The 118,505-nt window shown below is 44.8% G+C and overlaps 7 protein-coding genes and 1 long non-coding RNA gene across 8 annotated transcripts; 4 read left to right on the top strand and 4 right to left on the bottom strand.

Moving 5' to 3' along the window:
• The first annotated feature begins 1,141 nt into the window (after positions 1-1,141).
• LOC137895881 (uncharacterized) lies at positions 1,142-25,039 on the top strand. The gene is made up of 5 exons (XR_011105565.1): positions 1,142-1,324; positions 8,879-8,938; positions 21,334-21,386; positions 22,908-23,062; positions 23,967-25,039. It is a non-coding gene; the product is annotated as an uncharacterized lncRNA (long non-coding RNA).
• A 9,552-nt stretch (positions 25,040-34,591) lies between these two features.
• bcl2l11 (BCL2 like 11) lies at positions 34,592-46,710 on the bottom strand. Its single transcript, XM_068741656.1, has 3 exons — positions 46,245-46,710; positions 43,961-44,073; positions 34,592-38,326 (listed from the first exon to the last, which is right to left on the bottom strand). The coding sequence occupies exons 1-3, from the start codon at positions 46,708-46,710 to the stop codon at positions 38,162-38,164; spliced, it is 744 nt and encodes a 247-aa protein (XP_068597757.1). The 3' UTR covers positions 34,592-38,161.
• A 7,738-nt stretch (positions 46,711-54,448) lies between these two features.
• On the bottom strand, positions 54,449-57,660 carry LOC137896127 (monocarboxylate transporter 12-like). Its single transcript, XM_068741655.1, has 8 exons — positions 57,518-57,660; positions 56,890-56,993; positions 56,669-56,812; positions 56,446-56,541; positions 56,118-56,274; positions 55,239-55,964; positions 54,798-55,057; positions 54,449-54,627 (listed from the first exon to the last, which is right to left on the bottom strand). Exons 1-8 carry the CDS (start codon positions 57,658-57,660, stop codon positions 54,449-54,451), a joined length of 1,809 nt encoding a protein of 602 aa, XP_068597756.1.
• Positions 57,661-64,222: 6,562 nt separating this feature from the next.
• Positions 64,223-74,168, bottom strand: LOC137895757 (pantothenate kinase 3-like). Its single transcript, XM_068741262.1, has 8 exons — positions 73,922-74,168; positions 67,492-67,638; positions 67,213-67,418; positions 66,882-67,135; positions 66,053-66,229; positions 65,707-65,830; positions 64,363-64,488; positions 64,223-64,282 (listed from the first exon to the last, which is right to left on the bottom strand). The coding sequence occupies exons 1-8, from the start codon at positions 74,166-74,168 to the stop codon at positions 64,223-64,225; spliced, it is 1,341 nt and encodes a 446-aa protein (XP_068597363.1).
• A 2,671-nt stretch (positions 74,169-76,839) lies between these two features.
• On the top strand, positions 76,840-81,804 carry nphp1 (nephronophthisis 1). Its single transcript, XM_068741359.1, has 20 exons — positions 76,840-76,905; positions 77,392-77,453; positions 77,612-77,672; positions 77,786-77,919; positions 77,994-78,132; positions 78,689-78,790; positions 78,878-79,002; positions 79,159-79,204; positions 79,332-79,419; positions 79,543-79,637; positions 79,712-79,840; positions 79,910-79,984; positions 80,133-80,243; positions 80,331-80,413; positions 80,493-80,569; positions 80,682-80,781; positions 80,864-80,976; positions 81,065-81,138; positions 81,237-81,278; positions 81,408-81,804. Exons 1-20 carry the CDS (start codon positions 76,840-76,842, stop codon positions 81,681-81,683), a joined length of 1,998 nt encoding a protein of 665 aa, XP_068597460.1. The 3' UTR covers positions 81,684-81,804.
• Positions 81,805-87,095: 5,291 nt separating this feature from the next.
• LOC137895790 (myelin and lymphocyte protein-like) lies at positions 87,096-91,667 on the top strand. Its single transcript, XM_068741300.1, has 4 exons — positions 87,096-87,289; positions 90,306-90,470; positions 90,584-90,739; positions 90,985-91,667. The coding sequence occupies exons 1-4, from the start codon at positions 87,203-87,205 to the stop codon at positions 91,057-91,059; spliced, it is 483 nt and encodes a 160-aa protein (XP_068597401.1). The 5' UTR covers positions 87,096-87,202; the 3' UTR covers positions 91,060-91,667.
• A 1,006-nt stretch (positions 91,668-92,673) lies between these two features.
• Positions 92,674-94,678, top strand: LOC137896126 (myelin and lymphocyte protein-like). The gene is made up of 4 exons (XM_068741654.1): positions 92,674-92,766; positions 93,571-93,738; positions 93,841-93,966; positions 94,604-94,678. Exons 1-4 carry the CDS (start codon positions 92,674-92,676, stop codon positions 94,676-94,678), a joined length of 462 nt encoding a protein of 153 aa, XP_068597755.1.
• A 1,441-nt stretch (positions 94,679-96,119) lies between these two features.
• Positions 96,120-101,851, bottom strand: mrps5 (mitochondrial ribosomal protein S5). Its single transcript, XM_068741391.1, has 12 exons — positions 101,803-101,851; positions 101,318-101,455; positions 100,768-100,893; positions 100,468-100,584; positions 100,097-100,216; positions 99,493-99,527; positions 97,870-97,960; positions 97,641-97,687; positions 97,249-97,306; positions 97,090-97,152; positions 96,696-96,832; positions 96,120-96,617 (listed from the first exon to the last, which is right to left on the bottom strand). The coding sequence occupies exons 1-12, from the start codon at positions 101,849-101,851 to the stop codon at positions 96,393-96,395; spliced, it is 1,206 nt and encodes a 401-aa protein (XP_068597492.1). The 3' UTR covers positions 96,120-96,392.
• Positions 101,852-118,505: the final 16,654 nt, after the last annotated feature.

Genomic DNA, 118,505 nt, shown 5'->3' with positions numbered 1-118,505 from the left:
AGTATATGATTGTGTAATATTGGTGTTTGTCCCAGGCTGCAGGGATGTACGTGTGTGTTGGCCGTTTGTCAAGCCTCTCATTCAGCCTGTGGGAAAATGGGCGCTGCCTCCAGGACGCAATCCCATTGTTTGTTTCCACAACAAGCCAGTCTGTGTGCGTCACAGAAAACACCCCCCCCCCTCTCCTCCCAACGTGGCATCTTCCCCCCCCACACACATCTTCGCTTCCCAGACGGGAGCACCAAGTTTTGAGTTTTTAATCAGCCTTCCTATCCATCCTGTTGAGACACTGCGTTTCGATGCTTCCACAGCTCATCTGCCGTTGAGCAACGCGTCAGGGAAGTCAACCCAGAACTTCTGCTTTTAATTCCTCTGTGTGTTCACGCCAGTAGGAGGAAACGCCAGTTAGCAAACACTCAACAAATGTAAAAAAACTTTACATTCTATGTTCCTAAAAATGCTGTTTTCATGTAGACTGGCAGCCATTCAGAGTGGCTGGGCGTGGCTGGCCGAAACTGGGCGTGGCCGGTCGGAACTGGGCGTGGCTGAGACTCAGTCTTGTTTAAATTCTTGAATGTAAATTTTTAGTGATCCTTGACATTCTATCTTTTTTGCACTGGTACTTCTGTACGCTGCGTGTGTGTGTGTGTGTGTATATATATTTATATATACAGTATTACTGTACTATTGTACAACTTTTTGTCGGTGCAATAAGTAGAATTCCCCCTTTGTGGGATCAATAAAGTTGATCTTATTTGACTTATTTCTTGTAGGTGGACTCCAGCAACGCCTGGAACGCCACACTCTCATTCCGAAATGGAAAATAAACACTTAATCCCACTGAGGTTTAACTTCTTTTACAGCTAAATTATTATAGTGAGCGTTACATGAACGACCTTGAGCTGGTGATTCTCCCTGAAGGTCATTGTTGGGTGCGTTTGCACTTTGTTCTCTTGTTAAATGAAAGGCGGTGTCTTAGAGCTCCATTCATGAGGAGGCCTCTGCAGCTGCAGGGGGGGGGGGGGGAGAGGAGGAGGATGCAGGACTGACAGGAGGTGGGTGTGACCAAAAAAAAAAAAAAAGAACAAGAAATGCATCAAGCTCCGGTGCTGAGCTCAGCCCCGGTAATATGAATGGCTGAACTGCAGAAGACGGATCCAGTGCAGCAATTAAGAAAGTTTCAGAAAGTCTCTGAGGACCGGCAGCGAGAAAACGCGCGCGGGAATCGTGTTCGGGAGGATTTTTATTCACCTGAAAGTGAAAAGGAAACGCCAAATGTCTGAGTTTAAAAAGAAAACGACCGCCCGACCTCCGGGGATGCGGGGTAAGTCCCTCAGTTGATTCCCCTTCTTCCAATTAGATGCGTAAAAGTCATCCACGCAGCTCCGCTGATCGGCTGCGAACGCGAAACCTGCACGCGCTCGACTTATTGGCGCACTTTTACGCGGATATTTACGCATTTCCTTATTTTTTCTGTACTCGATTTAACATTTCAGAACAGTCAAACATTCTTAAAAAAAAAAAAAAAAAAAAAGTAGAGAAGTCGAGCGCCCTGCAGCGCAATGACGCACACGGGCGGGTGGCGCACAGATAAAAGGAACTATGCGGTGTCAGAGATAGTAGCCAGACCTTCCTCTTCCTCTTCTCACAGGCTGTTGAATGGCTCGTTTCTTCCCATTTATTTTAATGGGCAGCAGCATTTCTGTGGTTCGCTCATGAGTGCGGGACGCGCTTTGTTCCCTGAGCTCACGCGCGTGATCCACGCGTGACGTCCGGCTGGCAGCGTCACCCTCTGGAAAGAATGACCAGAATGCACCGGGCGTCACTCAAATAGTACCTGAAGAAAGGGAAACCGCTCTGCTGCGTTCAAGTACTGTCGGACAAATGACATCATCATCCCTAATAGGATGATTCTTTCTTTTTTTGCTGCATGAGGATGCGCACTTTTTGACAACTGCACATTACAGTGATGTATTAATAGCACACAATAATTATTATTTTTAAATTCATTTTACATATTAGTTAAGTTAGATCAAATAGGTAGCTGCTTCCTTAGTAGCTGAGCAGTTTGTCTTGTCATCATTGGACAGCGGCTTTAACATTTTATTAGATGTCTTTTATCTAAAGGAAATCCGTGTTTACGCTCAGAGCGATTTGCTCACTGTTGTTGCCGCCCCGATGCTGCAGAAAGCTCTTCAAAAGTTGCCTGAATTAGTGCGGATAAAATGTGACATGTGACAAACATGAAGAATAACACACAATCAAACATTCATTTTTCAGATCGTGGCTGTTTGTGTCTTGTGTTCCATCTTGTCAAGTTTGCAGATCTGATTTCAAGCACTAAACTTCTTTCATAACCTTAAACAAGAAACCTGGAATTAACTTCCGGCATGTCGGCATGCATCTCGGCCTTTAAAACAAAACTCCACAGATATAGAAGTTGAATCACGGAAGCTCTGGAGAAAGCTTCTGGGCTTTGCGTTGTCATGACGTCCACTGCATGGTGAGGACCTTGAAAACTGAGTGGACGTGAATTGGACTTTTAGCATCCCACACTAGTCTTTTTTTCTGTTTTATATATAATTCCACCTGAAGGTATGAAGTCTTTGCGCTGATTTTATCATTTCCAACGGTCACAAACTCACCAATGTGACAGTTACAGCATCCTCCTTCAGTAGGGAAGGGGTTCTGCAACCGGTTCTGTTTCCGCTGAAGCAAAAGTTGAAGAACCAATCTCTTTGTAAACCCTTTTTTTTTTTTTCACGTTTCCCTTCTGCCCGTTGTCAGCCCCCCCCCCCCCCCCCACCGGTTGCATTCTGCAGGCAAACCCTTCATGGCGATGTGGTGAATCTGTGTTTCACAATGGGCAACGTGGGATTTCCCTGGCCCAGTTTTCTCCGTTCATGCGGCAGGGACATTGAGAAAAGAGGAATAGGGTGCGTGAAGCGGGAAACAGAAAGGGTGTGTGTGTGTGTGTGTGTGTGGTGTAAAGACACCAGCTCAGTTTCCTTGTTCTATTTCCCAGCGACCTCGGCGGCACCAACTTCCTCTTGTTGCTTGCAGCCTTTTGCATCCCCGGCAGTAAAATAACGTTCACCCCTATAGCTTCGATCGGATGTCAATTCAGGTCCAGGACGTACTCTGTCCTTACTAAAGCTAACTACCATGCCGCACAATTTGTCGGCCTCAGGTACAGCCATGGTGTCACAATGAGTTTACCATATGCGCGTACTTGCACTTAGTGCTATAAGCCTCCAAGGAATTTAGTTGCCATGGTGAAGTTGCATCGTTGTCATAACGGCGATGACGGTAAAGAATGTCCTTTGTGTTGTGGGTCAGTGAGCATGGAGAATCCACAGCAACGCTACACGGCTTAAAACTACTGGAAGTCGCAGGAGATGCAGGAAGGAGGTCAGATCGGCAGGTTTACTCCCAGTTCAGCTTCACCACAGCCAGGAGGGATTCTCTCCTCTTCATCGGGCTTTGAAGAATCAGCCGATCAAATCAAGGCCTGATTTAGCTCTTTTTAACTGATATAAACCCCCGATGATGGTCGATTGAACTGTAACCTGCGGTGACTATTTCTGGCCACTTGGGGCCAGCATAATCGAGCCATGTTTGTTCACGTGAAATCCCAGTGGATGCAAAGCACTTGAGATAAATTTTTGGATCTCATTAGCATATTGTAGCAAGTCTTTCACATTTTGAATTTACTTGCTAATCTGTCTCTTGTCTGTGTTAAAATAGGGAGCTAGCCAAGAGGCAGTTACCCTTGTTTAGGATTAAAACGCAACTTCTTAGCATTTCTTTTTTGTTACATAATAAAAAATTAGATGCTATTGCATAGATTAATTCATTTTAGAGGAGCAGGCATGTCTAAGGCTAACTGTGTCCGTCTGGTTCTCGTCCGCATGCTAATCTAAGCGCTAATATCCTCCTAGCCTCATATTTAGTGAGGACATGAGATTCGTCTTCTTCTCACAGCCATAAAGAAAGTTTCCCAGGATCTCGATCATTCTTCTGGGATGATTTCCACCTTAACAAAAATAATATTTACAGAGAGATGTAGCTCTTCAACTGCTGCAGGCGGCCGAAGCGTCACAAAGTCTAAAAGCACCTTTCTGTGGAGTCACAGGAAGTGTGCTTCGTGGTGCATGCTAACACAAACCCATGTGTCACTGTCAGGCGCCCGTTGCTATATATAGTAATAAGTACCAGCAGAACTCTCGTCTCCAAGATGAACGTCCTTACGATGAACTTTTCGGGAAGTAATCGCAGCTACCTCCTCGCCGGTAGCTTCACAGGTGTTGTGTTGCATGTTTCAAAATTACCACTGAAGCCTGAGGGATGGTGGGAAATAAAATTATTCCACTGAGTTTGTTTTTTTTCTTTTTATATACAAAATTCTAAATTGAACCACATCAAGATATGTGCTGAAATTAACATGGAGTAATGTGAGCCTATTTGCATTTAGAGTGCATGAAAACGTGGAGCCTCCTGTGGGGGGGGGGGTATTTCGGTGTTCTTGTGCACACTGCATGGCTGAATGTGTGCAAAGGTGTGACTCATGCGGCGAGCTGCAATCTCGTGTGTGTGTGTGTGTGTGCGTGTGTGTGTGTGTGTGTGTGTTTACAGCGGGTTTAGAGCTAAAATGATCAGCATAACCGGTCAGCAGTATTTAAAAAACATCTTATATCAGCTGATAACTCAGAGGACATAGTTGCGTGGGTGTTTTATCGTGATTGCTTCTAATCTGGGTGGTGCAGAATGAACTGGAATAGAGCTACACCCTCTTTTCCTGCAGGGTACGGTGCATGCATCCCATATCCGCTATCAGCACTTGAACTTTTACACATGTCCGCCCTCTAAACTGCAGCAATAACACAATAACAGCACAACACACACCGAGTGGTGACTGGTTTAAAGATGAACTACTGGTTTCGTGTCAGGTGCTGCCACGGGGTGCAGCTGGCTGAAGGAAGGATGCGTGACAGTTTTTGCGTTCACTGTCTAACTAACTAACGTCCACGAGGACACTTTACACTCCCATTGTGGGGGTTTCAGTCACAGCTACTGGTTTCCAGTAAAGACATGAAGCTTGCAGAGGAAGTGGTGGTGGAGCCTGAAACTTCAGAAAACCCCCGTTTTCAAACACTACTGCCAAATGTTGTTGTTTTTTTTACTCGTGAACTGCTTTTTTTTTAATTATTCAATTGAATTCCAACTTCAAAAAGATTACATGTTTCATAAGTGTTGCTGCACTAGATCACAGAATATCTGCGTTGTTTAAGACACCAAAATTATCTAACCTAAAAGTATTTTGGTGGAAAATCAGGCAGTGTTTATCAGCTCCTTTTGGATTCTGCAGCATTTACTGCACTTTTTAGACGAGGTGGAGACAACAGCACCACACTGTACTGAATGCAGGCTTTTGTCGCCACCTAGTGGAAAAGCTGACGTGGTGCAAAACACAAAATATCAAATTTGTTAAATATATTATTTTTTCTGGTTTCAAGACTTTATTTTACTTCCAGCATGCCGGTTAGGAATGAAATTGCTGTGGCGGCTTGGGGTGATCTGGGGGCTTATGTTGCCGTTGTTGGGTCCGGGATGGCTGCCCCGTTCTTAGGTGGAGGTTTCACGCATGCCAGATCCACCTCTCCAGCACATATCGAAACTCGTTTAGAGAATCAACTCCGCCCACAGATCTCTGAGTCAGTGGAGGTTGCTGGTTCAGTGTTTGTGGCTCTCACTATGCTCTTTCTCTTTTTCCTCAGATCTGAGAACTTGGTGATCCATACTTTCCTCTAGAGACGAATGTGAACCTGGTGTATTGGGACAACTCTTGGTGATGATTGGATGGAAGGGGTAGAATTAAGGGGCACAAATAAATCCATTGCACTTTCTTCTCAGAACACTGTGTATTTGTCACTTTTTGTTTGTCCATGTTGTGTGTTCACTGCGGTGTGCACAGCCCTCTACGGCGGTAAGCAGGTAATAAAACCAATAAAATAGGAATAGGCTAGTCTGCCAAGAGGGCAGGTGACGGTCACAATCACTATAAGAATAAAAATTGCATAGAACTCTAACAGTGACTGACGTTATGTGCGTCACTGTGGAGCACGAATGCAGACAAGGTTAAAAAAAAAAAAAAAGGAATGAAATTTTGGATATTTAAATTTAAATTATTATTATTATTTTTACAATTGTGGATTTAATGAAGTTGACACACATTAAAAACAGATTCCGGATACAAGCGGTCAGAGAGACAGGCTGAGGAGCTCAGAGGGAGGAACTCGGAGCTGAGCCGCTGCTCCTCCACATCGAGAGGTGGCTGGGGCATCTATTTCTGATGCCCCCTGGGGAGGTGTTCCGTGCATGTCCCACCGGGAGGAGGCCTCGGGGAAGACCTAAGACACGCTGGAGAGACGATGTCTCTCTGCTGACCTGGGAACGCCTTGGGATCCCCCCCCTCCTGGAAGAGCTGGAGGACGAGGAAGTCTCTGCTGAGACTGTTGACCTCCGCGACACCGCCACGGATACGCGGTGGATGATGGATGATGGATGGATGGATGGACTCTGAAGTCCAGATACTTGTTCCTGCCAGCAGAGGGCAGTGTTTCAACCACCATCATTATCATCATCTCTCTGATTATTACTCCGTGTCTTCCGGCCCGCCAGCACACAATCTGAATTCTTTCAGAGTGTTATTTCTCCAGGGTGAATGATGGAACTCCACCCCCTGCGGAGTGGGCGGTATTGATTGGTTGTGGCGCCAGCTGGCGATATTGATTGACACAGTTAAAGACATCGATGGGCTAGCGCAATGAGAAGCAGCCAGGTTTAGTTTCACACAGTCATGGAGCTCAGTGCCTAATTCAGTGCCTGTGTGTGTGTGTGTGTGTGTGTGCGTGTGTGTGAGAGAGCTCTTTATCGCTATTGATTGAAGCTGCAGTTGAAGTTTTACTTTGTGACGGGACGGGACGTGCTAGCGCTTCATGTGTTTTCCTTAGCATGCTAACGGTCACTAAAAGAATATCCAAAGAATAAACACTTATTTTGATAATGACAGAAGATTTGGACAGTTTGTATTAATTTTTATATAATTTATTTATTGTTCTGCTTTTTTTTTAAATCTCTAAACTAAAGCTACATACATTATTAGCCTACTTATTTTTATTCAATGATCTACAGTGGATGATAGTAAAAAAAACAAAAAAAGAACCCTCATGAAAATACTTGAGTAAAGTAAAATATTACATTTCATTTAAGAAGAGGAAATGTTTCAATCTAATGAATTTACTTGTTAAATGTTTTTCCTTTACGCTTGATGAAAACCTACAGAATGTCTCGCTGGTTAGCCCATCGTGACCTTTGATGAAGGTCAACTTTTCAGTGACCCTCGGAAACAAAGACGTCCCACCTGCAGCAGCAAGCTTGGTGGGCTTACTCAAGCATTAATCATCTGTGTCTACATCACACACGCTGCCCACAAGACCACACACACACACACACACACAAATAGTGTTGCACAGAAATACCACCCACACTAAAAATTCTTAAGATGAAGACGGTGAGAAATCCTCATCGGTTCCCACACCGTCACGGGATAACGCGCGTCTTCAGTGTCTCAGCCAACACACACGCACATGCACGCACACACGCACACACACGCACACACACACACACACACACACACTGTCTGTGTCTTGGTGGACTAATCAGAAACACAATGGAGTCTCAGTGCACCGACTCAACACTAATGTTGTTTAGACTATAGAGGAGGTGAGTCAGATCCTCTGCTCTCCCTCTGCTCCCAGAGACAGAGGAGAATTCTGTGGGAGTGGGTCAGAACCCCCCCCCCCCCCCCCCCCCCCCCCCGGTGGAAACCTTTATTAATGATGTATTTATTTTTACTCAAAGCAGATTACACAATAGAGATGGGATCAGTCAGGCTTCCAGCTGTTGATCATCAGCTCTCCTCTTGCTAGCCTTTAGGCTAAGCTACGCCGTGTGCATAAATGTCAGTGACATCATCAGGTTCCTGCTATGAACATTGCATTGGATTGAACATGGCGGATCATTTATTGGAGAACCTGATTCTCGTAACAGAAAGAAATGGACTGTTCCACACTTCCTGTCTCTTTTGGCGGGATTCAAGTCCAGAACCTCCTGATGTGTCGGATCCTTCGACTGTGACTACGCGATAGTTCAGAGAAAGAAGGGTCTGACGTTCCCCAGCAGGGTGGAGGAATCCGTGAACTCCTTCGGTCCTCTGGTTGAATCGGGCTCGGGATCCGTCATGAAATGGAGCGGCGGTTCTAAACCCAAAGCTTCCTTTCATGAAAGACACGGCTTTCGGTTTTGACACCTCACAGAATGCTGGACTCCACGTCTCCCGAGAAGTTTAAATGTGGACGGGATTTCTGGGAAAAGGGTTCGAGCGTTCTAAACTTAGCTCGGATTGTTCTGCTTCTCACGACGCCCCGGGCGAGGTCGCTTCACGGGTCGAGTTCTCAGGCCGCTGTCTTGTCACGCGGTGATGACGTAAGGGAAAGAGAGAGAGCATCGTGTGTGTGTGTGTGTGCCTCAGAAAGTTGGCCACTCATTAGTAGAGAGCTCTCGCAGGAAGTGGTGGATGATGACTCAGCTGAGCCACGCCCCTCTCTCTCTCTCCTCCCTCTGTCATCTGCTTTTGCTCTGCATTCTATTCATTCCTCTCTTCTATTCCGCCTCATTATTTTCTGTCCTTCTTTCTATCTAAAGCGATACCCCTCGCTCCTCTTTGATTGTTCTGTGTGTGTGTGTGTGTGTGTGTGTGGGAAGACAACTAGCTTCTTTCAAAGTGATTAAAATATTCCTTCCCCCCCCCCCACAGACCCTGTGTCTCTGCCCTCAGTGAAGGCTCTCCGATGAAGAGGAGGATGAGGACTTATCGGTGAGTGGAAACCCCTTTTTGAGAAATCTGCTGGTGTTTATGATGCTCAGAAGGAATGCCGGTCAAGAGAAGCCTCCGTTCGTGCTTTCATGAGAGAACGGTCTCTGATCGGCGCTTCTGGTTCTGGAGCTTCTCTGAGATGATCTGAAGTAAAACAGATTTCAGGTTGTTTTTCTGCTGACTTGAGATAAAGGAAGGTTTAACTTCAAACCTTAAAGCGCAGCAGGGGAAAGTGTTTTTTTTTTCTTCTTCTCATGGCAATCAGAATGAGAAATTAGAACTAAAACCTGAGGACAGGCTGCCGGCCAAATATCAGACTCAACATCTGAGGCTCATCTCAAGTTGACCACATCTGTGAACCTGAAAGCGGCAGCGCCTTTAGAGTTTTAACGAGTGCGTGAGTAAGACACGTTTGGGTCAGGGGGGGGGGGTCATGTGACCCGTGCTTCTCATGGTGTTCGCTAAGACGGTGCTAGTTACACACATTTAGTACACGATAAACACACACGTATTGGACTGGCAAAGCTGCACTGGGAACGTGCTGGGATTGGTTTTTTTCAAGATGATCAGGATCCAGGCCAGGAAGCTGGGACCATGGAGGGAGGGAGGGGGGCAGGACAGTCCAGAGGATGAAATCAGACAGGATGGAAGAGCCATTGAGGGAGGGGTGTGTGTTTGTGTGTGTGTGTTTGTGTGTGTGTGCGCGTCAGTCCTTGCCACTTCTTGTCCATGTGTGTAAGAGCCACAGAACACTGCGACCTTGTCCTTGGGAAAATGTTTGGTCTAACAGACAGATAAGCCCAGCTGCGTGGTGCCCTCTCTGATGGGGGAAGGAGGGGGGGGGGGCAGAATAATTCAAATTCTAGCCAAAAAACTATGAATCTGTCTTGATCCAATTGATCCTCGGTAAATCCACATCTCGGGAGCCGAGGAGAGACCTCCGTCCCTCTAAGTCTTTGCCAAGTCCGGCAATCTGTCGAAACAGCCTGCTGGCGCAAGGTGGGCTCCAGTCTCAGCTGTTCTTCCACGGATCGGGCCATGAGCTGAGGTGGACGAGCTCACGGGACAGTCCCTCGATCCGGGCCAACACCCGGTCCCCCCAAAGCCTCGAAAAGCACTTTTGGATTCATGGTCAATTTATCAAGAAGTGTGAAAGCCGCTCCTTTGCTCCTCTTGACTACGCATCGAATATTTCATCCACTCTCATGTCTTCCCTCACTCTTTCACTCGTTCTTCATGCCGCTCATAACTGCCACACCCACCTATGTCCCGCCCTGCCACACCCCCTCCACCCTCCCGTTTACGGTAAACGTGTGTTCTTTTTTATCATCTGTCTGCCCGGATCAAGCCACACAGTTAGTTTTGGTATCATGTCCGTATCACCACCACTGACAGAGACTGAGAACAGTGTGGCGTGGGTGGGTGGGTGGGGGGGGTGGGGCTGCGGCAGAGATGACTCAGCGCTCTGCTGCTGCTCGCAGAAACACCAGATCGTCTCCCACTCCCACTCCCACACCCTTAAAGAAACCGCGAGGCCCACCGGAGAAATGATGACGCGCATAAATCTGATGTTCCTTTTTAAAATACACAGTAAAAGGTGATGGATGAGGGCGTGGCCACATCAATCCCGTTGAAAACACTTGTAGATCGCCGGTTTATTGGTGTGACTTCTCCTGTTGCTTTTAAATCACTTCATACCTCCTGATGTAAATGAATCGATCCAGAGTTAGAGGCGTGATCGCCTCAAAGAATAAAAGGGAGAGAAAAGAAAAACGTGTGCAGCCGGCTGCAGGCGGACGGAGGCGCTTTGGAAGTTTGTCGAATCGTTGTGACAATATTTTTCTGTCTGTAAATCAAAACGGGCTCAGATGGTGTGAAAGAATACATTTAAATGATTATTGAACTGCAGGGATCAACAGGCTGTTGGTTTTTGAAGTGTGTGTGTGTGTGTGTGTGTGTGTGTGGGACGGTCTGACGTACAGTAAATGACTAAGAAGAACACAAACCACCGGGAGATCGTAACAGAATTATGATGACAAAGACTCTCATATTCTCGCTTTCTCATCCGGCAGCTAAAACTACAGAAAAATGACTCATAAATAATTCTGATTTGTGAAATCCTGAGGTCACGTTAATCTAGTTTTGACTTCATCCACCAATATGATCATTTTAATGAATCAATATTGCCCACACATGTTAACGCTTTGCTGTGGAAGCTTTACAGAGCTAAATAAAAATAGAAATGCCAATACTTAATCCATTGCGAAACAAAATATTCTCAAATGTGAATTCAGATTATTTTTCTCATTTGTTATAAATCTATTTTTGCTGATTTGGAACGTAGATATAAGTAATTCTAATATATCGCTATAAATTGTGGAGAATTTTCTCCACCGAATTGTTCATCAGTGATCGCAGCTTTTAACAGGAGGAAATATTTAAATAAAATAAATTAGGTCTGCTTTTGTTCTGCTATATCGGATTGGAGACATTGCATCGCAGTCTTCCAAGCAACAGACACAACTTCATAAATAACAATGAATAAAAGTAGAGTCGTCTAAAAACATTCAAAACAGGAGGGCCTGTAGGAGGGCCTGTAGGAGGGCCTCCAGCAGGGCCTCCAGCAGGGCCTCCAGCAGGGCCTCCAGCAGGGCCTCCAGCAGGGCCTCCAGCAGGGCCTCCAGCAGGGCCTCCAGGAGCCGGGGTTGTTATTTGGGGTTGTAAGAACAGAGAGGAGACTGGAAAGAAGTGGCGAATGTCTGACGTCAGAGACTGCCCTACCGTCTCTGTCCACTAGAGGGCGACTCGACCTCACTGAACAGCGTTAGTGGTCCCGTTTTTTCCCCATCATCGTCTTCCAAGGCTCGGTAAACTTTATCTGTATAAATAAAATCTCCCGAAGGCCGACACAGACCTGAAACAGTCACCGCTCCGCTGGTTAAAAGTGTTTACATTTATTTCTGTCAAGATTTACACATTTCTCTTCACCACTTCTGAATCTTTGCACGTTCCGCTATTATTACCTTGATTTTTCTGGTTTCCAGGCTTGAAAATAAGCTTCCGTTTATTTGCATTTATTTAAAGTTACATTTTCGACCCGTGTTTGTTAAGATTTGTTGTGAAGAACGTTCGCAACAATCCTCCTCTTGCGTCTGAAATATAATCCATGTTTTTTGCCACCGCGTCCCTTTCTTGTCAGGTTTTTCCAAAATGTGAGTTTTGTTAAATTCAAACTATAAAGTAAAAGTTTCCCCACACTAGCTGTTTTAAGTTAAATGTTACTGACGTCACCGTAAATATCAGGTTTATTGAAAAGTAAAAAAAACGCCTTTTTTTATTTTTGAAATGAGGCGTGGAAAATGCATTTTTAACACGACTTTACCAAGTTGTTGTTTTTTAACTACACTGATGAAAATTAGATATAAAATCCACAGCAGCTGCAGGAATTAATTTAAAATGATAGAGATAATCAGAAATGCTGCCTGTGATGCGTTCACAAAAAAAGAAAGTAAAACCGCAGAAGAATAATTTGACGTTTGCTTTTAAACATTTTAAATCCAGTTCGATGCCTCCCTTCTGACGCTTGATGGAGGATTGTTGTTGAAACACTACAGTTTTATTTATTTCTTCATCTTATCACCTCCGTCCTGTTAATAATTAATAGATCTTTAACCACTGAATTATTAAACCTATTACGCTTCATAAATGAGTGGCATTTCTTTCCCACGTCGCTGCAAAAATAACAAATAAAATATGACGCTGCTCTGAGACTAAAACGTGTGTTTTCCATACAAGGTGTTACCGGCTGCCGTGACACCGGGGCCGTGTCGTTATCAATAAGGTTTCTGACTGAAAACTAGAGGGGATCATCCAAATGTCAAAATGAGGAGACTGGCGTCTGGCTTTCCCCCCCCTTCTCACAAACGAATCAGGGGTTTATTGCGTCAGTTAATATTTTAATTAACAGATAATTAATGTTTTATTTCACACTGAATTATCGATTTACATCTGTATATTATCTGATAATCAATAACTCCTTTCTCTCTGGATGTCCAGTGTTTTGTTGTAAAAACAGCGTTAGAGTAAGTTTTTTTTGTTTTGTTTCGTTTTTAAAAAAGCGCTCTAAATATAGAAATAACCAAAAATTAGTTCTATATTTAACGTCACACACGTTTAAACTTCGACTCGTCTATAAGAACCCGCAGATAAACCAGGAGGAACCGAACGCGGCCCTCCTGGAATGTCGCGCTTTTACCGCTAAATCCCCAAAACGCATTTACAGCCGCTCGATGACGACGATCTGTCCAATCATCGTCCGAATTTCCCTCTCTTTGAACACACTCTTTGAAAAGCTATATGAAGTTTCACATCTTTATTCTCCATGTGCGCGTGTTTGTGCGTTTCTGAATCACCTGCGGTTGTGAGGAAGATAAAATTCACCCCGACGGCGTCACTGATGATGATGATGATGATGAATATATTTAAGTCACAGACTTAAGACTGACTTTAAGTCAGCAGAACCTGGATATTAAGAGGAGATGAACGGCAGCTTTGGGTGTCCAATCAGGTGGATCGATGGACGCACCATTTAGAACATGGATCACAATTCAGCTGAAACGAAACAAACATGCCTTTTATTTTACACGTGTTAATGCGCCTAAACACAAATGTTGCTCTAAAAGGTGGATTATAAACTGTTAAATACACAAGATGGTATTTTTTCTGCTTTCTGCCCGAGCTGACGTCACAAAAAACGCCGTATTTAGTATAACTGGCACCTCAAAGGGCAGCACAATAATCGCTTAATAGTTGATTAAACTCAGACATTAATCAATTTTAAAGAAGAACAATCCAATAAAGCGGTGACTTTTTGAAATGTAACTCTTTGTTTATGATTAAAAATGACTCTTAATGATTTTATGGCGTTGCTTAATTAGGGGAATTTCACTTTTGTGCATTCTGTTGTGTTTATATAAAAAAATGTCATCTATGTCTGTCGAGCATGTTTAAACATGAAAGTAAAAAAAACAAAACAATTAATATTTTGAATAACATCAATTATAAATACGCTGGATTGGACCGGGACCAGAGGAAATATCTAAATCAATAACTGATATTTTATAACATATTTAAAATATTCATCATCTCATTATGTCATTTCCAGAATGATGACACTGAAACCTGTGTGTGTGTGTGTGTGCGCGCTATATGCTACGTTAAAGCTGCTAACAGAGCTAAATGCAGTAAATCGGTGAAATATTAACCACCTGCCTCACCTCATGTCAGAAATGTCACTTTCTGTCTGCAGTCTGAAGCGTTTCCTGATGTTCCACGTGTCGGCGTGGCATTTAGAGCAGACGAGCGTGACCTTTAAACGTTCGCCCTGAGAGGGAAACTCATTTGAATCTTGCACACGGCTGTAAACAACACAAACATCACCTGGTTATACTACAGGAGTCTAAAAATACCAGATCCACGGGATGGTAGGGAGGGGAGGAGCGGCTGGGCGTTCACGCCAGACGGATGCCGGGATAGTAAAGTGGACTGACGTCCGCCATGCTGCGTGCTTGTTTCTTTTCACCCGTAGATATGTTGTTGCTGTTCTGACAGAAGCTGATCGGGAGGCAGGCGATGAAGTCGGTATTTGGAGTACGAGTGACACGGCGTGCGTGGGCTTCGTTTTGGCTCCGCAGGTGGCATTGATGCACACACGATGTTAAAGGTCAGGTTGCAGCGACGCCGTTGCCTCCCGTCCAAAGAGCATGAAACCCACAAGCCTTCTCTCGGTTCTGGGTTTTAGAATTTCCTGTCCTGGGAGAGCTGAGCGTTCATGTGTTTATCCTCACCACTGGATCCTCTGAGCTGCAGCTGATCTCTGCCTGAAGCTGGTGTTAATTCATGAGATCGATCCCTGCTGGGGGGGGAGGGGGGTGCGTTGAATTTTAAGTATTGTATAACATTCATTAAAGCTCTGAGACACAAACGCTCCTCAGTCGTGCATCAAAGCTGCAATGAGGCCGCCGTTTGGTGTAGCTTTAGTGCTAACGCCTAAGTTTGAATTATTTAAGTTTTATTTTATTTTTAACCATATGTTGTGAGATGTGGATCCCCGGTGTCCCCCAACCAAGGTTCGGAGACCAGAACCGGAAAGGTTTAACACATATTTAATTTGCTGTCTTTGTTTCCTGCCACCCTGAGGGCAACACAAGAATCTGCCTTTGTGCCGTCTGTTGCCCGGGAGAGCGACCCAACAGGGTTTCCATGTTTGTCACCGCTGCTGCAACAGGAGGCGGAAGCTTTCTCGGGACGGGACGGCTCGACCGATTGGTTAGTTTTGGATTCTTAAATGAGAGCTGACGGCGTGAGTCAACGCTTCGGACAGAAAAATGAATGTTAGATTATTGTGGGTGGACCCGGATCAGTTTTACAACGATCCATGCGTTTGTGTAGCGTGAAGCTGAAAGAGACTCTAAATGAAGGAAGACATAAAAACAACAGCCTGAAGCTGAGTCTTTACTGTCAGATTTAAGGTTTAAAATCCAGTTTCATTTGGTTGAGTCTCCTCATTTGTCCCTCTGTAGCCGGACATGCTACCGGCGAGCGCGGCCTCTGTTGTGTGTTAAACACACTGATGAAGATGAGGGAGGCTGGGGGTTGAAGGAGACGAAGCTGAAGGGTCACCAGCTCAAGTCAAAACGAGTTTTTCGAGGAAGAGCTCCCAGCTCGGGATGAAAGCTTCCGGAAACTTTAACGGAACTTTAAGAGAGTTTTCGTGCCGCTGTCACTGGACGAACACAAAGTGTCTTCGTTTTCCTGCCGCCTGTAGGTCAGGATTCTACGGCAGCCCGAAAGGGACAAACTAAACCCGAGAGTCAGAGAACATAACAGAGTTTTCAGCAGCCAACGAGGGGAAAGATGAGGGGTGTTCAGTTGGTTGCAATCTAAAAACAAAACCACTAGATGGCACTAAATCACACATAAAATATAAACCGAGCTGCTGATATGAAATTTTGATTTCTTTCTTTCTTTTTTTCCTACATTTGTGCAAAAATAATTGTGAATTTAAAAACCCGTGATTTGTGATTTGACCACAAGCGTATTGGGCCCGCCCATGTCGGTGGCGAGGCGGCGCTGCAAATGTCGCTGTTTGTCACGAAAGAGGAAGTCGGCGTGGATAGTCCGATCAGTGGGAAGTAACATGTCGGTTTGACATTTTCCTGCCAGCACGTTGGAGATCTTGACCTCGCGTTGGTTCAGAAGAGCCAAAATGCCTCGACGAAGCTTCTGCATGAAGATTGTCCAACGGTGTCGCCGTAGCGCAGCGAAGAACGTCAGCGTTCGGAGCTTGGCGGTCGCCGCTTTCATTGCACACTTTGGACACGTGATTTAATTTGGTGTCAGTTTAACGTGAAGCCTCACATTAAATATTTGAGTTGAACCTGCGGGACAAAGGACGCGCAGGGACGCGAGGCCTCGCCGTGTCTGGTTGTCTCTTCAGCACCGCCGCAGCAGTTTTAGCACGCGATGTTCACGCCACCTCAAAATGGCTGTCTCGCAGCCATGTGGCTTCAGAGACATGTGGGAACATGTCTCTGCAGTTGTCCAACTGTCCCGTTTCCCCCCTTTCGCTCTTTTCTTGTCTTTCTTGCGTCTGCGTCTGTATTTGCTGTGAAAGCACACAAATCAAAAGCGGTTTGACGAAGAAGACATTGAAGGTGATGATTCAGATCAAACCTTTTCTTTCCTCTCTCGCTTCTTCATGAAACTTCTGACTCGTAAATATAATAGTATAACTAGTGGGTGTACTTGAAATCCTCTCGTGTATGTGTATATATATATATGATGTGTATATATATTGCTTGGCATAGTTTTGTCATAATTAACTGGCTTGCTTATGTTTTCTCTTTCCTTTCTCCTTCTTTTATTTCTAATCAAAAAAATACTAGAAATAAAAAAATGGAGGAAATACTTTTAAAATCATTCTCATACTAAATCAAAATAAGACCAGGCGGCTGTTTTGTGTTGCAGAAATCAAGTTATTTTTCAATACAAAACCTTTTTATTTGAAGTCTTTTTTCTTCTTTCCAGCCGTTTAATCTTCAGATTTCTGCTCTCTTTTATCTAAAAAAGAAAAAAAAAATCTGCAGCAGAGAAACAAAGAAAGGTTTTTCATCGCGTCTACCTGCTGTTCTCTGATCATCTCGGCTTCCTTTTCACTTTTTCAAACGTGCACCGATCCCACAGAGACAAAAAAACTCAGGCTCTGCTGCCCGGAGAAAATTTTTCCACCATAGTTTTGCTCTGATTTTGTGTTTGTTTTTTTTGTGAGGCGCTAGAAAATTGTGATCGGTGCTGTTTGGTGTTTTTAGTCTCGGGCCTCTGAGTGTGAGGAAAGTGAAGCTGCTGCTGTCGGTGCAGCAAAGAATATCAGGCCATTTATCTATGTGCAGCGTCTTTGCATCGTTGTGTGCATTTTAAAAATAAATCTAAAGTTGCAGTAAAAGTGAAACTCTGAATCAGAGTGAAATGACTTTGATCGATAAAACCTTTAAAGGTGACATAGAAACTGTGAGTGTGGGAGGAGGAGTGTTAAACGCTCGCAGACATTTTTATTCATTTATTGGGACAATCTAATGTTTCATATTTCTTCTATTGCTCACTCTTAAACTTTAATATTGATATATTCATTTTAGGTATTAGTATGGGATTCCAATCTAAAGTTGAAATGGGGTAAATCTTGATTATTACTTTATTACTTTGGCTTGAAATTAAACTGATTTAATCAAATAAAAATATGATGAAAACTGAAATGTATCGATTTAAAATCAAAGTTGGATGCTGAGAAGGGAAGTTTACATTTATTTGTGTCAGATTTGTTTTTCAGTACGGCACGCAGGCTCTCCGGTGACCCTGTTTGGCGTCGGGCTTGTTTTCATCTTATAAATAAATTCATTCAAGTCATACTGAAACTCTGATGCTTTGGAGTGATAATATTAACAGAGCGCGAAGGGGAAATTTGCCTTGAAATGTTCGTTATATGGCAACCCACTCAGTTTCGACTGGAAGAAGATGAAGAAGAAAAAACCTCCTTCTCACCTCTCCAGCAACAACAGATGCACTTTTAAAACAAATGTTATTCTCCAGCTGCAAGAAGCTGTAATTTAAGTTTAGATTGAAATTTGCACGGATTTCCATTTCCTAATTTTTGACTCATGATGATTTCTTTATTTTGCTTATGACTGAGATGGAGGAAATATTCCAGTTAGTCACTGAATATCTGTCGTGGTATCTTTGGCAATCTAAATGCCGATGACTCAAATTCAGTTTGAATTTGAATATTAAAATTCACTTCACAAGGAGCTTTATGATTGGAATAATTTGACCTATATTTTCCTCTTTTATTCTAATCGATCTGATTGGCTGCTTCTGTCCTGCAGGAATCTGACAGCCCTAAATAATTCCACAGTCATCAGTTATTAACTGTCGACCCTCCCTGATTTAAATGAGACGATGAATGAACATATTACAATATTGTTTATGGTTTCAGTCGGCCGGTGATGCGTGATCAGAGTCCGTGGGTGGCATCACCTCACTAATGGCGTGTGTGTATGTGTGTGTGTGTGTGTGTGTGCGTGTGTTTATGCAGCTACTTTTATTGGCTGGTCTGTGTGTGTCTGATGTGTGTGAATGTGTCTGCAGGCTGTGCATTTTGTCTCTTTGTACTGAATTGTTGTGTTGTGTGTTTGCACACTGTTCCTGGACATACATTCATAAGAGGTGGGGTGGGGTGTGTGTTTATTTTGTTGTACTTGTACAAATTTACATTATTACACATTTAATACTACTAAGATATGATGTGTGTGTGCTCTTTTTGTGTATCTTTGTGTTGCAGTGTGTGAGCATATGTTAAATGTCTGTGCTCATTGTCATTTGATGACTGTGTGTGTTTTATTTGTTGTGTACGTAGTCATGATAATGATATTTATCATTATTTATCTCACATATGCTTAAAGATGCAGCTCATGTATCTGTTTGTATATTGCGTATATAATAATTACAACAATAATAATAGTTACTATTATTCTTAATAACAATATGCATTCTACTACATTTATGATCAGATTATGTACATTTATCTGTGACTATGGTTGTATTGTACACATTTGTGTACTCTTAGAGTTTGGTCTATGTGTGTGTTTACACAGTGTGTGTACATGTACACATGTTTGACAGTGTGTGTCCTCTAACACGCATAGTGTAGTCATGCTCCTGCTGTATGAGCTATTTGTTGTATGTTTATTTGCACATACAGTGTTTTTGTACAACCCCCGTTAAGCAGTGTAGTTTTTATACACACGTGAACATGTTTTTCTGCGTGTTGTGCGTCTGCGTAGTTTTTACACACACGTGAACATGTTTTTCTGCGTGTTGTGCGTCTGTGTAGTTTTTACACACACGTGAACATGTTTTTTCTGCGTGTTGTGCGTCTGTGTAGTTTTTACACACACGTGAACATGTTTTTCTGCGTGTTGTGCGTCTGCGTAGTTTTTACACACACGTGAACATGTTTTTCTGCGTGTTGTGCGTCTGTGTAGTTTTTACACACACGTGAACATGTTTTTTCTGCGTGTTGTGCGTCTGTGTAGTTTTTACACACACGTGAACATGTTTTTCTGCGTGTTGTGCGTCTGCGTAGTTTTTACACACACGTGAACATGTTTTTCTGCGTGTTGTGCGTCTGCGTAGTTTTTACACACACGTGAACATGTTTTTTCTGCGTGTTGTGCGTCTGTGTAGTTTTTACACACACGTGAACATGTTTTTCTGCGTGTTGTGCGACTGTGTAGTTTTTACACACACGTGAACATGTTTTTCTGCCTGTTGTGCGTCTCTGCATGCATGAGGACGTGTGAAAGAACTTGTTTCCTGTTCTCGCTCCTCATCTGTCCAACCAGGCTGACATTTTACGCATTCAAATCAGAGTCACATGTTGACCCTTCAGTCATATTACCGTAACCCACGGCGACTGCGTGTCAGACTGTAGGACGGGTTGAGGTTCTAGCGGTAAAAGGCTCAGAGAGGACATTTTGTGTCTGGAGCTTCGCCGCCATGTTGATGTTGTGAATGTTTTAATATTTCATTTACATTTATTTTAACTTTAAAACATCACTACTTTTCAACTCGTAGTTATTTTTAGTGTATAGCAGCTTTCTTAAATCATGCGTCGTGTTTAGGTTTCTTCTTATATATTATTTATTCATGTATATTTAGACCTGATTGGCTGAATGGCATTTTCCTCTTTCCGTCGCTTGACATTTATGACCTCACAGAACTTGTCTCGGCTTCAACTTCACGGTTTCTGAACAATTTGACCTTCGGATGTTCAGACAAAAAACAACAACAACAAAAACAATCAGTCCTCCATTATAAAGTTTGTTGTTTTCCCAATATCATAAGTACACAAAAAGTTGATTAATTTTAAATTGTTTCCGTTCTAATTACAAGGGCTTGAAGAAAACAATGTCCTTATTTGTGATGCAACCATGGTAACCACAGAAGCATTATTATCTCGTCCAGTAGGATACGTGGATTGCGACTGCTGATCGAGCTTTGAGCGTTGATGTCACGCGTGAATAAAACAAGGACACCGCTTTTATTTTGTTGAGGAGCAGCACAGCCCAACCGGAGATCAGAATCACGGCTGTGATTTTTGCTTTCGATCGATACGACGAACATCCCGGTTTTGACATTTGACCTTAAATACTCACAGACATGAAACCTCTGACTTCCCCTTCAAAGCTGTTTATTTACCTGCTGACATACTTTTTTTTACTGGAAGCCTCCTCGTTACCCGCGCCCTCCGTTGGCCCCTGAAAAGGAGGCATGCTCCTCGGCACGTATCACCGGGAGCACATATTACATTTTAACATTGAAAACCCAATTTACAGATTCAAAAATCAGTTAAAAACGGATTCACTTTTATTTTTCATGGTTGGTTGACAAAGGTACTAAGAACAATGTAGAACCTTCTGATGATGATCCAGATCACCATGTGGACGGAATTAGGAGGGGAACGAGCTGCTTGGCGGAGGTCTGCGCTCTGAGTGCTTTTCTAGTTATATATGTTGTGGCTCTAATTCTGCAGTGTTTTTTTTATTGTATTTTTGTATTTGCAGTCGTTGACGACTGTAGGTGTTTGTGCGACTGTTGGCGTCTGTGCGGTTGTACGGCGCCTCGGCTGTCTGAGTTCACAATTCACATGAAAATAGAATTCCAGCATTGAGAGATGATAAAAGAATTCTGGAGAAACCAATGAATGCATTTAATTAGACCCCCCCCCCCCCCCCCCCCCCCTGACGTTAAAATTGAAGTTGTGATTGTTCTTTCTTTTGCAGGGTTCGGTTTGCCGCCAAGCTTGGCTCCGCCTCTCCTCAGTGACGCTCATCTGGTGAGAACCCTTCCGCGTTATTTATGATGGAATAACTCTCATGAGCTTTAAGTCATAAATTAGTATGTGTGAACACATGTAATATAAAAACATATCATATACACGTATACAATATTAAGCATGTAAACCGGAGGAGCATCATCTGTCCTCCCTCACTCCTCATCCTCCCATCCTCTCTCTGATACCTTTAGGCCTTTAATTGGCCGGCCGGCTGACTGACTGACTGACTGACTGACTGACTGACTGACCGGCTGGCAGCTGCTCAGATTAATTAGCTTAAGTGGAGTCCATCCATTCATCATCAGCACCAAGTGATTAATACTTTTAAGAGTCCTGGCATCAGCTGGAGGGAAATGCATGTGATAGCTGCGTGTGTAAGTGTGTGTGTGTGTGTGTGTGTGTGTGTGTGTGCGTGCCATGGCGTGTTTAGCGCACTATACTGTACATCAGAGGGCAGAGATAAGCCGCAGCAGAAACAGACAAGAGTTATTATGCCCAGGACTGCGTTTGACAGGTTCACCCACCTCCTCCAGTCGGACGTCACTTTAACGCGTCAGGAGTTTTAAACATATTTTATTAGCGACAATTGGAAATTCAGAATAATCAATTATCTGGTTTGATTATGAAGGAATTATTTCACGACAGTTTATTTTAATTCCTTCCTTTTAAAGACAAAAGACAACTATCTCAAATTTTGTAAGACATTGATTACCAATTGCTAATAAACATTGATTGAATAAATTCAGCACTAACTAATTCCAGATTATCAATACGTCCATTAAAAGGAGATTTTTGAAAATCTTGTTTTATTTAATACATTTGCATATGATGCATAAAAAAATGCATAAAGGTCAAATGATAATGAGTAATTTGCTAATTACCCCTAAAGTGCAAACATTTCCATTTAATTTAAATTCAACCAATGAGATTTCAGCTGAACAGAAAATATCAATGAGTGGTTTGAGGCGTCTTTAAAATCATTGTGGCTGGTCTCAAAGATTCCTTCAAGGATAATCACCTTTTTATTGTTATAAAAGCCAAACTGATACTGAACTGCTGCTCTCTCTTAAATCGTCAGACTCCTGGGTTACATGCCGGGAAGACAAAGCTCCGTCGGGCTGCTCGATCCTGACCCTTCAGTAAATAATTCATCCCAGTCCTCCGTCCTTGTCCTGAGTGAGAAACATTGCTGGACAGCCTCTTAAATCCCACATCCTGTATTGTAAACAGTTGTTTACGGCGACCTGATGGGTTAAATATTTGTTTTTCTTTTGGAGTTTTGGAGTCCAAAATAAGCAAATAGTCGATTCACATCCATTTAAAGCGGTTCGGAAGCAAGCTGCAATTCAACAGGCCGGTGGGGGGGGGGGGGAGGAGAGTCGTCTCCTCAGCTCTTAACAGAATCATTAAAAGCATCACTGGAGATGAGAAATGTGTCTGTCGCTGTAAAAGTGCTAGGATAGAGGATTCAGGGGGGGAAAATGGGCGAGCGTAATTGATCTTCTTTGTGCCTCTTATCAGGTCTTTGATCAGCGTCTGGCTTTGGGACTTAAATATGGACATTCATCAGAGGCTGTCGGGCAGACGTCTCGTCGTTTGTGTTGCCTTTACGTTCCCTCCTTGTTCCGCTGACGTGAAACACCTTGACTGAATGAGAAACTCTGAATCCCTTTCAGGTGAAGAATCTTCCTGTCTGTATGGATATCTGGGTTTTCCACCGTCACAGTGCAGAAAGGCTGAATTTATTACAACACACCTGTCGTGAAAAGTGTAGATTATAATATGCGTGGATGGGGTGTGGAACATGATAGTCTTATTTATGACTAATGTCTCTGACTATGAATGCCCATTGAGTGATAAGTAAAGGATTATTTATGTCACCAGCAGCTGGAGAGGAGGTTCAGGGATCTGTTGAGGAGCCGGGTTCTCCTCTACCTGTGAGGAGTACAGTACTGATTTAACTTGATGAGGACCGGCCGCATGGACAAAAACAAACTGCTGTAAAATAAGCTTCATCTATTGTTTAGTATTTAAATTGGAGCTGCGACTACGTGAATCTTCAAAAGATTTGGTAATCATAAGAAAATCTTCCCGTCCTCCCTTTACTGATACTATTAATAAAATAATCATTATATTTTTTAATATTATGCTACTATTATATATTACTATGATGACTATTATTATTGCTATTAGTACAATTGCTATTAATATTACAATATTATTACATATAACTATGATTATTGCTATTATCAATATTGATTCTACTACATTACGAATATGGTTACCATTACTAATACTATTAATACTATTATTATTATTACTATTACATAGTATTAGTAGTAAGGATAATCATATTAAAATTATTAATAATACTAATACTATTATGATTACTACTGCTACTACTACTATTAATATTACATTACTATTAATACTATTATAATAAAATAATAGTAGTTATTATTACTACTACTACTACTACTACGTTGTTACGGTAACACATCAGCGGTGCGGGGCATCCTTGCAGGGGATCAGCAGGTCTTTTGACGCTTCCTAACCCTGTTATTCTCTTGTTTTATTCAGTTGGGATGTTGCTGAATCTGTGGGGTCATGACATCATCATCATGGGATGGGGAAGCTGGTAAGTGGCGACCACAGGCAGCGGCAGAAGAGGCGGCGCTTGTGTCCTGTGCTTTTTGCAGTTGGTTGTAGTTCCACGGAGTTTCCTCCAGAAATATTTGCTCAAATGTTGAAAGAAGGATCCAATTAAAGGAGGAGTAAGATTTTTACTTTATACGTTGCCCATCAAACGCCTGCAGCAGGTTGTTGGTGTTAAGTCCTTTTTTTTTTTGGCCTTTTCAAACCAGTTTTCCAGTTTTTCGGGCTGCCGGTGAATCATGCTGATGCTGTTGAAATCCTAGCCGGTGGTGAACACATGAGTAAAAGATTATTTATAAAGTCCTGACCTTCTTTAAATGGCAGCAAAATGTTCAAAATAAGAATGTATGGAAACTTATTTTAATGGAATGTTTCCAAAACAAGTAAAACATTCCAGAAATATTCACTGGAGATGTAAAAACCTTTTAACTCTTGCATTCATTTGCTGTATTTGTGCATAAATAATGAAACGAGGCTTTTGTTACGGCAGTGATCGACTTTTTCAGTAACATTTTGTAGAGATTATCCCTTAATGTTTGTCAGTTTTCCTTGTCCTGTTATTTTTATTATGACAGCCAGCAGGAAAAATAAATCTATACTGATATGTGATACATATAGTAGGTAGATTTAAATTCCCACCTCAATGCTTCTTTTATGCGATCAGTTTAAATTATTAATCAACCGATTTCTCCCCATTTTGACTGTTTGCATCCAGTGGAGGCTGGTTTAGGCGGATTTTAATTATTCTTCAATTATTCTGCAGTCAGGAGAAGGTCACCGATCGCTCAGTATTCAGAAGATAATTAGTGGAACGAGACAAAATGCTGAGAATCACCGGTTTAAAAATGTCAAATGTGGGTTTTATGATTGGTCAAATAAAACGACATTGTTCCCTCTGGAAACCAGAGAACAGAAGAACATGGAAGTACAACTACTGCAAAATTATCCCCTGATCCTGCCTGTAAGGAATGAGAAGAGCAATAAAGCGTCTGAAACCAGCTGACTTCTGTTGTTCATGTGTTTGAAGAAGAGGTGTCTGCTTCGGCTGCCCTGATATGATGCTGACCCTAAACTCGTATCTCTGCACTCATCTCCCAAAATAAAGCTGCTGCGTTCTTTCACGCTGTCCTCGATTGGTTCCCACCGATCGTAGGAAACGACAGCAGATTAAAGTTGCAACAAAAAAAACTTAAGAAAGGAAGAAACCAAACTGGGAATGAGAGAAAAATGTGACCTGAAGGTATTGAAACTGAGGCAGCATGGCAGGATGCTGGAGAAGGACGGGCCGGGCTAAAAACAGGAGCTGGGATTGGGCCTCGACGGCACCCTTACATGGTACACTGGTAGTTCTGTCAGCCGGCGGTGGTGAAACGGGAACGCAGGATAAGAACCGCTGCAGGCCTGGAACGACACGCAGGTTTATTTCAGCACACGGTTATTTTTTTTTAATTTACACACTGAATCCTTTTTGATTAGGATCAATTTGGTTCAGTTCATTCATGATTTATGGTGTGTGTGTGTGTGTGTGTGTGCGCGCGCGGCTCTCGGCGCTGTCTGAGAATATGCCCAGACATGTCCAAGACACGTGTAATATGTACTGTATATTACATATCACATTTGAATCTGTGTTGCTTACACACACACACACACACTGCTCAGCTGGATTACGGCCCAGATAAGCCGGTGGGCTTCGCTCTCGCGGCATGACCTCACCATTCTGGCGGCGCTAACGACGGCCAGCGTCCTCGTTGGCACCTTGCCTCCGTGACGAGCCGCGAGTCTCGAGTGTTTGTTTTACACCCGGGTTCACGTGGTTTCTACGATGCAGGATGAAAGTCGCCAAGTCGGTCTGGCAAATTAGTCACCGGTGCGTTTGTGCAAAGTGACGGACCAGAAATGAAAGGTGGTTTCCGAGTCTCGGTACCAAGAAAGTGTCGTTCATCATTCCGTTTGTGCGGCGCTCACAGCTTCTACGCTCAATTAAACTTGAATCGGAACGACTTAAAATGATGCACATGCATAGACATCCAGGGAATGTCACACGCCAGGAAGTGTTCTTTCCCTTTTGTCGGGGGGGCTGGTTTATGTCTCGGCACAATTTGACTGGAACAACTGGATGCAAGTTTAGTCGGAGGACGAGGCATGTGAGGAGAAGGAACCGTTTTGGAGGAGGGGTGGGGCTTAAATCAACTAAACGGACGCGTTGAAGTACTACACGACGCTATATTTACATGTGTGTCTGGGTGAATGCAGACAGCTGATGATCTGATCGCTACTAAAGTAACAATGAGAGAGATAATTTTTTTTATTGAGGTCAAAGGTCAGTGAGTCGAGATAGTTAGTCCTCCCGGTTTCATTTTCTTTTTTGCAGTTCTTGTAGTTTCCTCCTTTTGTCGCTGTAGATTCTGCGTTTCATGTTCTCTGAGACTTCTGCGTTTGCCCTTCATTGCTGGTCAGCGCCGTCGCCTCGCAGCAAGACGGTACCGGGTTTATTATTTTAAACCGCACACACGCGTGCACAGCACACACACACACACACACACGGACAGTGTGGCTCAATGTGCTCATCTGAAAGTAGCTGAGTAGATTAGATTTGCATCAGTTGTGTTGGAGGTGCGGTGTGACAACTGGAAATGTCAGTTGATGTTTTACATAAATTTGCCTCTGCATGCTGTCTTCTTGTTTTGTGTCTTGTTGTCTTGTGTCTTGCGGTCTCGGCAGGACACACTCCGAAGCTAGGATAGCAGGTTGGGAGGAAGAAACGCGTGGCGGCACTCAGCGGCCATGATTTGTCTCCTCGGTAAAAAGCGAGGCGCGTTCATCTGTTGTGTTACTTTCTTGCAAAATAGAACAGGTGGATGTGGAAACCAAAAAAAAGGGAATTTGAAACCCCTGCATGTGAAGAGTTAAGAGTAAGCTTTGGTTAAAATAGAGAAGCTTGTTGAGGAGAAGGGGAGGTGTGCCTATATACATATGAACGCACACGCACACACACACACACACACACACACGCACACCTTTCTTGTTCAGACAAACCGGACATCAGGCGAACATGTTGAAATTTGAAACTGCTGATGTCACCTGGCATGATATCATCGCTGGTGAGAATATGTTAAAATTCCCGTGTTAAGTTTGACTAACGGTTATTATTTAAAATAAGCCTTCCAAATTGCAAAAAATGATTTCCAGAAATGAGAGTAAACCAGATTTTTGCCTTCATGTTATGTTTAAATGTTTGAGGAATAAAGAACCTTATCTCTGTTTCATTCTAGTAGTTCACCAGTGAGCCTCTCCCTCTGTCTCTCTTCCCCTAAATACAGCCACAAAATCTCTGTTGCGTTTATATATCTGTACAAGAATAGCTCAGCCAATCACGGTGGCCTGCTGTGATAGGTACGCTGAATCATCGCCCAATCAGCTGTCGCATTAATGCTGGGAAGACGAGTCACGGCACTTAAACACAGGCAGGCCTGGGATTGGCTGGAAGAGTTCTGACTCACTAGGCAACAGTTGCTCCTTGGCTGAAATGCTGACTAATGGTACGTGAGAATCCTTTACATCCACAGTGATCAGCTAGTATTAGCTCATATTTAACAGTGATCCGACAGATTTTAAAGCAGGTACATATTGAGGCATGCAGAAAAGATTTAAAGCTACGCACACACCCAAAACCGAGAATTAAGAGGTGCCTCTTTGATTTTACAATAAGCTGACGGGTGTTCAAAGGTTAAACATAAATCAAGTTTGGTCCTCCTCCGGTCCAGGAGGTGGCAGTGCTCTTTGTTGTTGGACATTCACGCATGGATGCAATCAGCTAATGGCGTCTCTGTGGTGAACAGATGCCGCTATTTTAATGGCCCTTTGAGAGAAGAAGGAAGCAGGTTGGGTTTAGCTCCACTTCCTACATTGCTTCTTGCTGTTAGAAGGTATGGCGGCTCTCTTTACGCCAGCTCATTAACCTCCATCTTCCAGGAAGCCGCTTCACGCTGAAGGAACCCGGTGAGAAATCCCGGCTCTTCGGGATTGGCTGGCCTCGATCCCAAACACCAGATGAGGTGATTCTTGTTTCATCTGAAGTTTCCATCGAACCATATTGTGGGTCGGAATAAATTCCAGACTCCAGCCAATGAGAGCCACGTCCGGGCTTTGCTCCCCCTCCTTTTTTTCTTTTATCTGGTACATTTGGAAGGTATGATGGGAACTGACCACACCCCTTTTTAGTCCCGGCTGGATGACACTGACGAATCTCTGATTGGTGCTTGAACAACCAGTAGGCGGGGCTTCCAGGACGGTGTAACGAGCAGCAAACAGGGCGGGGCCCCACAAGGAAAGCGCCTGAGGATTTGCGAGTCTGGATGGGGGCTCAGGTCTGTCTATCATGTCCCTACAGGTTTGCTCTGCCGTCACTTTTAATAAGTGAAACTGATTCTTTTTTTTCGGGAGGACTAATTTATCCCGAGGGCACCGATGAAAAGATGCTGTGTTACAAAACGACCTGAAGTACAAGAGATCTTAAATGAACTGAAACACAGTAAGGGAGGGAGGCACACATTCAGGCGTCGCCTCGTATTAATGCCAGTTTCGATTGTTTTTTTGGTTTGGTCCAGTGACACACATTTTCCAGAATCCCCCAGGAGACGTTCAGATGTGGGTTCGATGTGACGGCGAGACGTCTCTGTGTCCACATCAAAACAACTGAAAATGCTCAATCACACTTTGATGATTTCAAGAAGTCTTTTCTTATATTGATCAATGAATGATTGATTTAATCTGTGACCATAACAAATCTGATGTCAATATGTGTTTTAGTGACACCACCTCTGATTCTGATTCTGGACTAAGATTAATTGTGTTTCTGGGTTTTTCTGTTGATATATATATATCTATATTTTAACATAGTGAATTTATTCCTTATTTAATGGACTATTAATCAAACTACAGTTCAACATAAAGAACACGTGGTGATGCAAAAGCTAGACAACAAAACGTAACGCTCTGAAACAAAGCGACGGCGCATTTCTAAAGTAAAGAAAAGCAATAGATGAAACTGTCTATCCAGGATGTTGCACAAGCCTTTTAACTTCGGGTCCATCTCGTATCATCGGACCGGAGCTCGGAGAGGAAAATCAATTTTCGCAGTGTGGAGTTTGAGTCGCCCGAGGTTACAGAGCAGCTTCAGCACCTCTGCTTTTGAAGATGTGAAAACTTTTGATTTGAAAGGCTTTGGTGGAGTCTCTGCCCCCCAGCACCTGATTTGATTAGTTATATTTGTATTTAAAGAAAAAAAAATACATCTTGAAACAACAAACAATATACACACTTTGGTTTAATGTTCGTTATTCCTCAAGAATTAAAATAGTGAAGATCGAGCCTGAAGGGAACGGCTGCGTATTTCTAAGACTTTTTTCTTTGTATACTTTGAATATATAGCCGTGCCTTGCTGGTTTCTCCAGTCCAGTCGACCCCGGCATAAAGTGGAATTAAAGGGTCCGTCACCGGCTCTGCAGAGATTACATGTATTTGTCTGGACGTCTGCTTTACAGCGAGACAAACAGCTGATGAAACATTAAAACACATGATGAGGCTGGTGGGAAGGAGGAAGGCATTTCTTACTTGACTTAATTACATATATTATTACTACAGAGGCATTCAAATGGTGTCTTAACCCTTTATTGCTAAACGTATTTCATATTTGTCACACATGGCCTTTCATGATTTTGAGACTTCTACTCCAGAAGTTTAATCCCCCCCCCCCTCCTGAAAAAGCTGATGGATACAAGCCAAAATATGCATCTGCAGTTCCCATGAAAAAAATCATTCAATCAAATTAGAGCACTTGTATAAAAAATAATTTTTTTGGGACAAGGTTCCATTATTTTTCAAAAGTTGGAGTGTTCTGATGATTACTTTATGGGGCGGGCTTTAAAGGGTTAAGAGGTTAAAATTGGAGTAACCCTAATTTCATGAAAGAATGGCTGAAATAAAACGGCGCTTGTCTGATTTACAGCCTTTGAAGTCCCTCAGCTGTGGCATTATATACAGACTATTTCATGCTAAAGATGCGGATTCACACCGCGGGAAGCGTCTGATAGATGCCATGAGGCCGATGACGATGATGTCTGTATCATCATGAGACAGGAGAACTCTGAATCTGAGTCAGTGCATGACGTGTTGACATGTCAGCGATTAAAGCTGCCATTAACCCGGAGGGCGAAGAAACAGAAGCAGCAACACAGTCTGCAAATAAAAGCCTTGCAGGGCGACCTCAGAGCGAGTTCAAATGTGTTTATTTATTTTTTTAGCTCAGGTGATAATTCTCAATCATCTTGAGAAGACTTTTGTTTTTTTTTGCATCCGGGCCTACAATAGAACGGCAGGAGAACGAAGTAGCCGAGGACTCGGAAAGGAACGCCGTAAATCTGTTTAATATGGCGCTAATATCTGACTGCATCCTGCAAAACAAAACATACAGGAAAAAGTATTTCCAGGCTGTCATGTGGGATGCTGGAGCTGTAAACAGGAAGTTAAGTTGAGCACCAGAAAGCCAGTACAGGAAGTACATTCAGTCAGACGCAACTTATCATTTCCAATAATTCCCTTCTGTTTATTGCCGTTTATGGTAACATCAACTTACGAGTCGTGTCATGCAAAGGAAGTCAACACATAGTTTGGTCCGTTTATTGTTGTTGACAGTAAGAACAATGGAGCGGGCCCGTTTCACAGTCGGAACCTCTTCCCTACGACGGTGACTTCTGATTTCATCTTCTCACGGAGCGCTTTACGAGTTAGCGGACGTTTAAACCGGCTGACCCGGGAAACGACCGGGTTGGTGTGCGAGCTGGACGTGTCTGGATTCATCTTCCCGACCAGCAGGGTCAGTGGTTAGCACCACAGCTGTTCGATACGAGAGGAAAACTTCAATGTCAGTTTATCCTTCCAATCAAACAATAGCCGATGACATTGAACTCTTGAACTCGCTTCGGTCGGGATGGGGGGAATTGGATTGGATTGTTTTACAGTGCGTCCTGCTGGGGGTCTCTGCTGGGGGCATGCTGGCACGCTTCACCAGGCAGCCGAGGGGCCGTGTGTGTTTCCCCTTTGGTTGATTTTGGATGGTTTACCAGCTGTTTGTGTTCCCTGCGCATTGACTTTGTTTCAAGATAAACTTTTCCTTCTTTGCATGTCCCATTTGGGACAAACGTCCACTTGAGGCTCGCTCTGGACGCCTCTGGAGGGTGTACGGTACATTGGCATTCTGCTGCTGCTGCTGCTGCACTAAGGCTGATGCAACGGCGAGCCCAAGGGCTGCAACGCTGCACCTGACTTTGCAGTCAGCTTGCAGTGATGAAAGAGAGACACGGGTGGCTTTACTCTTATTGATCCAGGTTGGTGCAGTCAATACTTTTAACAACCATGGACAAAGTTCGACACTGATAAACTGACGTGATTCTACCAACCCTGAGGGATTCCTCCGGCTGTGGGTTAACGTTTGGTTCAGCCAGAGACGCGTTAATAACCGGAACAGTGGAGACAAAGGGATTAGCCTGAGCGGATCTGGTCAGGAAGCCAAATCCAACACATTCGCTACGGGAAGCTGGCAAGAGGTACGCTCTGCCTCCAGTCTGGGTCAACTTTGGTTCAGTTTGATTTTGAGTAAAACCAAATTTTCCACTTTTGCAAATACGTAGACCAGTGACGTGCGGTGGGGTTCATGTCTGGTGAGGCACAGTCAGATTTACAAATAAATGAACCTACAGCTTGTTCATCATTTGATTGGCAACATTTAACGTGTTTTGTTTAAAAATTCGCACCAGCATTTTTTAAAAACTGTCACAAACCTGGCTCATTAGTTTATGACAAAAAGGGGAGACCACACATAATCTGCGTATTTACAAAAGATTTAATGAAATTATATGACGTGAAATTATTCAACTCTGCGTATCAGTGTGCGTGCAGCGTTGAATGTGTGTGGGTGCGTGTGTGTTGATCAGTTAAAGTTTAACTGATGTTTATGTGAGGGTCATGTTGCTGCACTCGTTAATGTGCCTTATTACGCACACCTGTTTCTGCCTCTCGCTGCTGGACCTGCGGCGTGGGGATTGGCTGCGGTCACCCCGGGCGCACCTGAGGCAGATTGAGCCAAATCGCCACCAGCCCTCATAAGCCCTGCTCCGCTCGCTGTTCCCGGTCGGACTATTCTTCGGTTCTCGTCTCTGCGTGCAGCACGTCTTTCTGCCGCTCCCCGTCCCCGGGTCTCGCCTCGTCCTTGCTGACCGCAGCTGATCCGTGCGCCCGGGTCCTGCGTAGCGTTTTCTTTTTTTTGTGACCGTTTTTTATTAGAGCTGGCTTTTTGGTTTTTCTTTCTCGGTTGTGTTTTTTGTTATATAGATATTTTCGTTGGGCTCCAGCCGCCCCGCAATCCTGTGTGCGGCTCCAGGATATTGTGCTTCCTGATGGACATATCAGTAAAATGTAAAGTCCACGATCGCGACATCTCCGTCCTCTGTTCCCTGGGGTCCCCTCGCGCCCGTCCACAACAGTATAACTGTTAAACATATGTTCTGACTCTGAGATGTGTGTGTGTGTGTCCAGCTGGGGCGTGCACGCCGCGGTTCTGCTCGTGTTTGACGAGGCTTCTCGGTAAATTCTTCATGTCGCAATATCCCATCCGAGTCCAGACATTGTCAGAAGTTGAGAAAAGAAGGCAAGAAAAGCAGAAAAGACGGGTTCTTGCAGGACATCCAGACGGCCAGCGCTTCTGTGTTTACAAGCCCGTCTCTAACGAGCGGATCAGCTGATGAGTGCGCTGAATCACGCGGGTCTCCTATGGGCTGCAGGCAGTATTACATGTGGCCTCATTCTGCAGTATTTTAATGCCGCTGAGCACAAGAATACGTGACGCGCTAATTGTATTATTAAAAATGAAAAAATGAAAAAATATATAATATAATATCACTGATGTTATATTATATCTTATATGATTTTTATATGATTTTTAATAATACAAATACATGATTTGTATATGATTTTATATAATGACAGGTGAGGCTGTGCCTCACCTGCCTCCCCTGACTGCACGTCACTGATCGTAGACCAAGAGACCCAACTGGAAGGATTCTTTGGTACGTCTCAGCTTCAGTTGTTTAACTGGCAGAATCAAGCCACTGCGGTTTGGTTTGTTCCCATTGTGCTGGGCTTCCAGGCTAGAATGAGGTTCTGCTGCACCTTTCTGGCCTTTAACTCAATCTGTAGTACCGAACCACGTTTATTCAGTGGCGCAGGTGGTTGAGCGGGTCATTCTATGATTGAGGGGTTGGCGGTTCGATTCCCGGCTCGGGCACGTGTGTACGCTGTCCTTAGGCATACAATGTAAAGCGTCTTTGAGTATCTAGGAAAGCACTGTATAAAATCAATGCATTACTATTATTATACTAGTTGAAGCATACACTTACTCTAAACTGGAGATGTACATTAAGGAAAGCGTCTCAATTTAAAAGTAAAAGTCTGCAACTTGCATCCAATGTCTTCTGGATCGGATCCAGAATGAGGTCAGGACAAATTATTTAATTTTAACATTGAAAACAAAATTTATGGATTCAAAAATCAGTTAAAAATACACATCAACTCTGATTCACTTTATACACCAACCATGAAAATTAAAGATACCATGAAAAATCTAGAACCTTTTGATGATGATCCAGATCAGCATGCGGATCCAGATTTTTTGTCGCTTGCCGTTGGTTTGCTCTCGGAGTGCTTTTCCAGTTTTAGTGCTAGCATGACTCGCGCCACACAAAGAGGATTAATCTCTTACATCAGAGTCGAATTACCCGATTGTTTCTCTGACAAGGTGTCGACCTCGACCTGCCATTGAATTTGAAATTATTTTAATTGACAAATGGTCAGAAACCTTTAGCACGGCACTGCGTGTGGAACTCAGAACGAAACCTGATGCATGAAAGTGAGTTTAAGTCTTTATTCCATCTCACCTTGAAACCAGGAGGAGTGAGAATCCTTCTTTTTCTTATATGGAGGAATCCACCCTGCGGGACTGCTGCTCTGACTCATAAGCATGTGTGTGTGTGTGCGTGTGTGTGAGCGCACACACGGGCTCATCTGCAGGACACGGAAAGTACAGTGCCTTCCACGACTTGGCACAAACACATGCTCAGATAATTACAAGTCTTCCATACACAGACACACAACACATTAACACACATACACATGGTCACATGCATAAATGGCTTCTGTACACATGCGAACACACACACACACACACACGCACGCACACACACACACATGCAGAGAGAATGAGAAGAGAGAAATCCAGAAAGTCTGCCTCAGGCACTCAAAAAAACCCAAGAATCTGTCCTCATTTCACCTCGATCAGTTTTCATGGCAGCGTTTTTTGAAGCTATAATGTTTAATCTTTTTTCCTGTAAAGTGTTAAACTGATGTTTTATCCTGTGAAAGAAAACGTAAAAATAACATCAAACGGGAAATGACGAAATTAATTAATCTTTTCTCATTTACTCGGTGCAAAAAAAAAAAAAATCAAAAAAATTAGAATGCAATTTAATATTAAATTCAAATGAGCTTATATATGTTTTTCCTATGACATGAGTCTGTTGTTTCAGCGAGTATACAGTTCAGAGTTCACTGTGCATGACAAACAAACAAAGGCAAAGTAAATAAACAACTTATTGAGGCGGTGTTAGATTCAGTCCCGGAAGCTACGCGCTTCTGATTGAAGGAGGTCGCCGGAGGCGGCTCCTCGCTGATGCTGGTTAAACTGGATCCAGGACCGGTTGGAGCTGCACGTTCAAGAACTGGCTCCTCAAGCGCAGGATACGGAAAAGCAAAACAATTCTATAAGCCTGCGTGTCGGGGGATTTAAGTTCGTTGTAGCCGGTGAAACCCGTTATTCTGCAGAACGGAGGTCCCTGGCTTGAACTACTCTGATAGGGGATTGGTAGATCTTCAATAACTGTAACACAATTACACAATCAATCAAAACACAGGAAGGCACAAAGGAGGTTGGTGACACCCAATGTATGTAAAAAAAAAAGGTAAAAACTTTATTTTCAGCAGTTTGAAGCAATTAAAACGTCAAAATTACAATATATTCAGTGTAAGATAACAGTTGAAACAACAACGTCTCGCAGCTACAGTTGTTACTGGGTCATTTGGAGTCGCTCGGATCACTTGAGTCTGAACAAACCGGCCCCAACGGATGCATTTCTGTACAGCAAAGCACAACGTGAGCCGCACTGGATCTGCCTTAGTCTAACAAGCTGAGTCTGTTCGCTTCCCAGGAAATGAAATAGAGACTTTGAATGATTCTCCTGTTTGAAGGCAAACAGATCAATCAAACGGCGGCCTGTGAATCGACACCGTACCGGGTTTCCACGTCGGTTTCACACAACACTATTTCATCTTTCGGTTTCCTCGCTGCCGTGGACCTCCTCGCGCCGCTCCAGCTGTAATACAGTACTTCTAAATGAGGTCTCTGGGTTTCACACGGCGACGGGTCAGAGATCAGCACGTGGTCACGACGCGTCATAGCAGAGGAAGAGCGAGGCGAGGAAGGCCCGGCACGCACCCGGGGTGATTTCAGTAAAAACATGGAAGTCGTGTTTTCATTGTAACAAATGAACGGCAATTAGACAACTTCAGTTGCTGCAGATAAAATCAAGCCGTATCTGCGACTCATAAAACGACACACCCAGCATCCTCGCTCAGATGATGAGACAACGGATCCCTGATATAAAAACGACGGATGCTTTGACTTGTTTCTGATCGGGTTTCGCTTTGAGGCACCTGTTTGTGATCCTTTGTGGTGGTTTTGAGTGTTTGTCATCATTTGAATCTCTGAGCTGCTGTTTTGTGTGTATTTAGGTTGTTTTTTTTACGCCCTTTTGTACTCTAACTCTCTGGTATAGGTGGTCGATCGGATCCTCGGAGGGTCTCGTCCCACCCCTCTGGCCTCACCCGTTTTTTTACATTTTGTTGCTGGAGTCTATCTAATCAGCCAGAGGTTTAATCGATCGATTACAACTTGTAATTGATTGTGGCTGAGTTCAGGTGTGATTAACGCCATGAAAACACGCAACCTGTGATTTATTTGCGTCACATCCGCTTTCTCAAGCTGAATTTACTGAAGTTACTGATCGCCTTTCTGTTGCTGTGGTTACAAGCATCCTGAGCATTGTTTAGGTTTTACGTTAAAGAAACTCCTCCGCTTGTTCCATGTTCACCTGATTAGCATCCCTGCAGCTGCTTAATGAGGCTCCAGAGTTTCCGTACTGCAGGTACGACCACAGTTTCTTTTGCTTCGGTCAGCTGAATCGCCTTCGACTGTGCATGATTCACTTTTTGGTTGCGGTCCAGAAATCTTGCTCTATTGAGGCTTTAATGGCCTGGCAGGCTTGAGCAAACTTGGCAGCATCTGAATTACTGCGCTAATAAAACTATAGCCTGACCTTGCTGATAAGCCCTTACTTCCCAGCTAAACTCGGCCTGGCTGCTAAAAGTAAGTCCTGAGGCTGATCATCAGTTTGATCATTCAGAGCAGATAAACGCTATCGATATTTAAATAATGCAAAGTGAGGTCTTTTAATGCAACATGCAGAGGGTGAGTAAACAAGAGGAATTAAAGGCCTTAATGCTTTGCTTCCCATCATTTAGGACACGGCTGGTATTTGGGATAAAAGTGATTCTGAAATTCTAAATCTCACTAGAGTTTACAGAAACATGCAAACAGTGGAAGATTAGTATCAATTACTTGAAGCCTGCTGCAGCGGTTTACTACGCTGTAGCCTTATTTTCACTGGTCGTAGTCAACAAATTCCCTGAATGACAGAATGAATACATGTCGAAAGTACAAAAATTAATGACCGAGCGACGATCGGGGTCAAGCCTTTTTTAGCTTTCTTGACAGACCATCGAGGAAGACAAAACATATCGAGCAGGACGAACCCAGCATTTTGACCGTTTTTTTTTTTTTAATTTATTTAAAACTGTAATATGTAAAAGGTAATATCAGTCTGGGAAGATTCAATTCACACAGGACAATAAAAGTATCGACGGCTGTTTGAAAAGTCACAATGCAGTCAGGAGACACTTGGATGAAAAGTCCATAAATTCCTACAAATGTAAATAAGATAAATATTTTTCTACTGAAACGGCAGGATTAATTCATGCAGTTAAAATAGCGTTTAAGGGATAGTAATCCTTATCCTGAGAGCAGAGCTGGATAGAAACTAACTCGTGATATTGAAATATGACACCATTGATGCTTGAAGAATACAATAATCTTAATATTGTATATGCTGATCAGTCCAGGGAGTATCATAAATTTACCTACAATCTCATTTTTGTTTGAATTAAGCCACCTTGACTCTCTGGGAAATTAATATAACGGGACGGTATAACGTTGGATTTCAACCATCAACTCATATCCGGATTCTATGTTTATGTACAATTAGATATTGCTAATTTAACACAGATTTAAGCGGACATAGCTCATGGATTCATGGTAAAAAAAAATAATAATTACACAGTAGTTTAGGAATCTTTTGCAAATTAAAATATTGAATGAATATTATTATCTATTGCATGCTGGATCCTAACCTGCCGGGAGCGTTTCATTTTTCTCTGACTGAAATATTCTAGTGAGAAAAGATGGGCTAAGACATTGCTGGAAACACCCATATACTAGGAAACAACCCTGGGTCTGCAGAGTTGATCACCCGAGGAACTCATAATCTATGTGCAGTAAAAAGACCATAAAAGAAGCTAAAAAACAACAACTAAGTGAACAGGAAACTGTAAAAGGCACATTTCCACAGGTGTGGCATATTTAGATGATATGACCCCCTCTACGCTGGAAAGGAGTGCAAAATCTCAGCTCTTTGGTAGAATTACAAAAGGCTCAGAGACTGGGAAGGAAAAAGAGACAAAACAACCCCAAAATATTACACTCTAGAGTTCCTTAAAGGCGTCGGCAAATCATCTCTAGGTTACAAAGTCCAAAGGAAGTTCAAGATTCAAGGCGTGATAGATCACACACATACATTATCAAAGATAAATAGCTACTTCTGCTGGGTTTTCTAAAAATGCTAAACCTGAGCGTGGTCCTGGCTGTCCATGCTGCCTTGCAAATAGATCATCCGTCCAATCAGAAGGAGAAGAAGGCTCATGCAGAGCAGCATGGTCGGCTCCTGGTGGATTTGCGGCAGAAGGTTTGGACGGATCACAACCCGTCTGTGTCTGCCTGCCATTCCCTGGACATAGAGAGAGAGCGAGAGAGAGAGAAAGAGACAAGAATTGGCATTTAAGTATTAATGACATATCATGTTGAAACTATATGGTTTGGTTGTTAATACATTTAAGAGTGGGTTTTTAATTTAATCCTGCATTTATCATTATGCAACTGTCAAATATTTATAAAGGTAACGCGATGACTTCAAGTCTTCAACGAGGCAATGATCAGATTCTGGGAATCACCATCCAGAGCTGTAAGGCACATTATAGAGTTATAATAGGTGGAGTGGTTTACACTCGATGATTAAGATGACCTTCATACATACAAATGTCACAATTTCCCTTTTCAAAAAGCTGCCAAGAAGCCGAGTTTGCAGAGTTGAAATAAGCTGAAAGGAAGCCAAACTGAGTCTGGCTAGATTCCCAGGTAGATGGACCCAAGTGATCTATGCTAACTGTTAGCATCCAGTCTGCAGGCGTTCCTTTCAAACATGATTATTGCCAGGCAATAATTTTTTCCTCTTTTATGGGATCCCCCCCCCCCGCCCCCTGAGACTTTTCTAATATTAAATCAACATCTAAGGAGATGCCACAATTAGGACGAAGCTGGAAGATGAGTCTTGTTTCTCTAAAGCCGCGGCTAAACCTTCCACTTCCCCGATGTCATCGAGGGACAAACTATTATTGGCAGCGTAGAGAAGAGCCAATTCTCCTCAGAAGGTTTTATTCATCCTAATCTTCCGCTATTGTCATAAATCAGAACTTGGGAGTATCTCAAGTAAAGTATCATCACTTCAGCCTCCCCTTTTCCTTTAGAGTTCAAAAGTTGAACTCCAGCAAACGGGCTGCAGTTTTCCTTGGGTGATTTATTTTCTCTGGATATTCCATTTCTGGCCTTTAAATATACAATCGTGCTTTTGCCCTTGAGAGTCGCTCTGGAGGACAGAGAGACAGAGCTTCGGGGTTTTAGAGTTGGCGGCGCTTCTGTGCTTTTTCCTCACCTCACCAACCACTGTCGTGATTCAGCTGTCAGAAAGGTCTGTCGCTTGCTTTGTGAGCGAAGAGACCAGGCCATCAGATTCATAAGTCTCAAAACAACGGCTTGACAGACCCAAAAACTTAGTTCACATTTAACGCTTCATCTGTTGATCCATCCAAGTTCTGCATGTCTCAAAGCAACTCTGAATCAAATCACAGGGGATTACATTTTATTTTTTAACTCTGCTGCATCTTGGATTTGTTCATTAAGTTCACGTGATTTATCGAGCAAGGACCCAGGAGTAGGCACGAGGCGCCAAGTAGAATATGCTAGCCTCAAAGCTTTTAGTCTTAATGGAATAAAACTTGCCAGCCAGTGTTTCAAACCAGGCAAACCGTTTTCAGGAAACAAATTCAATGAGGTCGATAAAAACTGGTTTGGTTTCGCAGTATAGCCGAAACGTCTGGAGACAAAATCATGAAAAATTGTTCGGAAGATCAACAACAGGCTAGCAAGGAACAAGAGGAAACACACCGGATACACAAGACGAGGTGGATGCAGGGCAGAAAAGAAATGCACAGAAGAACAAGCTACCCAACAACAACTAATCCAAGAATGTGGCATGAGATGATGGATATAAGTCTCTGTTCAATATGGCGCTACGGTAGCTTTCATTTAATAAACAACAACACAGCACAATATATTAGCTTAGCATTGGTAAACAGCTAAGATGGCTCTATGAATTGACCCCCCCACACACATACACACACACACACACACACACACACAATGTCCAGGGCCTCCAAAGCCCACGTTTGCATTGTGTTTATCAAATCAGAACACAAGCAGCGACTTCCTCAAAGTCAAAGACAGTATTTGTGTTGTTCATAAAACCACGCAGGCAAAAAGGCCGGCCCCTCGATCGGTTGTGTTTCACAGGACGAGCGGTTTCGCTGTAACCAGAAACAGATGTGCTCCTCAGCTGGAGGAGCCAAAAGCAGTTTGACCAGCCAACACTCCTCACAGCTGAGGAGCACACAAAGGGAAAGCACACAACGCACACACAAACAGACGCACAGAGCTAATCCTCTAGCAGCCGTTTAAGCTTACCTCAAACGACCCTGTCCATCATCTGAGGAGATGATCGATCATTTACCAAACGCTGCAGGCGTTGCATATCTGTGTGCATTGCATGTACCGGTACTTGCAAACATACGTGTGATCAGATACGAAGGAAGGACGCTGGTCTTGCTTTCTCTTTTTCATTCTGTTAAAACGTAACATTTAGTTTAACAGCAGGATCCGATATTTGCCTTCATGCATTGCAGGAGCGAATGGAATGAAATGAAAATGTGTGGATCAGAGTGTTCGCGGACTAATTCAGTTACGACTTTAGATGTTGAAGATGAGGGATTCCTCTGGTTGAAAGGTCACATGAGTTCATTTAAATGTATGGATAATAGTCGTGACCTATAGACGGTTACTAGAGGTCAGGAACAAATATTACATTTTAACATTAAAACACATTTATGGATTATAAAATCAGTTTGAAAAATCAACTCTGATTCGCTTCTACTTTTCATGGTTGGTGTATAAAGACACAATCTAGAACATTTTGATGATAATCCAGATCAGCATGTGGATGGTGTAAATCCAGTTACAAGCGGAATGAGCTGCTTGGCGGAGGTCTGCGCTCTGAGTGATTTTCTACTTGTAAGTAGGGTTAAGTTTAGGGTTGTAGTGATTCCTTACTAATTTAGCTGGAATCCAGTGAATCAGAAAGAAAGAAATGGATTCACCTACGGTACCAAGAAGCATTCGGGTTGGAGTTGCAGCTTTATTCTTGGAAAATGAATGGACGCTTGGATAAACAACCCCGACTTTCCACCATGTCATAGATTTCTCTATTTTTGCCTCGTCTTGTTCATCTTCATCTTGTCTGTTCGTTTTCACAGTGGAAATATCGGCTCATTCGGCTCCAAAAACCTCATGAAATTTAGCTCCGTCACCACAGCTTACTATGCTGCGTGTCGAAAATAGCGCTCTGAATGAGGACAAGCGCGCACGCACGCACACACACACACACACACACAGAACATTATTATATCATTCTCTTTACCGCTACCTGGCTGCCTTTTTGGTAACCAATATGCAAACCTCCACAAACACTATAATTTGAAGGTTTAGAAAACTTTTTTACAAAATTGGGGGATTTTACCGTGGGCAGCACAATAGCACAGTAGATAGCACTGCTGACTCACAGTAAAAAGGTCAGAGGTTCAAATCCAACTTTTTTTCTGCAAGGAATTTGTTTGTTCTCCCTGTGTCTGCGTGGGTTCTCTCCGGGTTCTCTCCAGGTTCTCCAGGTTCCTCCCACCACCAAAAACTATGCTAAAACTGTCCGTCTGTGTGAGTGTGTGCGTGAAAGATTGTCCGTCCGTCTGTCTATCCCAGGTGGTCGGGATAGGCTCCAGTAGATCCCACAACCCGGAAATCGAATGAATGAATGAATCTTGTCTTAAGAAATTCTATAAAAAATACATACTTATGTAACATTTTTGTTCATGTAAACATCTCTAAAAATTACTAATCATGCGAAAACATGCGTGAAGCATCAAAGAACATAGATTATAAAAATTTGCAATCGGCCGCCACCACCACCAGTGTCTGGACTGATTTTGCTGATCTCGCCGAGGCTTCAGGGCAGAGTCTAAGTACCATAGAGCTCCTGGTATCACGCAAATATCGCATTACAATATGCACACGGTGGGAATTTGTGCATCATAAAGTTGTTACAGAGTTTAAAAAAAAAAGCTCACAATCACGCAATGGAAAGCCAGGAAACGAATTTAGCAAAAAACAAAGCGCTTCAGCTTTTAGGCCACGAAGGGGTGACGGCAAGAATAAATAAGTGTTTAGCCTCGGATTCAGCTCGCGGATAACCAAAGACACAAGCAGCCAATCAGTGACTGTTATTTCTGTTCTTCAGACGAGAGGCTTTACCTCCATATTAATGATGACAGAGTGTGTGTGTCTGGAGTGTGTTTAACACGTTTGTGTGTGTGTGTGTGTGTGTGTGTGTGTCTGTGTTATGGCAGGATAATTAGACGTTGTGCTTTGCTCCCTGAGAGTTTTTTTTTTTAAACCACAGGGCTGAGCTATAATGAATCTACGCCGTCACGGACACTAGACTGACACACACACACACACACACACACACACACACACACACACACACAGAGCACATTTACAGATGTTTGAAAACAAATGCACGCATTGTGCAGACTAGCACACATAATCACACACATGTTGTGCAAATGTTTAACCATTTGAGTGTGTGTGTGAAAAAAGACTGGATCAGCAAGTGAGTGAGAGGATTACTGAAGAACAAATAATTACGAGTGATTATATATTGGCTGTCTGTCATTTCCTCACAAACAGAGAATCATATTGTTGCGCTTTTTATGCGTTGTTAAGTGCTCTTGTGTGTTTTGATAATTTTTGAGAGAACAAAACGACGTGAAAGCAGAGACAACACATGTGACGGGCGGCATTCTCAGTTTACGGCGATGCTGATTCTGCAGCCGGACATGACTCAGCTCTGAGCCAAACGCCTTCAGGCGACACAGCTGGGAAAAATGCTTCAACGCTGCACGGCAGCGTGAAATGGCGGTCATTAGATCGCCTGTCAGAATGCTGAAACACAACCTCGCCCTGCTGGTTGAATCAAAGATTCTCTTTTGGCCCATTTTGTGGGTTAAAATTATCCATTCATTCATTTTCTCAACCGCTTAATCCGAAATCCGGGTCGCAGGATCTGCTGGAGCCTATCCCAGCGGTCTACAGACGAGCACACCCTGGACAAGCCGCCAGTTCATCGCAGGCCTTGGATCGGGGGGGGGGGGGGGGTTGTAGTTTCACACAGACCCATGAAACTACGAGCACCGGATGCAGACACCATAACACACAAGTACGTCAAGTTAGCGGCTCGCTAACAGTAAAGCGCCGACTCGTGAACTGAAGGTTATAAAATCATGTGCAGCCATGCAGGTGAGCTCGTCCACAGCAACGGCAACACCTGGCGAGGGAGCAGGCGGCAGCGTTCTGACTTCTCATTGTTCTTCGCAGACATCGCCTCTCCGTCTCTCCGGCAGCGTTGCGTTGAGTCACGGCGCGGATTCACGCCGTGCTCGCGTGTTTCTGTGAGTCACCGTCGTGGAAGCTTCGCCCTGCGTGACCTTACAGGAAATGATTCCTACTTGATGCCACTGCGCCGCCGTGCGCCGTTGAACTCCTGACCTTCCCAGGCTAGCAATAGCAATTTATCCTCCGTATTGTTTTGCTCCTCTTTCTCATTCGGCTGTTTTCTTTTATTTGCTCTCGGATTTGCGGTGGTTACTGTGGAGTCTGCATTCCCTTCAGCTTCGGGGGGGGCTTTTGCCGGGTTGTTTTCTGATCAGGAATTGTTTGATTGTTCTCACCCGGAGCGCGGCAGGAAAACCCAGCTGGTCACAGGGTTCCTCCGATCCTCCCCGGTGGCATTTTACAGACATGTTTTGTCTCCTGCAGCTTTTACTTTTGCTATACGAGTATATTCTTAGCGTTCCTCTCGCAGAGGAGCTTCTCTTAGCGACGCCGTCCCTCCTGACACACAAACAAAGCCTTGATCACTGACCCTTAAGAGGAGCTGCCTGTTGAAGTCGTCTCCGATGCGCCGCAGCTCTCGTCCGATCGCCTCCGTCTGCATGTCCCTCGCTGCGTTCTGTGGCCACATGCTAGGAGCGTGTCCTGAAACAGACGCAGACGTGTCGTAAATCCGTTCATATCACGTGTGCATACGTGCGTTTTTGTGGTTAATCCGTTTTCATGCATCCAGTCAGAAGTACAGTGTGACCACGAAAGGCTCCGACCTCATCTCCGCTAATGACTCACAAACATTTGTGAAACCAAGACGACATTTCTCACATCCTCTCATATTGAAGAGGCGGCCCAGCTGACGGCGCGAGCGACATCCGCGGGAGGGGTTTAAGATGGGAACCAACGGCGACGGAGCGACCTGTGGCCGCGCCGGACGCCTTGAACGACGTCAGAGCATGGGAAGAGACAGCGAGCCTTTCCTGTGCAGCGTTTCCAAGAGAGCACGAGCCAGATGTCCGATCGCTGTTTACGAGCGGAAGCAGGTTTCATGTTTACAGGTCACGTTGGATCAGGAATTTGCTTAGAAGAGTGCGATACGGACAAAATACGGTGGCTAAAAAAGGTTTATAATATAAAGTTAATATTCAGATGGAGAGTCTTCCTTTAGATTACTAATACTAACAGAGGAAATGAATTATTGCTCAGCTTCTGCCAGTGAATGTGTGATTTAAAAAGCTATATTTGTGTGAGCCAAGCGGATTTCTGAATAAAATCAGTCGACTGGCTGAGCCGGAATTTAAAAAAATGGCTGCAGATGTGCTCTTCCTGCTTCAGACGGAGGAAGTGTTGCGATAGGCTGATTACAGCCGTCCTGTCAGATAGCAGCAGCAAACAGATGATAAACGGATCCTTAAGCGCTATCTGGCGCTCCGACACACAACGGCAGGCCGGCCGTCTTTACGGGAGAGGCTGGCGTTGCGTTAAAGACTGGAGTGTGCGTTTATCTCCTATCAGACGGATGAATCAGATACCGGCGAGAGGCGAGGGGTCTCCGTCTGCAGCTCACAAAAGACGCCCGTCGCTCTGTTTTGGCTGCTATCTCCTCCGTCTGGCTGCAGCGTAAAAGCATGAAAGAGACACAAGGCAAGCACTGCAGCTAATCCCTGCTATTATATATTAAAAAAAAACGATGGGGCGGGGGTTAGTTCACTTGAAAAACATCTGGATTTTGGATCAAAAACAAAAGTGGAAAATGACAAAAGTAAATTCACAGAAATAAAGGCTGTTTCCTGTTTCTTCTGAGATTGTTAACATGCAGCAGGTAACTTTAGCATAAAGCTAAAGCATGTATGTTTTTTTATTTTTATTTTTTTCCCCCACAGACACCAGGAATGATTCACGTTGAACGATTACAAATATCTCATGGACTACATTTCCGGATAGGAATCCGGATCTGCTGGATCATTTATATTTCTCGGCTATTTAGACACCAATAGCGTGAGACAGAAACAGCAGCGGCGTTGAGTCGTCTCCTGCATCTTCAGACATGCGTCCAGATGAGTTTGGTGATTTTCTAAATTCCTGCTGGGGAATCAGATCTGGAGTCAGATGAGCAGATTGTCCACCCACAAGGAGCGCTAACTAATAATTTATTGCTGCAGTAAATAAAGTATTTTCCCTTCATTGCCACTGATAGTTGCTGCCTCAGTCCTTCTTCTTTAATGCTTCACACACACACACGCACGCGCGCGCACACGCACAAATCATTAATCCTCCAAATAGTTCTGACTCAGCTGAATTCACTGAATTCAGGGCAGCGATCCAACATCAGCAGGTCTAACAACGCCTGCTGAACCAGCCTGAGTGATGCCAAACACACAAACACACACAGACACAGAGACGCACAAAAACATGACATACACCGGCTGTTACACAATCTCAAGTTCCAAATCCGAGAGTTGTGTGAATGCAATCGGTTCGGGCTCCGGTGTGTAATGGTTTAGCGTTTCTTCGCTCCACGAAATGGTTTTACGCACTTAAAGGCGGCGGAAGGACAACGCAACGATTCGGGGACCGACAGAAACGGCTTGGCAGCACCGAGGAGTCGTGGATCCGCACGAGTAAAACGCAGCGCGCATCCCGTCGTGGATAAGATGAGCCAGCGCGTAAAGATGAACGAGATGCTTTTGTTTATGTTTTTTATGGTTTCTTTTTTTAAAAAAATAGATTTGGGTTCTATTTGTGCGGGTTGAACCTCCACGCGCTCCTCGCGCGCGTATCCAGCTGTAATCATCGGTTTTGCGCAAAGTGGCTTTGCTCACCGTGCAGCCGGCGCCCCCCCGGCTCTCCGCCGTGCGCCTCAGCCATGCACTGCAGCGCGTGTCGGATCACTTGGCAGGTGGGGCTTGGAGTCTGCGCGGCTCCGTCAGCCTTCGCCGGCTTCGGGGACAACGGGGTGCTCGGCACCGACCCGCTGTCGGAGGAGAAATATCCGCTGGAGGCGCGTCGGCGGATGTGGAATATGGGAGGGGGGGGGATCCGATTGGGTCTGTCTCTGGGTGGCGGGTCCGGTTCTCCTCCTCCGCTGGAGCTGGAGCTGGAGCTGGGGTTGCCCGCGCTCCGCTCGCTGCCGTGCCGGTCTGAACGGGAGGTTTGCGCTCCAGACGCACCGGCGGGTGTTGGATCTCCTCCGCTCTCTTGAGCTGCCGTTACCGCGGTCGAACCATCGGACCGGTTTAGTGGTCTGTTGAATGAACAGAGTGGCACCGTCAGCTTGGGTTCCATCATCTGGACCAGCGGCCCGGAGCCTCGCGGCGACGCGCCGCTGCGTCACGGCTGGATCCGGTCATTTGTATAAGATGCGACGTTTTTACGCTTAAAATAAACCGAGCGAACGGTTCCTCCTGCTCATCTTCCTGATGCGCACCGGGGCTTTTTGAGAATTTGTGTCGGTGATTCGTGCGTAAAGGAGGCGTCTCTGTTTGACCAAATGTGCTGGAAATCGGTCTCAGCGCAACGGATTCATCCCGGAACACGATGATCTGCTTCTCCCCCAAAATGCTTTGACATTTTAACCAACCGGGTTTCCCCACGCACCGATAAAACCTTTACGCACATCAGATGAAGATCGCCACCCTTTCGCATTTTTTACGCATCAATTACGCAAAGAGAACTAACAACAGCCGCGCTTCGGCTGGACGCGGCGTCTGAATTCCGGCAAAACGCAACTCTAAACTTTTCTTTTGCGCTTCGGCGCAGATCCGAGCGCAACAAGGAGCGAGAGAGAGAGAGAGAGAGAGAGAGACTGAGTCAGGCGGACTGGAGACAACTCGCGCGGAGAGGAAAGGCGGGGAGGGGAGGGAGGAAGGGAAGCCCGCACGCCAGTACCGGAAAACACCGACAAGGCGCACAATCCGCCGTCACGTAAATGTTCCACAAGATGATTTCAGCGGAAACTCTGCGCCGCCTCTCCGGAGTCTCTGCGCCTCTGATGACGCAAATAACTCCAGAACAAGCTGCCATGTCAGATTCAAGCTTTGCAAAAACTTCAGCGTGACTTAGACTCCAACATTAACGATGCGCGGGAGTCACGTGGGATGCCTCGTCACGTGGATTGTGTCCTTCATGTCAGGCTACTGTCCTGTATGTGTAACGCTCGTCTCCGGAGCGCAGTGGTGCGCGTGCACCTCCTGCAGGACAGCGCGCACGCTTCCAGAATTTTCCTCGCCGTCAAGATGATCCCGTAAAGTTCGAGAGTTTCCGTTTGTCGCCCGGGCTCATACCGGGAGGGCTGAAGGCGACCTGGACCGGACACGTTCGGTAAATCCAAAAAGGCGGATGAAGTCTGTGACGTAGATTATAAAACAAAACAACAACAAAACACTCTATTGTCAAAAAGGATATTATTTATATTAGTTGAAAAATATTTATAGTTCAAATTACCGATGGATAAACTGCGCAGCACCAGGAGCGCAGAGCGTCTGTAGTTCCAATCCCGCTCGTGGCTATGGGGTCAACAGCAGGAACCGATGGGGGCGCGCACTGCGTCGCCAAGCAAGCCGGCAAAGTCGCGCACGTCCCCCCCGCGTCACGCGGATGAAAGGAACCGTCACCGAGCAGGAAAAGGCCGCGTTCAACTTTTATCGATGTATTAGATTTGTAGTTTCGGTTGAGTCCGCGTGTTGCGCGTGCGTGGGATTCTTTTCACGGTGATCATCTGACATCACACACAAAAAAAATAATAATAATTTTTAAAAGAAAGTTAGGGTTAATTTTACGCATTTGGAAAACACTGTTATCGACCACGGGATGGGGGGGGGGGGGTCCGAGTCTTTGCAACGTGACAGCTGACATGCCGGTAGACGCAGAGGGAAACTGGATTTACAGTACAAAAAACGACGCACGCACACGTTTTGTGCCCTGTCCACACTTACCGGGACGGACGCTGCATGTCAGCGGCTTGCCATCACCGCTCACGCCGAAAGATAACACGATGACACGCTGGTTGTGAAATAAAATCGAGTTTACACAAAATCAAAGCAAATCCAGATCGGATCCAGAAGTCCAGACACCGACTTGCGGGCGGAGAAAAAAAACACAAAAAAGGTACGAAGATGATTAAATTCCAGAGGTCTCTGTCGACGCTGGAGGAACGCTTGAATAATCCGCCGCGTCCGAGTTGGAAGCTGCGCCAGAGGACGTAAACAAACTCCAGGCAGAAGCTGCGCTGTAAACGTTTCTGTCCTGCTCCCTCTGAACACGGGCTGATATATACGGTGCGCTCCTCCTCTGAAGCCGCCGCGGTCCTCCCTCTGGAGGGTGGAGTCTCTCCTTCGGCTCTTTTCTCTTTTCTCTGTCTCCCCCTGTCTTCCAGGTCGGGACTCTGCGCCGTCGCTCTGCTGGCCGATGGACGGATGGATATGCTTGGGGAATTATAAAATAATTCGTGTCATTGCGTCTCTGAATGTTGTAAATGTTATGTGTGTTTTTTAATTGGACCATTGTGTCTGCAATAAAGATTTGATTGATTGATTGATCTGAATGAACCGAGCTTGTTGCGTCATGAATCATCCTGAGAGTTTTGCCAGCACCATTTAGGATTCTGAGAAAAGCCTTGTCTGAAGAAAAGAGGAAATTGAGTGCAGAAAAGTTTTCAGTATTGGATGTGTGTGAGTCAGGGTTCTTTATTACGTGCTTCTATCCTCATTTCTGATTGGCCGGTGAGTGTCCTTCCAAAATAATCTCATGGTGTCTCCACCTCTATCTGCTCGTGGTTATAAAAAGAGAGAGTTTCTTATGATTCTGATTCTTTATTGTCATTCAAACTAATCCATCTCGCGTGGCGTTGGCTCCGGCAGCGACAGCTGGCCGGGAGCGCCGGGAAACATCCGATCTGATCTTCACAGCAGCTGCAGGGGAAGAGGAGCTGAGAGAGGCAAGACGCAAATCAATACAGACAAAAGAGTGGGGACAATCAATAACATGTACATGTGATCAATAGCGATTAATCACGCAGAGTGTGGGAAGATATTTGTGAATGGATGTAATGTAATGTCATGTCATGTCATGTAATGTAATGTAATTTAATGCTGATACTCTGGAGAATAAGAATCCAAAACATTTTCACTGAAGTTTCACTGCAAAAAAACTTTTTATGTAAACTGTAAAAATGAGCAGGAAAATGTATTTGTAGTGATATTACACTCATAAAACATGTATGATAACAGCACAATGGTTAGCATCGGCGCCTCACCGCAGGAGGATCTGAATCCTTCCCAGATTGTACATGAAGTACTGACAGCAGGTAGGAGATAGTAGGAGGTAGTAGTTAGTAGGTAGGAGGTAGCAGGAAGGAGGTAGGAAGTAGGAAGTAGCAGGGGGAGGTAGCAGGAAGGAAGTAGTAGGTAGGAGGTAGGAAGTAGCAGGGGGAGGTAGCAGGAAGGAGGTAGGAAGTAGCAGGGGGGAGGTAGCAGGTAGGAAGTAGTAGGTAGGAGGTAGTAGGTAGGAGGTAGGAAGTAGCAGGGGGAGGTAGCAGGAAGGCGGTAGGAAGTAGCAGGGGGGAGGTAGCAGGTAGGAAGTAGTAGGTAGGAGGTAGGAAGTAGCAGGGGGGGAGCAGGTAGCAGGAAGGAGGTAGGACAAACTGGAATTTATTCTCCTGTTACAATTGCGTGCAAAAAAAGGATGTAAATTCCTGGAAAATTGGAACAGACAGAACACCATTTATCCAATAAATACCTTTTACTGTGACGTGAGAATAAATATTAATGAGTGATAAACCCTCCGATAACATCTGCGTGAGAATCTGTTCAATTGATCCTCAGTAACAGGCTAATTGTGTTTTAATGTATTGTACTGTAAACAAGGCAGTACTCCATTTATGTTTACAATGGTCACACGTGTTTACTACTTCCTGTTTGAGTTGATGTCAGGTCGGCATGTACGATATGTGTGTGTGTGGGGGGGGGGGGGCTGACCCATCTTCTTTGGTCTCATGGGGTGACTCTCAGCCTGACGTCCGTTGATGTTGATTTCATTTACTTCCTTAACTCGTTAAAAACAGTTAACAATTACTATTCAAAGTATTATGTATTCTAGTTTATCGAAACAAATACTTCCTATCCTTAACCCACAATCAAAATGTGCTTCTCCTAATTAGCTGAATGTGAATCAAATCCAAAAAATAAGGTGAGAGATAATTAAACTCTGATTAAACTGAAACTGAAACTGCATCCTAAAAGACGTTGAACGGATCTGGACTACTGACCACTGATTGGTAACGGACAGCCAATCAGTGAGCTCTCCTCCTCCCCCAATAGGACAATCCCGACCACCTGGACCTGTGTGTGTGTGTGTGGGTGTGTGTCCATATTGACGGTTGTAATGTGAGAGGTCAGAACACAATGACACTGTGACTCTGAAAACCCAACACCGTGCCGTGAAAGGTCACAACTCTGGGGGGGGGGATGCCTCTGCTCTGCTCTCATCCATTCATCTTTACTCATCCTTTTCATGGACATCAGCGATGTATTCCTGATGCTTCATTTTTCACGGCTTTAATGATAAGACGGAGATGATGGATGCATTTAGTTCCTTGAAGGGTTCCTGTTAGCAAGATAACTCAAACAGTTAGAGATGTAATTGTAATGTCATGTAACTTAAAGTAATTGTATGGATCTTAAAATGTGGGAATTGGCAGACACATGACATTTGAAGAGATTTGTCGAGAAGTAATGCTGCAATTTCAGTATGTTTGCAAAAAATGAACATAAAACTACATATGAAAGACAGGTGTCCATAATGTCACACCTCAAATTAACTCCCAAGCTGCTGTTCATCCCGTTTCCTCTCATCAGTCTCGAGGTTTTCTGGATCCTCTATAAAACCGATTGAAGACAAAATATGACCGTGTGCTCTGCTACAGTTGTTCTCACTTTGCTGTGATCAAACAGTAGTGACAGACAAGCACACACACACACACACACACAAACAACCCATGTGTCGTGCCTTGTGCTAATTAAATACAGTGTTGTGTTTGGCTGGAGTGTGTTAAGCACACTGTTTATCCAGTCCTCAGTGATCAGTGCAGACGAAGACCAACAGAAACGCTGCTTCACATCGTCTCTTTTACTAAACAAAGTCTGACAGGGAGGATTTATAAATCCTGATAAACACAGACCGACATCGGAAGCAACCAGCAATCCAAGCAGTACGACTGCGTTTCAGCCATTTAGATACACAACTGGGATTTCCCAGTACACGTATATATATATATATATATATATATATACGTATATATATATACGTGTTCTACAATATATATATATATATATATATATATATATATATAGTATGTATATATATAGTATATATATTTATATATATTGGCAGCTTGAAACAACCTACAATAAATCCTAGATATGTAAATCAGCTTTTTGATTGTCCACAAGGAAAGAGGGCTCATCGTATCTTTACTGACCCCTACTGGTAACCTGCAGGGAGTGCAACAACACCGCTGGCTGGCTAGCTTTGGCTAATGTTAGCACAATTAGCTAAGGTAGCAAGAAGTTACGCAGATAGTTTACACTCTGAAAAATAAGGACTCTGGGTTTCGTCTGAGAGACAAGAAGAAGGAGAAAAAGAAGAAGAGTGGAAAACTGGTTTCCTCCAGCGACACACAACTAAAAACACACTGTTCTACAAAACCATGCTGACATACACACACGACAAAGACACAGCGGCAACACGCGGTGCACGCGCTGACACGCATGCATATTGTATGTACGTTGTGAAACAGCCATAACACGACTACACCCACACAACTTTACACACTTTTGTTATCAAGGTGCAATAAGCAGCGTTCGACACCCAGAGCAAACAGCTCCGGGGTAACTACACCGACACACCGAGTGTGGCTGAGTAAACACCCACAAGAGGTCAAAGGTCAAAGAAAGAAAGAACGTAACATAAAATAGAATATAGAAGCACGGTGGCACACCCCGTGATGAGCCGGCGTCTCATCCAGGGTGTACCCCACTTGATTCTAGACATGTGGGCATAAATTACTTGGACAAGAGTGTATAAAATTGATAAGCATAAAAAAACAGCTGCATAAATAATGCATTCGAAGACTTTAAAGGACTAGATGGGGTTCCGTTTTTTTTTTCCAGTTAAGCTTTTTAAAATTCAGAGATTGGTACCAAAATTTATTTATATGAAAATAAAAGCATTTTAACTGTCAAAGAAAGAAGAGCCATACTTGCGGTTTTCACGTCTGCATGATTCACTTTCCAAAACCCACCTCAGTTTGAGTCCAGGAAGTGATGTTCAGATAAATAAAGTCTCGACTCATGAGGGAGTGTGCACTATTTGAACGTGTGTGTGTGTGTGTGTGTGTGTGTGTTTACATGTGTTTCCTTTGTGTCCTTGTCATCTTTGCTCCCTCAGGAGCATCTTGTGTTTCATAGAGTGTTTGTCTTCCCCACAGAGAATTAAGTGAGTGATGTGGTGGCACACACACACACACACGCACCTGGCTGCAGCATGACAAAACTTTATCGGCACGGGAATCTGGTGTAAACCAACAATGCAGGTGTAATGTAATGTGTGTGTGTGTGCGTGTGGGAGACAGCGATCATGTTTCCTAGCTGACATAGTTAAACTAGTCGACTTGTGTTTGTCTACAGCAGCAAAAAAATGTAAAATAAATGAAATACCTATTTGATGACTTTTAGAGATAATAAAATGCGCCGGGTATATTTCCTTTCTTTGGGATCTTCGGATGTGGATAATTTTCTCCTGCTGATGTCGGCAGGCTGACAGCAGCATCAATGGGACAATGGATCACACACACAATGCATAAGACAAAGGTAAAGGGCAAAACCGCTGATGGTTCTAGGACAGGCATGGGCAAACCAAGGCCCGGGGGCCATATACGGCCCGTTGGGCTATTTAATCCGGCCCGCCAAACTTGTCCAAATTATATCATTAAATTAAATTTTATTATAATTAAACCTCATTTGTTTCTGTGTTCGGGGATGCCAACCTCAGAGGAAACCCTTCTTATCTGCCTCCCACGCATTCACCTACGCGGTGGAAACTTCTGAAACACACACACGCAAATATGCCCACACGCATCGCATTTTGTGTCACACACACACACTCTACTTTCAGATTCAAATGTCTAAGGAAATATTCTCTTTGTTTGACTTTTGTTCATTAAAGATCAATAAACTATAAATACATTTTTAGTTCTGAAATAATGAACAGATTGAAGTAGAAGATGGACAGAATACATGACGTGCAGATAATTAACGTCTGCGGGACAAACGGTCCACCGGAGCTGGAGAGCTGTTCGTGAACATGTAATAACAACGGGCGCGGTGGGTTATGGTGAAAACACGGGGATGCTGTGGTAAAAATCAGTGGCTTCGTGCGCATCTCGTTTCCTTCCTTCCGCGCACGCCCGCACACACACAGGCACAAAATGCAATGAACCTTTTAAACACAAAAATGAAAGGGAGAGAGAGGGAGAGAGAGAAATGTTTTTTTAAACCCATCGATTGCAGCTAGTTATCAATAAACTTATTTATGAGTACATCTGTCAATTCCTGTTGCAGCACAGCGTTTATGCATTATTTTATCATCTATTTTGATGAATTTCACATTTTTAAACATATGAGACTCTGTTTTGTCTCTTAAAACACACAAAGAAAACATTCATTCATTCACTGAATCAATACTACTGATATGACAGTTCTTGTATTCAGTATACTTGGACCTCTGGAGTAACAAAATTTGCTTTATTTATAATAACCAGCAGAGGGCAGCATTGTCCGCCTTATCTGAAGTGGACAAAAACGTCACGTCATCCGCCTTAGGTGCTTTGAAAACAAAACACCTAATAATTAAAAGCTACTCCTGTGACAGCTTCACACGTCTCGGGTCTCAAGTCCAAAACAAATCAACTATGTAATGAACATCATCGTCTTTGTAAACCTATATAACAGCAGCAATGAAGTGCACGTTGTCACACAACGCCTTGCTCAGCTGCAGCTGCATAAATATGAGTGGGATTCGAATTAGCCTTGGTCCTGCAGCAGCGTCTGGCTAGCATACCAGTTGCTAGGACCCCACAACTGAGCAAGAAGAATGCCGCACTTTGGATGTAGGTTGCCAAGTAGTTTCCCGTCCTGTCGATTAACCAACCTGAGGAGAGAGGAGAGACAGGAAATATCTGTTACACGTCAGCAAGCAAGCAATGGAGGTGTGACGTACAATAAAGCATCATCAGCATATCGTGTGGTATTTTATATATACGCCAAGCTGCACTTTGTAACAAATGAACTCAGTAATTATTAAAATTTAGGAGCCGTTACCTCCAATTGGTGTGCTGATCAGGTAGGGGACGCCGTGCATAAAGCAGATCACGCCCAGCGCGGCGGTCAGGTCGGTGGAGCTGACGGCATCAGAGGTGACTACTGTCATGAGCGCTGCGTACCCCCCTTCACAGTACCCGTAGAACGCACAAAATGGGACCAAGAGAGAGAATGACTGAATGAGGGGGAAGAACAAGCAGCAGACGCCCTCAATGCTTAACGCCGCCATGAAGATCCGCAGGCGGTACCTCCTCGTGCACCTGGAAGGAGGGGCATCTGTCAGCGTTTGGCTTAAATGAAATATGTGTCATTTATTTCGCAGGTAGATACACGTATACACATATATACTTTTAAGGATTGAGGTACAGAACGTAACGCACAGATTTCCACGGTGATTTGGAGGCTTATGAATAAAATGAGCCCAAGGCAGCCACGACTTACTTTCTGTCTGCGATCCAGCCAAAGGTGAAGGTACCTATGATGGAGCCTATTCCAAATACGGACATGAGGAAGGCAGCCTGCTGGTGTCCAAGCCCCACACTGAGAGCATAAGGAACCAAGTAAGCCACCGGAGAAACACAGGCATAGGCCAGAAACATAATCGACAGAGCCAGAACCAGGAACCTGGGGGACCGAAGAAATCCAAACCTCTCCTTGAACATGAGACAAAACTTGGATGCACTTCTTGAGTCCAGTATAGAGTCCGGTGGCGCGCTACCTGTTTCATCTAAATGATAGGCATCGGTTGAGTTGGCATCACTGAGCCCCGAGTCGTCTATCTTTTCGGCTGCCTTGTTTTTCAATTTCATGCTTTCTTTCAGTTTCAATTCTTCAATTCCGCCACCATTGGGCATGTTTGGATCTGAGAGCTTGATCTCCTGCAACACCGTCTCTGTTAGCTTGTTGCTAAGTAAAATGCACTTGACTATCTTCCCATCTATTAAACTCGGATCAGGAAGGCGAAAGCTTGATAGAAATCCCACTCTCTCCTGTCCGAGCTTGTTCTTTTCAAGGATAAAGTTTCCGTGCGATCTGTTGGCTACGAGTAGACCTCGATGATCCTTGAATCGGTTCGTTTCCAGTTGATTTGGGCTGCGATCGGCAGCCTCTTTTTCAGTGTCCTTCAGGCCCAATGTCTTGCTGTCATTCTCCAGTTTGGCCATCGTCCTTTAGATGGAAGAGAAGGGAAACCAATCAATCAATGAAAGAAATAAACTCGTTGTGGATTTGTTCCTAAATGCTCAAGATTTCCGGACTCAGAAGGTAAACCGAGTTGCAAAGATGGTGGATGATGTTGAAGTTTGAAGTGAAGTGACCTACCGTTCACCTCCCTTCGGTTTCAGCGGCCTCATCAAAGCACCGCAGACGCACAAGTTGGAAACAAACCCCCCCACGACGAGCAGCGCGCCCCTCCAGGAGTAATAGTGGATTAGCATTTGGAATAAAGGAGCCAGTACGAATGTCCCAATTCCGTTACCTGAAGATGAAGTCAAACAGCATTTGAGAGTATGAAGCGAGGCCAAGTTAGAGGAAAGGATGAGGGGAAAGTCAAACAGGCCAGAGAAAAAGAAGAACAGAAGAACTCAAGCAAGAGGAAAAGCGAAACGATAAGTATGAATGAGGAGATAACAACTTCAGATGTCTTTACCAGAGATTGCAATGCCATAGGCCAGGCCTCTCCTCTCAACAAAGTACTTCCCGACCATTGCTACGGCTGTTGGGTAGCTGAGAGCAAAGCCTACACCTGCATAGGGTGGAGAAAACGGCCAGCAGGTGGAACGTTCAGCTTCTTCTGACAAATAGAACAAGTGTTGACGTCTCTTTTCTCTGTCCTCCATCGGAGAGCGAGCCCAGGTGGGTGAGCTGCTTACCTGAGAGGACGCCCAGGCAGATGTACAGATGTTCCAGTCTGGTAGCAAAGGAGCCGAGGACCAGGCCAGCAGACGAGAGAAGCCCTCCCAGGATCACCGTGGTTCTGCAGGAGACGTGGCTCTCCAGGAAACCGCCTAGAGGCGCTGGGAACACAGTTGGGAAGGATTATTCAGGGTCTCACGGGCTGATGGTTGAACGGATGGCAGGGATTTGTTCTTACCACAGAACATGGTGGTGCAGTCGATCAGACTGTTGATCCACGAGGTGGTGGAATAACCCTTCTCAAAGTGCAGCTGGAACTCTACGAAGAATACGGAAATGCATCTGGATCCGGAGAGAGGGGAGGTCGGACGACATGGAGAACATTTACTTGAGTCATTATGAAGAGCTGAAAGAAAACTAACAGGTGGTAAAAGTGTTCTGTTTGACCTGATTTTAGAGGATGAAGAAGTAGCACACTCAGCATTATTTGGTGAAATAAGGAGCCGTCTATCTCAACTACATCAGCTGATCGCAGCTGACCCCGAAACCGCCCCCACAATCAGCTGTCGGCTCAGTTGTAAATCAGTTGCTTATCAATTTATGGCAGCCAATCAGATCCTTGAGTCCACCCGGCTCAGCATTCCGTCCTCCTTGATCCATCCCATTTTTTTTTTTACAACATCAGACCAGTCGGACTGGTGACAAAGGTAAACCAGGAAGTATAAGAGGTCCGTCTATCAGTGATGTAGAACATTTAATCAACGTATCGATCGTGTGTTCAACTTTAAGGCTTGTCATGACGGCACATTAGATTTAAAGTGAGCACACACACGCACACACACACACACACACACACACACACACACCTGGATACTGCCCGACTGCAGATGATGGTGAGGAAACAGCTGCCGACGATCACCCAGCCCCAGCCTCCCTCTGGCGGGGTGATGACCCCAGACGTCTTCCGGCCTTCCTCAACCTTCCCCCCTTTGACCATTGCTGCAACCATCGCAGACTTGAACCAGTTGACCCCCCCTCTGTGTGACACTAGAAGCCCAAACTCCTCTCCATTTGCTGGGCTTGTTAACTGGAGCCTGCTTGCATTTGATCTTCAGGAAACTTAAAGGATCTCCTTCCCTTTCAGTTCACTCCTGTTTCCCTCCTCTTCATTTGCCACTGAAAAGACAGAATATAGTGTTCAAGTTAGTTGAATGAGAATACAGGAAAGACAAGAGATTGGACTTTGAACAGACAAGAATGACTTGGAGTCAGAACTGTTTGAACTTAGCAAAGTCGACACAGCGATTAGACTTACAAAAGAAATTCACCGTCATCAAAATGTAAAAGCTTTTAAAAAGTAGAAAAGGTAGAAAAAACAAAAAAGTATAGATACAATAGCATCAAAGAACAACGTGTCATCAGTGAGAGCAGGTAGAGGAGAGTTTAAAGACGTGGAGGTCTGCTCTAGAAAAGAGAGGAACGAAGGTGAGCAGGAGTAACACAGAGTACGTGCGTGTACATGAGAAGGTCCCAGGGGGGACGTTGAGGTTACAAGGAATAGATTGTCAAGTTACGTTGAGGTTAAATGTCTCCCTCTCTAGGCCAACTCAAAGGATAACAGCGTTTTGCATTTATAAAATAGATTAAAACACCTGGCGGATACAGGCTACGGGGAAGGTGGCGCTATTAGAACGCTTAGAGGCATTTTATTAGAATTTACACAATCATAATGTTTATCTTTAAGAATAAATACTTTTCCTTATATGTCATGGCCATAATGATTATGTAAAATGATGATCTGTGAGTGAATCCACTGGTAAGGATTGTTAATGGTATGTAATGAATTGTTATATGATCTCTTTATCAAAAGTTTGACTGTACTGAATGTTAAAGGGTTAATCAGGGACTTTGAGTGAAGCAGAGAAAGACGGAATGCAGGACCAAATATGGTCACAAGATCAAAATGGAGGATCAGAGCCAAAATGAAGGTTCATGTGAAGACAGACAAGGAAGGGTTAATCAGGGACATTGTGAGAAGTTGAGGGCGAAGTGAAGCGCCACAGAACTCTTAACATGGCCGCCTGGGCCGCCTGAACAAAATGGTGGAGGAGAACGAAGGGGGGGCCAAGAGATGATGTCCCCTCTCAGAGGTGACTCCAGGACACAGAAGAACGAGGTAAAGGTTCAACTGATGAACAGAGAGAGGCGGGTGGAGGAGAACGAAGGGGGGGCCAAGAGATGATGTCCCCTCTCAGAGGTGACTCCAGGACACAGAAGAACGAGGTGAAGGTTCAACTGATGAACAGAGAGAGGCGGGTGGAGGAGAGAGAAGGGGGGGCCAAGAGATGATGTCCCCTCTCAACCACTGGGGTTCAGAAGAACTATAAAAGACACACGAGCTGCCAGAAAGTATGGAGATACCAGGGGGAGACAGGACGGAGATGTCGGAGGAGATATCAGGAGATATCAGGAGATATACGGAGAGCTCGGAAGATAGAGAGATCTTGGGAGAGCTAGAACCTCTCCCACAGAGGCTCTGAGGATCTCTCTATCTCCCAAGCTCTCCGTTCTAGGTTCTAGCTCTCCCACCGAGGGCTAAACAGCCGCAAGTTCGTGGCAGCAAGAAAGTACGGAGATCTTCGGAAACACTTAGGTTCAAAAGTGTGTGGCAGGAAGAAGATAAGACGGACTCAGGGCGAACGCACACCGGCTGTTGTGAGGAGACGGAGCTTAAAGGATGTCAAAGAGGAGACATTCTCAGCTATTTTAACCAACTGAAGAGGAAGCTCGCTGAAACCACGAAGTGAGTCAGAGCGTTTTCGAAGCCCGGTTTCCTGTTCTGTACTTCAACGGAGAAAAGTGAAACTCCAAACTGAAGCGTAACCACACTCTGAGGCGATGGAAGAACCCAGCGAGACTTCCACATCGAAGAGTTCCATCCCTCAAAACGAATATTCCTTTTGACCCTTAGCTCGTTTTCCTTGCCTCGGGGCGACAGTGCAGAGTGATGGAGAACGTAATACAATTGTAATCGTCTTAGTTTCCTTACACCAGTGTCCGGGTCGCTGGTGTCGTTGCTCCGCAGACCGCAGGAAGGAAAGTCCTGCTTCTGGTTCTGGTCCTTCTACCGAGATCCCGAGGCTGCTCTGCAACACGCCGACGATGTTAAATCTCAGATATAAGCAGAGGGAGGAGAAGGAGGTGGGGAAGCTGCTATTCCCGCACCTGCTCGGCCCATTATGCAGTTTATGCAACTTTCCTTATTGTCTGTCATAAAGATAACGTTACATAACCTCTATAATAGTTACAACATGTCGTCATGACCTTTAGTAAGGTTGTTGTTGTTTTTAAGTCCAGCTGTAATATTCCTGTACCTGTACTATCCCAAATTGAAGAAATGCAAGAAAGAATTAATCAGACCAGTTTAAATTTTAACTAAATTCACAGCATCAATCCTATAAATTCAATCATTTTTATGTTTATCTTTTCATTAACTAATGTTTAATGCTGCCGTTACCTTCAGGTTTTGTTTGATGAGTTGTGGCCAATATAAAACCGGATGAGGTTGCACCAACCAACATGAAAAACGGAGTTCTCTTAGTCTAGATTATAATCCACATTACTGCAGTCTTCTAACCACAGCTGTATTTGGCAACCATTCAATAAAGTCTTATTTTGTGAAGTGTGATTGGTCCGCTACTGCAGAACTTATATCGTAAATGTACATAAATGGAAAAGTCAAGTCAATAAATACATAAAACAGGTGTCATCCAGTTTTAGTTTAATTCCTTTTTGAAAAAAAAAAAATCTTCACTTTATTACATTGCACAAGGCAGATTTTTTTTAACCTCTTTTTTTTTTTAAACTGAAGAGTTAAAAGCAGCAGCAGAACCGACACCAACAATCAGAACTGGCCTTCCCAAAAGTCTCAGATCTAAATCCAGATCATAGAGGAACCCATGTGAACACCTGGCGCAGAGATCCAGCGGACAGAGCGCAGACACCTCGAGGAGGAACTTCAGTGTCCCAATGCAAAGTTTGAATGAAATGTTTGCATCATATGACGATATAAATGTGAAAGAAAAAAAAAAATTCAGATCTAACCCATGCGACTTTACACAATTACAGGAACATCCACAAAATGCGTCACAAACCACAGACTTCACCAGATCCCCGCTACGGCTGCCGTAAAGGGGAACAAACTTCTGTCTGCGCTGGGATTGGGAATAAAGCGCCGAGTGGAGCTTGGGAAAGCCGACCCCGTACTGTCGAAGGAACTTCATCAACAGACAGATTGCTGGTGTAGAATATATCATATTAATATTTACAACATATTTGTACTAATAACAAGGGTTGGGGAACAAAGGGTCTGTCCTACCAGTCAAGCATTCCAGAAGACAGTTTAAAGGGCCAGGTGAGTTCACGCAACAAGATATTTGACCAGATTAAGAACCTCTGAGGACATCAGGAAACATTTAAAGAACTTACCGAGCAACGTTACCGCACTTTGAGAATGACTAATTGAATATTGTCACAGCTTTTAGCCGATTTGATGCACTTCAGCATGATTGGTGCTCTTATTTTAGGTACCTAGTCCGGCCAAAGACATCCTGTTGCAAACATCCACCTTAAATAGTGTTAATTAAATCAGCAGGACAGACTTGAAAGGGAGAAACTCAAAGTCAACTTAACAAACAACTGGGTTACCTACGAAAGACATTCACCAACAAGACGAGATCAGCGTGACGGGGACACACAGACGAGTTTCGCTTTAGCTGGCATGACTTTTGGCATTTAATGGGTGATTTAGCCAAAGCTTACAGCGCTAAGAACTACACGCACTGATCAGAGCACAGGCGGACCCAGTGGGACGTTCATCCCTAACAGTGTTAGTGACGCTCAAAAACAAAACAGCAACTCATGATGTCAAAAGAGACAAACATTATTGAAAATTTTTTTGAAGCTAAATTCACATTCTTTGCTGCAAGTTACAGTAAATATTAAATTTAAAATTTCCAAGGCTTCGTAAAAATGTTAAACCGAGTCGTTGGAAACAAAAGTGGTTTTGCGTGAATCTAAACTCCGGAGTTGTCATTTCATCGCCTCACATTTAGCAAGGTCCAAAAATACTAGCGTCATCGGATTAGAACATTTTAGATTTAGCAACATTTCAATCAGAGCAACGCTTAAAACACACAAAAAATAACATCTTTAAAAAGACATCGGCCGTTACGCATCATCCACACCCGTTCCACTGCATGTCCTGCATCTTTACAGGAAACTGCAGCGGCAACTCCGGGTCTGAGACGCAGCACAGCGGATTGCAGAACGTTAAAACCATTATGAGCGCTCCTTCTGCTCCGGTCTTATAGGCTGCTGAGCAGAGTGTACAAATGGTGCTACAAAAGGTACCTTTCAAAACACGAGTAGAAATTCAAATGACAACAAAAGCGACAGGATATACATGTTCCCGAAAACAAAACAAAAAACACACACAATGAGAAGAACCATTAGGGAACCAAAGGCGTCTGCGGTACCTAAAGAACACGTGGCGTTTGAAATGACATTTTAATAGCAACACACTTGAGAGGAAGGAGCTGTGACTTCTAACAGCGCTGATCCTGCTACAGCACAAAAGCAACGATGGGCACAAAGCAGCTGGAGGGGAACCGAAGGGCACGAGCGTGGAGTCGCCAGGCGAGCAAACGGTGAAGCTTTAACAGGGAACATCCAGACAGCCTGAGGTCCCGATTATTATTCCAGCACGTGTTGGAAGAAGGCAAAAATATAAATAAAAATTAACAGACAACGCAGCAATACCCGAAAGGATAAAGCACATCGATCGATGTTTTCAAAAGTGATTTAACACCTTTGTAAATGCCACAGGGGAAACACTTTGACCTGCCACTCTGTAAACGGGGGGGGGGGGGGGGGGTTAATCTGCCATCATATCAATTAGGATCAATATTAAGCCTTAAAAGTACAGCATATACCATATAGAGGTAAGCAGAGGGGTCAAAGAGTAAATTAGGCAAAGGAGAAGAGATTACCGACGGCTTCCTCGCCGGTCCAGAAGACGTTCGCATACAAATGGACAGGCGGAGAGAATTATTGTATTTCTTCACACAGCCGGCAGAATAAATAAAGATGAGTTCAGAACAAGGAACAGGAAGAGCACAGATCAGCCGCCGGAGAGGAAATACATGTTTGCATAAAAGCTCTCAGGTGGTGTCAGAGAGTTCAGCTCAGGGGGAGAGGGGGGGGGGAATCCAACATTACAATACAGGAAAATACACACTTTGTGGTCCATGCTTCTCCAAAACGGATCATTACTGATGAGGACTCTTCACAGAAGTCGATGTTGTGCATAATCTCCACCGAAATGACTGCAGAATCCGATTAAGAGCTGTTAAAAGCAAGCGGCAGAAGGATCAAACATTAAAAAAGGCAATTCAGGCAAGTGAAAGAGGGCTGATCATCCAAGACGACAGACGGAGGCATGCAGACGGCGGCCGTGAAAACAGGCGAACCTGTGATTGAATCTCGGTCCATCTCTTACGCGCCATGATTTAAAAGGGAGTTCATTTCGTCTCAGAACGAATGCCTCACTAAATCACGCTGCAACAACCAAACTACCCCCCCCCCCCCCCCCCCCCCCACGCTGACCAGCAGGGAAGGGCGAAGACGGTCAAGGATGAGGATTCCTTACACAAACAAGCACAGGTCAGAATCGGACGCGAGTGAAAAGTCAGTAACGCACAGCTGGAGTGCCACATGTTGGAAGACAACGACTTGGTCCCACCGTTTAACATTAAACTCACTAAATACTGTGTGTGGCGACACGCCGCTGGCAATGCTCACACGTAGGCAGACTGACGGGGAGGGAACGTAAAAGGCCGCGGGAAGTGGAGCGGCAGAATAAAGGTGTCTGGGATGGAGGAGGCAGAATCTCTACGGGGTTTGGCTTCGGTGCGCTCCTCCTTACAGCTGCAGCGTTTTGTGCAGCGCCGGTGTTGACCGCTAGCGGCGGTCTTTGAACATTACAGGTTCAGCTACGTCTGCGTTCTGACAAGACGAAGGCAGGAGGGACCGGTCGCGTGTCTGTCGTCCCTGGATGAAGAAAAAGCCCGACTCATTAAAGAGTCCTTTGATTCCCGTGAAAACATTGGCAAAAAAAAAAAAAAAGGACGCCACGGCATCCATGACGTAATGCTACAGTAGCTCCTCACACAAACACGAAGTAACGAAAAATACAATTAAATACTCTGTGGTCCCGGACACGGGGCTGATTCCAGGAAACCATAACTTAAAGATTCTAATATTCAAACCGCTTCACGGTGGGGACTGCGTTTGGCAAGTTTAGGAGGCGAATGTTAGAGGTCATCACTATTTACAAGATTTAAATTAATAAAATGGCTTTACTCAGTTTCTGTGTCTCTTAATGTTCCCTTAAGAACCTCTGCGAAAGAGACGTTCCAGCAGCTTCAAAGGTTCGAGGACATCACATTATTCGGACTCGATGACATCACGGCATTCAGAGGTGGCGCGGCGATGTCAGGACGTCGTTCGCGTCACGGCTCCTCTGTCGTTTTGAGCAGCTCCATCAGCGCGCCGACGGCGCCGAAATAACCCTGGTGTGACAAATGACACGTGTTTTTAAAGCTGCTAAATGAGTAAGGATCGAATTAGGACGGTCCTAGAAAGCGCTCACCTCGTGTTCCAGGAAAAGGGCTCTAAGCTGACCTTTAGACCAGAAGTCCATGGCATAGGCCAGCAGCTTCGTGGACACCGTGTTGATACGAAGGAAGTTCCCAACAAACACCACGCGCTCGATTTTCTGATGTGAAGAGACGTAAAACCAGAGTTATCTAGAAAAGTGTATGATAAATGCAGAAGTGTTTGAGATTTGACTCTATAGCAGCGTACGTTGTTCTGGAGTAATCGATAGAAAAGAGAATGATCTCATCTGCCCTTCTGCGCATTTTGTTGATCAGATTTCTCTTTGGAACACATCTGCAAGTCCAACTGCAAGTGTAATGTCTCTCCAGAGCCACATGGTGGAGCTGGAGAGTTGACTAACGGCAACCCAACTGCTCCAAATGCATTTATGAAGAAGAAAAGGATCAAATTCTCTGATTTTTGCTGGATCATAAAAAGAAGATATGAAGATTTAATCACTGGACACTTACATTCAACGTTACGCTTATCTTTTGCCTCTAGTGGTAAAAAAGACAAGGAATGTTGATTTCATATTTGGAAAAGGAAAAATGACAAATAAACTAAATGGCGGTGAATTGGGGGGGGGGGTTAGTTTTATAACGGTCTGTCATTACGTTCTGATTGGGACAGTGGTTACCGTCATCCATCATTACGTGTTCTCGTTTAGAATCTAGAAAACTCATATTTGTTCAACTGCTCATTAATGACAAGAACATATTTGCTCAGTTTCATGATCAAAAGAACAAGTTTGGCTGTTTTTTTTCTTTTTTCCACCTCAGAACGGAATCGGAGCGTACAATCCCGAGCGAAGAACGAAGCTTAACCTGCCGGAGAACACTGGAGCGACGTCGGCGCTGCAGCTCTGTGTGCAGTGGTAGCCCTGTACAATGCTGCTTGATCACCATGCCACAAGGCAACACTGTAAAGAAGCTCACAGCACGCAGACAGGGCGAGTTAAAAGATAATAACGCCGAAGCGGAAAGCGTTTTCTTCATTCCCTATTCAAAAAGTCTCGTTTTTGAATCTGCTGCAAGACTTTTTTCTGGTTTTCAGCATTAAAGCTAAAGCTAGTCTTCGCCTCTTCACCATAGTGCAGACCGGTAATAAATGAATAAAAACAATAAAAGGACCTCTGCACACATGAGATGATTGGTTATTGATTTATGCTCTGATCAACCCGAGTTAAAATAAAGGACTTGCAGATCTGTTGGTATGCGGATTGTGAGTTTCCACGGCAACATGACCTGTGGATCGTTAGCGGTGAACGTGAGTGTTTGTTGCATCCAACCATGCAGATTTCACTGGTGTGTGTGTGTGTGTGTGTGTGTGTGTGCACCTCATTGACAGCACACATCCGTGCGATGGACCCGATGTTGTTAGTGATGGTGACCAGCGTGGCTCTGGCCAGGTCTTCCTTACTGATGCTGTCTCGCTTTTCTTTGCTCATCATGTGACCAAAACTATTGAAACAGAAAACATGACGTCGCTTTTAAAGTCATTTTTTTATCCAAACAAAAAACGCTGGCGTGTGAGGACACACATCATTAAGCATCGAGGTGTGTGTGCCTGAAGGGGCATCGCGCGAGTCGTTTGCTTCGAGGTACGAGCGCTGATGAAACTTCCCGGGGCGACGCCAGGACTGCCGTGACCTGGATGAACGCCGGCGACGTCATCGTGCTCACCTGGACGCCACAGCGGAGCCCTGGAGGCCAAAGCGCTCGTAGTCTCCTCCATAGATGTCTTTCACCAGTTTGTCCACGTTGGTCGAGTCCCCCTTACTGGCCATTTCCAGCGCCTCCTCAAACGTCTCGCAGCCCGTCAGCAGACAGCAAAGGCCCAGGAAGGTGCCACCGCCCAGACTGAAAGACAAGACAAAGGGGACAGGCAGACCGGGGTGTCGGGACGCCCATGTAGAGCAAGGGTAACCCCCTACGGGCCCCTTTAATGGGGGAGGGGGGGGGCGTAAAAACAAGCTCCAGTGACATCACTAGTTGCTGCTCACACCATTATTATTCAAGGCAAAAAGAGAATGAAGATGTTCATTGATCTGTTTTTTTTCTTACCGCTTCCTATAATTCACCATCTAATCACAATCAAGTACTAAAGTACACGACGTGATATTAGAAGGAGAATGTCTGGAACTCACACAGCCAATCAGGAGGATCGACTGAGGAGAACCTACAGAGGCAAATTGTATTTCATTTTTATCGTGACCGTAATGTTTTTCAAATATTTCTTCGAGCAAAAGGCTTTTAAATTGAACTCGGTGTTTTCTAGTTTAACTCCTAAAGTAAAAACAGAATGTCCACGGACAATCGGTTTCATGTTGCTGTGATGTAATAACGTTGTTCACGAAGCAGTGGACGCCTGGCGGGCACTCCAGGGGCGCCTCCCGCCTATGCCCTCCCCGCACGCTACGACGCCCCCTGCACATGCATGTGTGTGGTGATGCATGCAGTGGCCAGCGTTCAGCGACAAAGTAACGCTTCACCTTACTAACAATCTGCTCACCTGGTTCCGGTCACGCGTTTGTAATCGTCCTCCGAGTACACGGCCAGCATGGACACGCCGGAGCCGATGTTGACCAGCAGCATGGGGAAGGGGTTGTCCAATGTGCAGGGCTTCTTCACGCAGCTCTGGGTGTCCGACGGGTTCTGGAAGTAGTAGCACTCGGGATGTCCGTTGAAGCCGACGCGGTCGACATACAGCAGCCCCCGGATCAGGCAGTCCAGTTCATCGAGTTTCAGTAACTCCAGGTCGGCCACCTGCAGCACAAACGGGGCGTGATGTTGCGTTTCACAACAAGCGTCGCCATGTTGGGCTTTCAGATTTCAACACTCACGCTCCTGAAGTCGTTCTCGAACTTGTAGGCGCCGCCTCCGGTGGCGCAGAGCATCGTGTGCAGGCTGGAGAAGTTCTTGTCGTGACCCATCTGGATGAAACGGGGCATGGCCTGCGTTGGGAAGCGGATGAAGTGCAGGTTCCCCGTCCTGCCGCACATGGTCAGGTTCCTCAGCTCCAGGTGAACGTCTCGAATTCCTGTCTTCCCTGAGAGAAACGGGATCAGTTTTTAGTTTTCATCGTTGTCGAGGTTCAGGACTTTAGAAGTCAGTCGAGTTACCATAGGCCACATTAGAAGTGAGGTAGCGGCGGATGGATTTGAGGTTTTCCACCTCTTCCTGTTCTTCCTCTGCCGTTATGTCGACTGGCTCAAAGTACACCAACTTGACCAAGGTGCCGCCGATGTCCATGCCGAACCAGGGGAAGGCTGCAAAGAGGAAGGAGACGTCTTGAGTTCACCTCGTCATTAAAACAGAAAAGAATGAATCAACAGCAAATCATGTGAGGGGCCCCAAAGACATCCGACTTTTACTTTGGGCCGGTAAGTCTCAGACATTGAACATTGATTGGAATCCCCCCCCCCCCCCCCCCCAAAAAAGCAGGGAACTAGAATATGAGGGGAAAGTAAATTATGTGATAAGACCAATAATAATTTAGATAGCAACTCAATGTGAGATTGCTTCTAAGATAGCGTTAAGCTGATAAAAATCTTTGATAAAACCACATTAGTAGAAACAAAAACAGGAACCTTTTTTCCTTACAGATGTACTCATGTTTCTATTTATAGATGTCACATGCATCGATTGACCCACTTCCCTTTCACCGAACGTTCACTACGCCGGCACGGTGAACTAAAGGATGTCGATCCAAACTCTTTACATGCGTAATAATTACAGCACGAGTGGCTCGTCCAATAGCTGCCTTTGGTTTGGTTTGGTGGTTTGTGCTTTCATGCCATGCGGGCCGTGGTAACACATCTACCTGTTGAGTGAGGTGTGGCCTCAGGTGTGAATTAAATATCCTTTATAAACTGATTAGGTTACAGATTTCCTAACGTACCTTCATGTTGAGTTGTAAGATTAGTCTAAACGAAGAATAGTCTTTACGTTTCACGCTGGACGGCTGAAGGGAACCGAATCGTCCTGGTTCATTGGGGTGAAGTCTTTTCCTCAGATCACAGTCACCCAAGTTAAATACAGGTTATGGGTCAACCAAACGCATGTTACACTTCCTTTAGCTTCACGTTATGTTAGCGATGGTTACACACGTATATTCTATTCATTAAACACGGTAACAAATATTGTAGCGCGCATTAATAGAACAACCAACACTGGAGCGCTCGTGTCAAATATGCACGCCACCTCCTGCAGGTGCTTTTATTTTGACAGCAACACATGCGCGGCGGCCGGAGGACCCTTAACGCACCACACCCGTGACTCACGGTGCTTATTACGGTACATAACACACTGTCTCGACCAACTAAACTAACAATCCCCCCCGAAGCACAACAAGGCAAAACACAATTAACACCAACAAACCCCAATGACTAACCGAAACCCCGAACTCCCATGATGCATTGCACACAACAGCTGGACACATTGTAGAGCGGTTTCAGGTGGGCGACCTCCCAGCGGGGGTGATTTTGTGTGGCCATCCCCTCTCACCCACTGACCTGATCTACACTTTGGTGTAAACATTAACAGCAGTGACCCCTGTTAAAGTAGGTGAGAGAAGCTGAATACATCAATAAATAAAAAAAGAAACTTATCCTGGCTCGTTTTACGCTTTGAGTACTTTAAAGTACATGATGGCATCTGAATGTGATTATCAATAATTCCTCTAATAATAAGGACGTGAATTCAGAGCGTCTTTTTGTAATGATTCCCTTACTTCCCTTACCAATGAATGCTTTTCGATGTGTGGGTTCTTCCTGATGTTAACAGTATGCAGCATTCATATTTATCCGTGTAAGTTCTCAGTCATCCAGGTCAAGGTTAATCAAAAAGAGCAAAAAAAAAAAAGAATCAACTGGGCTGGTTGAAGACGCTTCACCTCTGATCCAAGAGGCTTCTTTAGTTCTAAATGACTGGTAGAGAGTCCAGATACTTTTACTCCTGTTGGACTGAAACCATAAAGGACCAAAACCACCAAGACAATAATATATACATCGTATATTATATATATATATATATATATATATATATACACATGCTACAAAAGCAACAACAAGCAAGGAAATACAACGGAGCAATTCCTGTCAATGTTTAGTTGGAGAAAGTCATGAAAGTCTGCAACGGCCATCGAATGTTGCCCAACCCTCAAACTTGCCCTGTTACCCAGCGTTTTATTACCCCTGCCAAAGAGGTCACGTTTTTGATGTCTTTTGTTTGTTGGAAAAACTGCTGGACGGATCTTGATAAAAAATAATCTGAAGATGGGTCTAACTCAGAACCAATTCTATTTTGAGGGCGATCTGGACACCAGTCTGGATACAGACACTCTCTGAATGCTTTTCTAGTTTCATTTAACATGAACACACAGGGGTGCACAGACACACACTGATTCACAGGCAAAGGTGAAGCTGACTGAGAGCAGGGTCAGGGGTCGAGGAGTGATTTGCAGCCGTGCGCTGTAGGTGAAAGGTTTCTGACCGACCACGCCTCTGCTTTGTTTGAACCGACTGCAATAAAACCTGGAGGCTTCAAAAACAAGATGTCCTACCAGGATTACTGTTCAGGAATAATCAGCAGCAAGCACAGCTTTCTCTCCTTTCTCGCTTTTCTTAATGCTTAACGTTTAATCTCAGGTTTTACAGAGGGACGCTGCGCGTCTCAGTGTGTGTGTGTGTGTGTGCGCCCGCATTGCACAGGATAAAAAAAAACACTTGCGCAGCACGCTTGTGTGATAAGAGAAGAAACTACCGTAACGAGCTCATTATTGAACAGAACATCACAGGAGGTTTTGTTCTCTGCCGCTGATGATTCATCCGGCGGCTCGCTAACAAGCCAACGACTACGACTCATTATTAGGATAATGCCATGTTCAACCGCCACTACTCTACCTTTGTCCCAAGAATTCTGTCTAGTCCATGAGAACCTCCTCCGTGTTTCTGACACTGTAATTGTCCTAAAGGCTTTTCTAAACTTGTTGTTAACAGGAAATATGACGTTTTAGTTTGTACCCTTCTCTACATCATATATTTTTCTCCCTGAACGCACCTTTGAGCTTGTGTCCGTACTCCAGCGTGTCCATTGTGGATGCATTCTCCCATCCGCTACCTCATGCCTGCGTCAGATACTTTAACACCTCATTCTGAATTGTTCTAGCTCTTCAGGTCTTCTTATCTTCCTAAGCATGAGAGCCTTCCTGTTCTCTGATCCACACGTTCCCGTTCCAGTTCCATTCGGTTTCCTTGTCCCCTGATGAATCTAATGATTAGACAGGGTGGTGCCTTCTCGGTAATGTGTCACAACTCACAAAGAGATATGTCATGCTCATAGAAGGTCCAGCATCGAGTTTCCACACCTTTTGATACCAAATCTTCTCATCTTGTGTCTTGATCCAGTTCATTGACACTATTCCAGCACAGTTTATCTTTCTGTCACTCTGAGTTAACATGGCTTTCAGTGATTCCACTTCCTCCTTCGGCCCAATTTGTTGCTCCTGCTGCAACGTTAGCTTTCTCAGCTCACCTGACATGATATTTTTTAGAGCTCTATTAATCTGTTCCAGGTCATAGGCAGTTGTCGTTTCTTCGTCCCGTCTTACTGTTTCTTCCGTTTGGCATTCTTTACCAGCCGATAGTCGGGTATGAAGAATACAGTACGTTACGGTCCTGGTACTGGTCCTGGTCCTGGTCCGGCTCCAAGCAGCTCAAAGCAGTAGAAATAAAAGCATCTGCCCATAACAATACCCAGAAGCAATCTGCAGGAGTTGCAACCAATGACTTTGTGGAGCTCTCAACCGCTGCTGCGGTGAGTTAATCTACTTGTCCACGGAAAGACACCAGCTGCCAATGTTGCTCGGCAACCGTGATGCACGGACATTTGTTTTACATGTTGGGGCTTTTTGACATAATTAGAAGATAATCATAATAAGAGCAAATGCAACAGAATCAATTGATAATTCCAAAAGACCTTTGAGAGGAAATTAATGATCAAATATTTATATTAGTCATTAAAACACAATTCATGTAATTCCTGCTGCAAAGGAGGCCACAATAAAGAAAAGGAAGTGAGGTCACAACAAAAACACACGTCAACTTAACAGAAGTTAAGTTGACGTGTGTTTTTGTTGTGGTTGTTGTTGTTGTTGTTGTTTTACTCCACCTGTCTTTCTGTGTTATAACATCATGTGTTCTGAAATTCAGGCAGAAAATTCACAACTCCAAGCACCGTAGATAAAATGCAAATCTTTGTCTAAGGACACTGAACTGTACAGAAAATTCTGAATGTGAACAAACTAAAATCAAAATCCTCGGGTTCAAAATGTAGTAATAAGAAAATTCAAGAAAACAATTACGAGACGGACACCTTTATGAAGCATGTCGCTGGATTTTGTCCGCCGGTCTTTGACATAGGGACAGACTGTTCCCCTTTATGCACAGACCTACGTAAGGAGTGGCAAGAGGGACAAAGGTAACCTTACATAACCCTGTCGGTGGGGGCATAAAATAATATGGGACACAAGTGCAGGAGACTGGCCTCCATCATAGGGCGTCTCTGCCAAGAAACATGTCTGCACAAATTGGACTTTTACGAAGTTGACTGAGCTCCGCTTAATTCTATAATTTGAGCCCAGCTTCAAGGCGGTGCCGACTCCGTCATGCTGGTAAACACAACAGCAAAATAGATCAAAGAACTGAAAAATAATTACAGGTTTACGGCAATGTCAATAACGAGGAAACAACCACACACACACACACACACACATTGATTATCTCAAACCTTCACATGATTGATTACTTATTGCTTTGTTGTACATTCCCTACAAGGTTCTCTGACATGCTCAGCAGCAGTACTGCATTCTTGTAAGTTTCGTCTCCTGTGGTTGAGACGCACTGTCCTCGCTGGCCGTGTCTGAGCCACTGTCGTCCATGGTCGGATGGGCGTCTCCCGTTGTGTCAGCAATAAACTGTCAACAAGTTTGGGGACAATGACGAGAATTTGTCTTGTGCAGAACGTAGGGACTCTGTCTTATCTTTCGCTCACTAATACCTGAATGACTCGCACGGGATTTCACACGCCAGTGAAAGGAGATAAAAATGTGCGCATTTCCTTTGTGAAACATGTAATTTAATATTCTCTTACGCTCAGACTGTATTTTTTGTTGGCTAAGATCAATGCATCTATCAAAGGGAACAGAAGCAGAGACCGGTACTGTGTGGTGCCTGAGCAACAGCAGTTGTGACAACAGTGGACACACAATCCAATTACAAATTAGCGAAATCGCTACACAATCCTTCAGTCAAAACAAGAACGCTCTCTACTGGTGTTAAAGCACAACCTGTCAGAATGCATACAGAGGACCAAAAAAGGATATTCCCAGACGATTTCGTATAAATACATGAAATATTTACATCATATTGGTGTTGGATTTGCATAATCAATGGAACAACATTAAAACAACTATGAGTTCTCCTTTGTGAATAACAGTTGATCTCCTGGCCACACAAATGACTTTTTAGTGATTTGATAGACGATTAAATTTAATAGATAGTTTTTGTTGTTGTGTTTATACTTCCCTGCGTGCTCAAACGTCTAAGAATCTTAAAAGCAATCTGTCTCACACTGAGCCAGATGTTGGTGAACTCTACATGGCAATGATTATCCATAATACCACAATATAATAACAGAACAGGTGATGTCCCTGTCCTTTGCCCACCTGTCTCCCCCAAACACAAAGGATGTAAAGAATGACAACCAGACGTAACAAGATGGTTAACGCTGCAAACATCTCCAAAGACAGTTCCCCTAAGCTACAACAGATCCCGAGGGCGACTTCACAAACACAAGAAACAACCATTCGATGCTTTCACACGGAGAACACAAACCGGGTCGCACTTACCGGGTTTCTTATGGCTGATAAGTTTCATAGTAGTCGCAAGTGTCAGCTCACAAAAAACAAAAAAGTATAATTAACAAAAAAAAAAAAGGTGTGGAAGGAAAGCTGAGAAATCTCAATCCCAGGAAACAGTTTTAGATTCTGCGATAACGCCGTAAAGTTTTCCTGGATGATCTTTACTCGCATCAAACGAGAGGCTTGGTACATAAGAGGGCGGGGCCCGGGACACTTTCACATGCCTGCCGAAGACAAGAGTCGAGCGCTGATAGGCTGAGGCAAGCCAAACCCACTTATCAGGAGCTTTTTCCACCACTGGCGTCTAACCAATCACAGTGCGTCAAATCCAGCCTGAGGGCTCATACAAACAACGAGGGGTCTCCCCGACGCCGGAGGTCTCATCTAGTAATCCCGGGGAGACGCCGAGCATCTAATCAAAACGAAGACAGCCGAACTGTCAAACACGCACCGACCACGAACGTGCACGCGGTTAGAGGGGCGTGCACGCGTGGCTGTCATACATGTGTATGTAGTGGAACGTGGACGCGCAAGCCCCGACAGATCAAACCAGACATCGCAACGAAGCGACGTGTCAGATTGCGACTCGTCGACCTCAGCTATCTGAACGTGTTTGCTCACACAACACTTACGCGGTCTGCTCCGTCGCACCGACTCCGTCCTTCTCCGTAGCCTGCACCTTTTCGCCGGAGACCCGTTGCACTCGGCACCGTCCCCTCGGTGCAGGTTCGGTCCGGTGGTCGAGCCGAACGCGTTGCCGCCGCTGCCGCAGCCGCCGTTAGCAGCGTTTCCGTGGAATCCTCTCTGGCTCTGTCCATTGTTGACATGAAAGGGTCCCGACGCTCCTTTCTTGTCAGTCATTGACTTGGATTTATCCATGGCAGGCGCTACCCCTAGCCTAGCTTTTTTTTTTTTAGCCTAGCATCTGCAGGGGAAAAAATCCATACAAGCCTAGCCGCTAGCGACGAGAAACCGGCTAGCTCACTTTAGCTTAGCTAACGTTAGCCCCGTCGCTCGCAAGCTACCGAAAGAGTCGCGCGAGAAGGAAACGTTTGCCGTTATAAGTTCCGGTGATGTACTTATTTTAAAATATCAAGCTCCAATTTAATTTATGCTGTGTACAATGTCGTAGAAAATAAAGCGTTTCTTTTGAGGTCACTCGCGGTCATTTCCCCATATTGAAATTCGGGCAGGCGTAGCAGCAGCCAGTGTGTGCGCGGCTGCGCGCGTGAGTGTGTGTGTGTGTGTGTGTGTGTGTGTGAGTCCACTACGTCACCAAGCTCTTCCAGCAGAGAACCGAACCCGCTCACCTCCCCCGACCGGTTTCCCCCGACCGGTTTCAACTAAGCTGCTCTGAAATGCTACACCGGAACGCAAGAAATACGATGAGCGACTTGCCCTAAATTCACCTACTATAGGACTACAATGATGGTAAAAAAAAAAAAACGTAGTCCGATCAGTTTGTTGAACTTTGGCCTCTTGATTTACGGGACGCTGTTCTGACATCTGTCAAACCTCCCCCCGGGGTGATGCTGTCACTGAAACAAGGCGTGTTTATGTTGACGGCGATTACTCCATATAAATGTCTAATAAAATGATTATTATTATTTTTTTTTACTAATGAATAACTCACATTATGTCAAAAAATATTTTTTATTCACAAATAATGTATGAAACATCAAGGAATTGCTTATGCATGTGATTCAGCAATTCTCTTGTTGAGACAAGATGATTAATTCCATGTTGGTTTAATTTAGCCCAAAGACATGAAACAAAAGCTTCCGACACAAAACACAAGATTAAAACTGATATGTGGTTTTATGGTGGATGGTAGCGAATAATCCTCGGTGAGGTCCGGTCCCTCTGGAGTCTTCCCTGTAAACAACGATTATTTAAATGACTTCCCAGAACATCAGAATTCCATATTAAATCAAACCACTTGCTGGCAAACCAACAGAACAGCAAGGCTATTATTTACACCAAAGTCACATCAGGAAAGCCAAATGAAGTCATTTGTATAATTGCGTCAGTGGTTATAAGGCAGAGCTTTAAATCATAGCATAATAAATGGATCGTGTGGTAAGTGATCAAATATTCTTGATCAGTCCCTTGAGTGGCTGTGTGGACAAATGGGTTGTAATAGCATAGGATGCCATCTTGCTGCATCAAGAGAAGTCAGCCCAGAGTTGTCTTAATATTTAATGTGGAATTGCCTTAATAATGTTTGCGCCTCTTTGGAAGCTAAATTACTCAACTATCTATTCTATTGTATAAGAGATGTGCAGAAGAAAGGTGCCATAGACAGCTGTTTGGAATAACCAAATCAAACAAGAACAGATTAAAAATGCTTAATAAATCATATATTATTGGCCACCTTTGAATCTGAGCATGGAACTTTTTATTTAATTTAATTTTTATTAATTTAGAAACTTTAGGTCTGTACTGCTAAACATTTATCTAGAACATTGGCACAGTGCCAGTCAACAATGAATGACGTAATGCAGATGACGAAAATACATTTTTACTTTATAGCTAAATATAACCTTTACCGGAAACAGTCGTATTTTAATTAAATATATTTATTTTAAGGGAAAATAGTAAGGGCAATTGGACAATTGGAAATTTTGCAAGACATTTAACACCGACAAATTTGTCAAGAAATCTTAATTCATATAATAAAGGGGATATTCTGAGTCGAACCTGAAGACAGCATGTTTCACAACTAGCAAAGTACGCCCTCCACATGTAACTACACGACATTTGTAAAGACGAGATAGAGCTGGAGGGCTGCAAAAGTTTGACGAAGAGCAGAAAAGAAAAGTGTCTCTAGCTGGAATGCTTTGCTGGATTTTTAAACCACTATTCCTACATAAATAAAATGATCAGAATTTTCTCTCTAAGGTCGGGTATCTGAGACGTCACAGGTTTTGCTGCAATATCGAAAAGATCAAGAGTTAGATATGTAATCCACGCAATAACTAATTCTATTTGCGTAATCATGGTGGCCATGCATGGTGTTTGTGGTACTTGAATAACGAACCAAAAAGGTAATTTTTTTAGATCGTTCTTGTCCGTCTTACCTCGCCAGTCCAGCAGGGGGCGGTACATTGTCAAGTCACACAGAGGATTGAAATTCCCTTTCTCTCAGACCACAGATGCAACCGCATTTAAAACTAAGAAACAATAGAAAACTAGACGATTGAAGAAAATGGAATCAAATTTAAGTGGAGAAGATAATCAGAACGACATAATGTAAAACAGTCCTTCAAAGGCTGTAATGTAATTATTGAGATCCAATACATTAAGCGTTTCATAAGTATCATTTCTGTGAGATGAATCGAGTTGTATGTATGTACAGTATATATATATATTTAAAATAGCAATTAAAGCAAACACATTCGGTAGCGTTGTTTACAAGCGACGTCACGAAATACATACGGAAGTTGGAAAACGGAAGAGGACTCGGTTGCCCAGCGACCAGTGAAGGCGTAGTGCGTGCTAGCTAGCCGAGCTACTCAGACGAGGATTATGCGCCGTAAACATCGCATAGATGCCACCGAAAAGAGAGAGACCTCTGCAACTAGTCCAGGGGGAAGTGGACGACATGAAAAAGCAGGTTTGTCACAGGATGTCCTTTGTTTGTGTGTTTCGGGAATGCTAAACACTCCTAAAGCTTGTGCTATTTGAACTTCTTTGCATAGAATGTGTTCATCTTTATTAAAAAGAAAATCATCTAAATATCTCATGCTAACGCATGCAGCCTGTTAGATTCTTTACGGAATCTTTCAGATTAAATCATTGCTACCATCTTATTTTAGATTTTTTTTTCTTTGCTGAGAAAGGAAGTGGGGCAGACTCAAAATCACAATTGCCGGATTTTGCATGCAGGCTATCATTTTCTTTTCACATTCTTTAGGATGATGAACTCACTGCTGCCAGATTTGGCCTCATTTTGACTGAAGCAGGAGGCGGAGGCCAAATCTGGCAGACTCAAAGACTCGCTAGCTGAATAAACCAGTGGCGTAGGAATGTATGATGGAACATGGAGTATACATACAGTCTGTATTTGCTATTGATCAATGTTGTTTTTTTTCTAACCCAGGTTGACAGTCTGGTGAATGATGTGCAGAAAAATATTGTGTCGACAGAAGAGGCATTTCGAAGGTAAACAGCTCAGACAGAGCCAGTCTTATCGATAAAGAACGTCTGTCTTTGAGCACAGCAGCGCTTTCTTAACCATCCTGTGTAAGTCCATTTAAAACCAGGACCCTCATTGATCGCTTTGAGGATTGATTCTAGCCTGAATGTCCTTTCAAAAACAGATGCCACAAGCTGCAGGTGTCAGGAGAGAAGACGTTACAGAAGCTACAGAACCTCACCAAGGTTAGTGCAACTTACCCAACTTGCATCACTGTGTTCTTTTTTTATGAATTTTCTAAAAGCAGACTCTTAAACTAGTGGAGCTGGTCATCGCGTGCTGCCGTTTGGTTTTCCAGGCTGATGAACTGGCTCCCGTGGGAAACTATGACCAGAGAAAACAGGTGGAGGAGAGACGGCTGCAGGATGACTTGGAGCGTCTGAACATGCTCGCTCTGAAACTGTCACCACCAGGACCCAGTTCTGCTGCAGGGTCAGCGACCTGACCAGACATGATAGGGCTCAGTTGCTTATTGTCTTTACATGTGATCGTGTTTCGATCCACAGCGCCGTTTGTCAGGAAACTAGTGAAGAGGAGGAGGAGGAGGAGATGGAATCTTTGAAACCTCCCCCTCAGTCTGGCCCCTGCATCAACACAGTCCTCTGTGATTTCACAGGACAACAGGAGGGAGATCTCTCTGTTAGGGTGAGGAACGTGAGAGAGAGGAGAGGAATGTGGACGGGGTTCATGTCAGCAACCCCGGGCGGCTTGTCTAGAAGCATACTCCAGCCATTTCCTTCCAAGTCTGTAGCCCTCTTCATGTCATTTTTCATTGGTAGGTAGAGTTAAATTTACCTCTATGACAAAAAAACAAAACAAAAATTAAAGTCATGTAATTTGAGCTTAAGAACCCTAAACGAAATAAGTCCTGTATAACGTCCCTGTGTAAAATCTAAAATTGAAAGCGCTGAGGACTTTCTCTTTATTTCCCAGCCGCTACCGAAATGTCTTCATCATGGTGTCCACGAAGACACTCTATTGAAAATAGAGGGCGATAATCAGGATAAACCTTATTTTAAAAAATGACATATTACATTTGTTCTGACAGGAGGATTCTCTTCTGCAAATACAATTAAAGTTTAAGAAGGTCTGACAGAGAAACCGAGTAAAAACAAAAGTTTCATACAAGCTTGTGACTTAACAGAAAAGACAGTAAAACAGTAACTTTGCATCTCACGTGTTTCTCTCTTTCTGTTTTCAGAAGGGGGACGTATTGAGGATCATCAGGAGGTCGGCGGATGGATGGTGGCTGGCTCAGGACAATAAAGGCAACAGAGGAGTGGTTCCAAAAACCTACCTGAAGGTGCACAACCGCCAGCATCGTGGGTTTTTACACGGCATACACACAGCGCTGCGTTAAACAGGTGAAACTCCTTAAAATCTATTCCAGATTGGCTCTGGTGCTGATGAAGATGAGGACGACAAGTATGCCACCGAGGAGGAGGAGGAGGAGGAGGAGGAGGAGGAGGAGGATTCAGATGATGAGGAAGTGACTGACGACAAAGGGCAACAGAGGTTCGTTTACATTTTTATTGAAGACTCTGTGTCGTTTTGTCTCTGCCGATGGTTCCAGCTTTTACAGCTGCAGTGACAGAGAACTCTTCCTCTGCAGGATTGACGCTAATTTAATTTAAATCAGTTCCAGTAAATTCTTCTGTTCTTGATCGGCAGTACTTCGTTCTCCAAATGGGGCGCTGTCAAAAAGGCTTTAACCGAGGTAAACGGCCATAAACTCTACGACTGCTGCTACCACAAATATCAAAAAGCAGCACAGTGTAGACACGGCTTTCACTGTGTGTGTGTGTGTGTGTGTGTGTGTGTGTGTGTGTGTGTGCACGCAACAGATTGATACAACAGACGTGCTCGCTGCCATGGGGGCAATACCTTCAGGATTCAGACCTTCAACTCTCAATCAACTGCTGGTGGAGGAAGGTCATTAACACACACACACACACACACACACACACACACACACACACACTGAGGAATGAATCACATCTGTAACACACCCGTTTCGAGGAAAACACCGTGCGGTAACAATCTGTCTTTTTCCAGGTGTAACATACAAAGCAAGTCACTATATTCAGCCTCAGCTCAGCCAATCACAGCTGTCCTTTAGCGATCTCTTCCTGGACCCGATAACTGGAAGGGTGAGCCTGTGTGTGTGTGTGCGTGTGCGTGTTCAGCGTGTCTCCAGTCACAAACGGACCGCTCTCTCTCGCAGGTCCGCTCTCGGCAGGTCAGGATCTGTGTTTGCTTCGCTCTGCGGAGCTGCAGGATGATTCCTACTCCTGGGGTCGGAGTTCAGGTCCTCAGCAGACACGTCCGCCTCTGTGCCTTTGACGGAACTCAGGTGGGGGTATTTCTGCCATCACGAGCAGCTAACAAGAGCATCATTTAAATAAGAGCTGCTTGTTTTCAGGTGTTGAGTAACATCCACACAGTTAGAGCGACCCATAGCTCCAAAAGCCCCAAGACGTGGAGCTTCTCCCCCAGGGTACGATTCCAGCATCCTCCTCTCAGGCCAGATCGCTTTGCTCGTTGTTCTCCAGACTCTAACATTTTTCCGGCCTTTGCTTCTTCAATGTCCAAATTCAAAACCACAAAATGCGGACTGACGCCTGGAACGCGCGCGTCGGCTCCAGATGACGGGCATCCTGCCCACCCTCCTAGACGGAGAATGTTTCCTACGCTGCAACTCTGCGTCTCCTGACCTCGGCATCCTATTCGAACTGGGAGTGACCTTCGTACGGAACGTAAGGACAAACGTACAAGACACGCGGCCACAGTTCCGATCAGTATCCGGAAGAAGCTAAATCGGCCGTGTGTTGGTTTTTTTATAGTCTACAGGTGAGAGAGGAGATCTGAGCTGTGGCTGGGCTTTCCTCAAACTGACCAATGGCTTAGGAAATCCACTCCCCAACAGGTACGCCCGCGCAACGCACATGACATCTTAGCATTAGCACTTTAAAGCGTAGACTATAATGAATCTAATGTGTGTGTAGGACCTATGAGCTGCCAGTGAATGGTGGGACTCCCTATGAGAAGGACGTCACAGTGGATGCATCAATCGCCAGAGGATGTAAGAACGTACTTCAACACCAGTTGCCACGTCAACTCCAGAAAAAAAACAAACAAACAAGCAACAGCTCTATCATTTGTTGGAATGGCATAAGTTCAGCCTCTCTTCTCAGCTCCGACCGGCGCTCTGCAGCAGATGCTTCAGGCCAGGCAGCAGCCCAAACTCACCGTCAAGCTGAAATCAGCCAGGAGCCGCATCAGAAAGCAGCTCGGGTGGGCGCATCGATCAGGTGCTTTCACACAGTCACAATAAATCACAGAGACAGTTATAGTTCAAGCATCCCCCCCCCTTCAGCCTCCTGCCAGACGCTCTTCTGCACAGTCTGAGCTGCGTCCATCTGCTGGCTCTGCACAGGCAGCTACTGGCCGACACGCTGCTGGTGGACAGACCCACCATGCAGAATGCAGGTAGGACACACCCTCCATGCCTCCAACTCAGGCAGGGAGTATTAGTTGTTCTAGTAAATGGCTGCTTAAACGTCTGTCTCTGTTTCAGACCTCGTATGTAGTCCTGTACTTTCCACGTTCCCCATGTTGTTGGACCAGCAGGACTTGCTGGACGCTCTAAGGGTGAAGCACTCTGAGAACCCATCTGTTTGAATCTGGAATAAATCACTGATTTTAAATGAATAGATTTTAAAACAGACATTGCACCTGTTTTCTTTCAGAGTGTCTGGTTGGATTCTGAAGTCTACATGGGCAAAGCACGGGTCGGTTTGTGTGTAGTACCTGTAACAGCCTCTAGGGGGAGACTCTAAACTAAAGAGCTTGTGTGTGTGCGTCGCTAAATGTCTTTACATGTGGATACAAACTGTTTCTTCCTCCCTCTCTGTTTGTAGAGTGACCATTCCTATTTAAAACAGGAGTTCATCAGAGTCTACATGTCGTCGGTCTACTTCCTGCTCCACTCGCCCTCGCTGCCCTGCCACCGCTGGGCAGACCCGCCCTCAGAGGAGCAGCGAGCCAGAGTCATCTACGCCACCCTGGAGGCGCTCAAACGCACCCGGCACGCCGCTGCCCACAGCGGCATAGAGGTCTTTGTCGACCCGGACCATCAGCATCTCGCCTTTGACATCTCAGAGCTGACCTTTGACCTCCTCCGTGTGGCACGATAGCACCACATTTTGAAGTTGATGTCTCATGACTTAATTGAAGCGTGCCATAAATACATTTTTCTACTTTTTAAGGGGTGTGGAACCTGAGGGACGATGCCGGTGATGTTCTCTATTTTTTATTACTGTCAATAAATGCCACGAAACGCAAAAATGGAGTCGTGGCTTTCTCTATACCGCCCACCATCTTGCACACCAACATTGTCGCCGCTCTGCATTGTGACAGGAAATAAAGTGGCCTCGCATTTGAGAAATGCTAACAAACACCATGTGGTACAAACACAAAGACATCTATTGTCACTACATTATTATTACAGATCCCAAACATACTTCCGTAATTCTAGAACCAGTCACGTACCAAGCTGCATTGTAATCTGACTGGTTGCTGAACTGCTGCATTCATCTCCACCCATTAGTTCAACATTGAGTGTGTCTTTTTATAGGCTGGTATAAAGGTACAAGCGCAGATAGGTATGGTCAGTCTGGGTCCGAAGGAGCCTCACGTCCAGAGTCACAACCATCGGAATATTTTGCTAAAAATAAATAAAAAATGTGGCAGGGGATTCTTGGAAAATTATGCAAGTCTGGGGTCGTGACTTGCGTCCTAATAACGTTGTTTATCTTTGTGACTTATTATGTAACTATGGCATAGAAAATCAAGCTTAAACAAATTATATTTAAACCCACACACCCAAAAACAAAAAAAAGACCTGTCAGTTTCCAGTCTGTACGCTACGCTAACCAGTCGCTCATGCTAGCCTCAAATTCACCTTGCAGGAATTGTTTCAACAGATTTCAACAAATGTCAACAAAAATTCCATTTTTACTTTAACGTCTCGGGTCCAGAACTTCACTCGTCGAAGTGTTTACAGTCTCTGGCCGGCAAATAATGACTGGCCTGTATTTCCACATTCCAGTTGTGTTGCCACGGTAACAGTGCCTGGAGTGACCTGAGAACGTTGTTTAGCGATGGGGGGGGGGGGGGGGGGGGGGGGGACAGGGTAACCATCGGGGTAGTGGTAATGTTATATCTAACTGCAGCAATAAACAAAGGGAGACAAACTTTCTTTCAAACAAGCAGAATTATCTCTCTGCTGCTTTAAGGACTCAGAACCATGGAACCCATCTGTTTGTTTCCTGTTGATTAAAGCTTTGTGCACCCGCTGTGTGTTGCCCATAAACTCAACAAGAGCAACTACTTGAGCCGCTTCTAGCTAATTCTAAATCAGCGGGAAAAAGTGTGTCAGCCACCGGATGCTAGCCGGATCCGGCCTTGGCGGCAGGAGCCTGCAGGGATTCTGGTGGCCGCACAAGACGCTAACAGCGCATGTGGTTTTGTTCTGAACGTGGCCCGCATAAATATCTCAGTCGGCCCTCATCTTATATAATTATAGCAATAGAAATAACTAGAATAACAGGCCGTACGTTCTGTCATCACATCCCAAAAGCAAATATAAGATTTATAGGTGGCTAACATAAGACATTTTTTTTTATTTTTTTTGATTGGTCAGATTAATATTAGACAGAAGGGAGGCAAACAAATGGACGATGTGAGGCTAAAGGTCAGACTGGAGTACAAAGGGTTAAAAAGTTAATTCAGATCTGATAATAAAAACTATCCATATATATCTGAGTACTGATCGGTAGCTAACGTCCGATTCCGTTCGAGTCCGCAAGCTTGTGATCGAGCCCGATTTCCAATTACGAGATCGGATCATCCTTAGTGACTACTGGTAAAATGTGGGAATATTGGCCTCCTGCTTTAGCCACAGACCCGACCCGACCCGACCTGAACCGACCCCCCCTGGAGCGGTGCAAACAAACAGCACAGTTTCAACCTGACTCCGGGAGTTGAAGCGCAGTTTGTTTGAATTTCACCTCAACTGCTCACCTCACGTGACGATAAATAGCCTGCGTCTTCACTTAGGTTTCCATAGAAACATTTGTCTGTTTCTGTGTAATTAGACGTTTTGACTTGTAACCTGATCCAAAATGGAGGCGCTTAGCCCGAGGTGTGTCCCTGACACAGCTTCTTCCGCAGGACGGGTGTCTCTGTCCTGTTGTTGGTTTTAACATTTCATCATGTAAACACCTCCTCCCTTGACATCATCGTTATTTGGATCCTCAAGTCCCTTTTGATTCTTTTTCTAAAACATTTGTAAAACTTTGCCATACAATCCGAGCCGCTGAGATATCTGAAACGAAGCGGACAGCTGGGTTCAAGGTTTTCAGCCATTTTTATGAATGGTAGTAGGAACGTACACGCCCTGACTTTACGGCCAAACGAGAGAGCATCAACTTAAATTCTGTCTTATCAGTAGTTTTATATGAACACATCAATGTGAAAGTGAAAAAACCATGAAGTCAGGGCTTCCTGTAAGTTCTGCAGCCATTACCCAAAGGTTAGGACATTCGTTCCACCCCTCCCTTCAACTTTGTATTCATCAATGACACATAATGACGCCTTGGACCCGGCGCCATCCCCTCCCAGCAGCACGGGCCTGACGGTACCTAAAGGATGCGGCCTGAGACGTTCACAACGTTTGATCGTGTCCATAAGACCGAGTTAATAAGTGTTTCGGCCCTGTGATGGTAGCTTAATGCAAATTTTGCACATTTATTACATTGTAAGTGTTTTAATGCAAATGAATACAGTAGTAAAATCACAAGTAAATCAAAGTCACGGGGTAAATGTCGTTAAACCCGACATCCAACAGCGATAACGGACTGGAGATTGTCGAAGTCGCTCTCTTTCGCAGCGTCGGAGGGAACAACCCTCCACTTAGACTTAATGGTATCACTGACCTTTAGCACTAGAACGAGAGGGGAGGGTCTCCAAACACACCTCAGTGACCTTTAGCAAATCCACAAGTTGACTCAGGGCGTGGCAGCATTTCCAGAACAAAGCAGGTTTCTCTCTGAAAAAGACAAAAGACAAAGCTCAATGTGAAGACATGAAAGCTGAGCCGACAGGATGACTCACTTGCACAGCAATTAAATGCTCGCTCCTCTTAAGCGGCTAGTTAGCTAAAATGTGCTAATTAGCACAAATAGCGAGATGGAAATGAATGAATGGACGAAATGCGTGAAAGACTTTGTGTGTGCTGCATTAAAGGAAGTTCAGTGTTTCGATGCGGTGCGCGGAAAACCAGTATTTCCAGTTTTGAGTTCTGTTTCACAGTCCATGCTTTGTACACCCCACCGACTTGATTTGTATAATTAGCACCATGGGTAAATACCACAGAAAACCAAATCCCACCCACAGGAAGAGAGAAGGACGCCACTGCCCTACTTAGACGGCAAGAACGACAGACGACGCCCGTGTGAGACATCTTCGCGATGAACGCTGGGCAACAAAAACGACGATACCGACGTCTTTCACGGCTTTCCTTTTAGCTCGTCCTACACAGTAGGTTTTGTTATTGCGAGCCGAGTTCAGATCCCCGAGCCTGGAAACCATCAACCGTGTTTGACAGTTTGATTGGGGCGACAGTGAAAACACAAAAGCACAATCTCCCGTGCAATAGTTTGACAATTAGTCGCACTTATTCACTTTTTCTGTTGAGGTTTGGCCGCAAGCAAAGCAACCATTGGGGAGTGATGAGTTTAGCTTAGCTTCGCTAACTTCGTCTGGGACCAGAGACCGACTGAAGTCTCAGTTCTCTGGTGTCAGGTGGAAAACTACAGTGTCAGAGGTGATTAATTCAATCCGAGACACTCCCAGCCTCTCTCTCCTGCTCGGTTTGCTCTTTGTAAACTTTGCAGTTGTCCCTCTCTGATATATTTCATCTCCTTTTGTCGTTTGCCCGACCTCTTCCTACTCCAGTTGGCCTGACGATTTCCCATTCTTCCCTCCTCATCCTCATCCTTATCACCATGCCCCCCCCCCGCACCCCCACACACTTATTTCAGCCTTTACATTAACTCAAATAAAAATACAGATGATTGGGTTTCCATGCAAATGTATGCAGACAAGGGAATTCAGTCTGCATTTGCTTGGGCTTAATATTCCGTAGGTCAACGTTGTGCGAACTGAATCCAAGACAATGAAAGCTCCTTAGGTTTCCGTGCTAGATCAGTTTTCTATCAGACTACACTGCAAATAAAGCCAATTTTGTTGCTAGGGTACAATGGGTTCGAAGAAAGAGAGACTTGCATGTCTGTCATTGATATTTGCGTAAATGAATAAAATTGGAGAGCAAATAGAAAGTCCAACATCATGCCTGTCTGTTTGAGAACATTAGTTCAAGATGAATATATGTTATGACTGGCTTCAACATTTCTTTGTGTCAAAAGGAGAAAAAAAATCATTGTTTTAAGAAAGCGGCTATTTATTCAACTCCTTTAGGTAAAAAGGCAGGCAAATAATAAAGTATTAGTTATATGTTGAAGCTCGGTTATAGCAGGAACTATTTAGATCTCTATGACCTAAATGCAGGTTGCTATTGAGTAACAACTCTTCAAAGCTGCTGTGATAATAAAGTAATATAAAAAATAATCGTATTTATTGATCATGTGACTACAGAACATGGACGCTGTGAATGATGTTTGCCTGTAACTCTATTTATATCCCGTTAAATCGCCTCACAGTCGGTTTCTGTGCGTGCACGTGAGAAAAACACAGTGAACACAACAGTAGGTACAACCACGGAAAAATCACACACACACACACACACACACACACACACGCACGCACACGCACTAACAAGTCCAACCAAAAAAGCACTCCGAGAGCGCAGACCTCCGCCAAGCAGCTCATTCCCCTCGGATTTACACCGTCCACATGGTGATCTGGATCATCATCCAAAAGGTTGTAGATTGTTCTTGGTATCTTTTATACACCAACTATGAAAAGCGAAAGTGAATCAGAGTTGTGTATTTTTAACAGATCTTTGAATCCATAAATGGGGGTTTTGATGTTAAAATTAAATACTTTTTACTGACTCCATTCTGGATCTGATCCGGATGATAGTCGGTGGTGAGATAGCGATCCCCACCCTACATGACGGTGTCAAATTCCATAAACATTGGTCAATAATCAACCGAGACATTGAGGAACAAATTGTGACGCTCCATTGATTACAATGTTAACAAAAATGCCAAAGTGATCCAGAATCCAGGATCTCTTCTGGATCATCACCAAAATGTAATCATCTGTTCCTGGCAACATCCCCAACATTTCCTGAAAGGTTCATCAATATCTGTCCAGAACTTCCTGAGTTATATTGCTAACAGACAGACAGACAGACAGACAAACGGCATAACCGCCGCCTCGCTTCGGGGGCGGTAATAACATCCCTGTGCTGCACAAACAAAGCCAAACAACACCTGCCAAACTGGTAACTACAACCTGAGAGATGGATGGGGAGGTGGAGTGCAGGAGGCAGAGGGAGGTTCAGGAGGAGACAGAGGGGAGTGAATGACAGCCTTTATAAAGCAGATTAAAAAGGTTAGGTATCTCATTCTCGAGGGAATCTCTCTCTCTCTCTCTCTCGCTCACACACACACAGCCGTTTTGGACTATGGCTTCCACCACTTCATTAGATGTTCTGCCTACAGGCTGCAGGATCTTCACCTCAATCCCTGATGTGTTCTTCATTCCTGAGTTTGTAAGTTTCTCGTAATTTAAGTGTGGCTTTATTCCCTGAACCCGGATTGGCTGATCTTTATCTCTCGTCTGGCTAAACGCTAATTCTGTCAGGATCATTGAGCGTTCTCCTTCCTCTTGCGATGTAAAAAGCTCTTTTATTTTTCCGTTGGTCGCTGGTGTTTGATCAGCGAAGCCCCCCCCCTCCGCAAGGCCTGAGTGGCCTCCAGTAGACGGACGAGTGGTCTCACTGTGTGGTTTGATCCAACATAAACGTCGTCTTAATGAAGACGACGTTGGATCCCTGCATATTAAAACAACTTCTATTTACTGTTCAGCTAATTATTACTGGTGCAGAATTACAGGTTCTGCTGCTCGGAGAGCTTAGCAACCGCTTGAGTTTAAACTCAGGCGTTCCCATAGGGAAATGTTTTTCCATGGCAATGGGAAAACAGCACCTTTTGGCATGTTTAAGTGCCATCTGTGTAAATACAACAAAACAAAAAGGAGCCTTGTGTTTCCTCTACAGGGAAGTGAAGATTAAATCTGTGTGACACAAGTGAAAAATGACCACAGCGGAAGATGGAGGTGTAATTCTCAACCGACCATCATCGTGCTGGTTTACATGCTGACGGGTCTTTTTTCTGACACCCCCCCCCCCCCCCCCCCCGCAGTTTCCTGATCCGATCCGATGCTCAGGTGTCACACTGATCACACTTGGCATCGGAAAGCGTAAACATTTACACTTGTGAAAAGCGAAAAGACTGGCTTGGCAATTGCGTGTTGTTATTAAGGAATAAAACGGAATTCTGAAGAACATTTGTCAGGTTTTGGATAGATTTTTGTGGCGTCAGTGAGTCCGAAGTAAAGAGGAGCTGTACTTTATAATAGCGCGTGACTAAAGGAAAGAACAATACACCACACACACACACACACACACACTGCATTCCTCCGCATTGGTCAGCCTAAAGTGACACACCGCGTTTCAGACAGGACTGTTTTGGATTGTTTTGGATGCTTTGATACGTTTTGATACGCTATCGCTCGTATTTACGATCAGATCACTGCTGTGACTCTTAATGAAGTTCCCGCCCTCTGAATCAGGAACAAACATTTTAAAGACACACTTCATTGAGCGTTTCAGCGGGACGCTGATGAGCTACAGGCCGGTTCCCTTTGACCTGGAACGGAATGAACAGGAATGCGTAATGTTCCGCTGGCATGGAAGTAGATAAATCTGATATGTAGTACTAAAGATAAGATTTATGCAATATTTGCTGATACCGCTACATATGATGCCCGTCTGAGGTAATCGAGGCTTTTCGCAGTAATGGGTGACTGAAATGTTGCCTCAGGTGCTTTTCCCACCGCTGGAACTCACTCTGTCAACATGCTGCATATACAGTCTGATATTAGACTACCGTGGGACGGGACGGCCGTGCACACGAAAGCCGCTGCGTCGCTGAAGATGAAATCGTCAATCTCATGAAATGACAGACAATAAGAGAAACTTTTACAGGCCTATTATTTCACCTCTAACAGCTATGAAAGCGGAAGTTGTGTTGTCAATAAGCATGATTAGGAACTTCCGAAAGTGAAAGCACATTTGACTTTAATTAATATTATGGAAAACATCTTTAAAGATGGAAAAATTGAAATATTTAGATCAAAGTATGTTAAATTCAACACAAGCGTATTTCAAATTGTAAATTTTGCAAACAGTTTTCGGGTCAAATAAAGTCTTTCAAAACAAAAGATGCGTTTTCTCTCTGATGACGGTACATGAAAAGTTGCCATACGGCCAAAAGTGTTGGGACAAGAGTCGACGGTATTGTTATATAGAAAGAGAGAGAGGATGAAAAAACATTTTAATTTAAAGGGAACGTTTGAGATTAAACTCATGGAACTCGTGGAGTTACATGCGTGAGTGTTGGGAAATGTTTGACCGACTCAGGGCGTGTCACATTCTTTACTCGTGCTTAGGCTGAATCTTTTTTTTTTTTTTTTTTACACATGCATGCTACACCTAGCGTAGCAACATTAGCATGAAACCATGCACGACAACACAAACCAGTGACCGGCCATAAAGTCGAACAGTCGCGAGTGGTTTAGGTTGTAAATCGACGGCTACCTGTAATTTACCAAAATTCAAAACATGTCTCAAGTGTCAAAACATTAATGAATATGAAAAGTGTGCATAAATAATAATAATAATAATAATTTTCTATGTAAAGCTCTTTGCACATTTAATCTGTGGATTGTAGAAATGTAAGTGCCATCATCTTATTTTCTTATTTTGAATGGGAAACTTTAATTTAATAGCCTCTGGTTGGATCCGCTCATGTGAAAGCTTTGGAGGCTCATCCAGAAATGTTTGTGTCTGAGATCCAGCGGCTTTAAACCACTTCCTGTGTAAACTCATCTGCTCATCTCAAAGCAAGGTTTCAAACCAGAAAGGCTCTCTGCAGCAAAAGGACATTCAGTCAGCAGTGCGTTGAGTTTCGACCCCTGGGCCTATTATAATACCTGCTGCAACGCAAAGAGAACGTGCTATTGGGCAACACGCTGTGCTTATTGCACAAAAAATAATAAAGAATTTAAATGTGCTTCTTATCAAGAGCCGAATGCTGGAGGGTCACGTTCTTTCTACACGCCAAAGACTCTTACACAGAATGTTTGTCAAAGGAGGAGAGCGAAAGAAAACGAGCGACGACTTGATGTGCGTGCGCCTGCTTCTCCTTCGGCCCAGAATAAGTGGGGCTATTTTTTACTGCCTTTAATCTGATAATAATCCGGCGACAATTAGACAGGTTGATTAAAGGGGTGACTATGTATCTGCAGCTTCACGTTCATGGGTCTTTATAACAAGCATGGCTAATCCTGATTTAGTTTTGAGATGGTAAATTGTCTTGTTTTTTGGTTTGTCGCACACGGACAGAAAGGTGCGTTTAGTTACCATAACAACTGGACCCATTTACACTAGCAACCAAAACATACCTGTCTTCCTCCATCCGTCTCTCCTTTGTGACCCCTTGCAGGTCTTCGGCGGTTTGGTGTGGATCCTGGTTGCGTCCACCCGCATACTCCCGAACAACCCACTGGGATGGGTGATGTTCGTGTCCGTCTTCTGCTTCGTCGGGACGACTCTCTGGTTATTCATCTTCATCTGCGGAGCAAATCAGAGCAGCATCTGGCCTGCCCTGGTCAGACGTCACTTCCTGTTTGATCAACGCTTAATCATGCATGGATAGATAGTTGACCTTTTTTATCTCTTATCCCCCCCCCCCCCCCACCATTTACGTTTCCCCCATTGCAGGATGTGAGTTTTCATTTTGTGGCAGCGGTTTTCTACCTCAGCGCTGCGGTGGATCTGGCGTACATCACCCTTTTGCTCGGGTCAAGTAACGCGATTGTCCCGTCTCCTGCAGGCAGCGAATTGCTCAAAATCTACCGCCTGGACATTGCTGCTGTGGTACGTGAAAACTCGCACAAACAAATCAACCTGATAGAAACTGGAGCATATTTTGTTTTTATAATAATAATAATGCGTTGGTTTTATAGAGCGCTTTTCTCGAAGTCAAACAGCACAAATCTGTAATTTACAATGTAAATTCAAATTTCATCCCTTTGTCTTAAATCAATGTCTGACATCGGCGTTCTCCAGGATTTGTGACGGCATGCTCATCCACCTGTGTGTGTGTGTGCGTGTGTTTTCAGGTGATGTCCTACCTGGCCACCCTTCTCTACTTCCTACACGCCATTTTATCCGCCATCCGATGGAAGAGGTCCTAATAAACAAAGCACAAATCAAGAAAACTGACACGTGAAGGAACCAACATCACCAGCTGACTCATCATTGGACCGAGCACCTTCTCTATTTTTTTTTATTTCTCTCTCGTATTACACCAACAAGAGCGACTTTCTTTTAATCAGAGTGTAAATAACATTAAATGAACGTGTGAGTGAAAGAAAAGCAGGCTATTGATCAGTGGTCTCTTTAGCAGCGTAGCTCCCAATCATAAATGCAGCAGCTTGTGAGGGAAGTTAAGGGCCGTCCAAACTCATTCCTCTGCCGAAGCTCCCCTTTTGACTCCCCTATTTAGCTCGTCTGCACTATTCGCAACATTTTAAATTCGTGCACCGGCTAAGGAAGCCTTTCTCAGTCACTCTCCGAACTTGTTCTTGACCCAAGATCGCAACGGTGCTGTTTCAATGGTACCCAAACCCTGTCTCATTTCTCCTGTCTCCTGCTCTCGTCGGTTGTAGCCGACACCCTTCCTGGTCAGTGATGGAGGATTTTCAGTCACGCCTTCGGTTCAGATCGACCAGACGGCTTTTATCGCACTTTTGCCTGACTGATGTCCACTTTTTATAGCTGCCTGGATAGCGGATGGCAACTATCATGCAATGATGAATAAAATTGATCTTTTAAGAGATGACAACTCTTCTAACTCCTCTCCTCCACAATGCATTTCTCTGTGCGTCACGCAGCTTTAACGGGTTCTGAACATCCGTGTTGCTACCGATGCCGCTGACTTCCTGTGTTGGCGAGGATTGACCTTTGACCCTCTTTGGTCTGAGCTGCAATGTATGTTAATGCATGTAAATAACTAATCAAACCACAATTCTGATTAATTATATAGGAGTATGGTACGCATTTGGATATATTTAATACATGTAGAACTTTTAATTGTATTTTTTTTTTACAATAATAGGATTATAAACCGTTGGGACGGATTTTGAGATGAAGCTTGTTCTTATATAAGATGCTGATGGCTATTTCTGCGTATCCATGGTAACCAGCTTTAAAATATTATATAAACGAGGTTGTGATCGTTACGCAGTAAAGGGTATCGCAAAGACATACCTTTTAAAAGGCAAAAAGGAAAAAAGAATAACCCTAAAGTTGCTTTCATTTCTCCAAAGTGTTCAGTACGCCTCACCAAAGTCACCCAACATGAACCTAAAAATAGAGAAAAGTGTACCAAAAAAAGGAGCAGCACATTTTAAATCCTGCTGTTTATTGTATAAAGAATCTGTTTAATCTGAACACAAGAACCTTAGAGTCATAATAACCCAAAATCAATGAGCCGAGTCCTCTCTGGCCGACGTTTGGGCTGCCCGGGCCTAACCATGGCTGCAGGGCAATAAATACCTTTGGTTTGTTTGAAAATCCCTTCACAGGTCAGTAGTCCACGTCGAACACTGGGGCCTGACGGAGATGAAGGGTGGCGCAAGGAGGCCGTTTGTGGGAAGGGATCTTGTGCCCACAATAGCAGAACGGGTTTGTCTGCTCACTTGGCTTCCCCTATAAAGTGGGAAACACCTGCTGCTGCTTTTGTCAGCTCGTAGCAGAGGCGAGGTTGCGCGCTGTTGACTCGGCACAGGGAGAAGGATCAGGCAGAGATGGCTGCCACCACTGCTCAGCCTATGGAAAGCCTGCCCAGCGGACTGGGAATATGCACCACGGCGCCGGATATATTTTACCTGCCCGAGCTGGTGAGTGCACGCCGAGCGAGGACAGAACCGCCGGACCTTGCAGGCTGTTGGGAAGACATTATTTCCATTTTTGGATCACTTTCTCAGTGTCGCCATTCTTCAGTCGTCTTTCCTTTATTTTATTTTATTTCTTTAATTTTATTGCATTTTGTGCAGCAGCTCCTGTGTTGTTTTCTTTCTTTTTATCTTGTGTTAAATATATCATAGATATGATCTTGAGTTGAAATTTGATTTTAAAATCCTACATCGGAAAATAAAATAAAAAGCATTTTTGTGAAACGGGAGCGGATGAAACTTATTCCCTGCACGGGAGGAGCCGGGGAGTCTTTGCGCAGCTCATATTTCATTCATATTGAATCCGGGTGCCACTCATCCAAGAAAGAATGCAGCCAACGCTTCGTCTCACCGGATGACGACAAAAGATGGAAACTGCTCAGATGACCGCCGGAGACGCACCTTTTGCAGGAGGGGGTGTTTCGTTTCATGCATTTTAGATAGTTTACTTCAGCTTTTATTTATGAACGGCGCAAGAGAATTCCACGGAACTGAAGGGACATGGATACAGCTAACAGTCTTATCTAAAGAAGCCCGGCAAACTGAACACCACCCATCCCGCTCTCAGACGGCGACAGTCAATAGGAATGTTTGTTTAAGCAACGCTAAACTACATTGAAGCATTATGCTAGAGAGAAACAATAATATAGTACTGGTCTATTGCACTAATGCTAGCATTCTGGTTAGCTTCATGCTGCCTTTGTGCCGTATCCCTCACCATCTGTCCTCCCATTCCCGCCATCCTCGCAGGTTTTTGGCGGCTTGGTGTGGATCCTGGTGGCGTCGACCCATGTGGTGCCGGCGAACCCTCTGGGCTGGGTGATGTTTGTCTCGGTCTTCTGCTTTGTCATGACCTTCCTCTGGATGATCATCTTCATGGCCGGAGGTCATAAGAACAGCCCTGGCTGGGCCGCCGCTGTAAGAGATGAAGACGCTGACGGGAACGAGAGAACGATTGGAGCAGATGAGTGGGATAGGGAATCGAACCGAGTTCTAACGTGATCTAACCTGTGTGCGCAGGACTTTGCCTACCACGGCCTGGCGACCTTCTTCTACCTCAGTGCGGGGGTAGACCTGGCCTACATCACCTTCCTGAAGAAACTCACAGGCCCGTTCAAAGACTACCAGATTGACATCGCTGCTGTGGTGAGAATGGACGGCAAAAATCTAAAACATTTATAATCAACTATTTTACTGTAGTTACAATCTTTATTTACTTATACAGCAGCTAGTGTTGGGGGTAACGTTAAGGTTGAGGTAAAACATGGCCCCATCAACCAACATCACCCCTCTCGTGGTTGTGCAGCTATGGCGTAGCAAAGAGCTAAGCTTAGCTTAGCTTAGCACAAAGACAGAAAACGACAATAAACAAGTCTGTCTTCTGCTGTATAAAATAATTTCACCAGCAAAACTGAAACTCAATTAACATGTTGTAATTTATGTAAATAATCCACCTAAATCTAGCAAGGCTACATGCTAACCCACCACTGAGTTAGCTTCACAGGTACGCTAGCTGTACTAATATAAATAAATGAAACACAAATAGCACAATAAGAGTAAAGATGATGATGATAAATATTTAGAGCACTTTCCAGAAAGATGCATAAAGTCTGATAAAATGTTCACAGTTTAGTCAAAATAATTAAAAAGAACCCACATTAAGGGAAAAACTATAATCATCGCTCACTAAAGCTGAGTGGGTGGAAAATGGCGGGAAAGGAAGCCCTGTTTCAGAATAAATGAACTAAATCAACTTCCAGCCTTTATTCATTTGTGTTTCCAGGTGTTTTGTTTCCTGGCCACGCTCCTCTACTTCATGCACGCCATCCTCTCGTCATTCCGATGGAAAAACGTCTAAGGAACGCCGTGGGGTGGAAAAATAGCACCATCAACCCTGCGTGGCTGTGCGTGTGGAATTACCGTCCAGCAACATCCGTCTGTTTAGATTCAAACACAGATTATAATCCTCATCAGGGTGGGGATTATATGAGGAGGCAACATCAAATCTGATTAAGATAAAAGACAATGAAGAATATCTTTGGAAAACTGACGTTTTATCACACGTGTGCTCAAATTGTTGTTGTTTTGTTTTATTTTTTACATCTTTTACAATTGATCGTCTCTTTTGAGAGAACCGTGGACTTTGGTGTAAACATCATTACAACAGGATGACAAAATAGCCACTAATTACAGAGGCGTTGAACTTCTGACACTTTTTTTTACTGGATTTATACTTAAAGAATAATGAAAGAAGTTTTTTTTTAATGTATTTTAATGTTGGTGTAATCAGTGACGATTTAATAAAGGCATGATAATCAGCTCTGACGTGGAGCTGATGGAAGTTCGGTGCATGAAGACGGATATCGAATGAATTTGTCGTAAAACTGTCTGTGAGGTCACTTGAACGCAGCTTCCCGATTTAGAACCACTGTGTTCGGGTCAAAGGGCCGACTATTTTTCACACACACAGGAAGCTGTAGCCACATTAGCTTAGCTTAGCATTAAGACTTGAAAATGCAGTTCTGACTTGTTTTTTCAGGGTTCCTCTGGCTGCAGCCTACCCAATGTTAACCGTTTATTTTTGCCTTTTTTTTTTTACATTCTCAAGATTAAAACAAAACATTGATGTTATTTTGCTTTTATCTCATTTCACTGTAAAATTTGAATAGCCCATACATTATTTTATAATTAAAGTATATCACTATAAACAACTACACAGTTTACTGTTGTATTCGTGTCATTTTAAAACACAGTCCGGTCCACGGTGTGTTCTGGATTTGGTGATTATAAAATCAAACGTCACTCCTCACCCGCAGGGCGCCTCCTTCTGGTCGCACAAACGCATTACATTAACACAATCTGATGGGACTATCCCGCACAGACTTCACACCATTTCAGTTTATTCCTGTACTTAACATCCCACTCCTGTGGTTCTTTAATGAGGCGTTATTTCCTCAAACTGTTTCCCCGTGAATTGAACGTTTTTTTTATTTTATTTTTAACTGCTTACTGCAGAGCGACCGGCTGCTGCAGTGCTTTTATCATTAGACACGTCTGTAAGAAGTGGGTCAATATTTACAACCTGACTTTACTCATTTAGAGACTGATAAGCAGCATCGGAGCCCTATGGACGAGTTATACTAATGGATCCAGCAGCAGAGCTACAGGTTGAAAACATTTGATCTGGAGTTCACTGATTTAAAGCTGCATTATTGCCATTTCCTCTCTGCCATGAACACAGAACACCGAAGCCTCCCGAGACTTTCGGTGGTCCGATTGAGCCGTTTGCAGATACAAGATTTATTGACAGCTATTTTATTTCATGAGTACAAACAGAGTCACATGACTTGCTGGACCCGGGTGAGGGGGGCGGGGCTTCATTCTGATTAGATAAAGATGGCAACGCGACTGAGTTTATCATGCTCGTATTTAAACACTCCTTCAGGTCCTCTTCTCTAAACTGAAAGTCAGAGCCTCCAACCTGGCGCCGCCGGCCCGAATCGTCCCATGATCCAGCTCCTGGTCCATCCTGGTCATCAACCTGCCCCCCCCCTTCCCCATCCGCCCCCACATTACCAGATGGTGCGTTTGACATTGGCCCAGATGGAGCGACTGTATCCCTGTGCGGCTCGGACATCCCCCCAGTACAGACGGGTGTTCGGGACATCGTCTTCCGGCTCCGGGTCGAGCCGCGGCCCGTCTTTAGGGCTCGCCACCACGATGGGCAGCGGGCCTCTCCCCGGTTGGAACTCCACCATGTGGAGACGCTTCTTGTCGGCCAGCGATTGGTGGGTTTCCTGCGGGGGTGAGGGTGAAATTTAAACGGGTGACAAGGATCCCTCCCACCAGCCCGACGCATGCGCCCCCCCCCTCACCTGACTGCTTAATCCCTTGAAGAGGGCCTTGGTGATGTTGAGGAGATTGGTAGATCCTTCCACTTTGCAGTACATGTCCCGTATGCCAATCAGCTTGCACATAGTGATGACCGCCCGGTGGCAGCGCAGACCATAACCTGCCGACAGGGTCGAGAGAACAAGCGCTCCTTACGCGTGTTTATGTTCCTTCCTTTTTATTTTTAATAACTTATATGGGTTTTATTAGTCGCTGCTGCAGGTTAACGTGAACAGAATAAATAATGAGGAACATTCACTCCCTTTAAAATCGACGGATCGCTCGCATCATATCACATATTTCTACTTCCTGGGAAAGCCATACGAGATGAAGCGGATTGAAAGTTGTCCCCGGATTTCATCTGCATTGGGGGCGTACCTTCATTTTGCTTCTTCATGTGGAGGGTCGTCCTCTTGAACTTGGATTCGATATCATGATAAACTGTGGCGGAGAGAAAGAAAGGACACTCACTGGAGGGGTGGGGGGGGTGTGGGGCAGCAAGCAGTGTGTAAATGCAAACCACATTCATCCACTTACTGGTGTGGTCTTGGTATCGCTCTACGTAGTACAAGTAGTGCAGGGCTCGGTTTTTGGCCTGCAGGTGACGACAAGAACACGCTTTCAGAATGCCATAATTACTTTAATATACTTATATTAACATTAACAAGGTAATATTAACGTTCCGACAGCAACTTCTCTCGTGTGGAAGCGGTTACTCCAGGAGGAGGACATACTGGGCGTGGCTCTAACGGGAACGATCCAAATAGGGCAGGATTTACAGATCATATGTAAATTAGGTGAACAAACATGCCGTTGCTTCGCCGACGGGGTGATTCTACCGGCAGCTCGGGTTGGTCTTTAACGACGGAGACGGAGAATCTTAATGAACCTAAAAACAGATCAATAGGAGATTAAATAACAGGCCTCACCTTCCTCAAAGCTGTCATCCTGTCTGCAGCCTTACCCAGAGCAAAACCTGAAGAGGAGTCAGACGACATCCGGTGAACGTTTGTGCTGCCATTCGTTCTACATGCTGCGGGCGACGCCCATATTTAATCGCCTCACAAAAGCTGCTGATTAATACAAACTGCACGGACACAGCAACGTGTGAAATGACGCAGCTACAGCAGACGCTCGCTCTCAAGAGTTCGCTCCAACCTGCAGCGCCGTTGCCGTTTCCCACGGCGACCAGACAGCTCACAGACCTCTTCCGGCCCTCCTTGCCTGTCATAGTGAACACGTTTTTCACCTGGAAGCAACAACAACAAATAATGGTGACCGTCATCAACTTCTGCAGGCACAAGTCAGTTGATTGCAATGCGGCTTTGGAAACACCAGGGGGCAGCAGATATGCAAGGGCTGAGGAGGAGAGCGGACACGATTAGAAAAAAAGGAGAGACAGCGTGGGAGGACAACACAATGGATAAAGAGAAGAAACCCGAGATGCCAGGAAGAGGAAGAGAGGAGAGGAAGGTAAGCAAGGGGAGGAAAGGAAAAGGAAATGACAGACAAGGAAGGAAAAGAGGATTTCACAACACTTAAAACAAGGAATTAATAACAATTAGGTGGAGAAACAAGGAAAGAAGGAAATGAAAGACAAGAAAATGGAGGAAGCGAACCACAAAGCCAGCCATGTCGGCCACGCTAAATAAAACCAGTCAGTGAAAGTGATCAGCTCAATCACAGTGTGTGTGTGTGTGTGTGTGTGTTCCACAGGGTTGTGTATTCGGTGTTTGCTGCTGCCCAGACTCATAAGTTTCCCTCCACCTCTGACTCTTCCCCACTCGACCCTCCCACCATCCGGGTGGATGTGATCGGCGTCAGCGTCCTTGGGAGAAGAACCTTTTATTCCAGTAAACCTTTTTCATTTAATCAAGCCTGAATTTAATGTGGTGCACACACACACACACACACACACACACACACACAATATATATTTATAGAGGGAGACAGCGCCATAAAAAGCATCCTGCAGTTTCCAAGGGGGGGGGGGGGGGCGCCTAATATCTGGACACCACTCTTAATTATTTAGGTAGGACGACAGGGGGGGGGGAAGACTTTTAATGTAACGCACACACAGTTTGATAATACGTGCGCATGCATTTGGTGCGTGAATGGAATACCCCGTTAGCGCTAAATGAATCAAAGCACAACAGACCCGGAATCTAAACGAACCGCGTCCGTCCGTCTTATCCTATCCATCACAGCCGTCGCTGTGTGTAATCTTCTTCAGTCGGGGGGTGGGGGGGGGGGGGGCGGGGTCTCAATAGGGAGTCATGTGACTTCAGAATAACGCTTCCATCCTGCGCGGAGGCCTTCCAGACGAGGAGAGCTCGGTAAGCTGAAGGCCGGGCCGCCCCTCATGTGTGCAGCGTCGGGAGACGGCGGAGTGTCCCCAGCAGCCACACGCAGAGGAAGGGGGCGTGGATAAGTTGGAAGATGGAAGCAATTCACATTCGAGTTCATTTGCTTCATCTCAACCACCAACGCCTTTGTGAGGTGAAGCATTCTGGGTAAAGCAGGACTGAATGTTCGGACGAGGATCTCACGGAATAACAAAATGACATAAAAATGTCGAGCTCGCGCCAAACACCGTGAAGCCCCGCCCCCCCAAGAATCTGGTACTCGGATGAGCACCATTACTTGGATCACGTTTCCTTCTTCAGTAATCCATCTCGGTAGCCCTTTGAGGGACGTCCGATTAGACAGTCCCATCGTATCGCATCCAAACCGAGCTCGCAGCTGACTGTCGGTTTATTCCGAGCACGGAGAGACACTCACCTCGATGATATACGCCTTAAAGTCCTCGTAGGTTTCTGCGGGGAGACATTAAGAAAGACAGGTGGATTAAATGTGCGACTGTCCAAACACACACACACACACACACACACTTTAAACAGATGAAGCCAGGCTCCTGCTAGCGTAGCAAACACCCAGCAGGGCCGTGAGCAGTGACCCCCCCGAAGGCTGTCAGATCACTTCTAACCAGCTGAAGACAAAAAGAGCGCAGACTTGTGTCTTGCCCAAGGACACACTGACAGTGAACACGTGTGCCGGAGCCGGGAATCGAACCGCCAACCTCTCGATCATCATAGGACGACCCGCCCAACCACCTTTGAGCTTGTTAGCACATCGACAAAAAGGAGGAAACCTTACGTTGGAAGTAAAACGGGGAGGGAGGGAGACAAATTAGAGGCGAGAGAGTGACCACGGCGAGTGTCTGGGATAGAACGATCGAGAGCGAGACAGAAAAGAGAGACACAGAGAGGACCTTCTAGACCAGGAAATCGCCCAGTCACATCTTCATCTTCATTACTCCGGCCTCCTCCTCTCCCTCATCGCTCTCGGTGGAACACAGATTGTGATATATATATATATTTTTTACCTCCGTTGGGTCCAGGGTCAGGGTGGCCAAGGAAGGTGCCACCCCACGAGCGTCCTGTCCATCCCCTTTCCTTCTTCACCTTCATCATCCTCCTCTTCTCCCACTCATCCCTCTGATGCGCTGCATAACGACACAACCAGCCAGCCTGAAGCCGTGTAATCCAAAATACCGATTTGACTAAACTGTGAGCTACTAATGCAGCTCAAATCTAAACACTTGTGAAGCACCAAGGACAAAAGCGGCGTGCGTCGGCGGGTCAGCTCATCGGCCTGTCGGCCGGCGAGGGCCTCAAACGCCGCTTGCGGCTTTAATATTTCTTTTGTATTCTCCAGCCCAGAAACGGGGATGTTTGGTGAATTCTGCCGTCTTACCGATCGCAGCCTGCACCTCCTGCTGCTTAGCCTCGCTTCTTTGACTGATGGGCTGAAGAATGCCGTCATTTGTGAATAAATTGGCGTTCAGGCCAGGCCACAGAAACCCAGCACGACCTGTGGGTTAAAGACGCAGACAGAGAGAGAGAGAGAGAGGGGAAAAATCTACAGTCAGGAAGAACACAGGAGAGGACAAACTTGTTCCTTCTGCAAAAGGGATTTTCTAAAGTTTCTGATTCATGAACTCGCAGGAAAATCGGGATTAGGAACCGAAAGACAGACTGACTGAGGGAGTCTCACCCTCGCCGACGTACTGCCCTCGATTCAGGTCTCTCTTCACTTTGCGCTTGGTCCTCTTTCCCCTGCCCTTCCTGGCTCCGGCACCAGTCTCTGCCAACACTCCTTTCCACAGATCATCAGCCGTCACTGTAAACACAAACAGGAAGAAGAAACAGTCGCGTCTCTGTCTTTTCTCAACTTTATCTCCGTAAAGAAAACAAAGCGACTGCTGGTGCAGTCGGATAAAACGAGATGCCGTGAATTCATCTTCAACTGACGGCAGTGCTGAGCTGCCAGTCAGAGCAGAACACAGCCCAGAGAGTCTCACTGGGCCAATTCCAAGCCAGGCGTCGTCAAGCAGTCCGAAGGTATCCTGGACTGTAGCTTCTAAGACAACACCTGGAGCTCTATTTATACGAAGTATGATGACTCTCAACTACTGGTAGATAAAAATGTCAACATGGATCTACTTTGCTTACACTTGTAGAGATATTCTAGTAAAAATGCTTACTATGAAACTATAACCAAGTTCATTTTTCATTCTCATAACCTTTAGTTTAAATTGACTTACATTTGTTGAAGAAGCTGCCATGTCTGCTTTGCTGCCACGCTGGAGGTCCGGGGTTTATTAGGAGAGAAGAACCTGAGGCTCGGTTCGCCAAGTGGGACACCTGAACTCCTCCACACGCAGCACCGAGCGGCACCGAACCTGAACGGGAGAGACGCCCACCAACGGAAAGAGAGAGGTGTCAAAACGCCTTCATGCGCATGTTTAACATTAAGACACGGTCTGCAGTGCACTCCCCGTAATTTAAAAACCTAGTATCTTAAATAATTATCAGACATGAACCCTGCATTTTAGTCCACTTTTAAATGCAGTGGTATTTGAGGGTATGTTGCGTTTATAGAGAATATTAAACAGTGACTCTCGGGGGAACCGACAGGCTTGTTCAGAGACTCGTCGCGTTTTTAGGCACACATGCTGTGAACACACGCAGATGTTTGCACCGAACGTCTTCAAAGAGGCTGTGGAGGTAAGAAAAGGAAATAATTCACCTCTTATTGCGATGCGGAGGACACAGCACACCCGGATGGACGCCGCCATTTTGGAATTTCAAAGGGTCCTTCGGTGGACAACAAGGGGTGGCCTTTAGCATGCCTGTTGAAAAATAGGACCGTCAGCCAGGCTCGCTATTACTATTTTTTTTTTCTTGCTTAGCTCATCTATTAAGCTTGAATATGAAGCAGGATTTATTGTAATATAAATGGAAAAAGAAAAAAGGAACAGGAATGAAACTTGGAATGAAGTAGTTTATAAAAAGAATGTCTGAAATCAACCTACACTTAATTTGTGATGTAATCTTCAAACGAATAAAGACTACCTTTATCATAAATAATGTAGAGGATTTCATCTGACCTAACACGGAGAAGAAGTTAAGGGAGGTACCGGCCCAGCACTGATATGGAGGGTGTCCACACAGTTGTCTCTGAGCATGTGCAACAGGCCACCAATCAGCACCTCCAGCCTTTGGACATGAATGACTGGTGATTATTTACTGAATGTGATTCACTTTCATCCCATTCAAGATGATTTCCTGTTTTATAATCAGCCCCACTCTGATGTACTCTGCTGAAATACAAACAGCCACCCATCTGGGTGACAGCAGGAGGTGGGGCTTGCCTCTCCTCCAGCAGCTTTTCTCCAAAATAATTGGCAGATAATGACAGATTCATCCAGCAGGGGTTCATCTGAAAGAGAGTCACTTTTCTCAGCTTTGAATAACAGTGAGATGAGGAGTGAAGAGGTAAACACAGGAGGGTTCTGAACTTTAGAGGCGTTAATCCTTTTCCCTCTGTTTGGAAATTCAAAATTGCAGCTCACTGAGAAACCGTTGGTCTACATCCAAGTTCAGCATGTTGTAATGCTAACATTTGATGGTTTTTTGTTTTTTTTTACCAATCTTGCAGCTGATGACAATGTCCAAAAATGTGCAGGTAGTTCTCAGACAAGCCATTATAATTCTCCCTGATTGGAAAAATGGCCTAAATACAATTTGATGGATATTCCTCTGGCAGTTAATGACATCAGCATGCTAATTCATCAAAAGTCAGTGGATCATAAAAGTCAATTTGATTGAATGCAAATCTGTCTTTTATTACAATGTATAGTGACATCATAAGAAGCAAATGCATCACTGTGAATGTCTGATAGCTAAATTGCTAATTTAGATGTCTAAAGTAGAATTTAAAGAGGTTGTTAGAATCCGTCGAAGGCTTTGTATCTGTCTTTAGGTCATCTCAGCTTGACGTAAATCGATACCAACAATCCTCCCTGTCACCTCCTCTTCTCCTCTCTTTTCTCTTCAAGCAGACAAGATGAGACAGGAGGTGAGGGGAGGTGACGATGTACCTGGCTTTAACTCGGATCCATGATTTTGCCTGAGGAAAGCCGTTTATGTCAAGTTGTTGTATACAGAATTGTGATGAAACATCATGGACAAGCTTCAGGGAAGGGAAGAGATTAAAAATTTGGGAATAATCCAAGGAACTGTTTTTTTGGAGCATTTTAGGAGCGATCCTAACAAAACAACTGACATTTTCAGACTCCAAATGCCAGTTGAAGAACTGCAACTCCTCTCAGTGGGGGATATTACATACCGCTAATTGCTATAAAGGGTGTGGAGTGACAGGAAAAATGAGATACAATAGGAAAATAAGAAGCTGTTTATTTCTTTTTAACCTCCTGTATTGTTTCACTGTGCATCTCAGAGAGTAATTTAAGACTGAGGGGAGAGAAAAAAGCCGCAAAAGTGAAAGCAATTTGAAGATGGAGGATGAAAGCAAGAGGAGGAATAGACGGCCTTGAGTGAGCATCCGGAAAAACATTTGGACTCTGAGTTAGGGACATTACAAAAGATTATTTTCAGTTTTGATTGCTCTGCGGATTAGTATCTTGATTCATCTATGAATTATTTGTTCTTTAGAAGTGATTGCTGATCATCATTTTTCAATGACAAACTGAAAATCCTCACATTTAAGAATTTCCACAGAGATTCATCGTCAATCAGAAGCTTGAAAATGCAGATGTTTGACATTTTTCTCAATTAGCAAACCCTCGGCATCAATAAAAGTCCACATCCCCTCCTCCCTGCGGTGATGCTATTTCCGTGGTAACCGCATCCGCGCTGTTTCCAAGCCTGCCGTGATCCGTAAATGAAGGAACCTGAGGAACATTCTGGGACATTTAGGCAATCGTGATTGTATTCTGAGTTGCATTAAAGTCTAACATTTCATTACCAAAGCGCTCGATGAACACAATAAACCTCGCTGAGTGATATCTGGCTGTGCAAACAACGGGGGAAGGAAGGTTTCTGCTTTCAGTGGCTGGTGTGAATATTGAAACTCGGTGACGGCGGCCTTGACAGGCGATGCCACTGAATTATGTTGGCGGGTGCAGGGAAGGAAACGCATTATTGTTGCCGGGAGGAGTGGTAGAGAAAGACCATCAGAGGAGAAGGAGGAAATTACTAAATTCAGCTGTATCCGACGTCTGGCTTGAGGAGGAGGTGGGGGAGGGATGCGGGGGAGAACTGAGGGGAAGCTGAAAGAGGATGAGAGGCAAAGTAATGGAGAGGAAAACCAAAGGAGTGGAAATGAACAAAAAACACACACTTAGTGGAAGTGGGGATAAAGCCAGCAGGAAGGTGCAGAGGATGAAATGAGTTTTAAAAGGTGGGGGGAGGTGAACAAAGAACGGTGACAGGGTTTGCATCCCGGCCCGAGTCCGTTTGTTCCACCTGCGGGTGGAGAAGAGGCAGAGCGGGAATGATGGCGAGGTAAGATGTTCAGGCGTGTTGTCTTTCCATTCTCTACACTCCTCAACCTAATTGTATTTTGAACTCTGAATCCATCTGACAAGAGGAAACTTGGAGGATTTCCAAATGGATGGGAAGATACAAAAAAAAAAAAAAAAAAAGTGACGGAGCGCTCTAAGGGGAAAAGAGGATTCCAGGACTGGAGAACGGAGGGAATTCTGTGTCGGAGCCAGCCAGCCAGCACTCACCCGGCAGCCAGACGTGACCTGAAGGGAAACATCAAATGACTGGATGCTTTGTTTGTTTTATTTTAATCATCACGGGGTCGTTTCAACCAATCAGATTGAGGATTTTCTTTTGAGAAAAGCCTTCAGTGCTGTGATTTAGCCTCACCGATGCTATAACAGAACCTCCATCCACATCCTCGCCCCCCCCCCGTGGTCATCATGGCCTCCCAAACGTTGGCGTCGGGCTTCCTCTTAAGGGCAATCATATAAATATATATTTTCCGCAGAGATTAGTCTTTGACGTTACTCAATCCGCGATCACTGACAGTTGAGTGAACTCAATATTTCACCTCACCTGAACTTCAACCACCCCCCGCCGGACATCTGCTCATTACCCACGATTTGTCTGCCTGTGCCAGCTTCCTTTAATGTCAGACGCACCGTGTCATCTTTCACATTTGTTAAGGCGAGTGAAGGCCGGCTGCCAAAACTGAGGCCAGCTTCACATTTCCATGATGAGCCGAGCGTGATGGGATTATTCATCGTTGCTCCGCCTGACGGAACGGTTCCTCGCGGTGACATCACCATCAGGTCAAGCTCGGTTTACCAGCGAGCAACGCAGTTTCTCTAAACCTGTCAATGTTGCATGAATCTTGTATTCAGACTCAAAATGGAGGGAAGGAAGGAACATCCCAGAATGCTTTGCGAACACAACCTCCTTGGTGGATGTACATATATAGAATTGTTTGCTTCGATCCAAGAATAATTTTTCTCCTCACCGGCCGAGCTTACAAATGTTCCATGGCGTGACGGGCGGCTCTGAGGGATCACGTACGGAAACCAGATCTTGTGCCACTGCTAACACAAATCGTGTCGGCTTCGAACGCCTCTCGATGCGGCCCGGTACCCTCGAGTCCCCCGAAAGAGCTGCTGCTGCTGCTGCTTAGAATGAGAAATGTGTTTGTTAAATAAGTGCCACTCCGTTAATCATCCGACCGGCATTTCCGGACTTATTACGCTTGTTGAATAATGTAGGCAGATAAATAATTTACGCCCAGATTCAAAAGGCTCCGGCTTTAGCTGCTGGTTCACAATTAGCTGAGAGGAAGAACGTGTAATGCAAGTGAGGAAGAGGAGGTTTAGAAAATGAGCTGGTAAAATATGTACTCGGCTACCCAATAATTCGGCTGCAATTTCATTGATTTAAAAAATAATAATAAATGGTGATGACATAGGGCTGACGTTCAGCGGCTATGACATTTTAGCATCCAGGGGAGTCAATCCACGGTTGAAGGCATTTCGCCGCCGCTGGGAACCTTCATCGGTGAAACGGTCAGCTTCTCATGTGTCCCTTCTGTAACACATGCCGTGATGTCTCGCATATCTCTCTTCATCCAGAGCGACTCGTGCAGCAGAATGAAGCAGCCTTATCATTAAACATGCTGTTTGCGACGCGTGGCTTCAGTCCAAGAGTTAATGGCAAGCGAGGGCGAGAGAATGTGGGGGGGGGGGTGCAGAGTGTCCTCAGGTGGATCTCCTCGGATGACACTTCCTGCTTTCCAGAATTTCCTGCTGTATTTGAAGTGTGTGTAAAATGAACAGTAACGTTAAGATTCAAGATTCCTTTAATTGTCCATTTCCTTATACCTTTGACTGAGCACACGGGCAAAAACTCTCTCTCTCTCTCGCCTTTCACACTGACGACGGCTCATTCGCCTCTGACGGCGCCGTCACATTTTCTGCTAACCGGTTTGGCCTTGACAAGCAACCGTTGACCCAGATTTCATATAAAACAACAACACACAACTGAGGGGCCAAACCATTCCTGGATTTGGCCTGGAATCGACCCCTCCGTTTGACTCCCTTCATGTTAACGGAGTTCACCCCTGACCTTTGAAGGCAGCGTTCTGGTGCATCGGTGCAAAACAACAACGTATCAGCGCGCTCAGAGATCACAGGGATGACTAACGCTCGGTCTCCTCGGCCAGGACCCGGCTACACTGAGTCATTTTGAGTCCTGCACACACCAACACATTATTGGTGTTATGTGTTTATTTTTTTTATGCATGCAGGTGTAATATGAACAAATAATAGACTGCAGAATTACCGGTTCACAAATATTCAATGTAAATAAAAATTGTGGAGAATTTGCTTAGAAAAATCTTTCTTTCTGGTTTCAGTTACTTCCTGTTTCGCCCAACGACGGTGAGACTGGATTTAGAGAAGTTTGAGGAAAGATTTAAAAAGTTGAACTTTTGCATACCCTGATTTTCCTCTTCACCCCGAAGTCGATGTCTGCTGTGGTGAATTGTTGCATGAAAGCTGTCTTCCCCAGAAAGCCGCACCAATTCCCCCCCCCACCGGCTCCTGTTTCCAATGCTGCATCACTTAACAGGAAAGCTCTCCATGCAATGTCACGATGCATAACCCCCCCTCTTCATTCTCTCTCCTCTGCAGCCTGACTGCTCTGAACCCCGATTACCTCTCGCAGCCTGCTGCAGAAACCTTCCTATCAATCTGCAAACACATCCGTCTGTCTTTCCTCAAATCTGGGGACGAAGCTATCAACGTCATTTTCCTCCCTGAGAAAAAGAGGAATGTGGTGGGATCCTCAGGGGAATGTTTGAAAGAGGGTTGTGTAATAATTCCCAGAATCCCCCCAGGGCAAGGAACTCTTCAGTTTGTCATTAGCCTAATCTAATTCTTCATTGAAGAATCAAACTAACCAGAAGAAGAGGACGCAGAAGATGTATTTTAACATTGCAGCATGTTGTTAAATCCTTATTAATTACATTGTTCTGGCCACTTGGGGGCAGAATAACAAAAGGCAGGGAGGACAGTAAATAATGTATGTAAAATATAATTGCAATGTGGACACATAAATTCAGAAAAGCTCAGCGGCACCAAATAAACCCAATCAAAACAGCGGCATTCAAAGTAGCTGAACGCAGCTCAGTGTACTTAAGTCTAATGGAACAGGAATGGAACGCAGAGCGCCAGGCTCTTCTAAGAATCAAAATAGGTTTTTTTCTTTCTTCTAAGAATCACAATGGCAGTTTGCACAGAGCTAATTGGTCAGGAGTTGCTGCTTTTTAGGTGCGAGTCGCGCACAAAAACATTTCTTGAATCTGTTTTTTGCCGCCTTGCGGTAAACGGTGCGGTGAGTAATGGCCGCCCCAGAGGAAGCGAGACTGCGGAGGATTAGCGGGCTGATAACAGTGGAATTGTGGTGCGCTGAGGGGCTTCGACGACCAACATTAAAAGGGCTTTTGCGTTCCTGTAACTTTTTCTCTTTGACACGGGGAGACGCTGTGAGACGCACAAAGTGCACTATAATTTATATCAGTGAACTGCAAACGCCACAAGATAATCCTGTCTGCTAGTCGGGCTGGAGGCGCCCGTCCCCCCCCCCCCCCACACACACACACACACACACACAATCAAGGACGCAGAAAGGTCACCGGACTCTCAGGGGACGTTTTCAGGCAATGCAGACCGACGGCTGAAGAGAAAGTCACACACTCTGTGGACGCGGCAGAAGAAAAGCCTTTTGCATCTGGACAGTTCTATTTGTCTCTGATGAAAACCTTTTTGTTCTTGCAGCCTCGGGGTCCGAGGCTGCTTCACGGCGCTGTGCCGGGGGCGTCGGCCCTAACTGCCAGAGTCATCCGAAGCCTTTATTTACAAGGCGAAGGTGGACTGCGCATGTCTGCTCCTTTACAGGCGACAACGTGCGTCCTAAGGGACACAGATCTTCAGTTATTCATCAGCAAGCTGTCCAGAAAAGGAAAAGACAGGAGGCGGAGCTAGAAGTGGCGGAGAGGAAGACGACGCTGAGGTTCTCCTTGGGAGTGACCAGGTTGGATGGGATTAGAAATGAGAAAATGGAGTTTAGACGTTTTGGACATGTCCAGAGGAGAGACGGGGACTATATCGGTGCGGAGGATGGAACTGCCAGGGAACAGGGCTACAAACCCGGTACCTTCTTGCTGTGAGGCAACAGCGCTGAACACTACGCCACCGTACCCCCCAGAATACAGGGATGATGATCGATAACATGAGCTCAGCTCGACTCTCTACACTCATTTTAATGACCCTTTGGGTGCAGCAGGCGACTCCGGAGAACCGGACGCGGCATATTAATCACTCCTAAATGACTGGATTGCTACAAATCAACAACAATCAATAATCATTTATTAGCAATTAAAAATGCATTAATCTAATCAGGCAGAAGTTGATCCGGGGATTCACCCGTTAACTAAAACTCCTGATTCATCTTACAGAATCTGGCCCCAAACATTCTGTGACATCACTTCCTTCCTACATTCCTTTTAGCCCTATAATTGCCGTTCTGAATAACCCTAGCCTCCAATCCGTCGAGGAGGAAACACTCTTCTGAATTACACACACACCATTTACACACTGGGATATACAGACACGGTGTGACTCACCGATTGGCTGATGAGGAACACGATCTCCAGTTTAAAACATGTTCACACGTCACCACACACGAACCCCTTCTACACAGGTTGTTGTTCTGTGTGCTGTAAATATACCAAAGCGGCTTCGACAGGGATCTTCATCACAGCGGCGGTGTATGATCTGTGTGGACAAACACGCACACGCACACACACACACACACACGCACAAAGATGGTGCAACACAATTTCACCGTTGGGTGAGGGAAACACTTTTAGACATTCTCTTTAAGGCAAATGATGTCATGTTGCTGAAACAGTGCCCAGAGGCTCATTTGCTTAACGACGGTATCACGCACACACACACACACACACACACACACAAACATGCAATCATTACCATTTGTCTTTCATCTTCTAGGCTACTTTTACTGACAGTAAACATTGAACTGCAGCGATGGCGCTGATTGAGCCGTCTGCTGAAGCTGTATGGATGCAATAAAGCATCTTTAACCAACACGAAGATGATAAGCCTCACGCACACACACACGCACACACACACACACACAGTCGTTCCCATTTTTTTTATTGTCAGATGGAACTAATTTGACCTTTGAGCGATTGTGGGCAGCGGTGGCTCACTGGTTGGGCCTTGGGCTGAGAAACTGAGAATTCTGGTTCACCGGATCAAGTCCCAGCCCAGACAAGATGAGCAATGTGTGCTGGTGGCTGGAGAGGGGCCACTTTTACCCTCACTGCCGAGGTGCCCTTGGGCAAGGCACCCCCCCAATTTGTGGGGCGGTTCCGATCATGGCGGTGCCTTCACCCCACGCCCTCTCCCTGCAGGAAAATATAGTGAAGACGTTCCAGGCCCACAATGAAAGATCAGAACGCCCTCCACCATTTCAAAAGGTATTAATTATTGGATCTGATGATCACCATGATCAATCCTGCAGTTCGACGTCGTCCACTCAGATACTCGAGGTTCAGATACCAGCTGCTTGTCCGTATTTGCAGTTTTCTCTCCAGCTGCGCGGACCAGAGTGAAGCCTATCGATATCGACTGATTGATCAATCTCTTTGCCGGTCTGTCCCGTGTTATGTCGTAGATAAAAGTTGGCAATAGGTTCTTCTTGCACCAAAAGACTCAAACAAACTCAATAATTTCAGCTGCAGGTAAAGAACACTTATTTCTATACTGAGGCTAGTCATTAATGCAAATTGCTGTCTTTGTTGGATGTATTTTACCTTTGTGTCTGAGACGGAGGGAGAAAAACGCTTCTGAAGCCCTGAGTGTGTCGGAGCCATTAGCCACGGAGCCGTGGTATTATGAGCCTGTCAGTACAACTACTCTATTGTATTACAGAAGCTGGACATATATATATATATACTGTATATAATAACAATCGGCCCACTTTTGAACATTTACTTTACTTTGTGATTAAAGACTAAGGAAAATGTCTGTCAGAAAACGCCCTCCGGATTACTAATGAGCAATCCGGGCAGTTCGTCTCGTCTCTGAACCTTCTGAGTGGCTATTAATTATAACAGGATAGAAAAAGTGATTGGCGTCTGAATGCAGTCCTCCTTCCTGTTACTTTTATGCATGTTTCTTTTCATGCATATGTCAAAGATGTCTGGGTACACACATGGAGACACGAGTGAGTTCACTATTGCCAGCAGTGATGTCAGACGTTCAGCTCATGAACTCTGAATCCACTGAATCTGATGATGTTGGGTTTTCGCTGGATTGCCATGAAATGTTGATGAACATGATGAAGCCTCCAGAATAAATGTAGAATCAAAGGTTTAGCAGTTGTGGCTTTGGTAGAAACGGATCAACTAATCCGTCGCCTGCATGCATATCAGTGAAATCCATCTTCCTCCCAGGGATGAGTTGACAAGATTTCAGGAATTGCTTCGCTTCCGCAATTTTCTGAAATTTTCAGTTTTCAAAAAAGGTTTTGTTTGATCGAATACCTGCGATGCTAATGACATGCTGCAGCTGTTAGCCTCAGGGGGTCCCGAGATAGGACGGAGAACATGCACACCGCTAACCATCAACATGATGCGCCAGCTTAATTTTAGTTTGGATGGATCTGTCCTCATAATGCATATTCCCATATATTATGTAAAATCAGAGTTTTTATACATTGTTTTTTATTACCTCCATTGTCATCCTTTTCTTATTATTTATTACTCAGATCAATTCTTCTACTGTCTTTCCTGGTGTGTGTGTTTGGACTTTCGGTGTGATGGACTCCTCAACTTCTGCTGGTACCGATGCAGAAAAAAGAATCTGCGTTTTTATGATTAGACCACAATCTACCCCGAGGGTTCAATATCCTGAACACGGAGAATCATTACCGGTAACTGGAAAGGCTCTTTGTGTGTGTGTGAGTGTGTGTGTATTAATTCATGTCATGTCACATTTTTAATGCAGCTGCATGCATGCATTACTCACCACTTTAATGTCCCACAACTCATTTATTATTATTTATTTATTTGTTATATTTTTTTCAGTATTTACCCAAGCAGCTAACAATGTTAGTAACTACCGGTAGTTTATTTCTACTAGCTAAATAACAACATAGGTAAAGACCCCACATCGTTGAGTCCCTGTGTTTACACACACACACACACAACGGATGGATTTGTCTCTGAAAGTCAAGTCTCAAGACATTTTCTATCTGTCTCTGAGATCTCATTTTATCTTCCTCGTGTTCTGTCCATCAAATCTAAGTCACATCACTCCATCTTTATTATCCGCTCCACTTTTATCTTAATCTTGTCATGTCTTTCGTGCACCCCCCCACCTTCCCTTTTTTTGACATCTCACCATCAACATCTTCCTTTGGGAGTTTTTGATTTTGCTTCTCCTCGCTCCTTCTTTCTCATTATCTCCGTCGGGTCTCTCCTGTTTTTTCCTCTGGCTCTTCATCCCTCAATTCACCGGAGAAAACCGGATCATCCGTCACGTAGCCGCTTACAGATACAGGAATGTGGAGAGAAACTTTCTAAAAAAAACACTTTTTTTCTCTCACCCTTTTCACAGCCTGACCACAAACCTGGGAAAACTGTGAACCGGTGAACGCCGGGCAGCCATTGATGTCTAATCTACAAGGCAGACGATAACGGCTTTACCTTTCCGCATATTACATTTATGAAATACGGACAGGCTGTGCATCAAAGCGACAGCGATAAAATATAACAGAATAATGAGAGAAGCGGAACAGAGATAGACATTATGGGATAGCGTTAGCAAATGCCAAATAGCATAAGTAAAGCGAAGATGGGATTCAATCTGGCTAAAGAATCACTTCTCTCAGGGGAAAGAGGAAAACAAGGTGGGTCGTAGCTGTAATTAGCACAAATATAGGAAATGCATGTAGCTCAGATGAAGCATTAACCCCCCCCCCCCTAAAATAGACTATTTCCTGTGGTGTTCTGTTCAGCTGTTGAGGTTTGACCTTTCATTAGCGCCATTTTCCATTCAGCTTCGCGCCAGAGGGGCCGAGCTGACGTTAATGATGTTGTACACGCGGTTTAAACGCACAGGAAGACCCCGCAAATATTACACGCATTGCCTGCATCCCACCGCCTCCTCTTAGAGCTGAGCTAACAGCTAGCAGCTAACAGCTAACAGCTCTGAGGGGTTAATAATGAAGCAGACAGAAATCTACTGAGAATGATGATGGCGCTCGTCGACTTTATCCATTAGCGGGTTTTCTGCTTTAGGCCCCCCCCCCCCCCATCATCATTTAAATCTTCCACAGAAACATAGTTGGTTGTTTCCGAACCGAACAGCAAAAAGCGATGCTTCAAAAGAAGCGTGAGAGGAATGCAGATTTGTCAGGCCACTAGATGCACCAGGTGCGCCGAACCGCTACGCAATAAACGTGGTGACTCAGGTGGATCGGCTAACAATGGGTGGGACGAGGCTATTTATTTAGGCTCTCGCTGTTTTTGTTCTGATACTCCAGAGCAAAGAATTTGATGAAAGGGGGCAAATTGTCCCTGTGACGGAATTACCCTGTGCAAGCGTCCACGCTAACGGTGTTCACGACCACCGGCCTCACAGAGACCCCGGCTATCCCCACGCATTCCCCCTGATTTCATGGAGTGCCAGGCGGCGCAGCACGGGAGCTCGAGTGGGAGCGCAGCTCATGAATACTGGAATAATCCCAGCGGTGTTCCTTGATCGCGCGACGCCGTCTGTGATGTTCTCAGCTCTCCGCCGTGGAGCCTTTGATGGCGACGCGAGGTGTCCGGCCTCGTCGCCACGTCGCGTTTCATCGTGTTGAGTCCCGGCAACAAAGGAAGGCTTGAACTCACTCTTCACCCACATTTGGTGTTGAGCAGGAGAAGGTTTGAAACACAATAATAACGCTGAGCCATTTTCTATCTGTAAAACAAGACAATGCGAATGTCTTGATGACCTCAGGTCATCAGTAACTCTGGAATCCTCTGCCTTGGCTTTCTTTCATAATTCCCAGCGGCTGACCTTCCCTGGTTGCCACTTATATAACCAATAGATTTGAATCAATAGCTCAGGTCAAAGCAGAAGTCAGTTCATCAAGCAGGTGAATATTTATCTGCCACATGCACACGGGCACAGGAATCCCATTTTCTCTCCCCGGCCGAATGAAGTCACCAAATAAATGACCTCTTGGGGTTTCACTGTTTTCGGCGACGATGTTTGCCTGCAAAATTAGATATTGATTTTCCTTTTGTTGCGGCTGTCTCTCTCTCTCAGTCACCTTCCTTCCATTTGCTGGCTTTCCATCACCGTCCTTTTAGTCCCGCCTCTCTCTTCACATACTTTCACACCACCACCCGCTTTTCTTTTTTTTTCTTTTTAATCTGTGGCTTCTTATGTTGTCTAAGATTTACTGAGAATAAACTGCATCCCAACTCCACAAGTCCTCGGCTCTGATATATGGAAGTATAAAACTGGTATGTTTGCACAGTAGTACTGCTGTAGTACTGCAATTCATTCCTGTAGCAGGAATATTGAGTCCAACCTCCTTTTCCTCCTCCAATCCGGTGCATCCCTCCCCATGAAGTTTAACACGTAGGGCATATACTCACACACACACACACCGCTGCTTTGCTGTCTGGCTGCAACCATGTGGGAGGAAAGTGTATCTCAATAAACACATGTATGTGTATAGAGAACATTTTAATCTATCAGGCGAGAATGACAGGCCTATTTCCTCCGAGTCGGAGATGCTGATGGTTTTTTTGGTGGGGGCGGGGGGGGGGGATTCAAAGCAGGCTCAATTCGTCATATCCACATTGGCCTCCAGCCTGCGGAGCGCTTCACGGCAGCAGGGCCCGGGCGGGGCCTCACCCGTCTGAACACATCATTTTCATTCGCTTCAGCACGCCGTGTTTCTCTTTGCAATTTACACTTAGAAATAGGCACCGATGATGTATGGCGGCCGCTCTGGAAAGTCTCCACAACCGATGCAGGCGTGTTTACCGTCGATGCTTAAACCCGACTAACTCCAGTATGAGAGAAGCGCGTAGCTAGGTTACCCTCATCTCCCCTGTACATTTGTCAAATCCTGATTTATTCAACACGGCCAAATAAAATAATATGCTTGTGAATTAAGATGCTTTTTAGACACAGTTGTGCTGCATTACCAAAATAAGCGTCCCCTCTTTGATGTCACAACATGGCTGAACTCGCTTTCGTATAATTTACACCACAGTAATCGCAAACCCGCCGTAAAACGATTCCGGCTGTGTTAACGTTCCAGGGAAGTGAAAGCTCACCTATGAATCTCTTTGCTCTCTGATAGGCCTCAAATTCACGCCGCCGTTGCACAAATCAATGTCCCTGCAGTGCGTGTTGTTGCCTCACAGCACAGGCCGGGAGCCTTTTCAGGCGTATTGCTTCGTCCGTGGGACACCTTTTCAGTGTTTACGAAAAACTAAATAAATGATGCATTGAATGATTTTTTTGGGGAGACCTAAAACTCATTTGCCTCGGATCATTTTCTCTGGAGAAGGCGTAAAAGAACGCTTTTCCGTCAAGCGCACGACGCTCAACCCCCGCTGGGACATTTCCATAACGTATGTGGCGTTCAGGTCCGCTGGACCGATGGGAATAATGGAGAAACAACAACAGATGATTACAGAGGCAGGGAAAATGACACTCGTGTGTGTGTGTGTGTGTGTAGGTGTGTGTAGGTGTGTGTCACTCTGGTAACTTGATAAACTCTGTTTGTCCATTGGATTATTTGCTAATCTTGGTGCACAGCAGCCTCGGAACTGTTACACAAGTCTACGGATCAATACATTAAGACAACCTGCCTCTACTTCTGTCCACAAATGCAGCCACCAATGAAATCAGTCAAACCAGAGCTGCCAGGCAAACGTGCAGGAAGACACATAGATGTCCTCTGAATGTCTCCTGTTACGTCTCGCTGCACAGCGGCCCCGTCCTGTTCCTCACACACACGGGTTTCTCTGGCGATCCTCGCTTTCCTTCGGGATTGTTGTGAAGTCGAGCCGGAGCTGCCTCAGAGGACGCAAATTCCAAAACGCTGCTCTCCAAGGCCGAACGCATAAAGCTCAGGCCAATAGAGACGAGCAATGTCCCGAGTCCCCACAAATCAGATTCTCCCCTTAGTTCTGCTTCTCTTTGTCTTATCGATCGATCAACAATCTCGACTGCAATCCAGCTCCCTAAAGTACACAGCCGGCGTGTTTAAAAAAAGAAGTCTTCCAACTGATGGAAGACGATTTAGATGCAGGGATTTGTGCACTTCCTGGTTTTCAGCGAGGCCGACAAACACGACTCGCGTGGCGTCATCTTTATTTGCCGAAGCTCATGCCTGCAGGAACTAATAATAAGGTGAACAACTTCAAATGTCACAAACAAAAGGTCATCGTGCTGCCGCTGGACCGTGAGGGGAAGTCAATGCGACTGGCTGAAAGTTATGCAACAAAGATGGCGACAGATGCATCAAGCAGAGGGGTTGAGTTCTCCCTTCCCAAGTGATTGTGATTGATCGATGAAGGTAAATGATGATGAAGGCAGACGTGCTTCTATGGTACAAACACGGTCCCGATTCTAATCATGGCTGAGCGACTTCTGTTCAGTCATGAGTAACTTCCTTTTTAACATCTCTGCATCCATTTATGGTAAAACAAATGTACATTCCAATGTGCTTTATTTAAACCCAGAAGGGATTTTGTTGCTTCCTGCTTTCAGCACAAAGTCATGCGAAAAACTGCGTGTGTTTATTTGTGTGTGTGTGTGTGTGTCCACACTGTGTCCCTTTCATCCCATTTCTCCGCAGCACGGAGAATTCATCTGGGCTTCACATCAAAATAAAATGCTCAGATAATTCAGACTTAGCGTTAACATGTTGTGTCGTACAGGTGTCATTCACGCCCGGCTGGAAGTGGAGGATTCTTTTTAATGAGGGGGGTTCCCGTCCACTTAAAGCTGCAGTAACATGATGCGCATCAATATGATTGACAGCTGTGTGTCTGTATGCCCCCCCCCCCTTTCTCCCATTAAACCATCCCTCCACGCTCCATCATCACAAACACAAAACAGGATGTGTTGTCACGGTAATTTAATCGCTGCTTTTAAACATTTGCAGACAATCCAAAGAAAACATTTTCATTTATGGGTAATCTCACGACCACAAAGCCGATGGTTCTTTCCTCCTTCTACCTGCAACCTCCTGCATCCTGTCTCCCGCGGTGACTAAATATTGGTGTTGGTTCCGAACCCGATCCTCCACGTGGGCTTCGCAGAGATCTTCACCCTATATTGTGTCGTGGCCACGCCCCACTGATACTTCTGTTATGGCGTTCATCGCGATAAAAAAAGGTGATGTGAGTGACGCTGAGCCGAGACGTGTCCCTTCATTCCCTGACCTCTTCAGGGACAACCATCAGCTTACACGCGTCTTATTTTGAAAGGGCCATGTGTTATGGCTAACTGGTGTTTTAAGAGTTGAGGAGAGCAAGTGTGCTGCTCAAGAAACTTAGCAATTAGTTTTCAGCGCGCCGTTAAGCTGGACGCGGTCTGATTACTGGGAAGCCAGACAACCAGTTTGTCGTCCTGTGTCGAATACATTACACCGATAGCTTTCACGAAATGAAAACCGCATCCATGTCACGCCTCTCCGGTTCCCCCACGTTAATGCGGACGCCGCTGGGATAGATTGAGTACAGATTTGTAGTCCTCAAAGACTCCCTCTCATACTCTAAGACTGAGATTTAATCATCTCAACAGGCGCTGGCGTGTTGGGAGGGGAACTAGTCTCTGGTGGGAACTCGAGTTAGGCCGGTCTAACAGCCCAGCAGCAGCGAAATGATCAAGCTGTTGATCAGCTTCAAACTCCTGACTGGATAACAGGTGAGAAAACAGTTTAATCAATGCATAGAAAGGTTGTCTGCATGAACAGGGCTGGTTGGGTGATGTCATCGATGCAGTTCACACAGGCTGTAAAATGAAAAGGTCGAACTCCTTCAAATACAGGGTGTGCTTTGTTATACTCTGCCCCCCAATCATCTTTCTGCCCTCTGTAAATACCCCACAAAAAACAGACAATTTCTTTAAAATGTCAGAACCCGTCTACTCTCTGAGAAAATTCCATTCAGCGATGGAATGAATGTATTGATGTTTTAATAAGCAAAGTACTTTTTTTATAGTTTATTGTCAACAGAAAGTTAGAAGTGCTGGAATAGATTTCCTGTTGTGTGTAGGTGTGTGTGTGTGTGCGTGTGTAGGTGTGTGATGATTTTATGCCAATATATAGACAGAATAATAAAAACGTAACTGGATGTGATCTTTTATTTGAGAACACGCTTTAATCCTGAGTTCTTTCAGCCGAGGGCGACACACAAACACACACACACACACACACACACACACACACACACACACGCACACACGCACACACACCATTGGGACCCAGAGGAACATTTAACCCATCCTCCGCTCTCTCACCTCAACCTGCCCTCTACCTCCACAACCAAAATGGAATAAACAGAAAGCAAAAACATTGCCGAAACAAAATATACAAAGCTCGCAGTTGCAGAAGTGCGGGCAAAACACGCGGGAGGAAAAAACACCGTGGCAGAACACAAGATGGCCACAAGACATAAAGGCGTAACCCGGCACCGGAGCGTCAGCAGGGCAGGGCTTAAATAGCAGACACTAATGAGTGGCAGGTGTGTCTCCAGGTGTGCAGCCGACTCCCAACGGCCACGCCCACACTGCCAGACAAGGAAACGCAGGGAGACCATGACACGTTTAATGCCATCAT

Source organism: Brachionichthys hirsutus, chromosome 7 (genome assembly GCF_040956055.1).
Source record: "Brachionichthys hirsutus isolate HB-005 chromosome 7, CSIRO-AGI_Bhir_v1, whole genome shotgun sequence".
Classification (NCBI taxonomy): domain Eukaryota; kingdom Metazoa; phylum Chordata; class Actinopteri; order Lophiiformes; family Brachionichthyidae; genus Brachionichthys; species Brachionichthys hirsutus.
This window is presented reverse-complemented; position numbering and strand designations above follow the sequence as displayed.

Coding starts and splice junctions, on each gene's coding strand:
- LOC137896127 (XM_068741655.1), bottom strand. CDS start 57,660: ATGGTTGCAGCAATGGTCAAAGGGGGGAAGGTTGAGGAAGGCCGGAAG. Junction 56,813..56,889: donor CTGCACCACCATGTTCTGTG/GTAAGAACAAAT, acceptor CTGTGTTCCCAG/CGCCTCTAGGCGGTTTCCTG. Junction 56,542..56,668: donor CTGCCTGGGCGTCCTCTCAG/GTAAGCAGCTCA, acceptor CACCCTATGCAG/GTGTAGGCTTTGCTCTCAGC.
- LOC137896126 (XM_068741654.1), top strand. CDS start 92,674: ATGGCTGCCACCACTGCTCAGCCTATGGAAAGCCTGCCCAGCGGACTG. Junction 92,767..93,570: donor TATTTTACCTGCCCGAGCTG/GTGAGTGCACGC, acceptor CCATCCTCGCAG/GTTTTTGGCGGCTTGGTGTG. Junction 93,739..93,840: donor GCCCTGGCTGGGCCGCCGCT/GTAAGAGATGAA, acceptor CTGTGTGCGCAG/GACTTTGCCTACCACGGCCT.
- mrps5 (XM_068741391.1), bottom strand. CDS start 101,851: ATGGCGGCGTCCATCCGGGTGTGCTGTGTCCTCCGCATCGCAATAAGA. Junction 101,456..101,802: donor CCTCCGCATCGCAATAAGAG/GTGAATTATTTC, acceptor TCTCCCGTTCAG/GTTCGGTGCCGCTCGGTGCT. Junction 100,217..100,467: donor GGAGGTGCAGGCTGCGATCG/GTAAGACGGCAG, acceptor GTCGTTATGCAG/CGCATCAGAGGGATGAGTGG.
- LOC137895757 (XM_068741262.1), bottom strand. CDS start 74,168: ATGGATAAATCCAAGTCAATGACTGACAAGAAAGGAGCGTCGGGACCC. Junction 66,230..66,881: donor AAACGCGTGACCGGAACCAG/GTGAGCAGATTG, acceptor CTTGTCTTTCAG/TCTGGGCGGTGGCACCTTCC. Junction 64,283..64,362: donor CCCTTTTCCTGGAACACGAG/GTGAGCGCTTTC, acceptor TTGTCACACCAG/GGTTATTTCGGCGCCGTCGG.
- LOC137895790 (XM_068741300.1), top strand. CDS start 87,203: ATGGCTTCCACCACTTCATTAGATGTTCTGCCTACAGGCTGCAGGATC. Junction 90,471..90,583: donor GCAGCATCTGGCCTGCCCTG/GTCAGACGTCAC, acceptor CCCCCATTGCAG/GATGTGAGTTTTCATTTTGT. Junction 90,740..90,984: donor GCCTGGACATTGCTGCTGTG/GTACGTGAAAAC, acceptor GTGTGTTTTCAG/GTGATGTCCTACCTGGCCAC.
- bcl2l11 (XM_068741656.1), bottom strand. CDS start 46,710: ATGATGGAACCCAAGCTGACGGTGCCACTCTGTTCATTCAACAGACCA. Junction 44,074..46,244: donor GGGGGGGCGCCGGCTGCACG/GTGAGCAAAGCC, acceptor CGTCTGTTTCAG/GACACGCTCCTAGCATGTGG. Junction 38,327..43,960: donor ACAGGCAGCTCCTCTTAAGG/GTCAGTGATCAA, acceptor CTCTATGTCCAG/GGAATGGCAGGCAGACACAG.
- nphp1 (XM_068741359.1), top strand. CDS start 76,840: ATGCCACCGAAAAGAGAGAGACCTCTGCAACTAGTCCAGGGGGAAGTG. Junction 78,791..78,877: donor TTCCAAAAACCTACCTGAAG/GTGCACAACCGC, acceptor AATCTATTCCAG/ATTGGCTCTGGTGCTGATGA. Junction 79,420..79,542: donor TCAACTGCTGGTGGAGGAAG/GTCATTAACACA, acceptor GTCTTTTTCCAG/GTGTAACATACAAAGCAAGT.